This window comes from Urocampus carinirostris, chromosome 17 (genome assembly GCF_059441175.1).
Source record: "Urocampus carinirostris isolate Australia breed hairy pipefish chromosome 17, RoL_Ucar_1.0, whole genome shotgun sequence".
NCBI classification, from domain to species: domain Eukaryota; kingdom Metazoa; phylum Chordata; class Actinopteri; order Syngnathiformes; family Syngnathidae; genus Urocampus; species Urocampus carinirostris.
The window spans coordinates 22,025,584-22,147,479 of record NC_142365.1 but is presented as its reverse complement, the minus strand read 5'-3'; the positions used below and the strand labels follow the sequence as shown (position 1 = coordinate 22,147,479).

Genomic DNA, 121,896 nt, shown 5'->3' with positions numbered 1-121,896 from the left:
CTTATCCTTTAGTAACGTACTGATCGTAGATTTAGCCATGCTGTATTCCCTAGCAAGATCAGACACTCGCACACCTCCTTCATAATTTGCAATTATTTATTTCTTAAATGCAATAGTTGTACGCACTACTTTTCTTTTTTCACCTGTAGCAACTTTGCTGCTTGCACTGACTTTCTCCGGAGACATAATAAGGGGCGAAAACACCCGTACGCCGCTCAGCATTGCACCCTAGCGTACCGGCGTTCGAACTCCGATTTTTTGACTGAACAGCGAAGCAAAAATTTCTCTAAATTTTTGGTCGGACTCCGATTTGTTCGAACTGAGAGGCGTTTGAAAACCGAGGTTCCACTGTGTGTATCTATCTATCTATATATATATATATATATATATATATATATATATATATATATATATATATATATATATATATATATATATATATATATATATATATATATATATATATATATATATATATATATATATATATATATATATATATATATTTATATATATGTTATTTTTCAAATTAAGTAAGTAGTATCTACTGTAACTAATTACTTTTTTCACTAACGTGCACAACACTGGTAGTAAGACAGTGACAATATCTCAAAATAGCAGTATTTGCCTTATTTTCTAGAAACACCATATTAATGAATGCTGTGGTTAAACTCTTGGTCAATACAACGTATGATTATGAGCAAATGCTTTCGGTTGGCTTTCAGTTGAATCATAAAAATGTCAAAGAGAAGTTGACCCTGACGTGATTTGAACACGCAACCTTCTGATCTGGAGTCAGACGCGCTACCGTTGCGCCACAGAGTCTGAAGGATCAACTAGAGCAGAGATGATACAGCCACAGTCAGGTGCTGCCCAAGCTAGGGCCTGGGTGGGGTGCAGCCACAAAAAATGCTCAAATAGAAACATTCCACTCTTTTGAAATATGTTTTTTTAAATTACCTATGCAAAACTGGATTTAAAAAACAAATACATGATCTATAATTTGCTAGCGCTGCACTCAAAGGAACAATGTGTAATGTTTAATGGTGGTAAAAAAATGTAATACATGAAAAAAATAATTTTGATTTATATAATTAACGAAATTATCATATAAATATGCTTTTTCAAAATACTTATAGGTTAATATTTTTTGGGACTAATTTGTAAAACATAAAGCTCACCTAGAAGGAGGTTAAATCATTGTCTGCCATCTTGCTGCCCCAAGAAACCGGCGCTATTGCTAGGCTTGCTGGCCAGACAACACACGGTGAGCTGACAACGAGCACAAACCAGGAGCAAAGAAAAGAGGAAAGCCCTCGGCAGCCGCGGAGCTAACAGGAAGCTCGCCAGACAATATTATACCAACAGTGACACACGCAATAAAAAACACAAACGAAAAGCCCCAATCTTCTACCTCCAAGCAGAAATGAGCAGTGAGCAATCACTTTTTCTGAGGTTGCCTCATATGTTGTGTTAATGATCCCCCATTTGAGAGTGTTGTGTCCCTTCACTTAGGTGACAGTTCCAGAGGAAACAAGCCGGATGGGTCAAACTTAAGTCTTAATCTCACGATTCCCCCATTGCGTCAAGTATTTAGCAATGTTCACTCTTCATGGTTCACAGATGAAATGATCTGTAATGATCTGCATTTATATAGCGCTTTTCAAGTCAATGACTTCCCAAAGCGCTTTACATTGTGCTTCACATTTCCCAATAGCGGCCGTGATCTGTGCAGCCATGTAAGGCGCTAACCTGCTTATTGGGGGTATTGGGGGTTCAGTGTCTTACCCAAGGACACTTCGACATGTAACATGGACAAGCCGGGATTCGAACTGGGATCCCTTAATTCTAAGACGATCGCTCTACCTCCTGAGCTACTGCCGCCCAGATCCCTTAACTACCTGGTTTGTCGTGACTGAGGATATTACTCTGAACAGCTTTCTCCACTATTGATGGTTCCTGGCCTGCGTTTGGGTCATTTCAAAGTTGGCTCTAGTCCATTCCTTGATGTTGTTAGCCCAGTTGTTTTCCGGTCTTCCTCTCCTCCTCCTCCTTCGGACTGCACCTTGGAGAATTATCTTGGTCAGTCCTGAGGATCTTGTGACGTGACCATAACACTGCAGTTTTTGTCCATGCACAGTTGACAACAGTTTTTTGTGGGTTCCAATGTTCCCTCTGATGGTTCTGCGCACGGTTTCGTTTGTCACATGGGCTATATAGGTAATGCCTAGAAGCTTTATGTTGCATCGTATCTCCATGGCCTTGGTTTTTCTTTTCGGCTTTCCTTTGAAAGTCCATGTCTCGCAAGCGTAGAGCAAAATGTAGGGAGAAACCCTACACGTCCCGTGGTCGTTAAAAAAAATACCATTTCTGTTTGTGAATACTTTTAATTAGCTTTATCAAATTTAACAAGTTATATACAGTAGGACCTCATGACAATTGGAATTTAACTCATTCGATGCCAGACATTTTTCTCAAATGGAAAGTATGGATGCTAGCCAGTATTGCAATTTTGACTCATTTTGAAGGCCCACAGAAAATAGGAATATAGGATATATTGAAAGAAAGCTTAAACGCTTCCTCGTTTTTTATTGGAAAAGCGGTATGTTCTAGCCTTTCCCACTGTTTAGTAGACTACAGTTAAACTAAGGTACTTGGAAATACCAGTTTCTAAGAAAACTCCTAATAAAAACAACTTTTTGCGAAAGGATGCATTTCAGGCAGAGCTTTCACTTTGGTGTTGGTTTTTCTGCACTTGTGATACCTCTATTTTCTAAACAATGCTTTCCACAAGGGAACTTTTCTTGCAAAATAGCATTTTATTGCATGACCACTGAACCATGCATATCACTTGATTTCAGTCACCAAGGCGATCGTGTTCCCTCAGGCGACCGTGTTTATGTGGCTTTGCACAAAATGTCATCCCTCCCTGACGTGACGATGATGAGGGGTCATCTTTTTTTGAATGGAATAAGCTCTGTTAAAGAGTTAGCTGCCCATTTGCCCATGCTTCTCACGTTCACCACACTGCTTAACTTCACCTACACGGACTCATTTATTAGATATAGGAAGCAACACTAAGAATATGGGCTTCCTCGATGTGTGAACAAAGATCTAATCAAAGCTACTCATGCCATCTAATGGTGATTTATCACACTGAAAAACATCCCCAGAGGCTTGATGATATATTTTTTAAAAACTTAACAAGAAAAACGTATTTTTACCTTACTCAGGGACAATGCTCCTGGAAACAAACCTTTTAGCACTGAATGAATTGAAATTCATTTTACCGATTATTTGTTGCTACCCTAATATATTATATATGTATCTATGCTTCAAACTGCATAATCCTTTCATTTGAGAAGCGTGATTTTTCCTTGAAATGGTGGGTCCTGAAGTTAGATCAGTTGATAACCACTGCTCCAGAGGATGTTCATTCACAAAATAGCATGTGTGCGCGCATAAGAATCGGAAAGGGGGAGAGGGAGAGAGAGAGAGAGAGAGAGAGAGAGAGAGAGAGAGAGAGAGAGAGAGAGAGAGAAGAGAGGGAGAGAGAGAGAGGGTGGGCGAGTGACAGCCTTGTGCCTTTTTGCCGTTAATGCTCTCCATCCTTTACGCTCCAATCTGCTTCTCCTCTGTAAGGGACGCAACGCACGTTCTTTACAGCTTTCCTCTGTGATGACACATTCTCTTTGCAATCCCAGAGCGACTACATTGCTACAATAAGTTGGCCAGCGTCTTTTGTTAATGCTCTTTTTGTCTGCTCCATTGCCGCATCGAGGATATTGAGGGGCGGAGGGAAGCATCGAGCCAAGGCGGCTCTCAGTTCCTAAACGACGGCATGTGGGAATAATATGAGCCGAGCTTGCAGTCACACTTGACCGGGGACCACCGCGAGGGACCTGCACAGCCAGCACATATATATGTCCACATATATATATATTTTTTATTTTTTTCCTGCAACAAGAGAGTATAAGATCCTCGCCTCTCCATCCTCCGGTAAGTGATTTTTGATTGACGTGTGGCTAATATTGCATGCCTCATCCAACCTGAGCAAAATTCACACCTCATTTTATGCAGACACAATCCATGCTTGACGAAAATATTCAGTTCCCTCCCTTTAACTCTAATAAAAATAGTTGTTTTTTTTAAAGGCAAATTGAAAAATAATCTCCTTTTCCTTTCCCCTTTTTTATTGTTCTATTTGTGTATTTTGGGGGTGTTTGTGTTCCATTCATTTTTCAACTATTTAGGGTGTGTATTTGAGGTCATGTTGGGTGGGGAGTGGTGATTTCCTATTGCATAATTAATGTTTTTATTAGGGGTGAGCGACAATAAGAATTTTGGTATTGATCTGATCCAAGTAAATACATGGTAATATTGACCAAAACCAATTAAAAACCGATACGGTTTGCTTGTATTGGTCATCATCATTAAATAATTGAACACGTCTGCTGGTGTTATTTTACGATTACAATAAACAGCACAATAATTTTAAGGACTCAAGTATTTCATTTTTTTAATCAAATAACTATACTCCAAACATTTACAGTATTAAACAATAAAAACAAAAAACATATTCGAACTCTGTCAGAGCAAAAGCCAAGTGAGTCAAACGAAAAAAGCAGCAATGTAACAAAAATACTAAGAATTTCATAAATTCAAATTCATAAATACCTCTAATTGCACAGTATGTATAAATTCAATGCAAGAGTGTCAATTATCTCTCATTGGCTGCGTTGCTATAGGGAAAACCGATTGGCACGGTTTTGTTCAGAAACAGTAACATCTTTACATGTTGGTTGCAGCTCATTGCTTTCTGCAGGGTAGATACATACATATTTTCTATTCATTCAGTTCCATCAAGTCAAGTCATGTTTATTTGTATAGACCATAATCACAAAGAGTCTCAAAGGGCTGCACAGACCACGGATTATTGCAAACCACAGACTATTATTACACCCTCCCCTGATCTAAAACCTACGTGAGGGTAAGGAAAAACTCAAAAACCTCAACATGAAAATGAAAACGAAAATGAAAAAACCTTGAGAAGACCAATCAAGAAGCTAATGCTAAAAGTCCAGCCTGTCCTGTCGTATTTCAGCCACGTTTTTATCTGATTTAGGGCTGAAAAATATTTAAGAAAAAAATCCTTAACTAATCATTTTGGAATAAAACCTCACATCCCTGAAACATAATGTAATTGTGAGCCTCCAAAAAGAGCCACATCCCTCCAGGTAAGATACATATTTCATGCCAACGATGGAGTTGTCCGGCCCCCATGAGAATAGATTTTCGACCATGTGGCCCATGAGCTAAAATGAGTTTGAGACCTTTATTTTGAAGGGACATCTTGTATTATTTGACTACCAAAAAACGAGTGCTAAAGAGCAGAAGGGAGAATACAAACTATGGAGACTCGTGGTGACCACACAGCGTCATTTTTCTCATTTTTATTTTTGCTTAGCTCTTTTAAAAAATAAAAAATAAACCATCTGAATGGTCACAAGAGTTCTGTATCACACTCCCAAAAGCCCCCAACACCCGATACCAGTTTGATTACCTTGATGGATGTGAGCGGAAATTCTACACAAATCAGCCCTGCAGCGTCGCCCACTCCCTCTCACCATTAACTCATCATTAGGATGCTAAAACTGCCCCGTTTTATGAGGCCGACTGATAAAATCAACAATGATTGTCAGCCGATCAACAGGGAGTGGCGTTTTTCGCCCGCTGAATCAGCAAAAAGCAAACGCACCCGGTAGAGAAAAAGGCAGTTTCCATGCTTTTTGCTTTGTGTCTTTGTGAGATGTGAAAGGATAACTCATATGGAGTACCCACTGTATCCTGTCATACGTAGAAATAGATGTATCAATAAATGCTTAAATACCTATCAATATATTCCATACAGAGTAAGGGACACAAATAAAACCTGGAAGACCTCAATTTATGAGATAAGTGCGGATTATTCATTTATTTATGCATTTTGTCATCCATTTTGTCATCGTGTATTCTGTCTTGAATTTTGACATGTATTTTGTCACTACAAAATGTTATTTAAATGACAAATTGCTGGAGCTTTACCTATTTGTTGATAAGTGATGAATAAACTATTCATAAGTAAACACGTAATTCCTAAACATATGAAATACATGGGATTTTATTAATTTTTTGGGGCAAAATATATGCCAAAATGCATAAATATATGAATAAATTGCCTTTATGTCATATATTTAGGTATTATGTGATTAATTTATGGGCTTATTCATATGGTATATAGTTTATGTTTTACGGTTTCGTTACTTCTGTTCTACTTACCAATTGGCTAAACAGTCTCCCTGCTTATGATTACAGTGCAGTTGTTATTGTATAACATAAATTAGAAAGTCTATATTCATTATTTTTATTTATCAAACTAATGCTTGAGTCTGTAAAATGAGTTTGTTCTTCGTTGTCAGTGTATAAAAGAGTATTCAATTTTATATATATATATATATATTACGAATTTCAAATGATTTTAAACTTGCAAGGAGGACATGGAGAGAAGCCTCTGGATAAAGAATTCTCCATTCCCATTCTAACGCCCTTTTCTGAGCCCTCTATTTTCAGTATATCTTTGAGGTTTCAAAAAGCAAGGGTTAATGTAAGGGCTGTGGATATCAAAGAAGTGCAACACGATTGGCTGATAATGACAATGATATAAGAGTAAAAAAATAAAATTTCCGTCCGCAATAATGGTCAAAATAAGGAACTGGCATACAGATGCTGCCCTACTTACAAACAAAATGGGTTACAGACGATCGTTAGTAAGTTGAATTTGTTATTAAGTTGCTTCAGTGCTATATTTTGTATGTTTAAGGCTTTTATAAGTAACCTTTATTGTTTTATACTAAAAAATAAACATTTCATAAAACATTATGTTGTATAAAGATATATAAAGTTGAGTTTAACTTACTTTTGGAAGATGCGAGGTCTTCCTCCGTGGTAAAAAAGTGTTCCGACCATATTAAACAATCAAAACGTCAAATTTCTTAGCGCGCTAGAGATAGAGTACGCATTGTCATGTTTACACACGAACTAGGAAGTAGAAGCCGATTTTTTTGGATGCTGGGTGACCTCTCACAGTGCTACCCCTTGCCTGTAGCGGCGGAAAGAAGCACTACAGTAATGTCCTGTACTCGGAAAAAGGTGCACACAATACAAAATTTAACTTACAGCATTGTCAGGATAATTTTCGACATCCCGAATTTTTTTTCTGCATCTACCATTTTTCGTAAGTCAAATGGTCGAAAGTAGGGGAGCGTCTGCACTTTGAACTCTCCTTTGCAGGTGTCTGATATTAAAAATAGAACGAACTTATCACTAACCCATCAATCTATCACCTTATCAGGGCAGACGTCTATTAAACTGATGCAAAAACAAGAAAGATAAAAAGATGTGCGCGTGACTGCAATGGATTGAAGCAAGCTTGACTTAACCCGCTTGCATGTCAGCAGCGAGGGCTTGTTAGACTAACAGATGGAGTCTCCGAAGGAAAGCATCTTGCGAAAGTTGGACGAGGCGTTCTTGGACCGACAACCCTCGAATGCTCACGAGGCGAGGCCCACGTCTAGCAGTCCCGCAGAGCAGCCTTGATTGGCGACAGCTTAAAAAAAAGCAGCTCAGTCGCACCTCGATAGGCTGAATTGATTTGCATGCCTTATTCATATATCAATGGCTATGTGAGCAATTGAAATTTGCAATTGTATGAGGAGCTGAGACACAAGGATGCCTGGTCATTAGTCAGTCTTGTCTTTGCATCTCATTACTGGCCCGATAAGCAGCGGAGCGAAAACCTCTGCCAAGGTTGAATTGCTGACAAAATGGAGAAAAATGTTCTTGTTAGTTTGCATGCAGGAGAAGGCTACATTCTGGTTTATGTGACGGATAATAAAAAGACAAGTAGCTCAGCGTTGTCACTGGAACTTCTTTTACACTTCATTTTCGAGATAGTTTTAAGAACTTACAGTTTGAGGAACAACATCACATACCTTTCAACTTCAGCCAATTCCTCCCCTTGTTAATTATTGTAATTCCCCTTACTGAGCGATAATTAACTGAGCAAACACTATTTACTCACATCATGACAGACTGTGTAGAATAAAGAAATTATATTAGCAATTTAAATGAAATTGTCTTTTGCTAGCAGTAATTGGCACAATCCAGATTATAGCCGAAAGAGACAAGATCAATCCATCCATCGTCTGCACGGCTTATCATCACTAGGGTCCCGGTGTTTCAGAGCCTATCCAAGCCATCTTTCGATAGTGGGCAGGGGACACTCTAAACTGGTTGCCGGCCAATCGCAGGGGACACAACCATTCACACCGAGGGAAAATTTAGAATCACCAATGTGGGCGGAAAGCAGACTGCTCGGAGGAAACCCATGCAGGCACAGGGAGAACATGGTAATTGCACAGGAAGGTAGCTGGTTTTGAACACATGACCTCAGATCTGTGCCACGGACGTGCTAAGCACTCATCCGCCGTGCCGCACCAAGACGAGATACGTCTAACAATAAAACACATTTTAAAAAAATGTAGTGTATTTATTATTTTTCTTGTATAAAGATTTGTATGATAATTTGAAATTATGAAAATTGTAGAAAATACAAGCAAAACATATGGGTTGACAGGTACAGTAACAGGTATTGGTGTATTGTTGTAGAGGTGATGGTCCTCAAAAAGGACATACCATAAATTCTGGAATGCAAGCCGCTTCCTTTTTGCTACATTTTGAACCAGGGGTCTAATATTCAATTTAACTGGGGGCTCCCAGAAATGGGGTCTGGATGACATTGGGCCACAAAAAGTTCTGATAAAACATTGTTAAAAACTGATAAAACCACCATACTAAAATATGTTTTTTTTTTTTAAGAAATGCCATACACAAAATCAGATTTTAGAATAAAGAAAAGAAATCAAGAATAAATATGAAAATAAATCAATCACTGATTAAGTAACCCATAATCCACTAGGGCTGCGCTTGAGAACCATTGCATTACAGCACAGATAGCTGTGTTGCTAATGAGCCCATATTAAGGAGCAACTAATCAGATATCGGTTTTTATTCTATTTTATTCCATAAATATTCTGAGTCTAACTCTAAAGCAGCCCATTGGGAAGTTGTCTACTTTGTTTAAATTTTAAGTGAAAATACATTTTACTTTCAAAATGTAATATTTACATAGTTGTTCAGTGTATAATGCGCATTTTAAAGCAGCATATATTTCTTGTATATGCTGTTTGAAAGCCTTTGCTTTAGGCTGTAGTCCACCGGTAAAATTGTGACCTTAATGCTAATGGTTGACCTGGTAACTACAAAATATCCAAACAAAAGACATGTTGGGTTCGAGAGGGTTATTTCGCTAGGCAATATGTCAACATTATTGATGGATTTTATTGCTCAAGTTACAGTTGAACAGGCTCAAAGAGGAATACAGTAATCCCTCACTGTATCGCGGTTTCGCTACTTCGCGGATTGTGCATTGTGTTTTGTCAAACCCTTTTCCTGCCTGTGTCTAGTCGTCAACAAAGCTGCCATCTTAGTTCTCCACGTATGTAAAGTAGCTTGACAAACCTGCAATGTAGGTACGTACAATTCTTTTTCAGTTTTGAGTTTTTCCAAAAGCCACAATGTCAACAAAACTCTCTGGCCCCACAAAAGCACAAAAGGCAAAGGAGGATGCTTTCTATCGCCAACCTAGTTGGACTTCTTATGCTAAAGGAAGGTAAAAGCGTATTTACACCATTTTTAAACGTAATGTAATAACTAATCGTTGCAGCCTTCGTAATCATACACAAGTAATCACAAAAAGGATAGGATTATCCAAAACATTGCAATCGGAATACTTGCAGTCAGACTAAGACCTTAATCATATCTCTGTACATGTTTTACATGGCCTCACATATGAATAATATTGTTAATAATATGTGATCTAATAAATAGGAGCCAATGTGGGACAAATATCAAATCTGTGTTTTTGTATCGATGGAAAGTAAAAGAAATGAGCCTTATGATGAGCCTTATGATGAACTATTTTGAAGGTAGCAATATCTAAATTTCGGCCTTCCACCCACCAACAAGAGAATCACGTTTAATGTTTTCTTTGCTTTTTCGGTGTGATGTCATCTAAATGTTTTTGTAGTTAAAGGGATAATCTAATGTTGAAGTTTAAAGTGGTTTTTTGAATGTCATATTTTTCCCCTCCAAAAAAATGTAAGAAAAATAAATAAATCATCATTTTACTATTTTTTTCTCAGATATCGGCCTGTAGCTAAAAATTTAACATTGCTACTTGTGGGTCACGTGTGTTTCCAATTGGACTATTGCTTTCATGTGGGCTGGGTGGTAAGCGCACAGCCCCGCATGCAGAGTTTCAGGGTTATAGTCCAGCTACCACAACCTCCCCGTGTGGAGTTTGCATGTTCTCCCCGTGTGTGCGTGGGTTTCCTCCAGGCACTCCGGTTTCCTCCCACATTCCAAAAACATGTATGTCAGGTTAATTGGCCGTTTCAAATTGTCCCTAGGTGTGAATGAGCGAGTGAGTTGTCTGTAACTGTGTGGCCTGTAACTGGCAGGCAACAAGTTCAGGGTATCCCCTGCCCACTGCCCAAGAATAGCTAGGATGGGCTCCAGCACCCCCACGACCCTCCTGGGGATAAGTGGTCCAGATAATGGATGGATGTTACGTTGGATGCCATTGAAATTTGGTGTAAGCGCAATAGCAAATAGTGATTTCCGTTGCTTGACAGGCGTTTGGATCGTAATACCCTGGACCATTTCTTACAAGTTGTTGGACACAATTGAAAGGAAAAATCACGCTTTAAAGGTTTCGCAGGAACAAGATAGCGCTAGACTTCCAAGGGCGCTTGATACATTCTGCGCATTTAGTAAGTGTCAGCCTTGCCTCAAAGCAACTTTCAGACTGAACCGATGCAGTTTGAAGTCAACAGAATGGAAAAGTGTCTGGCCTGTGTCAGTACTTTTTAATCACACTGGGAATATCTGAAAGTCTTGCTTTTTCACCATAACAGCAGCAGCATTTCATCCATGACCACACACTCATCTTAACAACTCAACCTCTGTTGTTGGCATGGGTGATGTTAGTGATATGAAATAGAATTGGTTCGGAAATAATCCTTTGATCTCTTATTTTACAAGAACAATAATAACAATAAGATAGAAAATTAAATAAGAAAACATATTTTATTTCTTAAAGGGGGTGTACGGAATTCCGAAATTAGTTACTCTCATCTTCTTGCTTATGTCATCATTGCAGCCTCAAGTACAAGTACATGCATTTTTTAAGGAACGCTAAAATGAACTCTTGTACTGAAGAAGGGCTTTTCTTACTTTCATCATTTTCATGCTACACCTACAAACGGAAATAAAATAAAAAACCACGGTTACGAGCATCACGTCATTCTCCAGCTCGCCCCTTGGCCTCCATTCTTCGAACCTAATGTGTTCTGCGCCGAACAGCTCTGCTAAAAGTAAGAGGAAAGCAGGTAGGCGCAGTGGAAACAAAGCATAATGGCAGTTGGGCATTGTTAACACATTCTGTAATTGATATAGAAAATATCTAACTTTTCAAGGACACCTCAAACAATACACCCCACGATTAGGTAATAAAGTATTTGATACTTTTTTATATTTTAATTTCAAAACATATAATAATACAGTTAAAAAAATAATCTTTATAAAAAATTCTAACAAAATTCGAAATTTAAACCTAAACGGTATGTTATTGTCTCATTCTTACTATATCAAATCTGTTTTGCTAAGATGACAAAATGTATTCTTACAAATTGAGGAAAATTACCTGCAATAATATTTTTATTGATTTACTGTAATCATTAAACAGAGCCTTCACCACACTAAACAAGTGCATAAAACATTGAAAATATATCTCATGACTTATTTGGGAATTTTTTTAGTGCTGCCAAATGTTATTGCAATACTTTTCATTGCAATACTGTTAAGATACACTATTCTTTCAGTTCACTTTTATTATAACCAGTGGTGGGCTGTCAAAACCTGCAAGGCCCTATCTGCTGGCCTAAAAAACAACAGGTAATTTAATTATATTTTGTCCATGAATACTTATCAAATAATTCAAAATGATCTGTCTGCTTCCTTTCATTGCTTCTCCCTTGTTGTGATGCTTCCAGATGTGTGCTGTCATCTTCAAGCATTTAACCAATCACATTTTAGCCATTACTCATTGCCAGGGTCAGAAATCAGGCCCTCCTGAAAAATAATTATTGACAATAAATCCGATGGTTTCGCCAATCAGATTTCAAGTTGGTGACATCGATGCCTTTTTTCAGACTCAAGAAAATGTAAGCTAGGGGGCAGTAACGCACCAATGTCTAAAATCTATTATTCGACTTAATTATAATATCAAAAAAAATCTCTCTACATTGAACTGTTAACTCATCAAAACGTTTAACCTTTTTATGCCGAGCAACTTTAATGTCAAGCAACCCAGAATTTCTGAAAGTTACACTTCTAAATATATTTTACAAATATTGACTTTTCAGTGCAACAACAAATAGTCTATGAAATGCAAAAATAAACTACTTTTTTTTGTAAAATACAGTTTCGCAGAAAAACACAGGAAACATAAATTAAAATATTTACAGATGTACAAAAAAACCCACAAAACAAGTTTAACGATTGTTTTATGTTCAACAATTTAAAAGTCAACAAGATAGGATCCCTGAAAAAAATACATGCATATTGATTAATCACAAGAGAATAAACGCGTCTCGAAGGAAACCGGCTCTTGATCAGTGGGTTGCCGGCTCGTTTTTTTCACTTCCAAGCGCCAGCCCATAGAACGACACATCACTAAAAACTAAAAGCCATCACTAAAGGCCTAGGTTAGAAATTCCAGGCCCGCCACTGATTATAACGTCGACCAGTGTCGAAGCTTAAGATTAATTTGCATATTCTTTTATCTTATGTTCATCTTTAAAGTCTTTATTGCATCTTTACCCGGGAGTGCTGAGCCTAATCCCGTTAAATACAAGGTTTCACAACGTCGATATCAATAACAATAAAGACAATTCAATTCAAAAATAGAATAAACGTATACTGTAACTGCAATCTACAGGGGTAGGGACATTGCTTTCCTCTGCTTTGCCTCAAAGTCCTTGTGAGAGGAGAATTGGAAAAGAAAGGAAAGGACGTTGATGTCGGTGCCCTCGCAAAAAGCGTCTGTACTGAGCTGGACGGCCTCCATATTGGACCTTGGCAGCAAATTCATCCGGTGCGAGTTTGCAGGGTAAACATCTTATTGAACTACAGGTTAGGCTAGAGCTCAAGCCAAAAGTTTGCTGTTTCCAAAAGTCTGCCCTCTTTTCCACATAAACGATTTCCTCCTGATGATAAATCCCCTATTGCTCGAATTCTATGAGAACCGAGGCGTCACATCCTCTCCCTTATGCAACACTCTGTGCCGCTTTTGGTATATTTCATTACAGAAGCTCTGGCAATGCTGCCTTTCACAGATATATTCAGAAATACTGTATATTGTAAACCTGCTGCCTTCCTGTGCATCAGACATGAGTTTAATGAATGCTATTTATTTGGCAGATTGGGAGTGGCTCTATCAGCAAACCGAAATCCTTCCTGAGCAAATAAATTGCAAATGAATAGAAATGGTGAGAAATTGTCCTCTGATTGACATTTTTAGTTTGCTGATTGTAAGTCAGCATAAAATACAGTTGTTAATCATGGAAAGTTACGGTTCACTTTTCCCTTAACCGCCTTGGTCGTCGGAGAACCAATGAGTATGCAACTCTGGGCAACCTTCTCCACTGTTGACGGTTTCTTGCCTGCATTTGGGTCATTGCAAAGTTGGTACCAGTCCATTCCTTTTTCGGTCTTCCTCTCCTCCCGTCCCATTGGACCTTGTCCTGGAGCATCATCTTGGCCAGTCCTGAATATCTTGTGACATGACTATTCCACGGCAGTTTTCGTCTGTGCACAGTTGACAGCAGTTCTTCGTCAAGCACAGTGTGCCCTCTGATGGTGTTGCACACTGTTTTGTTTGTCACATGGACTATGTAGCTGATGCCTTTAAGTTTCCTGTAGCATCGCATCACCACCGCCTGGATTTTCTTTTCCAGCTTTTACTGTGAGAGTCTATGCCTGACATTGATTGCACTCGGGGAAATGGGGTGGGGTGAGGTGGATTTGGTTGAGGGGGGTAGGGAGGGTGATTTAGAGCTCACGTTCGGATTTTGTTTTTTTGTTTGTTTTCTTTCTCCTTGTGTAAATGACATGTTGTAACATATGTTGTTTATAACTTGTGTTATAAAACCAATAAAACATTTGAAATGAGAGTGTATGTCTCTCAAGTATAGAGGAAGATGAAAGTAGCCAGTGCTTGCATGTGTCTGATCTTGAGTTCACTACTAAATTACTGTCCATCCAATCTGGCACAAAAGGCTGTGGTTTGCATGTTTCCTGGTTCTGATCCGTCTTCTGATATAACAGTTCCAAGATATTTAAATTTGGTGACAGATTCAAGCTCTTCTTGGTGGTTGATGGTAATGTTTTTGGTGACACCTTGGTCATTACTTTTATTTTTTTATGCTGATTCCATCCTATACTGGGTAGATCCTTTGTCCAGATAACTGACCAGATTTCTGAGTCCCTGTACTTATCCTGCCAATCAGGCAATATCATCGGCAAAACGAATAGAGAATTACAGTACCATCACTGCATATTCTAAAAATATATGTGTTGTCTTTCAATCTCAAACGTGTAGGTGAGATCATGAGTGTGAATGTTTGTTTTTCCAGGTCCGGTAAGTTAGCCGGCTCGCTCACCTGAAATATCTATAAAAACAAATGATATAAAAAACAGATGTTGTAAGCGGTGACAAGCATTGAGGTTTGGTGAGGCACAATCAGAGTTACAAATAAAATAACCTATATATTATTCATCGTTCCATTAGCGAAGCAGGAAAGCAATATTTGAATTTTAGCATTTAAAACGATGTTTATTTCATTACTTTTACATTTAAATGAAGTTTATGTGCATTTTGTTTTGAATAAAAGTATCAATAGACAGTTAATCCTACATTGTTAAAAAAAATCAATGCAAAAAAAAAATGGTTTGGTTAATTTGCTGTTTTTATCAATGATTCAAAATTTTCGGGCTGAGGTGTGGATTCTTGGTCTCACTATTGCCATCTTCCATGAGTCAAGAGAATTGTGTGCCTTACTCTATATCGACAGATGCTCAGGAAATAAATATGCTTCTGATAAGTTATAGTTCATTATACACTCATAAAGGAGAGAAGATATCATTAATTTTAAACTTCCAAGGAAATCAGGAGACCGTACAAAGATCCCTAGGAAAAGACAATACTAAAATAGCTTCCGTTGCATAATATTTTGAAAATAATTTCCGTCATGCAAATAAAGTTTAAACACAATTATCTCATCTCACTCATCTCATTATCTGCACCGCTTATCCTCAGTAGGGTCGTGGGGGTGCTGGAGCCCATCCCAGCAATCATCGGGCAGTGGGCAGGGGACACCCTGAACTGGTTGCCAGCCAATTGCAGGGCACACAGGGACAGACAACTTGCTCGCTCATTCACACCTAGGGACAATTTGGACCGGCCAATCCACCTGAAATGTCTTTGGAATGTGGGAGGAAACAGGAGTGCCCGGAGGAAACCCACGCAAGCACGGGAAGAACATAATTCCAACCTGTTCTAAAAGCTGTCCCCTGAGCCCTTTCTGTCAGGACCAGAACAGAGACAGTTCTCTCAGTTTTATTGGGAAGAAGAGAAAGGATTGCACACATGATCCGGTGATCGCTGGTTGCGGGGAGCAGGTCGCTCTGAACACGGAAGTGGCACTTTCTTGGCGAGCGATGGCAGTGTCGGAGCGGAAAAAACAGGTGAGTAGCCGGGACAGGAGAGCAAAAAAAGTGGTCGAGATCAGCAACGAGTCGAAAGCCAGGAGAGGAGAGTAGACGTGGTCAAGATCAAAAAACAAGTCAAAGCCGGGAACAGACGGAAACCAAAACAGGAGTGAGTCAGGGTCGAAAAGCTTGCCTAGAGTAAACTGAGGTTCTCAGACGGACTGACAACAGGTGACAGAAAGGAGCGGGTTTAAATAGTGACATGGAGCCAATCAGAGTCCAAGGCCGTTGGCGCCAAACGAGCGGGCACAGGTGCTTCAAATCAGTAATCATGACACTTTCTTTATTTCAAATCTCCTGGGCGAGAAAAAGCAGACCAGCCCTGAAAGGCGTGGCTATCGAAAAACAGTAATATTATTGGCTTAGAGTAACAATGATTTAATCAGTGCCTAGTAGTCAAAATAACAAACAACAGTGAGAAATAATAATCTCCTTTGCAAGTGCATAACATAAAAAACTAGAATGTCTGTGGGCCATTACAGCATCACCTTCATTTTTGGTTTGCGTTTCCCTTTTCGGCAGGGTTTTTCACCTATACTGCTTGTAAACAATTTTGATCCTGGCCAAACTGGTTTTGGCCTGAGAGAGTAGAATGTCTTTCTGTCAAAGCTGCTAAGTCAGCAAAACCAAAAATGTCATCTTATTTTCCCCACATCCGACAGTCTGTTGAAAATGGTGTTGATATTCAATATTGTTCAGTAATGGGGGAGTGGAATGTATTTTTGAGGGAAATTACGTCCACAAAAACAAAAGAGCTGAGTCAGTTTCTTTTTGCATTTTCCACACTTAAAGTTATCTACCTGACTGTTTGTGAAAACGGTGGTCTACGGGTGAAAAATAATGTGCAATAGATGATATAGTTGATGAATTTACTTGGTTATTTTGTGTATTTTGGGTTACATTGCTGCTTATTTTGGTTTGACTCTCTTGACTTTCAAAACAGTTTTAATAGAACTATTTATTATTTACACTGTTAACTATTGCATTCTATTTATATAACAAAGAATAGAATGTTTTTAGTGCTTAAACTCTTTGTGCTGTGTTTTTAGTCTACTCTCTGCAATGATCATGGGATTTCTAATCAAACAGTATTGGTATTGGATTGGTATGGATCAACACTACCTTGTATTTACTTCAAAACCAAAATCCGTGGCATGGCCCACCCCTATCTGACAGTGTGATGTATCCACATTTTAAAAAGTCACCACACATGTAGTCTAAAGACAAAAGCTGTGCTGTGACTGAGGTTTATGTCAAAACCGAACATCCCCATAATCATTTTCTCTAGTTCCCATCTGCAGACTTAATTTTGCAGCGTGCATCAATGAGCTCAGTTGATGCATAAAGCAGGCTGCCCCACAACATGTCGTCCAAAAGAAATGCAGACTCATCCGCGCACACAATTGACAAAGAAATAAACTGTTGTGGCTGCAAAGGCTGATACTTGGCTGCCTCTGGCTTACCATCCCATCGATTGTGAAGTTGAATCTCACAAAGATGAGGGATGAACAATTGCAGGGTAGGGGAGCGGTTGTGGTGGGAGAGCAAACATACATTCCCTCCCCTGCCCTGCCTCACTGTTGCAGTGTGAGCACGTCCACGCCAGCTGCAATGCTGATATAACCACTTATTGTTCTTTTGGCCTCATTCAATAGTCAATGTTAGTTGCTCATTGCTGAATCTTGTGCTTCCAAAATCAGAACTTTCAAGAAGATCCTATTTATGTGATGGAATAAATGTGATGGAACTCTCATATAGACTACTAAACCCTCATACAGACACAGTCTTACCGATGCTCAAACACTACTATAATCTTTGATTTCTCACTCAAACTGTTATACTCTCTCACAAATATTACTATTATCTGATACACCGACTACAATACTGTCAGACACATACTACTACAGTCTCTCACATTTACCACTATTCTCTCTGACACACTACTATACTCTCTCACACATTCTACTATACTCTCATACAGAAACAGTCGTTCACATGCACAAACACTGTTATACTCTCACACTCACTGCTTTACTCTCTCACACGCCATTACACCCTCTCGAACATATTAGTATACTCTCAATAACAAATAAACATAATTAGAATGCTGTCACAAGCAAACTACTTTACTCGCTCACATGTACTACTATACTCTCCCACTCATACTGCTATACTTTCATACACACTACTGTACTCTCTATTACACTCTCATACACACATGGCTATACTCTCTCACACATGCTATTATATTTTCATACACACACTACTCTACGTCTCACACACACTACTATACTCTAACACACACACAAGCACACACATCTACAGACTCTCACACAAACACATTATTATACTCTCTCACACACGTGACCATTCTTTCACACTCGTCATTAAAATTGCAATTAACATTGTTTTTTTTCCACACCGAGTTTAATGATCACCTCACTCTAAGTGTTGTTCTACTTTTGGGTACTTTTCATAGCGATGCGCTCTGATCTGTGTGTGTATGTGTTGTACAGTTCACGAGTTGCGAAAAAATGTAGTAGTATATGTGAGAGAGTATAGTAATTTAGTATGTGTGTGACTTCAGTGTAGTAGTTCATGTATGAGTGTGTAATATGCGTAAGCGCAAGTGTAGTGGAGAGTCAGATAGTATGTGTGAGAGTATAGGTGTGTGTGTATGAGAGTATACAATAGTTCTATGCGTGAGAGAATATAGTAGTATGTATGAGAGAGTATAGTATTGTTTGCGCATGGGTATGACTGTGTCTAGATGTATATAAGTAAGTATATTTCTGCATGCCTTAGAGTATGATGCTATATATGTGAGAGCACGTATGATTTCCCTCTCAAACGGCCCTTGATGCAGATATGCCGCATTAAAGACTGTCAAAGCAAAAGTTGATATTAAACGGGTAGACTTCATAGCAAAAATGTGAAGGATTTTTGTGTCAAACCATTACGCCATACACTGATGTTATTAATCTCAAATCGTGTCCTTGAAACACAGTTGGAGAAGCTCCTGTGACCTGCTCAGTATATTAAACAAGGATGGAAAAGCAGCTTTTCAGACTTTGTGTAAATTGTTTTTCATGCCTCTCAATAAATGAATGTTTTTATATAAAAAATCATTCGCTGATAAAATACATCATTCAATATAATTCAACCTTCTTCTCGGGGATTTATAGTCATAATTGCTCTTATGTTCTTTGCAGAATAAACAGAAAGATGAGTACCATTGAGTCATATTCTACTTATTGAATTTTTTTCATTCATTTGATTAAAAAATAAATAAATACATGTAACAAAGTGACAAAATAAACTAAAAAGTGTGAAAGAGTTCAAAAGTATTAAAGTGACTAGTATTATTATTAAAATGACAAGAATAAAAAAGTTCTTAAAGTATGAAAAGGGAACCCAAAAGAATGAATACGTAATGAAAAATATGAATAAGTGCAAATATATACAAAAAGCACTGAAAGAATGAAAAGGTTCTAAAAAGGACAAAGCCTGGAAATGAAGTGTGCAAACACCCAGTCCTAACCCGAGGAATTTTTGTCATTTGAATTTTTGTTAATTATGTATTAAAACTATGTTAGATGAAACAACTATGTTTTGTTTAATACTTGATTTAGAATTTAACAGCGTTAGCCATCACATAGTAACAACATGCGTTGTTACTATGTAATTTCCTTCAGTGGGAAGTCATTTTAGTGATGCAACTGCGTGTCCAATGAAAAAGACTGCAGCGTCGCGTCTTTGGTTTAGCATGCTAATGACTTTTTCTTTTGCATAAAAAAATAACTGCGTTTATTTTTTATTTTTTTCACACTTTGCCCTAACTGACATCACAACAAGCCTACCTTACATCTATCCATCTATCCATCCATTATCTGCACCGCTCTTTCTCAATAGGGTCGCGGGGGTGCTGGAGCCCATCCCAGCTATCTTCGGGTAGTGGGCAGGGGACACCCTGAACTGGTTGCTAGCCAGTCGCAGGGCACACAGAAACGGACAACTCACTCGCTCATCCACACCTAGGGCCAATTTGAGCCGGCCGATTAACCTTAAATGCATGTTTTTGTAATGTGGGAGGAAGCCAGAGTGTCCTAAAAAAACACGCAAGAATGGGGAGAACATGCAAACTCCGCACAGGAATGTTTGATCTCATGACTTCAGAACTGTGCCGCACACGCGCTAACCATTGCGCCGCGCTAACCTACTTTATCAACTACTGTGCTAAACAAGCAACTCAATTCAAATGAATTTGTTTTTCTACAATGTAAATTCTGAAATAAGCATTCTGTTTTAGAAGAATCCAGTCCAATCATTCGATTTATTGACCACGTCAAACAAATAATTACATTCATATCAGAGGTATAATGCTGGCTAAAAATTTCCTTAAATCTAGTGGAAAGTCTGCCCTAATTTGCTAACTGTGTCCTCATAAATACCTGAATGGAATGTGGGAAAGCATTTAGTCTTTTACCAAAATGTGATAAATGATTATTTTACCTTCTGTCTCATTCACTTCTTTTTCCCTGTCTTTGTCTCTCTGTTTTTCTCCTCCTTAAAGTCAACCTCTCCAGTCGCAGCTAGTGTTGGGTGCGTTACTGAAAAACAGTAATTAGTTACTCTTAGTAATTCCGTTCCTCCTCGGATAACTGACACCAAAAAGTAGCCTCTTATCCTGAAAGGAACTAGTAATAAATCGCTGTATATAGTCGAATGGATGCGACCTCTGAAAACTGTTTTGAAATAGCCACAAAATAAAAGAAGTAGGAGAAAACCTGTGCACCAATTTGTGAAAGTCTTCATATTTATTGGCTTGTGCAATCTTAGGAACTAGCAAACCAACGCTTTTTCTGAAGAAGCCACGCCGCCCCTTCACCACGCACATTCGCTACTAGTAAGACGCAACCAAATATGTAAACATAACCTTCCCCCCGATTTCAGTTATTTATTTTATCGTTGTAAATACGGCTTAGGTGCGAGTGCATACACGGTAGGGAGAATATCTCAATGAGGAGCAATTTAGCGACCTCGTACTATGTGCTTGAGGCAGTGCCACCTTAACTGTATTCAGTTGCACTATGCTAGTTTTTCTTAAAGGAACAGTGTGTAATATTTAGTGCCTCCTAGTGGTAAAATTATATTACTCGGGGAAAATAACATTGATTTGAGTTTTAGGCAAAATACATAAACTATAGTGTCAATGTCATTTTTTTCTTGAAAATATAATAGGTGGAGAAATTTGTATTTGTTTTACATAGTTAATGTTTGTCTAACGTGTAGCTGCTACGCAGTGATCATTTTGGCACCGGTTTTCCTACGTGTTAGACAACAGTTCCCAATAGTGGTCAAATATTACACACTGGGGTTTTAATCGTTGCTGGCAGTTTTCAAGTTTTCCATTGCATCATGGGCGATGGAGGAGCAGTTACCGAACAGAAGAAGGACTCAGTAATTCACGATGTGCTTTTAATAGGTTGCTAAGTAGTAGTGCTAATAATAATAATGACATAATATTAATATAAAGGCAATTGAGTTTTATTGATAATGTGTTACAGTACTGATGAAAGTACTTGTGTTCTAGCGATGTGTTCTTTTGTAACGTGTTTTTCTTAGCACTGTTTGCAGCTGTCTCTTTTTTATGGTCAAAAGGAGAAAACACGAGAGAGAGAAAATGCCCTGGGGTTTGTGGCCTAGCATTTTCGCCACTCTCTTCATTTTGCACTCTTCCCTTTCGTTCCTTATCTTCCATTGGAGTGAGTGACAGCTGGAAGCCAGTAGGGTACAGTGGCCATGCCAGCCCAAGTGCAAATGCGTGCCAAGCGTTTTGAAACGATGCACACTTGAGCTTGACCGACTCATGCTTGCCGGTGTTGAAAATCGCCCCACGTACTTGATTGCGCCAACACGTGAATTGAACACTCTGTTCTACGAATAAGTTAATGCTCCTAATGCATGGCAAAAGTTGGTCCCTGAATAAAAGCAGTACGGTAATCACATTTCACGGTCTCGCCGCTTCACAGATTTGCTTTGTGCATTGTGTTTTGCATTTAGGTTGGCTGAATTTGATATCAGTTAGCATGATTGGGGTGGTATATAACAACACTAGGAACATTATACACGGCGTATGTCCAGTTGAAAAATCAAGATTTTCTTTTTAAATTTCCTAACCTTAGTATTTCATCCCATTGAAAAAAAGGATAATTGTGTTTATTTAAATTGTTCTTTCTTATTTTCAACTTAAGCTTTATTTTCAAACACGCTATGTGCGTCATGATGACTCATTACATTCACCTGTGCCCGCTCATTTGGCGCCAGCTGCTGCTGGCTTCCTGATTGGTTCCCTGTCCTACTTAAGCTCAGTCCTTTCACTCTCCTGTTGTCAGTCCGTCAGCGAACCTCTGTTTTCACAAGACAAGCATTTTTGACTGACTCCCATCGGTCCCGTTTTTGTCCGTTCCTGATTTCCCCTTTTGTCTCCTGCTAAGGACCCGCTTTTTGACCCCGACCACGTTCTGATTTCCCATCCCGGCTAACGACCTGTTTTTCCGTCGAACTACGCTACGATCTCCCGCTCCGGAAGATCTAGTTCCGCATTCCGACAAGGTTCCGATTCCGCGAGTGGCTCGCTCTCTGCTTCCAGCAAGCACCGGATCCCTGGTGCTGCCTTTTCTCTATATTTAGATAAACTTGTGAGTAACATTACGCATCTAGGTCCTACTTCTGTTCTGGTCGTGGCAATATGCACATATTAATTTACTTCCTCTTCATCTTGCAACAAGCAAGGCACAATAAAAATAACAAATAGCAGCAAGAACAGATTTTCTTTTGAAAAGAAGTATGTACACGAAATACAAAAATATCTATACAAAAATGTAAAAATATGCAGGTTTTGAATTAAAAAATATGCAGAGTATAGCCGTAATCTAAATAGAGTTTTGCATTCATTTGAGAGAATTTTTTTTTGTGTAGCTAAAGAAAAAAAATTTCGATATAGTTGTCAAAAATATACTGGACTGTCTCAGAAAATTAGAATATTGTGATAAAGTTATTTATTTTCTGTAATGCAATTAAAAAAACAAAAATTTCATACATTCTGGATTCATTACACATCAACTGAACTATTTCAAGCCTTTTATTATTTGAATATTGCTGATTTTGGCTTACAGCTGAAAAAAACTCAAAAATCCCATCTCAAAATATTAGAATACTTCCTCAGACCAAGTAAAAAAAATAATTTTATAACAGCAAAACTAAATCAAACATTTGAAAATGTCCATTGATGCACGGATTACTGCATCAATCCGGCGTGGCATGGAGGCAATCAGCCTGTGGCATTGCTGAGGTGTTATTGATGCCCAGGATGCTTCGATAGCGGCCTTCAGCTCATTTGCATTTGTAGGTCTGGTGTCTTTCATCTTCTTCTTAACTATACCCCACAAATTCTCGATGGGGTTCAGGTCAGGGGAATTAGCAGGCCAATCAAGGACAGTGATGCCATGGTCAGTGCACCAGTTACTGGTGGTTTTGGCACTGTGGGCAGGTGCCAGATCATGCTGGAAAATGAAATCCTCATCTCCATAGAGCTTTTCAGCAGATGGAAGCATGTAGTGCTCTAAAATCTCTTGGTACACAGTTGCATTTACTCTGGACTTGATGAAACACAGTGGACCAACACCAGCAGCTGACATGGCTCCCCAAACCATTGCTGACTGTGGGAACTTCACACTGGATTTCAAGCAACTTGGATTTTGCTCTTCTCCAGACTCTGGCGCCTTGACTTCCAAATGAAATGCAAAACCTGCTTTCGTCTGAAAAGAGGACTTTGGACCACTCTGCAACTGTCCAGTGCTTCTTCTCCATAGCCCAAGTCAGACGCTTCTTTTGTTGTCTTGAGTTCAGAAGTGGCTTGATCATGGGAATACGGCTATTGTAGCCCATTTCCCGGACACGTCTGTGAACTGTGGCTTTTGATACCTGGACTCCAGCTTCAGCCCACTGTCTTTGAAGCTCCCTCAAATTCTGGAAGCGGCTCTTCTTCACAATTTTGTTAAGGCTGCGGTCATCTCTCTTGGTTGTGCAGCGTTTCCGGCCACAATTTTCCCTTCCAACAGACTTTTTGTGGATATGCTTTGAAACTGCACTCTGTGAACAGCCTGCTCTTTGAGAAATTTCTTTTTGTGTCTTACCCTCCTGATGGAGAGTATCAATGATGGTCCTCTGGACAGCAGTCAGATCAGCAGTGATTTAGTTTACTGAACCAAGCTGAGTGTTTTTAAGGCTCAGGAAACCCTCGCAAGGTGTTTCGAGTTAATTAGATGATTCAGGTGATTAGTTGAATAGTCTACTTGTATACTTTTTCATGATATTCTAATATTTTGAGATAGGATTTTTGAGTTTTCTTAAGCTGTAAGCCAAATTCAGCAATATTAAAATAATAAAAGGCTTGAAATAGTTCAGTTGATGTGTAATGAATCCAGAATGTATGACATTTTTGTTTTTTTAATTGCATTACAGAAAATAAAGAACTTTATCACAATATTCTAATTTTCTGAGACAGTCCAGTACAACTATACATAAAAAATTAAGTAGACAAAAAAACATTTTTCTTCTATAACTATTTTATTCCATTGAAAGAATAATTTTACTAAATCCACTGTTGTTCAACGGTTCGAGGTCACCTATACAACAGTGTATTTTCTAATAAAGGTTTAATCAATCAAATGATTTGCAAAATAAATATTGACTTGGTTTAAGGAATTATTATTTTTATTTGAAATGTAAATGTTAGCCTGGAGCGGCACAATTGATGAGTGGTTAGTGCCTCTGCGGCACAGTTCTGAGGTCATTGGATCAAATTCAGTTACCAGCCTTCCTGTGTGGGGTTTGCATGTTCTCCCCGTGTTGCATGGGTTTCCTCTAGCCGCTCCTCCCACATTCCAAAAACATGCATGTCAGTCAGGTTAATTGCTCAGTCCCAATTAAAAGAGCAATTGAGTTGTCTGTCTCTATGTGTGCTCTGAGACTGGCTGGCAACCGGTTCAAGGGTGTCCCCTTTCCACTGCCCAAGGACAGCTGGGATGGGCGACCCTGCTCAGGATAAGCGGTGCAGATAAAGGATGGATGTTATCCTTCAAACTTTGCTTTTGTCAAATAATGGACATTTTTAAGTGACGTAAAACTTTTGAACCATACTGTATATCTGCATTGGATCACTTACTGTAACCGCTAGGGTCGAGGGGCACCATTTCCTGTGGTGTTTCTTGGGCAAGTACATACTGATGGCGCCCATCCCTCTTCAGTTTTGGTCCATATGTCTGATTCTGTAACCGCTCATTATATTATTAAGTTTTAGATTCTTTTTCTTTTCATTGTACATAATTTGGGTTTTTTGTTTTTCTTCGATTTTTCCGAACCAAGTTAACATATTTTCTTGAAAAATAAATAGATAACAATTTTATGAGCATTTCGACTAGTTGAAACCCAATCATGGGACTAGTTAAACAACTTCGTGTATGCAGTTTCGGAAATCTGATGTTGTTTAGAATGTTTGTGTATCTTGCTTTTGTAATTTTCAGTGTTGCGCAACTGATGCCAGTGTCGAGTTTGAACTGTCACGACCAAATATTACAAGCATACTCTGAGTGTAATGCACTCCAATTACACAAGGATGAAAATTGTAACCACAACGAATCGTATGAAATCATAATTGAAGAGCTTGACCACAATTTCTTGTATTCACACTTTCCCTGCAAACGTTGTCATCATCTCGTGACGAGTTGTTGTAAAAAAAATGCTGCAGTTCAGTCACTCTCAGTCTCAGTCCTTTGTATTTTCCCTTGTGCTTTTTAAGCACTCGTTTTCCATTGAAAGACACAATCAAGCAGTATCTATTTGTCAAATAACACATCGTCCCTTTAAGACTGGTTTCTTGCTCTCGAAGTCATTTTCTGGTCTCCTCTTCTAAAGCCTTACGCTTCAGGCTTTATAGCACACAGTAAAAAGAGGGCCCTCGTAATAAGCCTGCAATATGCAAACAACACTTCTTATTATACAAACAGTGTTTGCCTGCCCTCCAAATGGAAAAACTCACACAAGAGCACACGTAGCAGATGCAAGATGAGTCTTGAGAATATGAAAATCAAACTGCTGAATCCTGTTGCCATGATTACGCCTTCATCATTTTCACTTTCTGCGAGCATTCCCCAGGAGTATTCATTCTCTCCATCCTGTCACTCCACACTGGACGTGATTCGGGTCGGGATCCTCAGTCGATGGCGACCGAAGAAAAAACTCAAGATCTCATTAGTGTTTTGCGGAGTCGAGATTGGAAAATTTCACAACAATTTACAGAAGGGAAGAGGTCAGTGATTGCAACCAAAGCGGGCAGGAGATTAAAAGGAGCGCTCGGTGGAAGAGAACACGAGAGGGAATGACATGCATGCACTCAATATCGAAGTGTAATCTAGGATTACTCCGGCGCTGAAGGAGGGCATGTCCACTCAAATGCACAAAAGCACAAATAGAAGTGAGGGGAAGGCTCTGACAAATGCCTGTGGTTTTTTGAACCACATGAGATAAGCCGTACAAGTGCTGATGGAAAAAACAAAAATACAAGAGCACAAAGATAATGATGTCCTAAAACAAGGGTTTGGAAGGGCCGAATGAAAACATAAGTAAAAGGCTGAGGGCAGTACTATATACAGAAATCCCTCGGTTATCGCGGTTGATGGGGACCGAGACAACCCGCGAAAACTTAAAATCCGCGAAATAGCGGCGCCCCTTCAAAAATGCTTAAAAAAATGTATATTACAACAAATACACAAAACCACACACAATTAGCCGTGTTTAGGTAGTACAAACAACCGCTCGCTCTTGGTATAATAAAGTCAAATTTGAGATGAAATGTGTCAGAAGTAAATATACTTAAGTCGCGTCGCCGAGTTCCTACATGATAAACTGAGCGCCACATAAGAAAGGGGTGAGGTAGGAAGAGTTGAAGGAGGGGGGGGGGGGTGAGCAAAGCGATAACTCACCATGACTAAACATTGTGTCAGGGCCTCCCCCTCCCCTTCACAATAAGAGTGTCCACACCGTGTCAGCAGTTGACATAAGCTCGCGCTCAATGGCGTCAAGTCAATAAATGCTTTTATTGAGAAGGTAAGGTATATTTTTTAGACCCGCGAAGCTCTGAACCCGCAAAAGTGGAACCGCGGACTAGCGAGGTTCCACTGTATATACATCCATTGCCGCCTTGTCATTGTGTAAGGGGGATTACCTTTTGTGCAGTCCTTCTCAAGTTTTTTTATTTTCCTTTATGCTAAGCTTTGGAGTTTTACCTTGCCTTCATGTAAGTTTAAGATCAGGGGATGGTGTAAAAGCAATCTGTAGTCTGTAATAGTCTGTGGTCTACGCAAGCCTTTGAGACTTGTTGTTAAGGGCTATACAACTAAACATGACTTGACTTGAGTTTTTTTCTGTTATACTGTGGAAATGTTGCATGATCCCTGCAGAACTGAGTGATAAGTGGCAATCCAAGACACTTACAGTGTCCCATTATTACTTCCTTATCTCGGAGCAGCATACAATGAACCCATTAACTCATTGTCCGAGCCCTGATCAGTAAAAATGTAAGAACTGATGCTTGGTTAAATACATTTTAAATCAAAGGCATTAAGAAACAGAATATTTCCTGTTTGTCTTTGTCCTCAAAGACATTGAAAATACTTGTTAAATTATGGTTGGACAGGACTTGTGCCTATTGTGACTTTCAGTGATGTGCAGTACGGTTCGTGTGCAGTAAGGCAATGTTAGATTTACGAGTAAATGAACCTGCATCATCCTTTGATTGGCAGAACAAGAAAGCAATATATAAACTGTAGCATAGAAAAAAAATGTTTAATTGTGTTACCTTGACTTGTAAATTAAGTCATTGCCCTGCCTCTTTTTAATAAAAAACATCGAAATATAGGTAATCCTCCATTATGAAAAAAAATTCAATGCATCAAGAGAAATATGACTGCATGGCTTGACTTGATGTTAGCTTGCTAGTACTTTCACTAATTCTATTGTTTCGGGCTGAGGTGAGCAACAAATCAGAATAATTGGTCTCATTATCGTCCTCTGCCATGAAGCAAGAGAATTGTGAGCCTTACTCTGCCTATTCAAGGTCTCAGCACAGTAATACGTTCACAGTTTAAGGACCCCTTAACTTCCTGGGTCGTCGTGGCACCACTTCCTGTGGTGTGTCTTAGGCAAGTACAGCCTTTACAGGCCGGTTCTTTGGTGGTACTGAAAGTAACAGACGTGAGAGGATGTGGATGATCCCCATCATTCATTTGAAAGAGAAGGCAATTTTTGTCGATGTTGACTTGTTCCTTCTCCATTGCGACACCGACATAGTGCTTTCACAATGTTGATATCACTTTTTTAATAGTGATATCAACATTGTGAAACATTGTACATAATAAGATTAGACGTGGCAATCCAGGATGGACTTTAAACAGAAAAAAAGACAAAAGACTGTCAAGAAAATAGGAAAAGAATATCTACAACGTAGTACTTAGACACTGCCCTAAGTTATAGTTATAGCAATGAAAAAGAAAAAAATATTGGTGCATTATAAGAACAGTGCAATAATATTTCGCAGCAACCAAAACCCGCCCAAAAATAAGTCGCAAGATAGATGTTTTCATAGTTTTGTGCGCTCATTTAGGGTGGTGATGGCCCTGGGGAAGAAGCTGTCTCTGAGTCTGTTTTTCCTTGTTTAAAGGGACCTGTAGCGCCCACCAGATGGTAACAGGTCAAAGAGGTGATGGCTAGGTCAGGCAGAGTCCTTTGTATTGCTCACGGCTCTGCTTTGGCATCGCAAGCCGGCACTGTCCTCTAGACTGGGCAGAGAGCAGCCGATGATCTTCTGGGATGTGTTGAATACTGTCTGTATGTTTTTCCTGTGAGTTCCTGTGCCACACGGTGATGCCGTAGACCAGAATGCTCCCCCTGTGGCTTTGTAAAAGAACACAAGCAGCGTTTGTTCCAGGTTATTCCTCCTGAGACATTTTTGGAAGTGTAGTCGCTGCTGGGCTTTTCTTACCACAGCTTTGTCATTGGCGGACTAGGAGAGGTTGTCAGAGATACATACGCCCAGGAGTTTGAAAGTGTGGACTCTCTCCACGCAGTCTCTATTGATGATGAGAGGGGCTAGATCTGTGCCTTCTCCTCTGAATTCCAGTATGACTTTGTGGATTTCATGGTGTTGAGTATAAGTTTTTTTTAGAACACCACGTCACTGGCATCTCCAACTCCTTTCCTGTATGGCATCTCATCCCCATCAGAGACGAGTCCCACCAAGGGGGTGTCATCAGCGAACCTCACAATCGTGTTCGTGCGATGGGTTGAACAGTCCGAGGTTTACAGGGTGAAAACAAGAGGGCTCAGCACATATCCTTGGGGGGGATTCGGTTCTAAGCATCAAGGTAGAAGAGACGTGGCGGCAAAGTTTTACAGCCTGCGAGCAGTTCTGGAGAAAGTCCATAGTCCAGCGACAGATGGAGGAGGAGAGCCCAAAAAAACCTTTGGGTTCAGGTCACAGGTTCTTTCGGGTTTAGTCATTGCTTTGTTAGTGACCCTGCTATCGGTAAGCGAGTATGCAGATGTGTCATTCTCTGGAACTGGCTTGTTAGGTATATCAATCTTCAAAAGCAAATTATTGTTGATATTACTCTGAGAAAGCGACTCATTGTTGATGTTGCGTTTGGGAGGCAATTCCATAGGGACTTAATTTTCTTGAGGCAACTCATTCGTGTCGCAAATCTCCCGAGGTGAATCATATTTGTCATTGTTCTCCTGCGGAAATTGTTGGTGTTGTCGATATCTTGAGGTAAATCTATATAGCTATATCAATATCAGTTGGTGAATGAACTTGGATTTCACTACCACGAGGTGAGCCATCATCGATTTCAGTACTTACTAGAAAAAAAATCTTCCTAATATAATGTAAAGATTCATTCATCCCCCCCCCCCAAAAAAAAAAGATCCAAGATTTGTTAAGCTAAACTAGAAAGAACTTAAAAACCGAAAAAATATGACCGCTTAAAAAATTTCGAAATGTTAATAAATCATGATGATATGTGAGGCACAGCCTTTTTTGCCTCCCCTGACAGCGCGTCTGTCAAGAAGCGGACCGGGAAGCAGGAAGTCGAAACTCAAATGCGTAGACGATCTGTCACTTTAATTAGGAAATAAAAGTTGTCCAACACACAAACGGACCAAAAACAAAACAAAACAGGTTTAAAGGCAATCAAAATTACAAACTAGGCATTACTCAGATCAAACGGGCATGAACAGGGTTTCAACGAGGGTTAAACAATGGTCTGGCAACGGGCAGTCCCAAAAGGAGCCTTTAAGTACGCCAAAAGCAATCAGTCCAATGCGTCTCAGCTGGTGTCAAGGGGCGGGGCCAGCTGGTCGTCATGTCAACCGTGCAGGACATGACAACGTCACTGGGCCCAACTGAAACTTCCTGCGAAAGCACTTGGATGATCCAGAAGAAGTATGGGAATATCCTATACCAAGATGAAACTATAATGTAACTTTTTGTTAAAAAATATGTTTTGAACTATAAACATAGTGCTTTCAGGCTGCAAAGGGGACTAGGGGGAAGTATCTGTATGAAGCAGGGATTGATCATATGTCCATGGTATATTTTTTTGCAATATGGCTCATTCAACATTTTGGGTTGCGGACCCCTGCACTAAGAATATGGCAATCTCTAGTGACTAAATATTACACAATTCCTTTAAAGAGTGTTAAGAGGTATATTTTCAGACAACAAATGTGCAGAAAGAAATCAATCACACATTATTAGGTTTTGTTCAACTGGATTCCTTTTTGTTACATTTTTCAATAGACTAAGTTTTAGTAAAAATGTATGGATGTAAACTATGAATTATGCTTTGACGGTCTCCTCTGGCTGACAAAAGCACAGTTCAGATTGATTTCCGAGAAAAAGCCCCATTTTTTTGTAGGTGGTACAAAGGTGTCAAAATCATGCCGCGTCAGGTCTTTTAGTTCGTAGTGGGTGAAGTCATATTTTCATCACTCTGCTGATAAAGAAATCTGCTTACTACTACTTTAATGGCCTTCCTCATAGCACAAGGTGGTCGGTTTAATTTTATTGTGCACCATATGGTGTTTTATGGCTAATGTAATGGTAAATGAGGCGAAATTATAAAATGCTCCGTGCTACCTTTTGGCGCCGAAAACCACAAATGTACTTACAAACACAATGATGCAGGGGACAAAATTACGGCGTAAATCGGAGCTTCTTTAACAACGTTCAGTGGGCTGCTTTTGACAATGGCTAAATTTATCTATGACTTTTTGGGTTGTCAAGCTGTGGCTCAGGAGCCGAATGCTGCTCCTTAGCACTGTTGACTGGCTCCCTGGCGCTTTTCCCCAAAATGCTAAAGAATTGAATAAGAGAGGGTAGGGAAATATATTTTGGTTTTAATATGGTTTATACGGTAGGGCAAACATGAAATAAAAGCAGCATGCTCAAATTTAAGAACATATCTCAATGTTGCCTTTTTAGAAACTGCACTGGATGTCGCCTCAGCTTTGTACTACAATTGGAACGACAGAGATAAGACTAGCACGGCCCTTATAAGAGCCATACTTTGCTCACGAGTCATACTTTCCCGGCCCCCTATATTATCTGCACCGCTTATCCTCAGTATAGATGGCATGTGAAAAGATAGATAGATAGATACTTTATTCATCCCCTAAGGGAAATTCACATTTCCAGCAGCATCCCTGAGCTGAGAACAGTACAATAAAAAAGCCAAAAGAATACAATATACAAATACCCAGTGTGACGTGCAAATGCCCACTGTAGCGTGTTATATAGAGTAACTAAATAGTGCTACACAGAATACATATTGCAGTAAGATTCGGTAATATCCAATGTAGGTGGTGTGGTTTAATGTGGGCCTTTACTCTGCCGGGTGGAGTTAAAGAGCCTCATGGCATGAGGAAGAAAAGATCTCTTCAGTCTGTCCGTAGTACAAGACAGTGACAGCAGTCTGTCGCTGAAACTGCTCTTCTGTCTGGAGATAATGCTGTGTAGTAGATGCGATGGATTGTCCATGATTGACCTCAGCTTTTTCAGTGCTCGTCTTTCAGCTACTGTTGTTAGGCTGTCCAGCTCTTTGCCCACAACAGAGCTCGCTTTCCTAGCCAGTTTATTGAGACGAGAGGCATCCTTCTTCTTGACGCTGCCTCCCCAACACTCTGCCGCATAGAAGAGGGCGCTTGCCACTACTGTCTCATAGAATATTTTCAGGAGCTTTTTGCAGATGTTGAAGGAGGCCAGCCTTCTGAGGAAGTAAAGTCGGCTTTGCCCTTTCCTACATAGAGCTTCTGTGTTGGCAGTCCAGTCCAGTTTGTTGTCCAGCTGCACACCCAGGTATTTGTAGGTCTGGACAAATTCTACACATTCTCCCTTGATGGTTACAGGAACCGGGTGAGTTCTGGTTCTCCTGAAGTCCACCACCATCTCTCTGGTCTTGGTGGTGTTTAGGTGCAGGTGGTTTGCGTTAGTTAGGCGTTAAGTCTTCACTCATTATCAAACTAGGGTTACGGGGGTGCTGGAGCCCATCCCAGCTATCTTCGGGCAGTGGGTAGGGGACACCCTGAACTGGTTGCCAGCCAGTCGCAGGGCATACTGGGGTATACAATTCTCTCGTTCATTCACACCTAGGCACAATTTGGACCGGCTAATTAACCTAACATGCATATTTGTGGAATGTGGGAGGAAACTGGAGTGACCGGAGGAAACCTAAGCAAGCACGGGGAGAACATGCAAACTCCACACAGGAGGTTTGATCGCATGATCTCATGACCTCAGAACTGTGTCGCACACGTGCTAACCACTGCACCCCCGTGGTATATATCTTTCTTGTGCTTTATAGCACTGGTTCCCGGTTGCACTACACTACACAGCAAAATTACATATTGCCCCTTTGAAGAACACTTTAAACATTATTTTTCTCTTGGGTCATAGCAAGTTCATAGCTTTAACTTTGATTTTTATTCAATGCCCATAATTTGCCTTTGTGGTCCCGAAAATTGAATTCATGTCTCTGTAGCCAAGAAGAAAACACGTAATTGTTGGAGTATACTTGGTCTGCAAAGCAATTCACATTGACCGCGGTGCACTCCAAAGGAATGCTGATGTTCTTTGTGAGCGATCGAACTTAATGCAAGAATCAACACGGCCAATTGAAACGTGGAGCTCAAACCTCAAAGCATCGAGATGAAAGAAAACACCGACTGCTGACGCTCTTAATAGGCGTGATGTTGAGACTTTATTGGGTGATATATTTCAGCCTTTTGCACAGCTGAATCCGTTACAAGGAATTCTAAAATCTCATCTAACCAAAACTAACAAGCAAATAAAAAAACAAACATTAAAAGAAATGCCATCTTGGAGGAGTTGTTGAAAGATGGTAGTTTGTTCTCTTGTCCCTCGCATATTGGTTGAATTACATGGGATGAGCATGTTTGAATTGCGACTCAAGAGGTTTTTAAATGGCAGCATGTCAACCCCTGCATTTACCAGCTGGCGTCGTCGTTGATGTCATGCTCTTTCCGGACATTTTCAACATCTTACCTAGTGTTTACTATTCTGTGTACAGTAATGCTAATTGTAATTCACCCTGTTCAATCCTGGAAGGGGGATTACCACATGTGAGGTCCTTTCTCAAGGTTTCTCTTTTCTCCTCACACTGAGGTTTTTGAGTTTTTCCTTGCCCGCATGCTGGTTTGCTAGTTTAAGATCAGGTAATTGTGTAATTTTGTAACTGTAATCCTGTGCAGTCCTTTGAGACATTTTTGTGATTAAGGGCTATATAAATAAATTTGACTTGACTTGACTAGAATAATCTGGACAGTAGGGGTGGGCGGATCAATCCATCCATCTTCTGCACCGCTTATCCTCACGAGGGCCGGGGAGGGTGCTGAAGCCCATCCCAGCTATCTGCTGGCAGTGGGCAGAATTGGACTGGTTGCCAGAGACATTCAACTCACAACACTCTTGCTCATTTACACCTAGGGACGATTTCAACCGTTATTTTGGAATTGCGAGAGGGAACATGAGTGCTCGGAGGAGAACATGCAAACTCCGCACGGGGAGGCCGTGGCAGCTGGAAGCCAAACCTGGAACTCTGCACCGTGGGGCTGCGCGCTACCCACCAAGCCACCGTACTGCTGAATCAATACAAATATTATGGATATTATTATCATGGATACTAAGCAAGTACTTGGATCAGATTGATACTGTTGTCCTGGGATCAATACTTCTCCTCCAAAGCGTGGCGTCTCTAAGTAGATAGTGCAGTCGTTACCTCTCTTACCCAGTTTATGCCTGACTGTGTGACTGACAGGCACACTTTTCGCAGATTTCTTTGCCTGGCTGCAGACGAGACGGACAAATCTATGTGCCCCCAAAAAAAGCAACAGCTAAAAATGAAAAGGGAAACAAGAAGCAGTGTGGACTTTTTTTTTCCACTATCAAAAAGAGCAAAGCCGGGTGTACTTTGCGTGGTGTGGTGGTCTGCTATTGTGGAAACACCACAGATTTACATACAATGTAAAAAATAAAAAAAAACATCTTACCCAACAAAGAGCAACGAGTTGCAACCAAAAGTTTAAACATCGTAATGTTCCTGAACAAAAACCCTTAAATCCCTGGTCACTATGCCAACAGAGCCAAAGAGAGACAATTGCCACTCTATTTGCATTACTGACCTCATTTTCAAAATATTGCATAATGGTAAATATTTTAGTTCTGCAGTTGATATTGTTATGCAGTATTGCATATGCAGTAAAACAAATAATTCTATAATTTCTTTATACCGTTTGTAAACTAGTTAATTGTTAATAGAAACAAATAAAGAAACTTTTAATACCCTAGAGATTTATCCTATGTTTATCACAATAATAAACTAACTCAAGGAGGTAGGGTTCAATTATTCAGTGATCATGATATGTCCAAGCAAATACTTTGGTATTTAAACACTATCGATAGATACTACCATGTATTTACTGGTAATGGATTGATACCAAAAAGGCCCAGTATCGCTCACCCCTACTGGAAAACCATTATGAGTAGGCAAATGCTATTTTCTTGCGATTAGTCTTGGGCATGTAATTAGTTACAATTACTTATTTCTTTGTTTAAAAAGTAATTCAGTTACCTCCCGGGTTGCCGAACCCCAAAAGTAACGTGCTTTTCTGAAAGTAACTATGTAGTTACAAATTGCAGTATATACTGTACTTGCATTGAAGCCAACCCCCTAAAACTGCCTTCAAATAGTCACATACTAAAATAAACAGAAGAAAATGTGTACATTGTTGCAATCTTAAGAACTTGCAAAGGAACAATTAGCCGAGACATTCCATATCCATTTTGTATTTTGTCTCAAACCAATCAAGGATTTACTGCTCCGTTTTTGGGTACAGTCCAAGATGTTTTTTTTTATCCTCCATAAATGGTGTGATGCAAAAACTTTTACAAATTAAAATACCAAATGTTAGCACACTGCTACCGTAAATTCTGTAGGTATGCCCACCCCCCCGATATGCTGCCTACCATTTGCTACCGGTGACACACAACCAAATATGAGCACATAAACTGACCCCCTTATTTCAGTATTGTATTTTACAGTTGTAAATACCGCGTAGGTGTGAGTATATACAGTAGGGAGAATATCAGAAGGGGGAAATTCAGCGCCCCTGTACTGCTGCTTTCGGCAGCTCCTCTGTAACTATGTTAACTTGTACTTTGTAGGTACTTAGAAGATGTGTTGACTGTTTTGTTGCTTGTGGATTGAGTGTTTAATGCTCAGCCCCTATGCATACATTTTTAACCGATGCGGCCCCCGAATCAAAAAGTTTGCACACCCCTGATTTAGCACCTCTTAGTGGTAAAAAAAAACATTATCAATCAAAGAAAAAAATTAGGCACGATTACTTCTCTAACGCCTTAATAATACCTTGAAACTCATAGGTTGTCACAACATGATGCGTTACTCCGCTACTTATCAAATTTAGGAATAAAATTGACGCAATTTGAATGTTAGCCTAAAGCCTAGTGCAAATGCATGCTTCATAAAAAATGTATTTTTCACGGTAGACACGAGAGGATGCCGAGGACATGAATTGTACCAATTATGAAGAGAGAAAAAGCCCTCTGTTTGAGGTTATTGAATTTGTCCATTGACACGTGGGACTTCAATCATCAACATATAAGCACAATCGATTTATGAGATTATTAAATGGTACCAAGGAAGGCCAAGCTCACTTGTCATTAAATAATTAACAATCGTATCATAACACATACATAGCATCTACTAATTACCTGCATGATTCTCGACACCTTGTCGATGTACGTTGATTTCTTTGGCCTACTCTTTTCTAAAGAAAGATTTAAAATTGGATATTGCAACAGAATGAAAATGAAAGTACATAGAGAATTCTGACTTGCTGATAAACCAGTTGAAGCTGCTCTATGGGTTCTATTCATGCACAGAATTGCTCAATATAGTTCTGTTTTTGCATGTGTGGAACCAATTGTTAAGCTGGGTGGTGGCGAGTATTGACACGCAGTTAGGGGAGGCAGGGCAGGCGTTTCCTTACCTTTCATCGTAGAAATATAGAATTAAATATATATATTTACAAAGGTATGGGCAGCACGGCGGCGCAGTGGTTAGCGCATGTGCGGCACAGTTCTAAGGTCCTGGGAACCTCCTGTGTGGGTTCAAATACAGCTACCGAACTTACTGTGCGGAGTTTGTATGTTCTCCCCGTGCTTGCTTGGGTTTCCTCCGGGCACTCCGGTTTCCTCCGGGCACTCCGGTTTCCTCCCACATTCCAAAGACAAGCATTTCAGGTGGATTGGCCGGTCCAAATTGTCCCTAGGTGTGAATGAGAGAGCGAGTTGTCTGTCCCTGTGTGCCCTGCGATTGGCTGGCAACCAGTTCAGGGTGTCCCCTGCCCACTGCCCGATGATTGCTGGGATGAGCTCCAGCACCCCCGCAACCCTACTGAGGATAAGTGGTGCAGCTAATGAGATGAGATAAGATGAGATTTACAAAGGTTATAGCTATTCAGTGGTAAAGTTGTTTATCATTGAACTTTGCTTTTTTTTTTTCATTTTTCCCCAAAACCCCAGAGTGTTCAAGTTAGATTATTATGAATAATATTATTACAATTAGTATGTACCACATTTCTGAGGTGACTGTCTGCAAATGTAGTCAGTCATGCAATTATCTTGCTTCATGGCAGAGACCAAATATTCTAATTTGATGCACACCTCAGCAACAAACAATACAATGAGTGATATTATTAGCAAGCTAACAGCAAGTCAAGCAATCTAGTAACTTTTTCTTGTTTGATGGACTTTTTTATCATACTTGTATTTGATGCTGTCATTCAAAACGAGCAATATGTTACTGTGCCGAGTGTCGTTTGTTGCAGAGTGAGGCACACAGCTCTCTTGCCAAATGGCAGAAGGCGATAGTGAGATCAAGGATTTAGATTTGGCGCACAACTCAGCTCCAATCGATAAAATAACTTATGGTATTAGCAAGTTAACAGCAAGTCAAGCCATCAAAACACAACAAATGTTAAGGTATTGAGTAATTATTTCCCGCTGCATTGCGACTTTTCATAATGATTACCTATCTATTGATGTTTTCATTCAAAAGGAGCCGCACGGATTTATTTATAAGTTAAGGTAGGACAATACAACGTTTTTTTTCTTTGCTACAGTTTATATATTCGTTCTTTTGCAATGTCAATCAAGTGATAAATAAGATGTAGATTCATTTAGTTGCAAATCTGACTGTGCCTCACTATACCCAAACCTCACCGCACCACTAGTGTTAATGTACTCTTAACAACAGCCAACCATAGGAGGAACAGGTGCATTGCAGCAAATGAATTAAATTTAATTTTTTAGTTCAATGGGCTTTATGTGGCCTGCATGCTGTAGTTTCCCGATGTCTGTTGTAAAGTCAGGGTTTCTCCCAGAACACATGCTAAGCCTGGAGGTGAATTCGTTAATGGAACTGGTAAGTTTAAACTTTAGTAGACACACAAAATAAGGACAAAACACATCGACAGAATTTGCAAGGAGTACAGGGAGACAGACTTGAGATAACAAATTCTAACCTGTTTAAGGCCCTCCCCTGGGCCTTTTTTGTATTTGAAGTAAGGTTACACTAAGTAGATAAGGCCTAAGGGGTGTGGTAATCATAGAACAGCTACACCATTAGCTGATAGTGACATCATTGTCAAAACAATCAACAGCAGTGCGCAACAATATTTAAAATGAGTAACAGGCATCCTTTGCGGGTGTCAAATGTTAAATAAACAGAATTGTCTTATTAGGAACATGATAGGATGAAAACGACGAATACTGAGTGACAAAATGAGAGTTTTCCGCAGTGGTTGTTTGATGGTTTGAGAGAACAGGGATTGAATTGATCAAATTTTAGTTGATCCAATTAAGCAATTGATTGAAAATACAAACAACATTGTGTTGCAGCCCTAGTTCACTTCATGAGCATTAATTTTCCAAACCAAAAAAACCCCAAAACATAGCAACAACATTGGGGGTCATGTTGTGGCAGGACTGCATTGCGCCGATTCAGTGCATCAGAGCGTGAAAGCGGTTTTTCCCTCCAGTCATTTACGTCACACTTTGATTTTGGTGGTCACTGCGATTGCTTTTTATGAGCCCACCGATCAATCTGTCCCGTAATTCAAGTCGCCAGTCAATCATGTTTTAAATGAATAATTCACAGACTATCAAACCAACCCCAGCGAAATGGTTTGCTAGCGAGGAAGCCAACTGCAAGCCGAGTTTGAGCACATTTACATAGTGTGCTTCACTTTGTTGGGATTAATAGGATAAACCTGTGAGAGGAGATACTAAAAAGACCACCGACATCCTTAGGATTGACTACCTGACTGTTAGGGGTGGGAAAATCAATACGAATATCGATGTTATCAATACTATATGAGAACTTGGATCGGATCGTTACTATAGTCTTGGGATCGATACTTTCCTCCTCAAAGTGCTGCTTCTCTATGTAGATAGCGTAGCCCTGCTCTCTCTTACCCAGCGCCCTTGGCAACTCTCTAAGTTTATGCCTGGGTGTGCGACTGACAGGCACACTTTTAAACTCGCCCTACATGGCCTCCTGTTGCATCCTGCCTGCCAGGCAGAAAAGACGGCCAAATCTACGTGCACACCCTTATCCAAAGCAAAAAATGACGCAGGCAGAGTGGACTTTTTTTCAAAACACAGAAAGGAACAACGCCAGATGTAATTTGTTTGGTAAAGTGGTCTGCTATTGTGACACCACAAATTGACACAACAAGCTGCAACCATAAATGTAAACGCCTTACTGCTTCTTTACAAAAATGATAAAAGAGCCAATGAGAGACAATCAATACTTTGTTTGTATTACTGATATTATTTTCAAAATATTGTGCAATGGAAGGTAGTTGTAGTTTCATTACATTGCTGCTATTCTGTTTTGACTCTTGGCTTTTGTTCTGAAATATTTGTAGTAGAAATATTTCCATTTAATTTTGTATATGTTAAAATTTGCAATGTACTTATTTAATAATAATAGAAACATTTTTCTTAAATATCATCTTTGTCCTGTCTTAATCGAATTCCAAAATAATTTGAATGGAGTACAGTTCAATTATTCAATGATCAAGACATTTCCAGGCAAAATGTATCGATATCACATTGCTATTGATCAATACTACCATACATACTATCCATTATTCCCATTATCGCCCACCCCTACGGACTGCAACTCAGATGTACATTTCATTAGTTTCCCTGAAACACAATAACAAAAAACCACAACAACAATTCAAAAACATGATTTCATGAGGGATTAGTGCTGTATTAAAATAAGTAGATACGTTTGGCAGGAGGTCAGACCCCACACAAACAAAGTCTTTATTTCAAAATAAACAGCTCTTAAATATGCTTAATGAGTCTCACTTTTATCTTCCAGTGAAGAAAGAAAACGTCCTCTCTTTCAATGTCTATATAAAATTGAAAACCGTCATTTATTTTTATTTATTTTTTTGAAAATACGTGGGGACTTCATAACATTGATCCCCTCAATATGTATCCTGAAATTAAATTAATGGTCGTGAAAAAAAAAAAAGTGAAAACATTTAGGATAAAAACTATTTATAGTGGAAGATTATAAAACTCCAGGCATCTTGAACTGAGTGACTTGAGTTTAATTCCATCCATCCTCTTCACCGGTTATCCTAAGTAGGGTTGCAGGGGTGCTGGAGCCCACCCTGAACTGGTTGCCAGCCAATCACAGGGCACACTGAGACATACAACTCACTCGAGCATTCACCAATTAACCTGAATTGCAAATTCCGCACAGGAAGGCTGGTAGCTTGATTTGATCCTATGACCTCAGAACTGTGCCGCGGACACAATAAACACTCAGCCGCCGTGCCGCCAGTTTAATTCCAACGAAAACCAATCAGATGTCAATACAGCATTGAAAACAGTCTTCTATTCTCTCACTTTGAAAAATATAACGTTGATTTTTGGTTTTATGAAATACTTCATATTACTTTGTAACGTTGAACGTTTTCCTATGTCATCCACAATCCTTTTGGCCAAGTGGCTAGGATTTGGCGCTCTCATTGCCACAATACGGGTTTGATTACCGTTGCATCCAATACTGAACTGATAAGGTCAGCTATATTTGTCGACTGATAATTCATTGCTTGAATACAGTAAGGCCGCAGACCCAAAACTTTTGCCATTGTCATGAATACAATTGACAATTTCACGAGATTAAGCAACATCAGGAAAGAATTCAGATTTCTTGCTATATTTTGTGTAAATATTGTCCCCGTCAAGGGAACATTGCTCCATTTTAAGGCTTAAGCTTTGTCACCAGACGGTATCATAGCAGCCGGTGTTGGATCACATTACGGCGGTGCATCTTGCAGCCCTGATGAGCTGTCAGGGAGCTGTAACCAGCAGTCCAGATGGACGGGCTACCTGCCACTGCTCCTCTCTTCTAGCCACCCTCCTCCCCCACCAAGTCACCAACACCCCTTTTCCATCCCTTGCCACCAGACCCCAACCCCCAACCCCGAGAGCTGCACTTTCCCTCTTTGTCTACCTCAGACTCGGCTCCAGTGAAACCAAGCAATACTCTTTTATACTGGTGATGGGAATTCCTGCTGTTTTTGTAAAACTGGCTCTTTTGGTTCTTCAGATTTTTGTTGTTGCTTTGATTCACACATTACCAACAATAACGTCACATTAAAGGTAAACCCAAATTATTAAACTTGCAAAATTTGAGGAAATAGTATGTAAATTTAGCCTTATATATATATATCATCAATGTATTCCAATTATTTTTGAGATAATGCATTTTAAAGTATCATTGACATCCTGAACAATGACATCATCAGAGTAACACAAGTAAGCTTTTCAAAATATTGTGCAATGGAGAGTATAGTAGACATGTTGACATTGTTATAATTGTATATTTTCGTTATCTCATCTCATCTCATTAGCTGCACTTCTTATCCTCAGTACGGTCGCGGGGGTGCTGGAGCCCATCCCAGCAATCATCAGGCAGTGGGCAGGGGACACCCTGAACTGGTTGCCAGCCAATCGCAGGGCACACAGGGACAGACAACTCACTCGCTCATTCACACCTAGGGAATATTTGGACCGGCCAATTCACCTGAAATGCATGTTTTTGGAATGAGGGAGGAAACCGGAGTGCCCGGAGGAAACCCACGCAAGCACGAGGAGAACATACAAACTCTGCACAGGAAGTCTGGAGCTGAATTTGAACCCACGCAGGAGGTTCCCATGACTTGAACTGTGCCGCACATGCGCTAAACATTGCGCTGCCGCGCTGCCTATTTTCGTTATATTTCTGCTTTTTATTTTCCGACTCTATTGGCTTTTGTCTGAAACCGTTGTAATGGAATTATATTCTTTTATACTGTCTGAAAGTCCAAAGTGTGAATTGTAGTTATTTAATTTAAAAAAAAATAAAAATAAAAAATATTGCCTGATATTCCTGTACTGTGTTTATTGTTACTAAAAACTAACTCAAGGTGGAAGGTTAAATTCCTCAATGATCATGATATTTCCAACAAAAAGTATCAGTTTCGGATAGGTGTCAATTGATACTACAGAGTATTTACTTTGATCGGATCGATCCTAAAATTTCCAGTTTTATCCGCCCCTTATAAACATCTCGAGGGACGTTTAATAAACCGTTGTCACCCGTGAAATATGTTCGAGCGCGTCGTTCAATGACGAATGAGCTTTTTAGAAAATTGCAGTAAATTCAAGTGTCACATTTATTTTGACGACATGGGTTTTTGACCCCATTTGAAAATTATACTTTTTTTCAGGAGTGGGTCAATCACAATTAGGCATGTGGCCATGGCAGACTTTGAGGTCACAAATAAGAGAAAATAGGCTGTTGTGATGTTGGTTGATGGGTTTCTGTGGCTATAGGGAGAAGCTTTATAGCTGAGAGCTGGAGATAAGGGACGCTAATCTCACTTAGACTGGTGAAATCTCCGAGATGGCTAATGGAGTATTGCACTACGGTCAATGAAGTCGAAGTACTGCAGTGGGCGTTTGCGAGCACGCAGGCTTTGTCATATATCAGCGAAAGGAAAGAACAAGCAAAAACCAAAATACGTTGAAACATATCGTGATCCTTTTAGGGACCTTTTGATTCTTTTGTCCTTGATGGCACACCACAGAAGACCATACAGGCCATTTTGGATCGTCATTATCCGGCGGCGCAATTAATAATTCTGACTCAGTTCCATTTAGGTGGAACAAACGCTGCTATCATGACAGAAATTGCAATGAAATGAAATGAAATGGCAGCAGCAGTAATTATAATTAGGCCGCATTGGCCAGGCTGACAACATATACGGATGTTTCAGACCATTACTATTAGGATTAGGACCTTTATTGATTGTAGTAGCAGTAAGTTTGGTTATCATCTAGTGAAAATCTCGATTAAATTGCAAAGAGTGAAATACAATTTTCTATGTTGCCATTGGGTGTCCCTTTGTATCTATTGCAAACACGATTACTCCCTGCTTATGCACAATCATCTATAATACCTCTACTTTTTAATGGCCGGCATTCAGTATATAAAAATAATACACTGCATTTTCCAATATTATGCAACAAATTTAAAGTGTTCAGTAGGGGGTGGACGAAAACTGAGAATTTTGGTATCAATCCGATCCAAGTAAATACAGGGTGTTATTGATCGATACAGATCTGATATCAGATCTTTGTTTGGAACTGTCATGATCATTGAAATATTGAATCCTTTCCCCCTTCGGTTAGTTTATAATTTAGTTAAACAGCACATATTTTAGGCTCAATTTTTTTTATTTTCTTATTAAATTAATATGTTGCATACTTTATAAGTATTGAAAACAAATATAAAAATATTTGTGTTACAACAAAACAAGAGCCAAGAGCCACGAGTCATACCAAAAAAATAGTAATCAACAAAAATACAAATACTGTATAACAATGTCAACCAGACAACTAAATACCTTTCATTGCACAATATTTGAAAATGAAGTCAGTAATGCAAATAAAGTATATATTGTCTCTCATTTGACTCTGTTGCCATATTGCCAGTGGATTTACAGGTTTTTGAACAATAATAAGATAACATTTTTTAATGTAGATTGTTGCTTCCTTTTTTCATGTATTTAAGTAAATTTGTGGTATTGCCGCAGGAGCAGGCAACTAAACCACACAAATTATTCTTGACATTGTCCTTTTCTGTAGTTTAAAAAACGTCCACACCAAGCTCCGCCTCATATTTGCCTGTGCCATTTTTAGCTGGGCGGAGGAGGGTGCATTGAGTTGGCCCTGTCTTCGGTAGCAGCAGACCATGCAGGGAAAGTGTGCCTGTCAGTCTCAAACTTACATACAATTAGAGAGTAGCAGAGGGCGCTAGGCGAGAGAGAGCGAGAGAAAGAGAGAGGGGCTGCGCTATCCGCGTAGAATAGCGGCACTTTGAGGACAATGGTGGACGAATGAAGTAGCGATCCCAAGACAATAGTATCAATCTCACCCAAGTACCTACTTAGTATTGATAGTACAGATGTTTTGAATGATCTGCCCAGCACCTAATCTTCAGTGCCTGGAAAATATTGAATTGAATCGTCGACGTTGATATCAACGTGATGAAACCTTGTTTGCAATAAGATTAGACATGGCACTCCAGGGTAAACAAGTAATAAAGACTTTAAAGAAAAAAACAAGATCAAAGGCAAAAATATTCACAACGTAGTGCCTACAGACAGGCCCAAGTTAACACAATAGTGAAGTTAAATAATGTATTATATCCTGAAGCATCTGCAAAAAATATTTTGTCTGACTGGCAGGACATTTACGTAATTCAAAGTATTATTGTTTTTTAATTTCACTCGTTTAATTATTTTTCTGTCCAGAAAGAGGGTAATGTATTTTTTTTGTAATTGCCGAGTCAGCAAAACCAAAAGTGCTGAATCAGTTTTATAGCATTGTCCCTCTAGTCTAGAGTGACCTACTTTTAAATATCCCCAGAAATCCCTAAAATTAGAAAAGCTGTGTTTTTGGAGAGCTACCAAACATTGAAAATCATATTTAGAATGGATAGAGAATTTTCAGATTTTGAGTAGAAGCAATAATGAGTGCCAATTTTAGGTTGAAAGTGGGTCTTAGACCACTTGGATAAAATTAAAACATGTTTAATGCCTAAAATCTTTGTGCTTATTTTATCGTAAATTTAGACCAACTCAAAGGGGACAGTTTAATCGTTGGCGATTCATGAAGTTTCTGGGCAAAAAGTATCGTATTGTATCAGTATTAATCCATACTACCTTGTATTTACTTGGATCTGATTGATGGTAAAATTTCCAGTATCGCCCAACTGTACTTAAAGTAAATGCACTGCATTTTGCAGCATTTAATCTTGATTTTTCACAATTTAGATGCTACCTTTTATGTGTTAGCAAGTTCTTTATTCACTGAAATTTGGCAAGGTTGCAACCTTCTTCTCTGTCAAGTTTACAGGACGTTTTTATTTTGATTTTACAGGCACTGTAATGACCATTTTATGCGGCAGGAAGTGACAATGCACCGATGCACTAAACTGACTTCAGTGAATGGCGGCACTCAAAATCGTCTTTGACTTTCGTTTACATTCAGGTGACAGTCCAACTGTGATCAGAATTCAGATTTTTTGGACAAATACAAATGAATCCATTCACATGTCTAGTGACAAACGAAAATGTATTCCAATTTTCTACTTTGATTTTAATGGCACTTAGCATGTAACTTTGGTGCATTACCGTATGTCTTGGGCAAATACAGCCTGACTTTATTTTGAAAATATTGTGCAGGTAGCTGCAGGTTCAAGAGTGTTCTCCATTCGGGCCCGGGTGTTGTGGAATGCTCTGCTCCCTAAGATTCCATCTGCAACCTCAGTGTAACTGTTTAAATCTACGCTTAAAACACACTTTAATTCTATAGCTTTTGACCTTTATTTCATGTTGACAATATCTGTGTATTATTTGTTATTGCAACATCTGTTGCAGCCTGGTCTTTCTGGAAAGGAGATTTCCTCATGTGCTCAAGGCTTCTTCATTTTCCTCATGTTGAAGTTTTTGAGTTTTTCCTTGCCCTCATGTAGGTTTTGGATCAGGGGATGGTGTAATTATAGCTTGTGGTCTGTGCAGCCCTTTGAGACTCCTTGTGATTAAGGGCGCCACAAATAAACATGACTTGACTTGTATTGTTGACATTGTTAAAGAGTATTTGTATTTTGGTTGCATTGCTGCTTTTTGGGTTTGACTCTTTCGACTTTTGTTCTCAAACAGTTATAGTAGTGGGCTTATTTTGTGTGTTATACTGAAAAGGGTTTAACTTTGTATTCTTTACACTATTTGCACTTGGATTTCATATTTTAAATATTGCGTAATTGAAGGTATAGTTGTCGTGTTATACTGTATTTGTACAGTATTTTTGTTACATTGCTGCCTTCTTTGGTTTGTCTCTCTTGAACTTTGTTCTGAAACACTTGTAATTTAAATACTTATATTCATTTATTTATATGCTGTTTAGGTTTGCATTCTAGTTATTCATTACGGTGCAGCTTAATCTTTAAATGATCATGATCATTCCAAGCGAAAAAAAAAAGGTATCGGTATCAGATCAATACTACCCTGATTTTATGGTTTGGAACATTACCAAATTTCCCAGTATCGCCTACCCCTACTTTGCAGTATTAAGCAGTATTTATGTTTACTGATGCTAGTGAAATGCAATGATTCATTTCGGAAAGTCACCTTGTTGAAATGAGATTTCTGCTACGTTCATAAAACTGTACTCGCGGGATTGCGGATAATCTGAGGGCAGTTGAGGATTCTATTTTTATTTTCAATTTTTTCCCCCCACCGTGTCTACAATGCATGCTGCCAAGGCAAAGTAATGTTTCTCCCGGCTGTCTTTGTTTCGACCGCTCTCCATTTGTCAAGTCCCACTCGACCCTTCCCTCGCTTTTCCTTATTACCGCTTGCACCGACTGTAAGGGTGGCCTCTGGGATATGTCAGCATGCAGATCCATTAAATTATTAGACCTCGTTTATTATTAACCGGTGCATACCCAACCGGCCGTGAGCTGTTAATATTCATGCAGGATGACTGTTCCCAACAGATGCTAACAGGACCAAGTAGGATCAGATTAACACCATCGTGCATGGAGCACGCCGTGCAAAGCATATATTTTGACAGCCAGCGTTTTAATAATTAGTACTGTTACATGTTGGCGTATAGGGGCACGTACACACTAGGGGGTGAGCGGATTGATCCAAATATCGTTATACTAAGAAAGTACTTGGATCGGATTAATACTCTCCTCTTGCACTATCGGCACTATGGTAAAATACTATACGTAGCCATAATACAATACAACTTTTACTTATATCTGTACATTCGAGGAAACTGTGCGGGTCAGATGTATCGACATTTCGTTCTGTATACACGTGTACTAGAATGACAATAAAGTAGATCTGAATCTGAATCTGAATCTGAATCTGAATCTGAATCTGAATCTGATACTTTGCTCCTCCACCAGTTTTCTCAAAGCATTAATTTTCTATGTAGGTAGCACAGCCCATCTCTCTCTCACCCAGCACCCTTGGCTGTATGCTTGAGTGTGTGACTGACCGGCACACTTTTAGCACCTTTCTCTATCTGGCCTGCTGCTGCATCTTGCCTGCCCGGCCGAAGAGAGGACAACATCTATGCGGCTATCAAGAAGCTAAAAATGACAGCGGCATACAGCGAAGTACATTAAAGGACCATGCCAGGTGTAATTTATGTGGTAAAGTGGTCAGCTACTCAACAAATCCACATAAAATCATGAAAAACAACCCAGAGACAGACAAGCTGCGACCATACATTTTAAAATCTTACTGGTTCTATAGGACAATACAGCCATTGAGAGACAATTCGCACCTTATTTGCATTACTGACTTCATATTGGTGTGTGACTGTGTGGGTGAATGGGTAACTGTGAAACATATTTTAAAGGGCTTTGGGATGTCTTCATTGACATGAAAACTCCTATATAAATGGAGTCCATTTACCATTTTCACTACTAAACACTATTTGTATTTTCGATACTTTGCTACTTTTTGTTTAGAAGCAGCCGTGACCAAAAAATGGTCACAAAGTGCTAATATAATCTGCTGTGTTCTAGCCGGGGTGTAAATTTGTCATCAAACGAGGCGGCCATCTAGTGAGTCACACGTAAGATAAGTCTCTTTTTTGTTATTTGTCGTGAGCTTTATTTCCTGACTTTTCTACGTTACCAGCAGGCTGACCTTGCCTCTTTGTTTTTTTTAATTCCACCTTGCTCCATTGTGGGAAGGCTACAATGTATGCGACGTGATGAGCGCAGAGGTGTGCTGCACGTAAATTGCCTGTTTATTTCCGGTCGTTGCATCAATTACGATTATATGGCACTGCGATGAGTGTGTGCATTTGTGTGTGTGGACTACAGAAATAATTAAGGGAACACAAGCAAATTGCAGAATCGTTTCAGCCCATATGTACGTGTAGTGTTAGGTGCAATACTGAAAAACGGTAATTAGTTACAGTTACCGGGTGAAAAATTAAAGGAAGTACCAAAAGGATAGCGTGTTACTTTGAAATTTATGTAGCACTATTTAAATACTCTATACAACACGCTACAGTGGGTATTAGCACGTCACATTGGGTATTTGTATATTGTATTCCTTTTGCTTTATTATTGTATTGTTCTCAGCAAAGGGATGCTGCTGGAAATGTGAATTTCCCTGCGGGGACAAATATAGTATCTATCTATCTATCTATCTATCTATCTATCTATCTATCTATCTATCTATCTATCTATCTATCTATCTATCTATCTATCTATCTATCTATCTATCTATCTATCTATCTATCTATCTATCTATCTATCTATCTATCTATCTATCTATCTATCTATCTATCTATCTATCTATCTATCTATCTATCTATCTATCTATCTATCTATCTATCTATCTATCTATCTATCTATCTATCTATCTATCTATTGAGCCACAAATTACCGTATTTACTTACATTAAAGCCCCCCAAAACCATAAAACTAATCTAAAATTGCCACATAATAACATAAATAGATGAGAACGTGTACACTAACCTGTGGAAGCCTTCATATTTCTTGTGTTGTGCAATATCGACAGCATGCAAACCCACACTTATCCGAGGCACTCTGTTTTGGCTTCAAACCACTCCAAGATCTCCTTCTCCATTTCTGGATACTGACAAAGACAATTTTTTTTACCATGAACCATGAATTATATGTTTAAAACTGTAAAACTTGAAAAAACAAGAACATAAAAAACATGCACAATCTTTAAAGTAACCAATATTTCTCCCACACGAATGACGATGTTCAATTAAATCCATGCATTAGAGAGAACTACTTTTAATCAGCTGCTGAAAAGCCAATCAAACGAGCCTCGCTCATTACTGTCAAGTGCAGAGGGCATGAAAAACACGGATGACAGATTTAGTGGCCTCCGTCCCCGCTGGGACGCTTGCACTGTTTTATGGTAAGAGAAACAATTTATCACCAGGCAATTCATCTGTGGTTAAGTTTTAATTAACGTTGGAAGACGATGACTTTTAATACGCGCAGCCTCGCCCGGCTTGTTTCTTTTTTCAAACCTCCCGAGGAAACGTCATTGTGGTTCGCTAGTTGTTTTCCGTATTGCTTCACAGGTCTGCAATTGGGCCTGGGCCCCTGCGTAGAATTTACATTCCTTCATCTCTGGGTTTTTAGGTCCTCCTACACTTCGAAAACATGCATATTGATGGGAGCGGTGGTGGGCCATCAAGGCCTGCAAGGCCTTCTGTACTGGACTAAAAAAATATCTGAATTATCCATCCATTATCTGCACCGCTTATCCTCAGTAAGGTTGCAGGGGTTCTGGAGCCCATCACAGCTGTACCTGGGCAGTGGGGAGGGAACACCCTGAACTGGTAGCCAGCATGTCGCATGGGAACACAAAAAGACATACACCTCTTTCTCTCATTCACGCCTAGGGACAATTTGGACTCTCTAATAAACCTGACATGGAGGTCTTTGGAATGTGGGAGGAAACCAGAGTGGAAAACCCACGCAAGCATGGGGAGAACGTGATGAAAAGGCTGCGGTAGCTGGACTTGAACCCTGGACCTCCACCTCGGGGGGCTGCACGCTAACTACCCATCCGCCATCTTCCATGAATCCTTATTAAATAACTCCAAATTATCTGGAAGCTTCCTTTTAATTGATTTTCCCCTGGTTGCTCTGCATCCAGATGTGTGCTTTCATATTCAAGCATTTAACCAATCACAATTCAGCCATAACTTGTTGCCAGGGTCAGAAATGTGCCCCATGGCCTTCAGAATCAGTTCTGCTGGCCCGAGGATTACTATCAGTGTCGATAAAGCTGTTGTTTTAGACAATCAGATTTCCAGTGGGCAGTGGCCCTTCTTGTAGACATTACGTAACATCAGCTGTTTCATAAACTATGATTAAGATAGGGGGTCGTAACGGTATCACAACAAAAAAAATCACAACAAAAAGCAAATAACAAAATCCTGTGTCCATTGTTCCTGTAGAATGGACATTTTCAGCCCCAAATAAAAACTTATGCCATAAATACAACAGGACAGGCTCGAATTTCAGCGTTTTTTACGATGGCTATTGAAAAGAAACATGGATAGGCTTAAATACTCTGTATGAAAGAGTAATTGAAATCAAGAAAAGAGGATGGGTTCGGTGCATAGATAAAATAACTTTGATGAAAGGTTAATTTTGCAAATGAATGAGGTTATTATTGACGCCTTTTTATATGTGTCACCACTGTAGCTGCAGTAAAGGTTTTATAACCATATCATAGCTATTTTAGCAATACTGAAGAAGTAGGTGTGACATGCACGGCCCGCCACAGAATGGAAGACTCGGATGGAAGTTGGCCATAGGTATACAATACAATGTCTATTTGTACCTTGCCACCCAGGCGGTCAAAGGATTTGTGAATTGTGATTCGCTCATGACCCCCATGCAAAAACATTACATAGAACGTACCTGAATGAACGTTTACCACTTTAGTGTTTACTATTTAAACAGTGACATTAAAACAGGTGACATGTAGTGAGATTCCTGTCAGTTTGACAAATTTAGGAACCTTCATCGTGTTAAATTTTAATTGGCGGACCAATAAAGCCTCCAACCCATGTGCTGCCTAGCATTTGCTATTGGTGACACACAACCGCATATGCACATATAATGGGACCCATTGATTTGAGTATTTTATAGTTGTAAATTTGGCCTAAATGCGAGTATATAAGGTATAGAGAACATCTGCATGAGGAGAAATTCAGCAACCTCATACTCTGTGCTTGAATTCAGTTGTTTTTGGTGGGTTTATATTAACACACACATACTCTTCTTGAAAATTATGTGTTCTGCAAATTAAGGGTTGTAGGTCACATCGTAAACAGAGTAGGAATTGTTAGACATCAAGAGACGTTAAAATTCATACTATTTTTAAGTAGCGTATTTATGCACCATGTTATAATGACAGTTACAAAATGTTATTGATAACCATTTACCGGGAAAAATAATTGCATTCCAGGATCGCCTTACTTCGTAAAACGTTAGTCCCAGCACTGTATGTAAATGAGATGTCGTGTGAATAAAAGTTCAGCAGTTTCCCCCCAAAATCTGGAATTGAGCAACTTGACCTGCTGTAGCATGTTTTATGCAACGTCTCGAGTTGTTAACTGGTGCCCTAAAACCCTGAAAATAATCTGGCGCCTACAACAAATCCAAGCAAACATCCTTACATAGTGTTGCTTCACTGTTTTGTCTTCTTGCTCATCCGCTTGGTTTTTCAAGGCTTCTCCTTTAACTCCCCACTCTATATTCCTTTCATGTTTACATTAGTTTTGCTGGCCAGCTCTCGAGGCGCCGTCTCAGCCAATGTTTGTGTTTGGGTGAAAGCTGCACCCTATTTCCTGCTTTTTATCATCTCCTCACACCAGCTCATTTATTGCCCTCACTATCCGTACTTTTTTCTCATCTGTGGCGCTATCTTCTTGTCTGCACTGAATTAACGACGTCGAGGATAAAAAAAAAAAAAGATCTGATGAGTGAGCACAGTGATAGGAAAACCGAGAGTAGCCCTGATTGAAGTGTTGGCGAATATAATGAGCGTTAATATCTATTATTAATATCTTAATCAAGTATATGAACTTTTCTTTGGGTGGGCCAACTTTTTTAATGGCGGACCACATTTGGGTAGATAATTTGGCAGAGCTGCAGGGCCAGGAAGAAAAAAAAGGGATTCATTGAGGTAAGATCTTAAGCTTGAGCCCTAACCCAAGCCCAATTTACCCAGATTTCGATATGGTGCTACTCTTGTCCCCAATGTCCCCAACTTTCAAATAGCTATTTGCTTTTTTCTTCACTTGCTATTTCTGTCATGTATTTTGATTTTTTGTCCCTATATCAAATTTAAAGGAAACCAAATCTTAACCGGTATTACCTTTGTAGTTATTCCATAATCAAATTTAGCTGTTTAAAAAGGGATATTATTAATTGCTTTAATTATGAGTTGCTGGAAACCTTATTGATTATTTAGTTTATTTATTAACAAGAAAAGAAAATCATAAATGCTGCTTTTCTAAAAACATTTATCTTCATTTTTTGTCTTGTTTTATTTTTGCCTCAATGGAATGTGCAAAATCTTTTTTTTTTTTTAGAAAAAATAAAGATATGTTTTTAAAATGGCAGCGTTTTAGAACAAAAGTCAAGACAGCCGAACCTAAAAAAGGCAGCAATATAACGAAAATACAAACATTTTTTAACAATGTCTACTAAACAACTAAAATGCTTCCCATTCCACAAGATTTGGAAGTCAGAGTTCAAAAGTTGTAAACAGAACAATGTAAAAAAAAATAACAGTACGGAATTAAAATACTTTAACAACGAAATCTGTTTTAGAACGAAAGTCAAGAGAGTCATACCAAAAAAGCAGCAATGTATCAAAAATACAAATGTTTTATAACAATAACAACAGGACAACTAAAATACATTTCATTGCACACTATTTTGAAAATAATGTCAGCAGTGCGAATTAAGCATAAACACAATTGGATCACATTTGAAAGTTATTGTGTGTATATGATATTACACTAGCAACATTATTTTAATGACAGTTAAATAGACAAGGCTACAGGGAGTGCAGAATTATTAGGCAAGTTGTATTTTTGAGGATTAATTTTATTATTGAACAACAACCATGTTCTTAATGAACCCAAAAGTCTCATTAATATCAAAGCTGAATATTTTGGAAGTTGGAGTGGGGCTTTTTTAGTTTTAGCTATTTTAGGAGGATATCTGTGTGTGCAGGTGACTATTACTGTGCATAATTATTAGGCAACTTAACAAAAAACAAATGTATACCCATTTCAATTATTTATTTTCATCAGGGAAACCAATATAACAGCTCAACATTCACAAATATACATTTCTGACATTCAAAAACAAAACAAAAACAAATCAGTGACCAATATAGCCACCTTTCTTTGCAAGGACACTCAAAAGCCTGCCATCCATGGATTCTGTCAGTGCTTTGATCTGTTCACGATCAACATTGCGTGCAGCAGCAACCACAGCCTCCCAGACACTGTTCAGAGAGGTGTACTGTTTTCCCTCCTTGTAAATCTCACATTTGATGAGGGACCACAGGTTCTCTATGGGGTTCAGATCAGGTGAACAAGGAGGCCATGTCATTAGTTTTTCTTCTTTTAGACCCTTTCTTGCCAGCCACGCTGTGGAGTACTTGGATGCGTGTGATGGAGCGTTGTCCTGCATGAAAATCATGTTTTTCTTGAAGGATGCGGACTTCTTCCTGTACCACTGCTTGAAGAAGGTGTCTTCCAGAAACTGGCAGTAGGACTGGGAGTTGAGCTTGAGTCCATCCTCAACCCGAAAAGGCCCAACAAGCTCATCTTTGATGATACCAGCCCATACCAGTACCCCACCTCCACCTTGCTGGCGTCTGAGGCGGACTGGAGCTCTCTGCCCTTTACCGATCCAGCCACGGGCCCATCCATCTGGCCCATCAAGACTCACTCTCATTTCATCAGTCCATAAAACCTTAGAAAAATCCGTCTTGAGATTTTTCTTGGCCCAGTCTTGACGTTTCAGCTTGTGTGTCTTGTTCAGTGGTGGTCGTTTTTCAGCCTTTCTTACCTTGGCCATGTCTCTGAGTATTGCACACCTTGTGCTTTTGGGCACTCCAGTGATGTTGCAGCTCTGAAATATGGCAAAACTGGTGGCAAGTGGCATCTTGGCAGTTGTACGCTTGACTTTTCTCAGTTCACGGGCAGTTATTTTGCGCCTTGGTTTTTCTACACGCTTATTGCGACCCTGTTGACTATTTTGAATGTAACGCTTGATTGTTCGATGATCACGCTTCAGAAGCCTGGCAATTTTAAGAGTGCTGCATCCCTCTGCAAGATATCTCACTATTTTTGACTTTTCAGAGCCTGTCAAGTCCCTCTTCTGACCCATTTTGCCAAAGGAAAGGAAGTTGCCTAATAATTATGCACACCTGATATAGGGTGTTGATGTCATTAGACCACACCCCTTCTCATTGCAGAGATGCACATCACCTGATATGCTTAATTGGTAGTAGGCTTTCGAGCCTATACAGCTTGGAGTAAGACAACATGCATAAAGAGGATGATGTGGTCAAAATACTCATTTGCCTAATAATTCTGCACTCCCTGTATATCGATCCCAAGATAATAGTATGGATCCTATCCAAATACTCGCTCCAAATCGATAATATCAACCCACCCTTACTTCCAAATAAGAAACGTCCGAGCCGGCTGCTCTTATGAATTCATCACATTTGGCGCTTTTCACCCCTGCAAGCCGTCATCTTTCGCATCCTGGACGATGAGACTCTCCATCACGTCCGTCACTGAATAGACATTATGTGCTCCCGCATTAAAAGTCGGATCACATCGCCGACTCTTGTGTGTGAGAGGAGTGTGCCAGAGAGCGAGTGTCAAATCATCTCAGTGTCGTTTCTTGCACATCCGTCACTGTAAAATCACAGTGAGCTACAAACCACTTACAGCAGGCGTCAACGTTTTGAATCTTTTATGAGGATGTGCTGTAATAACAGAGCCAGTGCAACAAACCCCCCCGTTTGGACAGACGGCCGTCGAGGAAATAAAGATTAAATGGGACGGTGAGGATTGACGATATTTGATATCTCAATATCGTCATCTAATATAGTGGAGCTCATTAATGACTTTGCAAAGGTGGAGGTTAAGAAGTGTAACGGTGGTAGAGACTTACCACACGCTTCCATTCATCCATTATCTGCACGGCTTATCCTCAGTAGGGTCACGGGGGTGCTGGAGCTCATCACAGCTATCATCGGGCAGTGAGCAGGGGACACACTGAACTGGTTGCCAGCCAATCACAGGGCACACAGAGACAGACAACTCTCTCGATCATTCACACGTAGGGACAATTTGGACTGGCTAATTAATCAATTTGACATGCTTTGGAATGTGGGAGGAAACCGGAGTGCCCGGAGGGAAACCCACGCAAGAGTGGGGAGAACATGCAAACTCTGCACAAGAAGGCTGGTAGCTGGGTTTGATCCCATAACCTCAGAACTCTGCGGCGGACGTGCTACCAACACTTCAATGTCAAAACTAGGGATGAGCAAGACCAATACCATCCTGCATATTGAGCTTTATTCTAAAGTTTGTATTATTTAGTGCCTCCTAGTGGTAAAAAAGAAAAAAAGATTGTTGGCTGCCCTCTGCCCAGTCTGGAGGACATGGCCAATTTGCAATACAAAAGCTGAGCCATCAACATTATAAAATACTCTTTTGACCCAGGCCACGACCCCTTTGACCACTTACAAGGACTTAGAGACACTTTTTTTCTCCAGAACCACACCACCCTAAACAAGCGAGCAAATCTGTGAAAATATTCATCTTGTGACTACTCATTTCGTTCATAAGTTTGTTTATGAAAATGTATACTAGCCTCCTGGCCTTAACCACTGTACTTACATACCTAGTATGCAATAATGACTGTACTAACGTAAGGCTAGGCCATTATCGCGTGTGATATCATTTTGAAATCCAGGATTGTTTTGTAAATTTTGGCTGCAAACCATCAGATTGTCATGTCCTGCACGGTTGTCATAGCGCCCAGCTGGCCCCGCCCCTTGACACCGGCTGACCTGCATTTCCAGATTACTCCTATGGGTACTTATTTGTGCTTTTCGGAACTGCCCTTTGCCAGATCGTTGTTTACCCTTGTTGAAAACTTGTTGGTACCTGTTTATTCGTGTTTTGCTTGTTGGACTTTGTTGGACTTTGTTGCACTCCGGTGTAAGTAAGTTCTGTTTAATCCCAGTAGCCTAGATGGTAAGGCGCCCGCTTTGAGACTGGGAGGTCGGTGGTTCGCGCCCCGGCCGAGTCATTCCTAAGACTTAAAAGTGGTCGGCGGCGCCCTCTGTTGGCTGCGGCTGCATCGGCTCGCTACAACGGGTCAGGTGCAATCGACATTTCGTTCTGTGTACATTGTTACACAGAATGACAATACAAGGAAATTATTATTATTATTATTATTATTATTATTAAATGCCTAGTCTTTAGTTTTGCCTGCATTTGAGCCTGCTTTGTTTTGTTTTTGGTCCGTTTGTGTGTTGGACAACTTTTCTTTCTCAATTAAAGTGACAGATTGTCTACGCAAATGAGTTCCAACTTCCTGCTTCCCGATCCGTTTAGTGACACCGATGTTAGAAAGGCCTTTATTGTCACGGAAGACCAGAACAGAGCAGGAGACCCCAGAGCGTTCGTACAATTCTTTATTTGGGGAAGCGTAAGGGTTAGCGGGAAACACGGTGACCGTCGAACGTCAGCAGCAACGTCGTGGCGTAGCGTGGGACGGAAGCAGGTCGAGTTTACCAGGAATGAAGAGAAGATCGTAGCGTCGGACGGAAGCAGGTAGGCAGGCAGACAGACAGACAGACAGACAGACAGACAGACAGAATCAGGTAAACAAGGCACAGGTAATCGGGAGAGTCTTACGGGGTACAGAAGGAATCCTCCGACACAGAGTTCTCAGCGTAACGCGTTTAAATAGGGAGCATTGACCAATCAGGAAGCACATTCCAGCGCACCCCATGATTACCCCAGGTGGCTCCACTTGGGTAATCATGACAGAACCCCCCCCTCAAGGAACGGCTCCAGAAGTTCCCCAGGAAAAAAAATTAATAAATAAAAATAAACCCACAGCACGTCACAGAGTAACACAGGAAAATCAGGAGAGTCAACTCAGGACAGGAAGAATCAGACAGGACAGGCAGATTCAGAAGAGTCGGACTCAGGGGGGATCAGATTCAGAAGAGTCAGACTCAGGGGGGATCAGATTCAGAAGAGTCAGACTCAGGGGGGATCAGATTCAGAAGAGTCAGACTCAGGGGGGGATCAGATTCAGAAGAGTCAGACTCAGGGGGGGATCAGATTCAGAAGAGTCAGACTCAGGGGGGGATCAGATTCAGAAGAGTCAGACTCAGGGGGGGATCAGATTCAGAAGAGTCAGACTCAGGGGGGGATCAGATTCAGAAGAGTCAGACTCAGGGGGGGATCAGATTCAGAAGAGTCAGACTCAGGGGGGGATCAGATTCAGAAGAGTCAGACTCAGGGGGGGATCAGATTCAGAAGAGTCAGACTCCGGGGAGCGGAAAGGGAACAGACAAGACAGGAGAGGAAAGACGGGACAAAATCAGTACAGGCAGACTCAGGGCAGGCATGGGAGTCGAGCGGGCAGGCATGGGAGTCGAGCAGGCAGGCATGGGAGTCGAGCAGGCAGGCATGGGAGTCGAGCAGGCAGGCATGGGAGTCGAGCAGGCAGGCATGGGAGTCGAGCAGGCAGGCATGGGAGTCGAACAGGCAGGCATGGGAGTCGAACAGGCAGGCATGGGAGTCGAACAGGCAGGCTTGGGAGTCGAACAGGCAGGCTTGGGAGTCGAACAGGCAGGCTTGGGAGTCGAACAGGCAGGCTTGGGAGTCGAACAGGCAGGCTTGGGAGTCGAACAGGCAGGCTTGGGAGTCGAACAGGCAGGCTTGGGAGTCGAACAGGCAGGCTTGGGAGTCGAACAGGCAGGCTTGGGAGTCGAACAGGCAGGCTTGGGAGTCGAACAGGCAGGCTTGGGAGTCGAACAGGCAGGCTTGGGAGTCGAACAGGCAGGCATGGGAGTCGAACAGGCAGGCATGGGAGTCGAACAGGCAGGCATGGGAGTCGAACAGGCAGGCATGGGAGTCGAACAGGCAGGCATGGGAGTCGAACAGGCAGGCATGGGAGTCGAACAGGCAGGCATGGGAGTCGAACAGGCAGGCATGGGAGTCGAACAGGCAGGCATGGGAGTCGAACAGGCAGGCATGAGAGTCATTGCGCAGTCATTCGGCCGGAGGTGCCTTGGCCAATTTCGCCACGTCGGAAAGGACTTGCCGAACTGCACATTCTGAACAGGAATTGCGCTGCTGATTCAGGCTTTCATGGTGGTCAGGGGGCAAATGTACGAACGCGGGGTCCATTCTTGGTCGGAGGATTCTGTCACGGAAGACCAGAACAGAGCAGGAGACCCCAGAGCGTTCGTACAATTCTTTATTTGGGGAAGCGTAAGGGTTAGCGGGAAACACGGTGACCGTCGAACGTCAGCAGCAACGTCGTGGCGTAGCGTGGGACGGAAGCAGGTCGAGTTTACCAGGAATGAAGAGAAGATCGTAGCGTCGGACGGAAGCAGGTAGGCAGGCAGACAGACAGACAGACAGACAGACAGACAGACAGACAGAATCAGGTAAACAAGGCACAGGTAATCGGGAGAGTCTTACGGGGTACAGAAGGAATCCTCCGACACAGAGTTCTCAGCGTAACGCGTTTAAATAGGGAGCATTGACCAATCAGGAAGCACATTCCAGCGCACCCCATGATTACCCCAGGTGGCTCCACTTGGGTAATCATGACATTTATTGCATGATAAACCTGCAAACAGTAAGGCCACTGTAATTTAATCGCTAATTAATGATTGTTTCGACAAACTCTAGAGGGAGCTGACATTAATGTCCGCCATATTGCTGCTACTGGTATCCCAAAAAAGGCTCATACAAGGCCTGGCAAGAAAATGAGAAGAATGTTTAAGCGGTTTAGTAACATTGAGTCTCTGTAGTTTGTATTCTTACTTTTTCTTTTTAGCATATATTTTGTCGGTTGCGCTAAACCACACAGCTACATCTACTGGTCAAATATCAAACAGTGTCCTTTTAATAAAAAACAAAACATTTGTACTGCCTTAAATTTTTGTGCTGTGTTTATTATCATCATGATAATCTTTACGATAAACTGTTACTGAATTGTCATTGATATAACACCGAGCTTAAAGCCCAAAGCAGGACCCTAATTATAGGGAATGTGTCGTTAAAGCTTTAATTCCCTTCCCCAGATGGTGAAAACTGCAACAATACAGTACAGTGCATTGCAACCATTTGCCGTTAAGTTCTCAAAAAATGTACAAACTTTACATACGTCCAAACTATTACAAGACATAGCTGTTTATACATCATAAAAACAATTTTAGAAGCGTACAGCATTGCCTTGTTAATTCTTCAATATGGATGGAGATGGATTGGACATGAGACTACTCTTAACAATCAGATCGCGGAACCAGATGTGACGCGGAAAAAATGATTTTTATTATTTCACTTTTTTAAAGATCAAATTAACATTAAATATTTATGTAAACAACTTCGTAATTAACTTGTGTCGTTTTTTTAGGCTTGGATTATATTTTAAACACCATATAGTATTCATTAAAGAATAACATTTGCCGTAAGGGCGACACAACTATGACTCAATGATCTTGACATTTCAAAGCAGAAGATATCCGTATCGCATCAAAATCGGACGATACTACCCTTTGTTTACTTGGTATCAGATTTATACCAAGAATCCAAGTACCGCCCACCCCTAATGTAAGTGAGGTTAACTGATGACTTGTAAAGCAAATAATGACCCCAATAGAAAGGGAATCCAGGTGATTATATAATGGAATCACTGCCTCACATTCAATAGGAAGTGCTATGGGTTGAGGTGCAGAAGGTGTTAAACGCCAACAGCATCCTGTCCCATTTTACCCCACCCTTCACACGAGTCGTAATTGCTAGTGCAAGCATAACAGCAAAACATAACAGCTAATAAATATGTCATTGTAATATGACCGCAGACCGCAACTCCAAGAAGCTGGAATGGAACCGGCGGCTGCTAAAGCACCAACCATCCCCAGTTGATTTTTTTTCCGGTAGACTGAGCACCACATCATGACACGTACTTCACCTTGCATCCTGGATGCAGCGAGGCGGCATCTACCGTGCGGCGGCGTTTCATTGCCGCAAGGGCGAACCTCATGCTGGCGTTACTCACAACACTCCTTTGGCACACTTTCCAAACATTGGGACCGAGATAATCCACTGGGATTTTGGAAGTAATTATCCTGTACTTCCTGGAGAACACAACGGCAAAGGAGATTGGCTCATAATTCAAATGAAATTACAGTGGCCTCCGTAGTTTGTATTCTTCTTTTTTTCTCTTTAGCACTCGTTTCAGGTTGCAATACACAATACAGCAACATTTAATGGTCAAACAATACACACCGTCACTTTAAAGACAGTCTGCAAATGTTACAATAGTTATTTATTATCGTCGTGTTGTAGTTATAGATACTCGGGCTTTTTCATGGCATGTAAAGAACGTTTGCAGAGAAGGGTATTTAAGTCATTTGTAATAGCTTTAATGTAGAATAATGTAGCAGAGTAAGAGTACTGTTTCTTCTTGACAAATCTACTCAAGTAAAGTAAAAGGTGTAGTGATTTAAAAATACTCCCAGAAGTACAAAATGTCCCAAAACATACTCAAGTAAATGTAACTCGCTACGACTCACCTCTGATATCAACGTTGTGAAACATTGTACGCAACAATATTGGACATGACACTCCAAGGTAAACATGTAATAAAGATTTTAAAGAAAAAGCAAATTTTGAAAATACAATCAGGATGAAAGGCAGAAAAAATATTTACACTGAGAACTTTAGAGACTGGCCTGAGTTATAATAATAGTGTAATATTTGTGAATATGAGAGAATAGTGCATCATAACAATAGTGCAATAAAAAGAAGTGTAATAAGCAGTGTTCCCTCTAAGCTGCGCACATTCTCGGTGCACAAGAAAATCTAGCCAGCGCACAAAAATGAGGGCTCAAAATTACTTATTAAGAAGCGACTTAAGTCAAAGTTACAGTGCATGAAGGTAAAAATACACGGGTTCCCCTGACGTTGTGTCCTAAATGCGGTATTTTAAAGTCGAACGAAGTTGAGTAAAGTTAGTAGAGTATGTCGAGAACTTGGGCTCGGCTCACTAAAAAGGAACCGGCTCTTTCGGATCCTAAACGGCTCTTCAAGTTGTTTTTGCTTCTTTAATCCCAACATGACCAAATATTAAGTAAAATTATGCACAAAATGACTTAAAGGAAGGGGGGAATAGAACAAAAAAGAAAAAAATACCAAAATGAAAAAGGTGAGCAAAAAAAGAAACAAAAGGAAGAGAAAAAAAGAAGGAAAAATTTAGAAAAAAGCCAGAAAAAAAAGAGAAAGAAATGTAAGAAAAAAGTAAATAGAGAACAAAAAGAAAAAAGTAACAGCTCGGAAAAAATAAACACAATGAGACTTTTTTTAAAGGAATTTAAAAAAAAAGTTGAGAAAACCCACGGAAAAAAGAAGAAAAAGTTTGTTGCATTCAAATAATTTTGCAATTATATCAAGTGAATCTTGTTGCCAACATTGTACTTCCACTAAAAAATGTGATTGAGTACAGTTCTGTATCTTACAACCGACTAAATAAGCCCCCAAAAATGTTAATATTATGCGACAAAATATATCAGGAAATAAAAAGAATTGGATATCTTGTTAAAAAATTGTAAGAACAAACAACGTTTGTAGGCTGTACAACCTCTGCAATAGTACATGAGTCAATTCTTTCAAAAGAGAAAAATAATTTTGTATTGCCGGAAACTCAGCAAAATGTAACTTGATTTCAAGTTTTGGACATGTTTGATAATTAATTATCTTGCCACACTTGGGATTATGGTGGCTCACTGTTGTTTCAAGCGTTGCTCACAGACTTTGTGTAAACGCTCAGACTCGTGGAAAATTAGAGGGAACATTGGTGATAACATTTAGCAGCAACAACTACAAAAAAGTCACAAAGTACTGTATGTCTCAAAAGAGAGTACACCCCTCACATTTTTGCAGAGATTTCATCACAATGTTAAAATTAGACAATATTGAAGAAATGTCACTTTGACACAATGAAAGGTAGTCTTTGTAAAGCTTATATAGCAGTTTACATTTATTTTTCTCCTCAAACAACTCAAAATCTAGCCAGGAGTAGCTAAAACCCTAGTTACAAAAGTGACTACACCTTTAAGTAAAAGTTCCTGAAGTTCAATATTTTGTGTGGCCACCATGATTTAAACCTCTTGGCCAATTATCTCGCCAGAGCCTTACAAATTGCCACTGGGATGCTCTTCCACTCCTCCATGACCACATGAGCGAGCTAGGGCTATTTCCAGATCTGGTGCTTCTCCACCTTCCACCTGAGGATGCCCCAAAGTTGTTCTATTAGATTTAGTTTTGGGGTCATGGCTGGCCAGTCCATCCCCTTTACCCTTAGCCCCTTTAGAAAAGCTTTGGTCATCTTAGAAGTGATTTTGGGGTAATTGACAGACATTGCCCTGCGAACCAGTTTCTGGAGGCAGTGGATCATTCTCTGCCAGAGTATTTCACAGTACATTATTGTGTTTGTGTTTCCCTTAATGAAATTAAACACCCCAATTCCAGTTTCACTAATGCAGCCCCAAACCATGACATACCCAACGTGTTTGTACTCCTCACCTGGTTGCTGCCACACATGCTTTACACCATCTGATCCAAATGAATTAATCTTTGTCTCATTAAACCAGAGTATATATTTCCTGGAAGCCATAGCCTTTGTTTACTTCATATCATTGATGTGAGGAGTGTGCTCACTTTCGTGAATATAATTTTCACAACAAAATAGAAAATAATTCATTGACATTTTAACATGTCAAATGCACAAACAAAATTAACAATTCTCTTTCATAACAAGACTAGAAACAATGTGATAAATAAATAAAATCTACTGCCTTTTAACAAGTTATCTTAGGTGAACCTGTTAAGACGATGGACAGCCCAACAGAAAGTTTATTTTCCATGGAGGGCTATTTGGTTATTATTCATTTTGTTATTAGTTTCATTGTTTATTTTGTGACACACTGTATGTTCTATGAAGAATCCAAAAGGGTTATTTTATATTGGCTTTCTGGAAAACAATCCATTTTTTAAATTTAGGCACTGCAATCATCACGTTTTTTTCTGTGAGAAACTGACACCGGCCCTTCATCAGAAAAGGTAAAAGTTGTGTGGCCCTCAAAGGACAAAGCTTGGAGACCCCTGGTCTAAATTGTCCCCAGTAATAAGTGTATGAGTAAATAGTTGTCTGTCTCTGTGCACCCTAGGCTGGCAATCACTCCAAAGAGCTGAGATAAACTGAAATGAATAATTGAATGAATGGAATGAAATTAATGAATGAATGGAATGAATGAATGAATGAATGAATGAATGAACGATCGACACTCGAGAGCACTGGGCATACAGCTAGCTATTTAGCATCATAGCCAAGAAGCCATCTCGACATTTTTCTCAGTCAAATCAGAAATGTGCAGCAACCCAGATGGCGGACAAAGTGGGGGTTCACAGTCCATCTGAGTCAGCAATTTTGATACGTTTCACATCCGTCTTTTTAGCTCCGGTCGTGATTGACGCCGCTTGTTAAACGGCAGGATTTCTAGGGAGGGGGAACAGCAGGTTATTGTCAAGGTCAATCGAGTCGTTTGGCAGAAATCCAATTGGAGAATTCTGCAAGAAGATTGGAAACTCGCAACATCGCCTCAACCTTCGTGCTGCCCATCCCACAATGCCTGTAAGTCAAATAAAAATGTCAGTTTGAAGAGGAGCGACGATTTGGATATTGCTTATGCAATCTTTTCAACTGCTACAGAGTCAACTTCACTCCAAGTAACCATCATACATTACATGGAACGAAAAAGGGGAAAAGGAACAACAACAAAAAAGACTATGTATTAGATTTGTTCAGGCGGACTGCTGACTCCTTCATGATTGTCCTGGTCTTAGAAGTTGTTCTTTATTCATACAACTTAAGGACTTTTAGCTGATAACTCTACATCTAAAAAAAACTACTCCTTACCTACGTTCCTTTGGCTAAAGGTAAAAGAGATTACGGTCACTTTTTTCCTTCCCGTTCGATAAACGCCAGGGGTTGGCGGATGAACCTAGATATCGATATCATCGCTACTGAGCAAGGACTTGGATCAGATCGATACTATTGTCCTGGGATCGATACTTCACCTCTCCACCAATTTCATCATAGCAGTCCTCTTCTCTTTCACCAAGCGCCCTTGGCCACTTTGTGTGAATGACAGGCACACTTTAGGCTCCTCTTCTTACCTGGCCTGCTGGTGCATCTTACCTGGGAGAAGAGAGGGCCAAATATGAGCACCCTTAGCAATGGCTAAATATGACAGAGACAAACAGGAAAATGCAGCGCAGTGTGGACTTTTCTTTTAACAACAGAAAAAGACAATGCCAGGGATCACTTGTCCGCAACTGTGGCAAATTTACATCAACACATAAAAAGGATTACCCTACAGAGAGCAACAAGCTGCAATTAAAAATATTAACATGTTTTTCGTTCTCAAACAAAAGGCTGCAAATCAGTTGTCACTATGGCAACAGAACCAAAAGAGCTTGTTTGTCACATTGCCGATTTTTGCTCTGTAAAGGTGGTTGTAGTAGAAGTGAGTTATTCATTATACTGTTAAAGGTTTTCAGATTGCATTGTTTACACTGTTTACTACCATGTATTTCTTTGGATCGGATCAATGCTAAAATTGCCAGTATTGCCCACCCCTAATGAAAGCCATTAACAACTAGCAATGGAGTTGGTATAAAAGCTGGCAGTCAGGCTTCTAGTTGCCTCTTCTATTCTTTCTTCTTTGTTATTTTTTCCTCAGCAGACATAATACCCCAAAGCACCATTTAAAAACCATTGTCATGGAAATCTGCTGCTCTCTGTTGACAGAGTGACATAAAAAGCGGGTTGATGCATAATTTTTCTTCCAGAGACATGCATATTTTATAGTTTTCACATTTATTTGACTTTAGCGTCCCATTTATCTGAAAATATTTGATAATTAGATAAAGGGATTCCTTTGTCGGATGTATTCAAATGTCCTAATGTCATCAAAGAAGAAGAAGAAGGTTGTATTGATCCAAAGATGTGTAGTGAGGGTCGTTTCTGGTGAGGCACAGTAAGATTTACAGTTATTCATCATTTGTTACACTGAGTATGGAAGTAATATATAAACTGTAGCATAAAAAAATGTTTTCTTGTCTTACCTTCATTTATAAATTAAGTCTATGCGCTGCTCCTTTCGAATAGAGCATCAATGAATAGACAATCCTCCATTGTAGAAAACGTGCAATAAAGAACAAATATTGAATAGCTTGACTTGCTGTTAGCTTGTCGATACTATTACCTAATCAATTGTTTGGGGCTCAGGTGTGAGACAATTTAGAATTCTTTTTCTCGCCCTCTGCCATGAGGCACGAGAATTGCGTGCCTCACTGTGCAGATGCTCAGCACAGTAACACATTACAGACAAATTGTATTAGTAACATTGACAAAATAATGTGAACATTCTGAAAAACAAAATCAAACTTAAAAAAGAGAGAACTCAGTTATATAGCCGCTCAGTTAATTTGCCTGAGTTGAATATGCAATGTTGAAGTGTCTTAACTCCCCTGGTGTTCATCCAACAATGGACGGAGTAAAAGGGAACCAAAAAAAAAACTCAAGTGTTATTGACATAAATTGACAAAAACAAATGAAAAAAGCTCATGCCGCAGAGAGCAACGAGCTGCAGCCCAAAAATGTTAATATGTTACTACTCCTGAACAAAACCTGTAACAATTCAAATGATACATTATCATGACAATTTCAAGCAAAACGTATTGGTATTGAACCGTTACTACCCATAAATTATTTGGATCAGATAAATACCAAAATTCCCAGTATTGCCCACTCACCTCCTCACCTGAAGGATGGAAAGGAAAATGACAGTCTGTGCTGGTAAGGATTGAAATGGAGGTGGTACTACATATAAGGACAATGAGTGAGTATGTGTTTATGGGGAATCCAAGGACTTTACTTAATGTTTGACAAATTTCAATCAAGAATTCACCAAGCTTGAGACAAGACCAAATCATAGAGTTTAAAGACCAAAACATGCAATCCCTTTAAGTCTACCCTTGTGTTAGGCTTGAGAACCACCCATTTGGAATTTTGCGTACAAAACCACATACATTTGGTTGCTCCATCAAAGATTTTTGACTTTGTAAAGAATGTCTTTTTATTTAAATATTTTCTTATTGCTACTAAGTTCATGTTTGAGTTCTGTGATTCAAAATACAAGTTTCTTTCCGGTACATGTTCTTCTTCACAGAGGATAAGGAATATGTCCATGCTATTAGCGTGTATTTATTTCTATTTAGAGAAATAATAATGCTGGTTCAGACTACATTGATTCAAAATATGAGTTTCCGATAAATACTGTTTCTAGCAGGGGATAACGAATAAGTGAATAAGAGCAGTTTTAGCATGTTCTTATATTGGCTATTTAGCCTAGTATTTTTCAACCAGTGTGCCATGAGACCTTGTCTAGTGTGCCGCTGGAATTTGCCCAATATCATCTTTCCAAAAAAATCAGACCATTATTCAGTATTTTTGCTATCTTCAGACGAGGAACTGTAATTGTCATCTATATCAGTAGGTGGCAGTAGATTTTTATATACTGTTTATATACTAATTATCTGCTCATGAGGTAGCACAGTACATTTGATAACTTAATTTGTTTAACAAAGGGGTTTAAGATTGCACTGTAAAAAATGAAAACATAAAGCACATCATTCCTTTTTATTTTAAGTATTCATTTATTTTTAATATACTAATTATCTGCTTATGAGGTAGTACAGTGAAATATTTGACATAACTTCTTTTTCAAAAAATTTTGACGGACGGTGTGGCTCGGAACTTTTTTATAAACAAAAGTGTACATTGGTTCAAAAAGGGTTGAAAAACATTTAGCCAATTTTTAATGCTAGTTAGGACTTGGAGCTATTGACATTTGAGGACTTTACTGGCAACGAATGAATTAAAATTGAATGCTATATATACTGGCAGAAAAAAGGACCCACACCAAAAATTAGAAAAATACTGATATTTTAATGAACAAGTGTCCAAGTGTCATGATTACTGATGTGACACACCTGTGCCCGCTCATTTGGCGCCAACCGCCGCGGGTTCTGATTGGCTCCCTGTCAATATTTGAACCCAGTCCTGTCAATCCCCTGTTGTCAGTCCGTCTGCGAACCTCAGTGTTTAAAAGGCAGCCCTTTTCTGACCCTGACTCCCACCTGTCCCGTTTCTGCCTCCGGCTACGACCCGTTTTGATCCTGACTACGTCTGCTCTCTGTCCCGGCTTACGACCTTTTTTTGTCCCCGACTAAGTCTACTCTCCCGTTCTGGCTCATGACAATTGGTTCCTGTTTCCGTTCTGCTCCTGACACCAAGGGATGAGGGGAAAATAGGTGACGTGCTTTTGTTAAGTCTATTTTACAGCTGATTTAAATTACAGGTCGCCACCAACCCGATACAAGAGGTGTTTTACCTAAAAGCTAACAGGAGAAGATATAAAGCAAAAATCTGAGCTGAATTGCTGAATGCGACATGCGCCAAATAGTGTACTTTGACGTCCCGCAGAGCGATCAGAAATGCCATTGCAGTTTCATTTTATGATGTGACATCTTGACATTTGATTTACATTTGACGGTCAAGCTGTGAGAATCCACACGAGTTTTATCTGTCCCCTCTTTGTCCGCAGGGCGCCCATCCGACACCAGCGGCAGAATCTCATTGACGTAAAATGAGAAAATAAAAAGGACTCTGGAAAGCTTCTGCGGCTGATAGCGGCGACTCGCTAACAAATCGTGCATCACACTTTATGGACGACGTGTCGACGGGAGCTGGAGAAGATACAGCTGGCACGCTTGAAAGGATCTTGCGTAGGAGGGAAATGTAGAGCAAATGGCTTTGAAAGAAAGGTATGCTTGTTGGGGTTTTTTTCTTAGACTGTCACCTAGGAGCTGATTATAATCGAACATGTGCTCTCTTAAATCTCTCTCACCGATACTACCCTTTTACGCATTAGACTACCTATTTTCTCATCTTTTTCCTTCACTTTCTGATTTATCGTTTGGACATTTTGTTAGTCGTTTAGTGCCAACTTGTTTGGCTGTTACTTTCTTCCTTGCATCTTCATTTCCATTTCGGTTTTTGTTACTGATTTGGAGATTTCCATGCTCGTTTCGAATGCCAATGTCAGGTTTGTTTTAATTTGGACATGTTAGTTGTTTGTTACTTTGTTTCTCTCCCTTCCATTTCTGGTTTGTTCTTTTTTTCTGGTTTGGAGATTGTTAAGTTTAATTTTCTTTGGACATGTTATTTGTTTTGTGACCCAACGTTTGTTTGTTGCTTTGTTTCTGGTTTTGTTATTAGATACTATCCTTATTTTGAGCATCCCTGCCTCAGTACCTGCTTTCTTATATTTGGGTCCACCCAAAATTGTACAATTTTCTTTTCACCCAAAATTGTATCCAAATTTGGGTGCGTGTTTACCGAGATATTACGGTAGTATACCATTGTAATTGAGCAATCAGTTGACAAATATTGTGACCTCATCAGCTTAACATTGGTTGCATTGGGAAATAAATATGCAATGCAGTATTGAGCGCGTCAAATCCTAACCACTAGCATGCTAGGGTTGTTGGCGACAAAGAAAGAGTCATTAGAATAAGACTCCTTACCACTCTGTTTCTATTCACAGTGCCACGTTGTACAACATTGTAATATAGCATTATTAGAAAGAGTTCAGCTAAAACAACATAGAACGACGTGGTACCGTGAGCAAAAATCGTGCTATGATGAGATACACCTAATGCCTTTTTCTATGTCATCTAGATCACTAGCGGTCTCGTGACAACACAAATGATTTGATCTTTATTATTGTTATTATTTGTTTTTTAATAATATTATCATTTTCTTTTGTTTGGGTAGCAAGAATATAGTCGGACATTAAACTAGGCTGTGGTGCTGAAAAGGTTGCCGACCTCTGTTTTAAAGTATACATAATCATAAATCACCAACATTACTGCTTCATGCATTAGACTACCGCATTTCTCTCTTTGAAAACGCCTACCGATTAAAAATTTAAAAAAAACACTCTTTCGAATTCAAACAACAAAAAACTGTTGACATAGGACTAGCATTTTAGTCTACGGCTGGTTTATTTTGAAGAGAGACTAACTCTTTGTGTGTTATTAAACCACTCCAACGTCTGCATTAAATTTGCGTTTTGTTAAAAGTTTGCCACTTCCCGTTTAAAACAAGCACATGTCGTTTGGTTTTTTTAATATTCTGGAGTTGGATTGTGTTTTGCGCATATTCTTGAGTGCCCCATAGAATCTAATTGACAGGTGTTTTAAAGGAGGAGAAAATAAGTAGTCTAACACACAAAACGGTAGTTTTGGTAAGTGTGGTATCCAACTCGGTGGCACGACGGCTGGGAGGTCAGTGTGCACCCCCACGATGCAGTGGTTCAGAGTTCAAGTCCAGCTACCGCATCCTCACCGTGTGAAGTTTGCATGTTCTCCCCCGTGCACTCAGGTTTCCTCCCACATTCGCAAAAACATGCATGTCAGGTTGATTGGCCAGTTGTCCCTAGGTGTGAATGACCAAGTGAGTTGTCTGTCTCTGTGTGCCCTGCGACTGGCTGGCAACCAGTTCAGGGTGTCCCCTGCCCACTGCTCGAAGATAGCTGAGATGGGCTCCAGCACCCCCGTTACCCTGCTGAGGATAAGCAGTTCAGATAATGGATGGATGGGTATCCAACTCTTGAGTATTTAATGACATTAGTATTATGTTAGTTCTGACAAAATGGGTACTTTGGTATGTAAAATGTAATCCTCAAAAACTATGACCTTCTTCCTCAAATCTCATGCTTATGCAATCCTCGGCAATTACTTTCAGCATTGCTATTAATAGTAATTACCAGTAAGATTTTCATTTGATAACTTTTGTCAATAGCAGTATTTGTGGAAGGATAATTTTCAGTCATGTAAAAACATTCGTTTTGGATAAGCGTAGCTTTTTGTGGTTATCGTAGGATGTAAACACGTGATTTCGTAATTTGATTTGTATAAAAGTGTTAGCCCTTTCCTATTTTTAGTCCCTAGTACTTTGTGCTTGCTTTGCAGAAAAAAGGCAGTGCAACAGGAAATGCACTAAACGAATGATCGTGATCAAGCTGTAAAATGAATGCTTTCTTTCAAGCAGATGGCGAGAGTAGTAAATGTTGTTCAACAAGCTTTTGGAGTTCTCTGAGATCATCAAGTATTCATAGTGCTGAGTTCTTTGTTCCTAGCCTCTTTAGTACTTGGTGCATGGTGCTCAAACACACCAAAAAAAGAACAGAAATACAACAACAGGCAATGAAGAGTAAAACACTCGCAGGTGCTATTTATACTTCTTAACTCCGACAAAGAAAAATCGACACTTGGGGAATGATTGTAAAGATAAATAGCTCTGGCACGAATTGTATTTTAGTATCAGTTCAGAATCTTGTAGCAGTTGCTAGCAAGAGGATGTTCTGCTTCAAAAGATATTTCTACTTTCTTTTTAGAGGGTGTACACCTTGACTGGTGCGCCCGCCCAAATGTTTAACTGACAGCATACACCAACCACAGTCGGGCACCCAACATATAAAAGCCGCCCTCTCGTCATAACAGTTGCTATATGCTATTTGCTCAGAACACAATACACAGTATGTTGATATCAATTACAAAAAAAAACAATTCAATTCAAAATCTGCGAAGCAGTAAACCAGTGACGACTGATGCACAGATCAAAGTACCGAGGGGTCTCTTTTACAAAGAATTTAGGATTACCCTTGATTAGCTGAAACAACGGATCATATAGTAACGACAGTAGAGTTACAAAAATGTTAACAATAAAGTGTTACAGTACTTGTTACCAATAAACACCGTTAGGTATAATTGGGGTAAACAAGGTTAAAAACATTTTTTATGATTTATACTTTTAGACATGTTTATTAGTAACATACAAAAAAAAGTATTTGAAGAAAATAGTCACATACCTGATTTTTTGATAATAAAATTCTCACAATGAGTACAATTATTTGCCATTTATATGTCAGCTCCATTTGGATAAGCCCTGTGTTATGTAAAATAAGTACAAATTTATCGTAGTTCATGTTTTTTTTATTTTTCTCTTAATCATTGTAATTTTTAAAACATTTTTTCTAACAATTGGAGGCCTCAAATAATACACACTGTCCATTTAAACTTTCATATTAAGGCGAAAGGATCAAACTATCATCCCGCGGGCTACAACTGGCCCACAGGCCGCGAGTCTGAGCCCCTTGTTAAACAGCATGTTTATAATCCACTGCTTTACCCACTGCAAACAATCAGTGCCAATGTCACAAAAAGATAATAGTCATGTCAATATTAACATGAACCCTTTGCATAACTTTTAAACAACAAATGCCCTGAATGAAATTGCGACAGATGTACTATTAGCTGTATCGATTTCATGACAATGTCATTCAATTGCCAAGTCTCATTGCCGTTCCCGTTTGATTAGACCGAAAATGATTGTCACTGAATGTTAATTGCTGTCGTTTATTTTTCAGAGCATCTCGAGAGCAGCCATTTGTTCTCCTTAAGATTTCTCTTGGGAAGATAGACGCACCGTTTCGAGAGGGATCGAGTAAATGTTGCTTTAGAGAGAGTTGACATCGGGAGAGATTTCTTTGTGGAAGAAACAATAGACATGAGAATATGATGCCAGAAATTGAACTTAAAATGTCTTTAGATTCTGGATGAAATTCTAGTTATGACCAGAATAATTTTTTAAAAAGACACGTTGAAAAGATATGAGTGCTTTGTGTGTTAATGGGAAACCACCATCATTCGTCTGCAGATTTATTGAAAACATTACTGTTTGTTTTCTCGTCTGGTCTTTTATTTTGGTATATAACAGCGGGATGGGCACACTTTTTGGGTTAAAGCAGTAGTTGGCAACAAAATATGTTAAAAGAGCCGTAAAAATTGGATAAGATACTTCAAAAAAACTCCCAATAAATTAGGTCTAGCTCCTAACAAAAGTTGGTGATATTGCCCCGCAAATGCAGTTCGACACGAGCTAAAAAGGAGTAAGGGGAAAAAAATAGAAAAAAACAAAGGAAACAAAGGAAACAAAACAAGAGTAAAAACAGGATAAAGAAAAAAAAGTGGGGGGGAAACAGGGTTTTGTGTGGCAGCAAAAAGACTGACAATCCATTTCAAAAGTGGAATGTTTTTTTTTTTAATTTATTTAGGCGGACGCTTGTAATTAGGGTAGGGGTACTGGGTCCTCAAGTAAACCCAGGTGAGAACCACTGCTTTAGTGTATATAAAAGTTGATTAAAACAAATGTATTATGGCAAAAATTGGTGGGGGGTGATATGCAGTATGCAATATATTTGCAGGGGTCTCACAGTGAAAAGTTGAATCTTCAATCTAAATGTAAAACACAAATTATGGATTCATTTATCACTCATTAATTATTGTTTTTTTCTAACCAATTTTCTATAGAAATGGTGGCTTATTCACACTGATAGGAATGGTAACAGATGGTATCAGAATTTCCAACCATTGAACCACACCTTTCCAGTGTGGGCCCTCCAATTGAGGAAACACTGAATACAATTAAATAAATTGCAAAAATCGCAGCGCAAAACACAAAAATGTAAAATAAGAAGTAAAATGTGTTATAGTAAAAGTTTAGAAGTTATATTGATGATGGATGACAGAGCATAATACTAAAAAAACTATGGAAGCTAAACATTTCGAGTTGAAATTTTTCTACTAATCCGGCCTGCCTGAGAACAGAAGGTCAAACTGAGTAGTTAGTGCAAATAGCCACATTGTGTTTTTAAGGTATGTTATAAACTCTTTTGTGCAATTGCAATAATTAATAAGAGGAGCGATTGTCTGAGGTTTTCAAGTAAGCTTATATGTAGGAAATATGTACATGTATATGTAAAACTTCAAAGTCGGGAAAAATTGTACTCCTTAAACCTCTTTCACCTTAAAATTATTAAAAAGTACAAGAAAAATAATTGAATTCCATCAAAACTCCTTGAAGCGTGACAACCAAAGCCCTGACTTGAAGGAAAAGACTCCTTCACAAGCCCATTTTCTCAAAATAGAGAGGTTTTTGCTGTCTGCGAGTAAACCATTTCCTGTAATTTATGTTATCATAAACAGCAGCGTTAAATAGGAGCCAAATGAGCTCTGGATGTAGACAGAGAAGTGGTGATCAAAGAGTGAAATATGATTACTGGCAGCAGCGACACAGTCAAAGTTTATTTGTAGGCTTGCTTGCCAAGCTTGCAGCAAAAGACGCCGACGGGGAACCGAGTGAGAAGAGTCTCCGTTCTTCGTATAAAGTCTACATGGGGAATATTTTCAAGGTGCCTTTATCAAAAATTTAAACATCAGGGTGTACATATTTTACTTGAAAAGTTTCACCAACAAACTCAAGACTGCTGATATTTTAGTTAGGAAAAAGAAAGATATTTTTGTGCACAAAAGACTATGCCACTTGTTACTGTTGTCGAGACCAGAACAGAGACAGGACCCAATTGCGTGACGTTTACCACAAGTTTTATTAAAAGAAAGAGGAGGAGCTGCGCCCACGATCCGGTGTTCGCTGGACGCGGGAAGCAAGTCGCTCTCGGACTCGGACTGGGATCCGAACACGGAAGTGGACTTTCCTTAGCGAGCGAAGGGGGTGTCTGGGACGTAAAAACTGGTCGCTCAGCGGAACTGGGAGAGTAAGTTGTGGACGGGGTAAAAAACGAGTCGTAAGCCGGAACGGGAGAGTAGACATAGTCGGGGACAAAAAGAAGTCGTAAGCCAGGGCGGGAGAACAGACGTGGTCGGGAGCAAATCAGGTCGTAGCCGGAGACAGATGGGAGCAAAAACGGGACAGGTTGGAGTCAGGGTCGAAAAAGGCTTGCCTAGTATACACTGAGGTTCGCAGACGGACTGACAACAAGGGACAGACAGGACTGGCTTCAAATAGTGACAGGGAGCCAATCAGAACCTGCTGCGGTTGGCACCAAATGAGCGGGCACAGGTGGGTCACATCAGTAATCATGACAACTGTAACCCCCATTATAAAGCGAGTTAAAGGTATTCTAAAAGAGAATTATTATTTTTTTTCAATTTGGCACAGAACGTGTAGTCTACTTCCTCACAATAATGGAAATATGTTGCAAAATATTCCAAGCGCCGGGGGACATGAGTAATTTAGTCTCAAAGGTCATCGGTCTGGTTTGTTTCCTCTAGAGCTGTGACATCATTAAAGGAACAAAACACTTTGAAAATAGTGAATCACATTAACACAACATGTGAGGCGAACTCTGAAACAGACAGCGATTGTAGTGAACAGCGATTGTAGTGAACAGCGATTGTAGTGAACAGCAATTGAGTGCCGCTCATTTCTGCTTGGAAGTAAGCGACTGTGACTTGTACTTTGTTTTTCGCCACGTGTGTTGCTGTCGGTATGATTTAGTCCGAAAAAAAGCTCCCCATTAACGTCGAGGTTTTCCTGTTTTGTTTGCTCCCGGTTGGTGCTGCCCAATGTCTGTTGTTTGGCCATCTACACGTAGTGAAAGTGGTTTGGCGGCCGACTTTGCGTTTATCGCCCTAGCCGTTTCCGTTGTCTGTTCCCGGTTAGCCTGGCTTCTCACTGCGTGTTTTTGGTCGACCAACCTCGCGTTTTTCCGCCAATGTGCAGCCGCCTTTCATTAATCAGTACCGGTTAGCATCCATTGGCGGCTCTCAGTTTATGTTTTTTTGCCAGGTAGCTCCTTTTTGCTGGTTCCCTTTGTTTTACCATAACTGTGTTCACCTGCGACACAACACCTATGCATTCTCCACAAACAGTAAAACAAACACTCGTAACCTCTTCGACTAATTGACACATAAAACAAAATGGCGACTGGCTCGCTAGAATGCCGGTGTTCCTTCGATGATGTCACAGCTCAGGACAAAAAAGACTAGACATGAAGTCTTCTAAAAGCATTATATTGGAAAATAATCAAAATATACCAATGAAATATATATTTTATGCAAAAACCATGTACTATTTCCTCACACTTTTTCTGAAGAATTTGGGATTACCCTTGATTAGCTGTGTATTTAGGAAACATCGGATCATATAGTGACGACAGTAGAGTTACAAAAATGTTAACAATAAAGTGTTACAGTACTTGTTACCAATAAACATCGTTGTGTTGTAACGTGTTAGTTCTAACACTGTAAAAGACACATTTGGTACAGTTTAGTAAAACTCCTCTCCCACGCCCAGTCCATGTCAGATTAGTTCTCCTTGTATGCGTCTTTCCCGTCTTTTAGTGAGGGATTTACCTGTAATCTGCCTGCCTCAGGGATGAAGCACAAAGGCACACGAATTTAGGGGAAGCAACATCAGGAAGAGAGATGTTAGAGTCAACCGGTAGCAGAGCAAGTAATAGGGGATAAAGTCAAAGGTCTTTTTCTGCTCTGGAGATAAAAATCAAGTCACTGAAGGGCTCTCAGAGTGGTACACCAACCACTGCCGAAACAGGTGTGTTTTGCTCTGAATACTGGGGGATAAAGGTACACTTTTGATACTAGAATGGCTATGTGCCTTTAAAGCATCAATCAAACTGTTTTTGGCCTTGGAGAGTACAATGTCTTTCTGAGAAAGCTGCTGATTTAGCAAAACCAAAAATCCCGCGTCAGCTTTTGTTGGCAGTTTTAATACCTGGAGTAACCAACCTGACTGCCTCTGAACGATGGTGTTGATATTCGATGTTGTTCTGGCCTGAGAGAGTGATTTGTCTTTCTGGGAAAAATGCTATGTCAACAAAAGCAAAAGTGATGAGTCATCTTTTTTTTCACATCTGGTGTAACCTACCTGACTGCGTGTGAAAGATGGTGGTCATATCTAAACTCCTTCCCCCTTTTGTTGGGTGAACAGATACAGAAGCAAACAAACAACAACAAAAAACAGATATACATACTCAAATCCTAAACAAAAACATTATCACCACCCTCGCTTTGCTTGCAGGTGATGATTAATAAATTAATGGAAATTAAAAACACACAGGATGCCAATGGGTTTTACTAAGCCCCATGGACAACATTCCCAGCCTAAAATTCTGACGTATGCAATATATCTGTACCAAACAAATAAATTGTCTTTAAAGAGCCAGTCTCTGTTATTTAGCACCTCCTAGTGGTAAAAAACTTAATTAATGAGAAAAAAACAATATTGATTCAACTAATAATCAAAAACACATGGACTATCATTCAACAGTTTTTTTAAATACTCAGGGTTGAGAAATTTACATTTACTTTAGGAAGAATAAGCCTCACTGATAAAACTGACATGATTGACCGCCATCTTGCTGCTATGGGTACCCCAAACTCAAAAAATCTGGTAAAAGGTTTGGCAAAAAAGTTCAGTTTGTTCACTCTGAGTGTCCATAGTTTGTATTCTTCATTGTGCTTTTTAGCAATCGTTTTTTTTCTTTCTTTGGCGTTGTTTTACTTTTCACGGTTTTGCTGCTTTACAGATTTGATTCGTGCATTGTGTTCTGCATTTTGATTGGCTTACGGGTCTCCCAGCTTATTATTATTTGACAATGCAGTGGGGTTTTTTTTGTAAAAAAAAATTCTGAGAAAAAATGTACCAAAAAATTGGTAAATCAAAAATGTTTGAGTCTGTAAAATGAAAGGAGTTTGTATTTTATTTTTAGAGCCTACATTTTACATGTCGGCAATATTTGTACACACACCTTTAGTTTTGTCACATAATACGATGGAAACCTAAACAAATATCAATTAAATTTAAAATCGAACATATGTTTGCTTATAAACAAATTCTATGTTTAGTTAAACAGCAGTAGATCAAAAAAATATATAAGAAAGTGTTGACATTTTATACTTGTTTTCTTTGAAACGGGAGATCTTCAGGCACAATATTTAAACATGGAAAAATAAAATGAAGGCTTTCGTGTTGTATACGGGGAGGAAAATTGTTGTTCTTATTCAGACCTTTTTTCGCTGACAATTTCAAGCCATTTTCCAACCTCCAATTACATTGCGTGATTGCGAAACACTGTTATCAAAAATAACACACCCACATGCAGGGAAACAAATAAATAGGCCAGCACTCTCCTGCGTCTTTTGAATGTTTACCATCTTAAACCCGTTGATTTATTTATATTATCAACTTAACTGTTATGTTTTCTGTCCTTCTTTCTGCATGTCGGACAGACATCCACATCAACAACCAGAAACTAAGGGTGGGCGGATCGATCCAAATATGGATATTATCAATACATAGCAAGTACTTGTACAGACGCTGCCCTTCTTATAAACGAGATCTTGCGGGCGATCGTTTGTGTATTGAATTTTTTCGTAAGTTGCTTTAGTGCTAGATTTTGTATGTTTACGGTTTATATGAATATTGTTTCGTACTAAAAAAATAAACATTTCATAAAATAATATCCTCTATAAAGATGAATAAAGTTAAGTTTAACTTACTTTTGGAAGATGAGCTTCAACCGTTAGGCGACTTCTTCCTTCGTGTTAAATAGTGGCCAAAAAAAAGCGTTTTGACCATTTTCTCAACCGTATCAAGCTTTCTTATTCCATTTTTATTTCAAATGAAATGGCTCGCCACTTCTTTAAACTTTACATCAGCCATATTGAATGGCTGCACGAGATATTGAACAATAAAGAGATACAAAATAGAAGATACAAAATAGAATGTTTACACACAAACTAGGAAGTAAAAGCCGGATTTCTTCTTCGGGTGGATGCTGGGTGACCTCTCACAGCGCCACACACCGGTAGCAGCGGAAAGAAGCACTACAGTAATGTCCTTGAAAAATGTGCACATCATACAAAATCCAACTTCGAGCAATGTCCAGATATTTTTCAACATTCCAAAAGATTTTTTTCGTATCTCACGTTTTTCGTAAGGTGAATGGTCATAAGTAGGGGAGCGTCTGTATTGGATCAATAATATGTCCTGGCATTAATACTTCAACCCTCCTCCAATTCCCCAATGTGCACCTTATATATATATATATATATATATATATATATATATATATATATATATACGCTGATAGCAGAGTCATTCTCTCTCTCACCCACTGTCCTCAGGCACTCTCTGAGTTTATGCCCAAATGTGTGACTGACAGGCACACTTTTAGCACCTCTCCTTACCTGGCATGCTGCTGCATCACGTCTGGCAGGCAAAACTATGCGTATCCTTATCAGAAGCTAAATATGACTGAAGCACAGAGTGGTGTGGACTTTTCTTCAAGAACATAAAAGGATAATCAGGTGTGATTTGTGTGGTAAAGTAGTCCAGTACTATGAAAAATCTGCACTCTAGTTAGAGAGAGCAACAAGCTGCAAGTAGAAATATGTAACTGTTCCTGAACAGAAACCTGTAAATCTGTTGTCACTATGGCAACAGAGCCATAGGGGCTTCATAACTGATTATTTGGTATGGCTCTCTTGACTTTTGCTCTGTAACAGTTGTTGTAGTAGAAGTATTGTTTAAATTATACTGTTAAAGGTTTTTAGATTGTATAGTTTACTCTAGTTGCATCTGACTTTATTCTCAAAATAGTGTGCAATGGAAGGTATAGTTGACATGTTGACCTTGTTCTATTTGTATTTTTGTTACATTCCTGCTCTCTTGGCTTTGTTTCAAGCTGTTGTAATAGCAGTACATCTATTTTCTACTGTTGAATTTGGAATTGTAGTTATTTATTAAACAAATGAAACATTTTCAATGCCTAAAATGGTTCTGTGTTTATCGTAAATTCAAAAGAACTAACTTTAGGGGGGACTTCGATTATTCAATAAACATGACATTCCCAGGCGAAAAATATCGGTATTGGATCGGTATTGATTGATACTATCTTCTGCGTATTTTGTATATTCGCCACCTCAGATCTATTGATTTATGTCTGTCATCAACCTCACTGTCTTCTGTCCTGCTTTTCACATGTTGGACACCCCCCATCCACAACTAGAAACATAAACATTGCATGTAAAATAAGCTGCAGGCTCAATATTATGGTTTTTCCCTGTTCTCAGTTAAGTGGATATCCTGATCCCTCTGGTCAACTACAATCTTGTTGTGTCTTTATGAGAGGGGGCAGGGGGGTGTCTTAATGGACAAAGGGATTCAGAGGTCCTCACTCAAAGCTTCCTTGTGTCACTCACTCCACTGCTGCCTTTTTACTCATTTGTAAATTGATCCAGTCTCGGGTTGTAATATTAGATTGTGGGGGGGGGGGGGGGGGGGGTCGCCGCCGGTCCTGTATTCCCCCTGAGGCCGGTGTCTGTCTGCTGAGCACGTTAGCCAGACTGATTTGCTCCCCGAGTGCACGGAGCTGAAACAGAAAGCGTATATGCGGATTGTCCACATATGGGTCAGTGTCCACCAATCTATCATGCATGGAAGGACAGTCGCTCAAGTGTGTTTGTGATTCACAAACGTCCCTGTATGACACTGCTCTGCCAAAGTGCATCCTCGGCAAACAGTCTCGAATACAGGAGGGCAAATGAATTATGTTCGAATTTATTTATACAGCTTCATTTATAATCCTGTACAATGAACCCTTTTTATTGTCGCTTACAATTATTATACAATTCAATACTCTATTATACATTGGAAGCAAACAACCAATCCCTTTTACAGGGACAAGCATTCGTTTAACAAATAAAAGTACCGTATTTTCCGCACTATAAGGCGCACCTAAAAGCCTTAAATTTTTTTAAAAGCTGACCTTGCGCCTAATAATACAATGTGCCTTATATATGGATCAATATTGAGTCGCAACATGTTTCGCAACTACATAAAGCAACCCCAGACTCGGTTTCCTCTGGTCTATGTTGGGATATATATACTGTGTTTTAATTTCCTTACCAATATATCAATCATCATTTGAATAGGTCACGATTGGCTAAAGTTATTGGGAGAAACATTTACAGGTTCGTATAGGCTAAAGTAGGGTAAAACCAAGCCTGTGATTGGCTGAAAAAGATGTGAATCACAAATTAAGTTGGTCTGCGGCCTTGGGGATTACTGTACCTTACTGTAGTTTTTTTTCCTTTAACATTAACACTGACCTCACAGCACCAAGTAGGCATAATGATTGAGGAAATTTGGGATTTTGTCCTTTACGGGGATACAATACTCAATTTTGCTTTGGCTTTTGCCTAACAGATGTGATATCTCCCCTACCCAATCGTCATACTGCCCTAGTTACACCCATGAGAATGCAGTGATCTACATGATTGAGGAATGACACTGTCAGATCACTGAGCTTTGTGAAGGAATCAATACAGCAGTATGAGTGCAACTGATGCTTTGGGGCCATAACCCTTTGACTAATGACCCGTGTTATTGACGGACACTAAAGGGCTCAAGTTGTCATTTGCCCAGTGTCAAGCACTGAAATTGAACTATGGTATTTTGTTCTCACTGAAGGTGGGTGATACTGGGAATTTTGGTATCGATCTGGTCTAAGTGAATACACTGTACTTTCGATCAATACCGATCCGATCCGATACCATTATTTTGTGCCTGGTAATGTCGCGATGATTGAATAATTGAACCCTCCCCCTTGAATTACTTTATAATTACGTAAACACAGAAAAAAATATTTTAGGCATTAAAATGGTTTATTTTTTAATAAATAACTGCATTGAAAACTTTTATAGTGTAAAAAAAATATAATAAAAATATTTCCATTACAACTGATTCAGAACAAAAGCCAAGAGAGTCAGACCATGAAAAAGCAACAATGTAACGAAAATAGAAATTCTGTATAACAATGTTAACTAAAAAACTGTCCATTGTCTCTCACTGTCTGTTGCCATAGTGACAACGGATTTTAAGGTTTTGGTTCAGGAAATGTTTCCATTTTTGGTTGCAGCTTGTTGCACTCTGCAGATTGAGCTTTTTCATGTGTGTATGTAACGTTGTGGTGTTGCAACAGTAGCAGACTACCTCAACACGCAAATGACACCTAGGTGTGTCCTTTTCTGTAGTTGGGAAAAAAAAGTCCACAAGGCGCTGAACTCTCCTATTTGTCATTTTTAGCTTATGGCATAGATTTTGCCCTTTCCTTTGCTTGGCAGGCAACGTAAAGCAAAAGGGCTTCCCTATCTACATAGAAAAGTGGCATTTTGAGAAAATTGGTGGAGGAGTGACGTATTAATCCGTGAATAATAGTATTGATCTAAGCGTATTACATGATTAGAATGGATAATATTGATATTTGGATCAGCCAACCTGTAGTTCTCATATTTTCAGTTTTTCAGAGTCTAGATGGCATTAGGATCACAAATGGTGATTGTGCTCACTCAACATGTGCAACAGGCTAGCCACCTTCTCTGCATCTTTTAAGTGCGCACAACAGCACTTCTTGTCTCAAGAAGAGGGCTCAAGCAGTTGTGTGAGAAGAGATAACAAGAAACAATTTCAAGTTCTCAAAGTTGATCCGTAATTTCAAAGTTCTGTCTCAACCATCTCATTGTAAAACATATCCAACAGATCAACTGTCAGCACTTCATTCAAACAATGATGTTTTGACAGGTACTGCATTAGCATTTTGCTGTTATATTCAGTAAAGGCGGGCGATAATGGAAATTTAGGTATCGATCTGACCCAAATAAATACAGGGTAATATTGATTTATATGATACCGATACTTTTTGCTTGAAAATGTCATAATAATTAAATAATTGAACCCCTCCTCCCTTGATATAGCTTATAATTACTTTAAACACGGCACTAAAAATGTTTTTTTAATTAAATAACTTCATTGCAAGGTTTGAAGGGAAAGTAAACTTCATTTGTTAAACCAAAAAACAATAATAGTGTAAATTTAAGCAAAAATACATAAAGTGTAATACAATTTTTTAAATACTCGGTTGTTGATAAATGTGCCTTTTTTGACAAAGCACGAGACTCTCATGAAGGAAGCAGACATCTTGGTGATACGGGTACCAAAAAAACTGGATGGATGGCTAGATAGATAGATAGATAGATAGATAGATAGATAGATAGATAGATAGATAGATAGATAGATAGATAGATAGATAGATAGATAGATAGATAGATAGATAGATAGATAGATAGATAGATAGATAGATAGATAGATAGATAGATAGATAGATAGATAGATAGATAGATAGATAGATAGATAGATAGATAGATAGATAGATAGATAGATAGATAGATAGATAGATAGATAGATAGATAGATAGATAGATAGATAGATAGATAGATAGATAGATAGATAGATAGATAGATAGATAGATAGATAGATAGATAGATAGATAGATAGATAGATAGATAGATAGATAGATAGATTACGTATGGTCTCTGATCAGACATATCTCCTGGAGAAAAAAAAAATAATGGTCCGTTGATATTCTTCGTTGTGCTTTTTAGCAATTGTTTTCTCTATTCAGGGCCGAAAAAAATCTCTATCTTAAAGTGCAATTGTTCTCCACTTTAAATGTACTGTGAAAATGACCTTTATTTCAAATTCCACCCATGTGGAAAATCAACACCCACTCCCATATTATATTATACACCTAACACATATAATTATACTTTTTAAATGTGACATTTTATTATGTAGACATTTTCCCCACATCAAAAATAGCCCTCGGCTCACGGAAATGATGAAATTAAACACGTGCACACTCTTCCTTTTGTTTTTTCTAAGGATTGTCTTCCTACTTGATAATAAAAAGTGCCTAGAGCACTGTCTGCCTAATGGAACCATCTGCTAGCAACTCATGGAAACTCTCAACATCTCTTCAATAATTTAGAGTATTCTTAAGTTTTCATATTCATCAACACGGTGCTGCGCAAGTCTAAATGTAGAACCAAATTCAATTCAACTTATAAAACTTTTGTTCACTGGGCTTTACTGTCGGTGGAATATGAAATAGAAAGAGATGTCTAATTCAGTCAACATCACTGAAGTAAAAAAAGGCCACTTGCACAAAGTTTTAATTTGATGATCTGTTTTTTGTCCCAGGACATATCTTGCCTTCAGTGTCAGATATAGCCTTGGAAGGGGAAAGTTACAAAAGTAAAGGCAAACACCGACATGATAGTAATTAAGTTTGATGCAATGTGGAATAGTTGAAGAGGGCTGGTTGAGAAAAGGCACAGCATATAGAGGAAGCTAAAACTAAAATATTATCAGAAAGGACATTACCCATCACCTGATCTGGTTTAATAAATGTCTAAAGTAATACCTAGTTGAAAAGTCAGTGAATGTTCCTGGTCTATCATTACATACTGGCTGCGTCATGATATTCTAGGTTAGGTGTCCACCAAATTTTCACCACTCGGGGTGGTGCGGAAGCAAATTGCAGATACACTGGTTGGTAGAGGAAACAGAGGTTGTTTATCTGGGAAATGTTCTGGACACAGGAAGTCAAGTAGCCAGGCAAAAATCATGGTTGAGGATACAGGTGAGGGGTCGGTGTTTTAGTGAGTCCAAATAGCTAGGGCGACAGTCCAAGAGTTCGTCAGGCAGTACTCGTGATCCGGAAGGGCAGGCATGTAACTTGAAGGCAACAAACTAGCACTGAGACAAGGCAACATGGTATCTAAATAGTGAAGAGTGGGAGGTGTGATTGGCCGGTAATCGGGACAATTGATAACAGGTGTGGGGTATAAACTAGAGCTACCGAGGGATCAATAAAACAATCCTGTCATTTTTCTTTGCATAACCAACCTCCAGTCAGTGATGAACGGGCATAAGCTAATTTCATAGGTTAGCAAGAAAAACTAAATGATAATCAATCTTTATTACGCTATACACCGTTCAAATGTTTGACACTGTGAACAATCAAGATATTATCTAAAAAAATAAAATGTATTTTGATTTGTATCTATTGATTATATAAACTCCCATTTGTTTCATCTTAATTAACTGCAATTTCTCTTCTCCTCACAGGGACTGTTTGACTGGACCCCAGCAAACTGCAGCGATTTGAAACATTAAAAAATACAGTGCAGATACGACCACCCAGCTCATCATGGCAACTTATGGTCATGCTAAATTGGAGGCTCGACTGCCATCCCATTTACTAAGCCTGACAATGTGCTTGTGTGCACTCGAGTTTGTCGCCACCACAATGCAAGGATACATGGGAGATCAAGACCCAATATGCCCTTCCGTTTGTAGATGCGATGAAGACTTTATCTACTGTAACGATCGTGGCCTGAACGCCATCCCTTCACTGCCTGCTTCTGCTTCCGTCCTTTATCTCCAAAACAACCAGATCAACAACCCCGGCCTTCCCACTTCCTTGGAACGCCAGCTCACTGTGCGTGTTGTCTACCTCTATGACAATGAGCTGGACGAATTCCCTGTGCACTTACCTCCGTCCGTCAGAGAGTTACATTTACAGGACAACAACATCCGCACCATTCCTCGTAGCGCTCTGGCTCGAATGCCCCTTCTAGAGAAGCTCCACTTAGACGACAACTCCATCTCCACAGTGAGCATCGAAGACCAGGCTTTTGCAGACAACCCGCGACTCCGCCTTCTTTTCCTTTCGCGGAACCACCTATCTAGCATCCCTTCGGGTCTGCCGGCGTCACTGGAAGAACTCCGTCTGGATGACAATAGAATTTCTACAATCCCGACACATGCCTTCCGCGGTCTGACCTCACTCAGATGTCTTGTTTTGGATGGGAACCTTTTGGCAAACCAGCGCATCGCCGATGATACCTTTTCACGTCTTTCTAACTTGACAGAATTGTCTTTAGTCCGTAACTCCCTCCAGACCCCACCTGTCAACCTACCTAGTGCCCATCTCCAGCGTCTTTCTTTACAAGAGAATGCCATGATCCACATGCCCCGTGGTTCTTTAGATGGAATGCACAGGCTGCAAAGACTGGATCTCTCTGCAAATAACTTCACTACGCTACCGAAGGGACTTTTCAAAGACCTTGACAACTTGGGTCAGCTGCTGGTGCGAGGTAATCCATGGCACTGTGGCTGTAACTTACGTTGGTTATATGATTGGTTGCATGCCCGTGGCAACGCAATCACAGTAAGAGGTCTCACCTGCCACGGACCTGACAGGGTCCGAGAAATGGCACTGAAAGATCTGGCAACAGAGATGGAGGAATGTGAAGTGGTGAGGACATCTGGGACTAAAGACAGAGCAGGTGGGGGAGACAGTTCTACCACTAACACACCTCCCCAAGGGTCTTTATTCACCCTACGGTCAAAGCGCCCTGGATTGGGACTCCCTGACTCTGGTTTGGACTTTACTCTTAGCAGCAGCGGTGTGGGAAAGAGTCTGGCTCTCAATGTTAAACCCCTCTCTCATAATAGTGTCCGTGTGACCTGGAGCGTGGCGCAACCCAGTTCCTCATTCAGGCTCAGCTGGCTCCGACTCGGCGTTGGAAACGCCATGGGATCAATCACTGAGACGTTGGTGCGAGGCGATCGTCGGGAATACCTGCTGACCTCTTTGCAACCGCGCTCCAGCTACATCATCTGCATGGTGCCTCTGTCCGCTAGCTCAGACAATAAATTTGGAGTTGGCGGAGAAGCTGACGCAGATGAGGCGCAGGTGTGCGCTAAAGCTGAAACTTCGGATCCCGCTCCTTCGGAGGAAGATGCTGATAGTAACTCGCAGCCTATGACCGTGCTGCCAATGACTGGTATTATCGGAGGGGCCACCGCAATCGTGTCTTTGGCACTTATATTTGCCGTCTTTTGCTGGTACGGACACCGGAGCGGCCACTTGTGCTCCCAAGACCATTACACTCGCAACAGTTCCCGCAAAAGCAAGAATTACGACGACTATATTGAGTCAGGCACCAAGAAAGACAATACAATCTTAGAGATCCGTGGTCCAGGGCTGCAGATGACACCGATGCCAGCATGCCAGCCGGTGCAGCCAAAACCCCTTCAAGAAGATTACATCATCCACACCATTTTCCCATCTAATGGCACCAGCCTGTACAAAGGGGCCAATCACATGCCAAATGCCAGGCAAAGCACCAACAGGGGATATCGAGAAGGAGGGATTCCAGATATAGACTACTGTTACACATGATGTACTGGACCAGATCCTGACCACAGAATCATTGGTCAACTGTATCAGATGCACAAAATTCCTCCACACGGACAATTCAGAAGCACCCTCCTGTGCCTTTGACTTCTGGTCTCCCATTCCATATTACCTGTGGTTTCCTGCACTAAGGATAAACTATCTGGACCTGAAACTGCGGAAACACTTTGCCGCAGGGAGCGGACAAAATCTTCTTTGCGTGAAGGCACTATGGACCATTTCTTTAGATGCGAACAATGGCCTGTGTATGTTTTACTGTGTATGCTCCCTTTTCTGTGACTCATAAACAAAGAATGTATACACTGTGGTAAGCTGGGAGAAAAGTGGACACTGACTCATTGTTTCTCCAACAGACATTTCTGATTTTCATCTCCTCAATCAGTTGCAGCAGAAATTCTATCAAATCCTTATTCCAGTCGCCTCAATTTTCTCATTGTGCCCGACCAGCTATTCGGGGAAGGGCTTTGTAAAGCTGTGAATTGTTTGAATTCAATAATGAATTAACCACATGTCTTAACGTAAAGCTTGTCATGACCTTTTTCTGTTTGTGGTTGATTGGAGGTCTTTATACCACTCGTCATCCTCGTATCATACATTATTCATGCTTGGCTGCGTCGTGCTAATGTCACAGAGTGAGACATGAGCATGCCAAACATTCATTTTGCTATTAATTGAATTATGTGGTGTTTATTTTTGAACTATTAATTTCTAAATACAATGTCACACTGCAAAGATTTTTACTTATTTTTGTTTCTTCTTTTTATCATCAGGTATATTGTGTTTACTCAAATGGATCACCCTCATATTTGTCACTATTTATGAAAAACACTTCACACTGTGAATTGTTGCATCAAAATAAATTGAGCCTCCTCGGACAGTGGTTCTCAACTGGTCTGACTTAAGGACCCACCATTTCACAATAATGACAAACTGTGTCCCAAATCAAGAAGAAAAATCCACTTCTAAAATGTATCGAATGGAATTGTGCAGTTTAAAGCAGAGATAGTGGGCTAAATTAAAAATTTTTTCCCAAAATGAAATGACCAGCAAGACTAAAACGTACCGTATAAACTCGCATATTAGCCAAAACCACATTTAAGCCTACACTGCATTTAAGCAACCCTCTACAATTGCTTTGAATTAGCCACATACTAAAGGAGTTCCCACCCAAAATACTTAGAAAATGTGTATCTAAACCCTGATAATTCATTGATTATGTAGACAATAAAGATGAATATACTGGTAAAAACGAAACAAAAATATAACATTTTTCAAGCAGCACCTAACAGTAGTGCTTCAAAGGCAGACACTTCATCATTTTCGTATTTCTCTATAATTTTCTTCTTCTGCTCAATCATTGTTTTCCACTTTTCCCTTCCCTTATTGCTAACTTTCTCGGTACACATTATTATGGGCAGAAAAAGGAAATAAAACCAACAAAATCATATTAAAATGAAATGTGGTCCCTCTCAAAAACAATAAGGATTAATTGAACATGAAAAAGTGATAGAGTGGTGCATTATCTCCATCTAAAGTTAAGGAGTGTAATAGACCCTCCTTCTTAGCATTATTTTTCCGAGGCAAAGGCCTGCGTTCCACTGAAAACAGGTCCATGACTCAATATTTGGTCCCGACCCACCAGTTCAGAAACACTGTTCTAGGTCACAATACATTTTTTAAAAACAAGACCCCATGCAAATTACACGATACCAACAACCTTAGTTTATGGTTTGTGGAATTGTAACAATTTCGCTATGGTAAAGGAACAAATATAACTGGAGAAAAAAATGTATGGCCTGCTTCATCTGAGACAAATCCTTTGCAGAATGACAAACGCAGCGTCAAATTGACTGCTGGAGTCGTTCAAAGATAGGGTGACGAGAAAGGTTTATTAGTGTTTGTTTTGGGGGATGGTAAAAGACTCAATCTGACGTTTTTATTACCCGTTGGCACTGAAAATGTATTAGCACTTAGGATAGAGGGGGAAATAAATGTAATGAGGGACACCGTGACGGGCAATGTTACCTCTCCGGGCAATGGCAAAGACATACAATTGATAGCTTTGTCATCATGAGGTTCACCGGTGCATCAATGTTTGTCATTCACAAAAAAACAGTAAATCGGGCCTTGGGTTTAATGATGTTTACTACAGTGTTACCTCCGAAGGGGAAACCATTTGTGCTTCCTTGACTGTTTTGCCTGTCACAGTTTTACAGTCACTCTTGACAACATGTCAAAGCAATTTATAGTTCCGCTTGCATCCAAAAACTACAAATAGCAGAAACTCACTTGCCTGGACCATTCTATTGAAGAGAATATTGATATTCTATAATTGCAGTTTTGCAGTCATAATGAACTATAAATGTGCATACTAATCAAACTTTTGTTAGCAGAGCGGTTATACTTTCAGTGTAAAAGTATCCAGACGAAAAGCATTGGGAATTTAGGCTACAGCTACATTCCTCCAGGCAATGTTTGTCATCACCGCATTGGCATTGAATCAGAACATTTAACGGGTGGGATTCATTAAAGATAAACAATTAACTCATTTGCTGCCAGCTTTTTTTCAAATCTGTTGCTGCCAGTTCATGAGTTAAATTTTTTCCCCCTATGGTTGGAAAAAAACACCCATTCCTGTATAATATACTGTAGTCCGGGCCACAACCACACCATTTTCCCTCATTGGAAATCGCAGAAGTTAAAGGATACCATGGATTTCTGTAAATGTATTTGTGAACTGAAATGAAAATATGTGATATCAGATGGAGTTAATAAAGGTTTTGTAATCTTACCAGTCGAAGCTCTTATTTCACCTCATGACGTCTGGAAGCGAAGATAGCTATAAAACACCCGGGAAGATATCAAAATGAGCCTTTGTTCAGGCCAATTTGGATTTATTTCATTGATTAGAAATAAAACAATCTGATCTAATTCATTAACCCAAACCAAAACATCTATTCCTATACTCCCATTGGTTGTTTTTCAGGCGCAATTGTTGCTAATGTGCAATTTATTTTTCGTTAAACTGGAAATGGTAATTCTTTCTTTGTGTTTGGAGTCTCTTTACCTATGCACACTAACAAGTACTCACTGAGACGGGATGTAGAAATGGGAAAACGACATTGAAACAATAGTTTTACATGGTTAAACTTACAAATCTAATCAATAGTATTATATCCAAATGTATTGATTCAATTTTTGGTGTACAAAAAAACTTGAATCTGGAAATGACCGATTTTGATTTGATGGTTTCCAATTTTTACCCTCTCCTCGCCACCAGAAAAGGGTAACAGAAGCCTCTGGAGGACCTTCTCCTGGCCGTTGGAACAGGGATGACGAAGTTTCCCACTCTGGGTCCTTTGGTGGTCAGGTCCTTTTGTCACATTTGCAGAGGTGGACCCAAATGCAGGGAAGGCAAAGCGAAGGAAGGTGTGCTCAACAAAGCATGCTATTTATCAAAGAAAACCAGGAACAACAAACACAAATCTGATTTGGAAATAATTACCAAAGTGTCGAAACCATGAACAAAAAATAAACCTGACTAAAGTGGCAAGGAAATGGCTATGACCCGACCCAGTGTGCTGTCCAAACAGTCATTTTAAAGGGTCAGGATAACTATGATCAGGTGTAAGGAGATTGGGCACATAGGTCTCCAGTTCAAAAATCTGTTGGCGCCCTCTGGGGGAAGGTGGAACACCAGATCCTAACAGAAAAAGAAAATCTGCATTACTTCTTGAGCCACAGACACAACACATAATCAGAAAAACTAACCGCCATTTAAAGCAACATGATAAATAAGGCTTTAAAGGGACAGTGTGCATTTGTTAGCACCTCCAAGTTGTAAGAAACTCCGTTCATTAAAGTAGAACTAATATTGGTTTCAATAATAAGCAAAAAAATAGATCAACTATCATATCAACCAGCAATTTTTTTTAAAACATGGATGTCGAAAATTTGCATTCATGTCACATAATGTTTGTATAGTTTGTGTATACGCACCCCTAGAGGGAGTTGACATCATTGTTGGCCATCAAAAACAAAAACCTGAGAGGAAAAAAACAATGAAAACCATTTTATTCAAGTCCCAGTAGTTTCTATTGTTGCATTACACCATACAGCGACACCTAGTAGTCAAATATTTCACACTATCGCTTTAATATAAACATGAAACTAGTCAGTTTTTTAACAATTTTAATGGACAGGGTGCCTCGAGGTTCTTAATGAAAAAATTGTGCATTGGATTAAGAAAGGTTGAGAAACAGTGCTATGATGTTAGTAAGGGCTGGGCACTGGCTCTCACTTTGTCTCATCAAGCCCTTGTACCGCAATCTTGGTTCACGTCCAATCCCATTTTAAAATAACATGAGGAAATGTCTAGTTGTCTCAGGTTTCACACATCGTATTATTATAAGGTGGAGAAGTATGAGAGAAAAAAACCTCAGAGACTGTCAAATATATATTGTGATTCAAACAATATGATCGTTTCTAGATGGACAATCAAATGATTGTTATAGTGATGTAAGATAAATAATTTGTTTAAATGATTGATAGAAGAAGTGTTGAAAGCTATTTAGGGAAGGGTCTCTAAAAAGCCTTTGGTTTCAACCTGTCATCCCTTTATTCTTTTCAAGATTACCCTATTTTCCGGTCTATAAGTCACAGGTTGTTTTTTTATAGTTTGGCAGGGGGTACGACTTATACTCCGATGAGACCTATATGTTATATGTGATATGTGATATGTGATATGTTATATGTTATATGTTATATGTTATATGTTATATGTTATTTGTTATTTGTTATATGTTATTTGTCACATGTTACATGTTATATGTTATATGTTATATGTTATATTATTATATTATTATATTATTATATTATTACATTATTATATTATCATATTATTATATTATTATATTATTATATTATTATATTATTATATTATTATATTATTATATTATTATATCCATCCATCCATTATCTGCACCGCTTATCCTCAGTGGGGTAACGGGGGTGCTGGAGCCCATCTCAGCTGTCCTCGGGCAGTAGCCAGGGGACACCCTGAACTGGATGCCAGCCAGTTGCAGGGCACATAAGAGACAGACAATTCACTCGCTCATTCTCACCTAGGGACAATTTGGACAGGCCAATTAACATGACTGACATGCATATTTTTGGGAGTATACCGGAGTGCCCCGAGGAAACCCATGCAAGCACTAGAAGAACATACAAACTCCTCACAGGAAGACTGGTACCTGGATTTGTTCCCATGACTTCAGAACTGTGCCGCAGACGTGCTAACCACTCACTCACCGCGCCGCTCCAGGATAAAATTTATATTTCAAATAAAAATAATGATTCCTAAACTTACCAATGTATCTACTGTACCAAATATTTATTTTGCAACTCCTTTGATTGATTAAAAAAAAGTTTGACTTTTATTGGAATACATTATTGTCTAGGCGACTTCGAACTGTTGAAAAATAGTGTATGTGTATTAGTGAATTTAGTAAAACTATTCTTTTAATGGAATTAAAAAAAGGAAATAATAGAAGGTTTTTTTTTGTTTACTTAGTTTTTTAATGGATAGTTCTATATTTTCGAGAAATCGGATTTTTATTCTTTACCCAATCGCCCAGCAGGGACAGGGAGAACATGCAAACTATGGTAGCTTGACTTTAACCCTGAACCTCTGCACCGTGGGGCTGCACGCTAACCACCCAGTCGCCATGCCGCCTTTATTATATCATTGACTTAAAAAAATATTACAGTATATTAGTTCACAAGTTATTTTCACACCAAAACCCAAGAGGGCGCTCTAGGCTTGTGTTGATAATTTCAACCTTGGCCACGATGTAAAAGTGTACCTCCCGAGTTGGGGGAGTTGTTTACCGTTAAAAGTGACACGGAGGATAAAGATTTGATTGAATTTAGTGATTTGGAGTGAAGCTCATTTTTTGGCTAGCATGTTCTTTATGCTAAAGTTTGCGGATAATTAATATGTTAAACTGAAATTAACAGGCATGTCAATTATGTAACGTTCGTATGCGGTACAAACGTATTCAGCCTGTTGTTCTCTTTCAGTTTAATTGCCTTTCGAGATGAAATTTATGCTTTTGTTGTAGGATTTTATAAAAAAAAAAATCCCCCCAAAATGTGACTTATACATGTTTTTCCTTCTTAAATATAAATTTTGGGCCATTGTGAATCATACTCCCAAGTACAAAAAACAATAATATAATACATATATTTATTACGGGCAGCACGGCGGCGCAGTGGTTAGCGCGTGTGCGGCACAGTTCTAAGGTCTTGGGAACCTCCTGTGTGGGTTCAAATCCAGCTTCCTTCCTGTGCGGAGTTTTTATGTTCTCCCCGTGCTTGCGTGGGTTTCCTCCGGGCACTCCGGTTTCTTCCCACATTCCAAAGACATTTCAGGTGGATTGGCCAGTCCAAATTGTCCCTAGGTGTGAATGAGCGAGCGAGTTGTCTGTCCCTGTGTGCCCTGCGATTAGCTGGCAACCAGTTCAGGGTGTCCCCTGCCCACTGCCCGATGATTGCTGGGATGGGCTCCAGCACCCCCACGACCCTACTGAGGATAAGCGGTGCAGCTAATGAGATGAGATGAGATATATTTATTACCATAATTACTTTAAGTTTCAAAATTAAGTTTGGGTCAAACGTACTGACATTAGAAGTCTGGTAAGACAGAAACAGAGCTGCGGATGGGCACGTAGTCGTGCTGAGCAAATATCTTTTTTACAATTAGATCGAAGGACAAGAAATGTTTAAAGGGATTCTTGGCTAGCAAAAGCCTTCCACGGCAGTTATTTGATAATACTCCAATAATTGGATTACTTCAAAACTGCAGGAGTTGCAACTCGGAATCCGCCGCAGCCATTGTGCAGCAAATGTTGCGTTGTGCTTTTGTCACATTCCAGTAGAATATGGTTGCCATTAGTGTCATGGACCGGAACTGGAGGAGAACCCAAGTGCGTGACGTTTCTCACACAAACTTTTATTTTACGGGAAATGGGGCAGTCATGCATGTTAACACAAACACCAGTGATTCTGCGACAGCTGGGCGGAAGAAGAAAGACAGCAGTCTGGCGTGGAACAACAGGAAGCAAAAGACCAACAAAATCGATACCAGTTACACGAGCCGATACCGGACAGATGGTGTCGATAACGGACAGAACAGGACTGACACGATCAATAACAAATATAGGAGACTGGAGCCAGATAACCGACTGGACGAGCTACACGGGAACGATACCAGACACTGGAGACCGATATCAAAACAGGGCGAAACAGACGGGATCGATACCGGACAGGATACACAAACTGGAAACTGGACAGAGTCAAAACCCACGTCTTGCGGGTGCCGAGGTTCGTTGACGGACTGACAAAGGGCAAGTGAGAGCACTGAGCTTAAATAGAAAGAAAGCCAATCTGTCAACGAGCCGCAGCTGGCGCTACATGGGCGTGGCCAATTGGGCGCCATGGCAACCGTGACAATTATATGTTTTATTCATGAAAAGAAAAATTGACTTAACTTAAAGATTGTGGGTTGGATCATCTTGTGAAACCAGGGATTTTATTTTTATTATGTTTGACGGTGGATGTTAGATTTTTGGTTCTGAGGAAATTCCACTGATCTTAGTTTTTTGTTTTTTTTAGCTTTGACCAGGGGTGTTCAATTCATTTTCACAGAGGATCACATCAGTATAATGGCTGCCCTCAAAGGCTTCACCTATAAATGTAATTTTTATGTAAAATTAATGTAACTACTCCGTCAAGTAAAGAATTTATTCATTATTCAAGTCACAAAAATTACATTTGCGTATAAAAAATGTTACTACACATTCATTAACATTCAAAAGTTTGCGGTCAACCTGACAGTTTTGTGTTTTCCACGAAATATTTACTTTTACAAATCAAATAAGTTGTCTAATGCCTGTGTTCTTTTACCCACATTAGTCTCTTGTGTTGGCCAGTCTCAGATATGGCCTTTTCTTTTCCTCTTCGCTTTGAACGCCATCATCTCGGAGTTGCCTCTTCACTGTAGATGTTGACACTTGTGTTGTGCAGGTACTATTGAACCAACTTGCTCGTTGAAGACCTGCAAAGCATTTATTTCTCAAACTAGAGGTTCGAATGTACTTGTCCTCCTGCTTGGTTGTGCAACGGGGCCTCTCTTTGAAATCTGCTCTCTTTTCTGAGGGGTGTAGTACACACTGTTGTGGGAGATCTTCCGTTTCTCGATAATTTATCACAAAGGTTTTATTTCTTAGAATAAGAATAGACTCTCAAATTTCACTGGTTATCTCTCAGCTCAGTAGCCTAGATGGTAAGGCGCCCGCTTTGAGACTGGGAGGTCGGTGGTTCGCGCCCCGGCCGAGTCATTCCTAAGACTTAAAAAGTGGTCGGCGGCGCCCTCTGTTGGCTGCGGCTGCATCGGCTCGCTACAACGGGTCAGGTGCAATCAACATTTCGTTCTGTGTACATTGTTACACAGAATGACAATACAAGGAAATTATTATTATTATTATTATTATTATTATTATTTCTGGCCGTTCTGAAAGTTTAATCTCACCCACAAATGTGACATTCCGGATACTCGACGAGCTTAAAAAGAAGGTCAGTTTTATACTGTACCCCTTTTAACCAGATAAATTGTTTCAGATGTGCTAACATGGGTTTCCTAATCAACCATTAGTCGCCTAACAAAATCAGCAAATGCAATGTACTAATGTACTATTAAAACACTGGAGGGCCAGTTGATTTAAGCACGCTATACTCATATGAATATATTGCAATAAAAACGGACATTTGCAGCTGAAAATTTTCATGATGACTGATTACATTCACCTGTGCCCGCTCGGTTGGCTGCTGGTTACCTGATTGGTTCCCCGTCCTACTTAAACTCAGTCCTTTCACTCACCTGTTGTCAGTCCGTCAGCGAACCTCCGTTTTCACTAGGCAAGCATTTTTTACTCCGACTACCGACAGTCCCGTTTTGTCACCCGTTTTCCACCCGTCCGTTCCTGATTTCCCCGTTTGTCTCCTGCTGCGACTCGATTTTTGACCCCGACCATGTTCTGATCTCCCGTCCCGGCTAACGACCTGTTTTTCAGTCTAACTACGCTACGATCGATTTGGAACACGTTCCTGTGAGCGGCTTGCTTCCCGCGTCCAGCGAGCACCGGATCGCCTGCGCTGCCTTTCCTCTATATTTCAATAAACTTGTGAGTAACGTTACACAACTGGGTCCTACTACTGTTCTGGTCGTGACAGAAAAGAGTAATTAACAACATTAACAATGTATTCATGTATAGTTTAATGTTATTCTCATTGGAAAAAACGGGTTTTCCTTAAAACAATAAGGATGGTAAAGTATATGATTTGTTTTTAAACAAATACAATGGTACCTCTACGTACAAGCCATGATAAAGGTTACCACTAGAGACCAAGCCTTTACAATCATGTTATTATCCTTTTATTTATTTCATTACTGTATCTTTATGTTCAATTACTATTTGAAAGTGTTGTTTGTTGTAGGAAGATGTTTTTTACAATAATCCCTCATTCTTCGTGGAGGTTGTGTTTTAAAATGTCCGACCATAGTCAAAACCCACGAGATAAAACCTATTTTTATTTATTTATTTATCAATTGACATGCTCAAGTATTTGTTTCACAGATGAAAGAACTGTTCTTTATAAACATTTTTTTACAAATAACTTATGTACTGTCAAATTTTAATTTTAAAAATAATCTTGCACAACAATGGATTAAAGACACAATCCACATTACTTTAGATCAGCGGTGTCAAGCAGGCGGCCCACGGGCCAGATCAAGCCCGCTAAGGGATTTAATCCGGCCCGCGAGACAACGCGGAGAGAAGCGCAAGAGAAAAACGGGCTGCAGGTTGAAATATGTTTACTTGGTGTTGCCAAAGCCAGTTGCCTCTTACAAATGCTGTACTAGTATTTCTCTCTCTCTCTTTCTCGCTCATTCTTCCTCCCTTTTTCTCTCACTCCCTATCTCTCTCTTTTTAACTGTCTCTCTTTTTCTTTGTTCCTCTTTGTCTCTCTGTGTCTTTTTACCTTTTTTGCTCTCTCTTCCTTTATCCTTTTCTCTGTCTTTTCTCCCTTTTTTTTCCTTTTGCTTTCCCGTTCTCTTTCTCCCCTTCTCTCTTTCTCTATTTCTCTTTTCTCTCCTTCTCTCTTTCTATTTCTTTCTCTCTTTCTTTCTTTCTTTCTTTCTTTCTTTCTTTCTTTCTTTCTTTCTTTCTTTCCCTCTCTCTCACTATTTCTCTTTTATCTATTTTGTTTCTCACATTCTCGCTCCGTCTCTCTTTTCTGTCAGGACCAGGACTGGAAACGGGAAGCAGAACCCACTCGTGTAACATTACTCACAGTTTATTGGGGAGAAGAGGAATGAGCGCACAACGAGGAAGTGGTCAAAATCAAACAGATCGCGGCGAGAAAAAAACAGGAGCAAAACACAGGCAAAAACAGAGATTCACAGGGCTTGGCAAAACAAGAGCAAAAAAACAGAGGCAAAAACGGGGATTCCCAGGGCTAGGCAAAACAAGAGCAAAAACACAGGCAAAAACGGGGATTCACAGGGCTTGACGTATCACAACAGAGTTTAGCAGGAGTTTCGCAGACGCTCTGACCCCAGGCGACTCACAAGACAGCGTTTAAGTAGTCAGGGAGCAATCTGGGCGCCATGGCAACCGTGACATTTTCTCTCTCTTTTTCTCTCAGTCTCTTTCTCTCTTATTTCTTTCTCTCTCTTTCTTTTTCTCTCTAATCTACTAGTCCAGCCCCCGAGAAAATGTTTGATCTATCGTGTGACGCCCGAGTTAAAATGAGTTTGACACCCCTGCTATAGATGATACTTTGCCGTCATCATGTGGACGTAATTAAAAACATGCATTTACCTTCCGGTTCTGTCCTACAGAAACAATTTATTTTTCTATTATCAATCATTTTTGTAGAAGCGCCAGGGAGCCACTAGGGAGCCCAAAGAAGCATATGTGGCACCAGAACTCGTTTAGCAGGTGGAGAAGTCCAACTTTGTTCACGATTGAAAGCATTTTCCCCTCCTTTTGCTTCTTTTGTGGGTCCAAATTGTTTTGTTGGCATGATGACTTAGAGAAACTTGAAAATGAAAAAGATTCCCGCAAACCTATTGTATGTTCATCAAGGTGTTTTTTGTATGTGTACAACTCAGATCGCAACCTCATTCATGCGCAGGCAGACTAGCAGAAAAAGGGCCGGGCAACTGCTTGTTTACTTCACCAATCAGAATGCAGAACACAATGCTCAAGATACAAGAAATTTGACATACGAGCACAATCTGGGAACGAATTAATCTCGTACTGTATGTAGAGGTATGGCTGTATATCAAGATGGCAATATCTTCTTGGACGTTTTTATGATAACTTATTTTTCGATTTCACTCATTGGCATCAATATACAGTATGTAACCGCGGTGTACCTGTCCCACCAAGGATCCACATTCAGGCTGGACTGGATGATGAGGCTTTTATTACAATTGCGTTAGCAGGCACTGGAGACTGCTCTGCAATGAGCGACACAACATACACACACCATGTGGTTAGCGCCTCCGCTGGTTCTCAACATCGTTAGCAGCACGCTGGAGACTACTGCAATGAGAGAAATTAGCATTTTAGTCAAGTACAACGTACGGCAAAACAAACATAAATGGCGACAGAAACAAAACAAAAATAAATCCAAACAACATCGATTACATTACTGTGTATGTTGCAAGATTTGTCAGTTGTGGTTTTAATGTTGTCAATTAACTTTTTGCAGAGCACCAACAAGTTGTGGCTTACCGTTAGCAGCGCGCTAGAGACTTCTAACAATAACCGCCTTCCGGTCATAAAATCAGAAGCTAAACTAAACCTTACCCCATACCAGCACGCGGCGCTGTTGTACTTTTCATTGCAGGACACGTATACACAAACTATACAAACATATTTCAGCAGGAATTTCAACAAAACAAAAGTTATTATTACACCCGTTACATATAGAAATACTGGTTTGTAGTAGCGCTAATCCATCACTTTGTGGATATTGTTCAATTGGCATTGTGGGGATTGCAGTTTTTAGTCAAAGTACTCTTTTGACTTTATTTTAAGCACTTAGACCTTTTACGCTTTCGCTGGCCAACTCAATTAACGTGGCAGGCCACATTCAACCCGCGGGCCATGCGTTCGACACATGTGTACTGCATATTGATGTTAAAAAGAAAATTTTGATTGATAATACGTGAATGTAGTAATTTATTTTCATGGACTGCGTTTTTATGCCAGTCCCGTTCTGTTTTACAGCAAACATTTAGTGATTTTATCGCAATGTTGCATCTTTTATGTTGTTTGCAGGTTGTCATGTCCTTGTGTCTTATAGGCATTGTCCCATCTGTTCTTGTAATTGTCAGTGCCATAATCTTGCTACTGCCGCCCATTTCCCATGCACAGGTATAAATACTGCACGCATTTTCCTCCAACATCTGCCTCATTATGTACATGATGTGATGCACGCACAAACGTTCGGGTCACATAAACCGCACCATTCATGGAGGAACAGCGGCTGACAAATTGCATGTGCAGAAATGAAAGCGGTTAAAGGGAATGAAGAACGATGGCCTCATTAGCAATTTGCCGAAGTAAGCTTTTCAGGGTCTTTAACAGTAAAATTGGACATTTAACCAATGGAATATTAAAAGTTTGCTTTGCTATTCATTGTACTGTAGGTCATCAGAAAGGGGGAACAGGAACAGAGCCTGTACAAAGTCTCAGTATCTGTGTGTATACCAACCGTTTTTAATGGTATCACAATGGAAGCTGATACCAGTAGAGGTTGCCCTCTTTGTCACGATCTTGCTCTCAGGTGCCTGTTTCTCTGTAGGTTTTTCTCTCTGTAACACAGGCTCTCTCTCTCTCTCTCTCTCTCTCTCTCTCTCTCTCTCTCTCCCTCTCTCTCCTCACAAATGTAGTCTCTTTGGTTTCCTTATGCTTTTTCCTCCTATTACAACTGGTCTTCTTTCCTTTATTTGTTCTCTGTCCCCTTGGTTCCTAAGTAGTGTATTGTCTTCCTCGTAACATTCCAAGCACCCTTGCCTCCGAATGCCGTCTGATGAACTCTTGGATTGTCGCCTTTGCTTCTTGAGTTTAATGCAGGGGTGGGCAAAGTTTTTGAGTCGCGGGCCACATTGGCTTAAACATTTTTTGAAAGGGCCAGGAGGAGAAAAAAATCTTGATTACATTTTTTGTATATAGCGATACAGTATCGAATACAAACCTCAGCAATACCTGAGTGTAGCTCCTATGCTGTTAGACAGAGGAAAGAAAAGCTACTGGACTTGTTCTAGGTTTGAGGAGTGGTAACATGTATTTTGTTAAATATGTATGATTTCGGGCAGCATGGCGAGGCAGTGGTTAGCGCGTGTGCGGCACAGTTCTGAGGTCATGAGATCGAACCTTCCTGTGTGGAGTTTGCATGTTCTCCCCGTGGGTTGCGTGGGTTTCCCCCGGGCACTTCGGTTTCCTCCCACATTCCAAAAATATGCATGTCAGGTCAATTGGCCGGTCCAAATTGTCCCTAGGTGTGAATGAGCGGGCAAAATGTCTGTCTCTGTGTGCCCGGAGATTGGCTGGCAACCAGTTTGCGGTGTCCCCTGCCCACTGCCCGAAGACAGCTGGGATGGGCTCCAGCACCCCCGCGACCTTACTGAAGATAAGCGGTGTAGATAATGGATGGATGGATGGATGTTTCATTTATTTTTCAGTTTGATAGCCGGTCATTTACTCTAATTTCGTTGTTAACCTATTTTTAGTGGTACAATTTATGTTTATCTGCACTGATAGGGTTTGGAATTAACAATCAATCTATTTTGTGTCAGAATAAGTTACACAAGTAATACACTTTGAATTTCACTGACAGTTCAAATGAATGACAAGAAGGTTCATTAAATAAGCAAAGAAAGCACAATTCCAATGTTTTCCAGTTCAGGGGTGGAAAAGCACCTTTTCCGTTACTGGCTTCATCTAGTGTTAAAACTGAGAAGTGCAACAGAGTTGAGCTCAAGCGCCATGCGCGTGCAATATTCAACTATATTTTCAGAATTTGCTGCGGGCCAATAAAAACTGACCCGCGGGCCAACTGCGGCCCGCAGGCCGTAGTTTTGACACCCCTGGTTTAATGGAACATCGACCCCTCGCCTGCTTCTTGGATCACGGATGTTGTCTCTGGTGTACTAGATACTGTTGCCTCGCTTCTTGACTTCCCCTGTACCAAATTCTGCCTGAATAAAAGACAACCCTTTATTACACAATTCTGTGTTCCTGCCCTGTGCTTCGACACCACCCAGAGTGGGTTCCTGACATTCTTGTGGCTATCAGTTAATCAAAGTAATGGTAATTTGCCGATAATTACATGCATTATTTAAAAGGAGAACCATGGCTTGGTTTTACCACGTTTCCTGGCTGGGGAGACGAGGTTGTGGCTTTTGGCCTTGTTGGTCAGCATGTGTCCCCAGTTGACCAAGGCCGTCAAAACCTTCCCCCTTTCAAGCACGTGTGAGGAAGAGAAGAGAGGTAGTTTGTAGGCTTGCCTTTTCTTTTATAGGTGTGGGGAGTCCCGGTCAAGAGGTGCGGTTTTCGTCACCGGTAAGTTCCTGTTGATGCTTTCCAAATAAAGTTCTTTAACTGCTAGAAATTATAAATGTTAATCATAGGCAAAATTGTACTTTGACACGCGGTGAATTAATACATGGCATGACCATAACACAAAGATGCAGATCAATAATCTTTTGATTGCAAATGAACACTTTTGGATTTCAATTCTTTATTATACAGATGGAAAGTCTGGTCACTTCCTGTGCATGGCCATTTGTAATTGGTGGAGTTGGCTGGGGGCATAGTCTTAACATGACTCATTACGATACACTGAAATTACCAGATGTGAGATGTTTCTATTGTATCATGATTGTAATCCATAGAGAACAGGTACAACAGATTTGCAGATTTGCAGAAAAAATCTCAAGAATTAATGTTTGGAAATGTGAGCAACTTCCCCTACTAGCCACACACGAATCAACACATCAAGCATGTTTTACATATGGTCTATAATCACAAATTTGAACTACAAGAGCAGCTTGGTGTCATGGAGCACGAACAGAGAAAGGACCCAATAGCGTTCGTTTTACTCAGTTTCTATTAAGAAAGAGAGCAGTGCTTGCATCCACGATCCAATGATCGTCGGTCATGGGTAGCGGATGGCAGGAACGCGGAAGTTGCACTCCCGTGTCGTGCGAGGGTAGTCGTTGACAGCAAGAAAACAGGTCGATGGCCAGGACGGGGGGGCAAAACAGAAACGGGTCCAGAAAAGAGGTCGGCAACAGCTATCAGGCTGGAAAGAGGGCAAAACAGGTCAATGGCCTGGGCGGAGGAGCAAAAGCAGAAACGGGTCCAGAAAAAGGTCGGCAACAGGTATCAGACAGGAAAACAGGGCAGGATAATGTCGGAAAGTACAAAAGCTTGCCTAGCTGAAAGCATAGGTTTGTAAACGGTCTGGCGGGTTCCTTTCGGAAGACGGGAGTTTAAAAAGAGTCCAACAGCCAATCAGGTCCCGTGGCTGTTGGCGCCAGCGGGGCAGTCGCAGGTGCCCCGAATCAGCAATCATGACACTTGGAGTAGATTTACACTAAATATTCTAAGTGATGTAGTACAGAATGGCATACTAAAAGTACTCTATAGGCCATCTAGGGGTCACAAAATAACCCAATTATTTACTGAAAACACAATCTGATTCATCATTTGTGTTTTAAACGAACTGCAACAACAAATATACAAATGTGCTGAATTTGAACTCAAACAAATACTTAAATCAATATTTAAATGCATAGAGGTACCTTAAACAGGGTAACATAAATGATGTTTGGTTTAAATTAACTGAAACAATTAATGTAAAAAAACTAAATGAACACTCAAATACTCAAATAAATATATAGATGTGCAGAGTTACGTGAAACAAGGTAAAATAAATGATTTTGGTTTTAGATAAACTACAACAACAAATATACAAAAGCAGACAACTTTAAATAAAATTGAATTTTGAAATTATGAAACAAATAATTAAAATGTGCAAAATTAACTGGCACAAATCAAACATTTGACTTTGATGCTCCTCTATATTGGCCCTCTATACTCCATCGACTCTTCAGAACATGTGTTTCCTGGCTTTTCTGGAGGCAAAGCCATTTATGACATCATTGTAAGAAATCTGATGGCCAACTTATAATTTGTTTATACTGATCACACGAATAAAAAAATAAAAAATTATGTATATTTAATACTAAATAAGTTAACCGCTCTTGGGGACCTCTTAGTGGTTGCGGGGCCCTAAGCAGCCATTTAGTTCGCCTATGCCTTGGGCTCTGCTGAAGTGCACGCAAAGTCTGAATTTATGTCTCACTATCTCCTTTTGCCATGGGGAAGTGAATTGTGTGCCTCATGCTCTGCACAGTAATATGTTATAAATTGTATTAATACTACTCATATCCTAATGTGACAATTTAGCAATTTTGAAAATAAGAATCTCAAAATTGTGAATGTAAATTAAATTTAGTAACTGAATAAATATAATAAATTGCGGTAATATTTTTTCCTTTTTATATTTCCATGATGACATGTGAAATATATAAATACACCCTAATATAAAACCACAATTTATTGTTGATCAAAAAGCTCAAACAACGTATAACACATTTTTATGGCAATTCAAGCAACACAAAATGTCATGATTACTGATTTGGATCACCTGAGAACGCTCATTTGGTGCCAGCCGCTGCAGGCTACCTGATTGGTTCCCTGTCCTTTTTAAGCCCAGTCTTGTCACTCTCCGGTTGTCAGTCCGTCAGCGAACCTCTGTTGTTACAAGGCAAGCATTTTCACCCTGACTCCTGCCTGTCCCGTTTTTGCACCTGTTTTTCCACCCGTCCGTTCCTGATCTCCCCGTTTATCTACGGCTCTGATCTGTTTTTGATCCCGACCACGTTTGCTCTCCCGTCTCAGCTTACAACCCATTTTTGATCCCGACCACGTTTTTGCTCTCCTGTCCTGGCTATCGACCTATTTTTTCCGTCCTTGACACCGCCATCTCCTGCATCGGAAGATCCATTTCCGTATTCGGATCACGATCCAATTCCGTGAGCGGCTTGCTTCCCGCGTCCAGCGAGCACCGGATCGCAGGCGCTGCCCTTCCTCTTTCTATCAATAAACGTGTGGTGCTTCGGAATGCTGTGCCCCCTGAAATAAGATCTGCAAGTTCAGTGGAAGTGTTTAAATGTAGACTCAAGACACACATATATTCTATACCTGTGATTGATGACGAGCTCATATTTATGTCTTCCGTCCTTTCCATCTACCATGCTGGTGGCGGAGTGAGGGAGAAGAATTAATCAGGATAAGTCAGTGGACCAGCATCTCATCTATTGCATTGACCAGCTGGCTGGGATGGGAAGCTGTGTCGTCGCTGTCTTGGACTTCTGGGACAATTTTAGTTATTAACTACAGTCTATTCGTTGTTGTTGTTTGTTTATTTTTATCCATTGTAGCTTGGTCATCCTGGGAAGGGGAGTACCACTTGTGGGGCCCCTTCTCAAGATTTAGTTATTTCCTCATGCTGAAGTTTTTGAGTTTTTCCTTAGCTGCATGAAGGTTTCAGATCATGGGATATTGTCATTGTGTCTTGTTCAGTCCTTTGAGACTTTTTATGATTAAGCGTGTAATGTAATTAAGCGTGCGATGTAATAATCAAAATGTACCGTTAACCAAATTGCTCGAATTAGTTATCTGACTCCATTAACCAAAGACAACCTACATTCCTCCAACAATTTATGCGCGCTTGATTCTTGAAAAAATGATCAGGAAAGCCGACATTTGCACACGGGGGCGGATTTATTTTCCCTAACAGAAGAACTAAGTGTACTCCATCGAAGACGGCCAAAGTGACTTTGGCATCTGTGGGAACCCTTCCTCTGAAGTCCTTTAGCTTTCTCTTATTGGCCCACGTCTCCCCGCAAAATGGCGTCTCGGCTCCTCCCATGGGCGTGCCAAGGAATTGTTTGCACCCATCGTTCTCACAACACAGCGCCTTAATGTCTGGTTTCCCAGAACAACATTGCCTCCATGAGTCCTGTTATCAAAATTCTAAAAGTACTGTTTATGCATTTCGAACAGCCTGCCCTGACCTTGTACATTGAACTAAAGCCCACTCAGTGAAAATCTTCATTGTAGTATCAGTCAATCGTATAAAATCCTTTATAGTCAAATGTATAAAATCCTTTAAGCGCTATACCAATGCATATGACTGACAGACTTGACATAGTTTGTACCTAATCTTATCAGTTTTGCCTAAACCCTTTGAGTATTAAGCAATTTTCTGGAGCAATTATTACAAAGGACGCTTGGAGAAAGAAGAGAGGAATTTCCCGAGTTGCTACGCTGCTTTATCTGCTGCCACTTTGCTCATTGAGCGCAATGGCCAGGCCACCTTAAGTGCATCAGACCTCTTCCGTCATTGACGAGATTACCGGCTACAGAATTAAATCCGAGCATGTGCAAAGGTTAAGAGGCCAGCAAGGCAGGGCCCGAGTTAATGTCACTTTTTCTGATGATTATTGGGGGAGGCACAAACAGGCGCCATGTGCACAGCCACACACACACATACACGTGCAATTGTACGTATTGATTAGTTGCGGAAAACAGTTGAGGTCAGCAGTCACATGTCTGAATTTCTTTCCCTCTGTCTCTCACACTCCATTTGTCTCTGTCTGATTCAATACTCCCCTTACCCCATCAGGGGTCTCGCTTTATCCTGGAGGCCTCATCTTACGCTTTGCGTTTTCCTCCAGGCATTGGCTTTGTCCTTTATGGACATGGAGCAATCAATCAATCAGTCTAGCTTTGTTTCAAGTGAAGTTGGATGGATCTGCCACTGTGATAAAGTTGCAGGTACCTCTGCAAATCGCATCGCAAATCACGAGATGGGCTTTTGACCACAAATTTGTATTGGGTTCTTTTATAATTCAGGACACTGCACATAAAAGGATGCTATACATAGCACATTAGTATAATATACATAGCTTTATCCCAGGTGGCAGATAATTTTGAACATTTTAAGTATTTATTTTCTTTCATTACTATCAAGTATTGGATAAAAATGGAAAAATAACACTTAAAGCAGGCATTTCAAGCACACGGCCAGCCACCCGTTGGGTGCTTTAATCTGCCCCACCGTTGATTTCTGAGTATGTCAAGTAAAAAAGCAAGTCTTTAGCTCATTTCTACCAATACTCCTCCCTGCTGCTACAGGGCAGTAAAAGTGTAAAAGAGCTGACTTCCAGTTTGGTTTCATTTTAAAGAAAATTTTGTGCAGTGTTTTCTCAGATTCAGTATACCCAGTTTAGTAGTTTATCTGATGTTATTGCCCGTTCACTGATAAAACTCCTATTTTTGTATGTTAGTTTTGTTTTGTTTTTATTTCAAAGCAGAGTGAGAATTGAGGCAAAAATATTTAAATTCATAGCTCCACTTGTGTTTGTTTATGTTTGTGGTGAGTTGGTTTGGATATAAGGCTTAATTTACTCAACTGGAAAATGAAACAAATTGTTAACACATTCAAAGCCATATATGGAAATGTTTTCCCATTGTGAATAAACGTTTTGCTTCCAGAAAAGATCCAGTATCATCTATGATTTTAATTTCTAGGATAGGCTACAATTGTAAATGGTCTGCATTTATATAGCGCTTTTCAAGTCAATGAAGACCTCCCAAAGCGCTTTACAATGTGCTTCACACTTACCCATTTACACACACACTCACACACCAATAAGGAGTCAGCCATGCAAGGCGCCTACCTGCTTATTGGGGGCATTAGGGATTCAGTGTCTTGCCGAAAGACACTTGAAAAATGACACGGAGGAGCCGGGAATCGAACCTGCGACCTCTTGATCGCAAGACGAGCGTTTACCTCCTGAGCTAATAAATATAATGCATAATATTGAAAAACAAAGTAAAAATGACATTCTCTTACTGATCTTGCCCACCTTAGAACAGAAGGTTTGGATCCAGCCCAGGAGCCAAACTGAATTTGACAAACCTGACTTAGAGGGATATTGTGTTGTAATTAAAAACATATTTATTTGAATGATAAGGCAAAGTACAGGAACTAACAGATAAATGTGCGTTTTTTTTGTGCGTTTTTTTCAAACTCATAAGTTAGAAATCTTTCTTTTTTTTTAACATAACATGAGGCTCAACTAGAGGGAGCTGACATGGTTGTCCACCATCTGGCTGCTACAGGTACCCCTAAAAACACAAAACTTTGTGAAAGGCTGGGCAAAGGAAGACAATAAAAATGGTGTGGATTAGTCACTTTGAGTCTCTGTAGTTTTCCTTTTTAGCATTCGTTTTTGGTTGAATGTGGTGCTTGCAAGCACAGGGTGCCCCCAATGGAAAGCTGGGGTGCCCACAGACCTGTTTCAAAAATAGCTCACCCGTCTTAGGCCATTGTGATTGTCTCATGATTTTATTTTATTTTTGTGGTTGACTGAGTGTATTTAACTCTTCTACCAGTAATACCTGGTAATAACATAGTAAATAAGTAAAACTGTAAACAAATTATAAGTTGTTTTAAAAAAAATGCATATCAGACTGGGTGCCCTTTGCACTATTTAGTTAAAAAAGTAGCTCTCGGCTTTAAAAAGGTTGGAGACTCTTGACTTCAAGAGACATTGTGTCGTATATAAAAACTCTTAGTGGTAAAAATATAATTTGTTAAAAAATACATGGATTTGAATAATACGCCAAAATACACGAACTATCATATAATCGTGCAATTTTCAAAAAATCGTGGGTTGAGAAATTTGTCTGTATTTTACATAAGATAAGGTTCACCTAGAAAGAGCTGAAATGATTGTTCGCCATCGTACCGCTGAAACAGGTACCCCTAAAAATAAAAAAACTTTGTGAAAGGCTGGGAAAAAATTTGAAGATAACAGGTGTGGTTTGGTCACTTTGAGACTCCATAGTTTGTAATCTTTCCTTTTAGCACTTGTTTTTGGTTGAACTATACAATACAGTGTCTTCTAGTTGTCAATTTTACACGGTGTGCCTTAAAAAAAAGGCAGTTATTTTTTGTAAGGAGAATATAAGTTTATGTACTAATGGAATACGTATGTTGGTCTGGAAACTATGGTACCCTAAACATTTCTAATAATAATGTATGCAAACCAATGTACAAGTAATTTGTTTTTTGTAGACCTTTTGCCCATTTTGAGTATACTTGTAGTTCTATGCTTGTACTGTATTTTTGCCGTTTTGTAATGTTTTATTTTATTTTATTATTTTTTATTTTCCTCTAAAAATAAATATATTCACCACTTCACGGATTTGCATATTGCATTGTGTTTTGCATTCTGACTGGCTTGACCGGTCTGCTTGCTTATTATTATCTGATGGAGCAGTGGTTATTTGTTACTTGTTAAACAAATACTTGAGTCTCTGAAAAGGGTCGGTTCTCTGGTTTCGGTCTATAATAGAGTATTAATTTTATAGTAATTGTATTTTTTTCAAATAGCTTCTACTTTTTGTCTATCGTGGGGTCTTTTTCGAACATGACACCTCTTCACCCAGCTGAAACCAAACATTTTCATCAAATAGTCATTGCTTCAGAGAACAAGTATTAATACTATTATTATTATTGTTCTTACTTTTAGGGTCAACACTCAGTTGGACTTCATTCCTCCATATAGATGGGCTCAATCCCAGCAGAATGCTGATCGATAATATCCAGACCAATCCGTCATGATGCCCCCCTGCAATCTTAATCTTTCTTTCCCCCAGGCTCAACCTGAGAAGCTCTCTCATGTCTGCTTCACTCCCAAGCACCACAGCCGCCGAGCTCATTTGTCCTCTGGTGCCATTGTAATTTGTCTTCACGTTTGCCTTCCATCTGATAGTTCAAGTGCTTTCCAGATGCCCTTTTGCACGCGCGTCTTTACAACTGGCACTGATTTATGCGTCCTCAACAGCGCTTATAATGCATGCTCATCTGGTCGCAGATAATAAAAAAACAATCTCCACTTAATTACTGGAGATGTTTTTGCAGTATAGGTGAACAACCTTCCCCAAAGAGGCTAATTGTCAGAAATCAGGTAAAAGTCAAATATACCTGGGGATTATAAATAAATCATTGTAGGTTTTTTTCTTAAATTATTTGGCTGCAGTCAAAAAAAAATAATTAAACTTTATAATTTAAAAAAAAATATATGATCCCCAAGCCCCTTTTTTTAAGCAGCAGCTTAGAATTATTGCAACCCCAAAGATAACTATCTCGTACAACCAGTATTCTAAAGACCATAATTTCCTACAATTACGATCCTTCACTATCTCTTTTCTTTCATTGGCATCTACGTTTAGGACATTTGGCGGACAAAGATCCTTAGAGTGATTAAAATGTTGCTCATTACCAAAATCAGGTCAGTTACACAAAGAACAAAGATTAAATTGTATTCTGATCACAACAGGAAGATGAAAAGAAAAATTACAAAAGAGAAAAATAAGGTAAAGATTAAGGAAAAAAAGAAAAAAAAGAAACAAAGGAAGACGTGTTTTTGGAGGTGGCAGTAGAAGCAAAACGGGTGACCTCTAGGTGAGCCTCATTTGTATCAAATAAATGCAAATTTCTTGAGTAGTCAAGTCAAGTGTCAGGACCAGAACGGAGAAAGGACCCACTTGCATGCGTTTCTTTTAGTTTTATTGGGAAGAAGGGAAAGGATAGTACACACGATCCGTAGATCGCTGGTTGCGGGGAACAGGTTGCTCATACGCGGAAGTGGTATTTCTGTGGCGAGCAATGGCGGTGTCGAGAGCGGGAAAAAAACATCAGTAGCCGGGACGGGGGAGCAGAATTGTAGTCGAGATCAGAAAAGGGGTCGGAGCCGGGAAACAGACGCGAATCACATCAGAAGAGAGTCAGGGTCGAAAAGCTTGCCTAGCGTAAGCTGAGGTTCGCAGACGGACTGACAACCAGTGACAGGAAGACAGTGCTATAAAAAGTGACAGGTAGCCAATCAGCGTCCGAAGCAGGCTCATGTGCGTCGCATCAGTAATCATGACATCAAGTTATGTTTATTTGTATAGCCCTTAATCACAAGAGGGGTGTACAGACTACATACTATTATTACACCATCCTCTGATCTAAAACCTACATGAGGATGAGGAAACACTCAAAACCTAAGCATGAGTAAAATAGGAAACCTTGAGAAGGACCACACATGAGGTAATCCCCTTTCCAGAAATTAAATATAGGTCATTCATAAGCTGTGTTTTAAGCCTAGATTCAAACAGTTCTACTGAGGTTGCAGATCGTGTCTCAAAGGGCCGAGCATTCCACGGTACCGGGGCCCGAATGGTGACGCTCTTGAATATGGGGATTTCTTCTTGGCTCTTGGAATTACTAGTTCCCTTTCTCTTCCTCTCTTTTTGTCACTCTCTTTCTCTCTCTTTAATTTTTTTCTTTTTTCTTTCTCTCTTTCTCTCTCTCTCTCTGTCTCTTTCTTTCTTTCTTTCTTTCTTTCTATCTTTTTCTTCTTTATCTCTCTCGTTCTCTATCTCTTTGCCGCTCTCTTTCTGTCACTCTCTTTCTCTCTGTCTCTTTCCCCCTTTCCTTTCTCTGCGTCTCTCTTTCTATCGGTCTTGTGCTCTCTCTCGTTCTTTCTTTTTCTCTCTCTTTCTCCCCTTCTCTCCCTCTTTCTATCTCCAATAGTTCTCTCTTTATTTCTTTGTCCCTTTCTTTTTCCCTCATTCTCATAATCTAGTGAATGAAAATCATAAAATGTAAAAATTCAGTGTAAAAGCCACTTAGCACTCGTTCTCACTCGCTTTTCCGCTGGGGCAAAAAAAATAACGATCCGACGATTGTTGTGTCTGTGTAGATCTCAGAATGTTTTTTAAGTTTCATGGCAGTTGAAGACTTGCTGAAGAACATAGCCTTCGACTGCAACATTGCTGACACCATTTTCAATAAACTACACTTTTGCCTTTGTGTTGGAGCCAGAAGCCGAACCGCGCCGAACGACAGAGAAGATGTTGGTCCCTTACATTTTTCAAACCGGCCGGGGCTGGATTTGAACGTGTCCCCGGCAGAAAAAGACATATCTGGCTTGTCCTTTTGTAAATCCTCATAGATTGTGCAGGCCTTCTCGCTTAAAATGGCCTGCATGGTCATGTACCTTGCAAGCTCGTTTTCTCTTATCCAGAATATTTCTTCTCTATCGTGAGGGGTTTTTTCTTCTCTCATCCTTTTGCAGGACTCACTGCTGTAAGTTAGTATTTAAATAAATGCAAGTTTATATCATAGTTCGTGTACTTTTTTTTCAATCAATACTGTCTATCAGTCCTCGTTAGTATAGTGGATCAGTATCTCCGCCTGTCACGCGGAAGACCGGGGTTCGATTCCCTGACGGGGAGAATATTGTTGGGCGGCAGTAGCTCAGGAGGTAGAGCGATCGTCAGTTCGAATCCCGGCTTGTCCGTGTTACATGTTTAAGTGTCCTTGGGTAAGACACTGAACCCCTAATAACCCCAATAAGCAGGTTAGCGTCTTATATGGCTGCAATACAAAGCCGCTATTGGGAAATGTGGAGCGCTTTGGGAAGTCATTGACTTGAAAAGCGCTATATAAACACAGATAATTTTCATTGTTGTTTTTTAACTCATTCAGGACTTTTGTTAGCACTGTAAGGCACTACAAATACTAATTGTCCTTTTCAACTTTCATTTGAGTTTGAGACCCCTTATTTAAACATCCAGACCATGTAAATGACATCTCAGATATGTTTTTAACGAATACTGTTCACACCATTCCAATTTGACAATCCCCGGTTGTACATAAAGTGTTTACTCCACAGCGATAGATGGCGCTACTACTAAAAGGTGGAAGCCCGCAAGCGTCCACAAGGCGGAAGAGACGTGGCACACCAACAGAAGCAGGAATACGGCAGCAGCACACAAGTTTACTCATGACTAGTCACTCCACTATTTTTAGGTATTCAAATTTCCACACGTAGCAGGTTGAATGTCAACCTTTCAATATTCCTTACAACTTCAAGGACTACGGTAAAGTCTTTGTTACAGGTAAAGTCTGCGACAGCGGTTACGTTTGTATCACTTTGGCTGTTTAAAGCTAGCACGTATAGCATGCTAACCTTATCGTATTCGATGTACATATGTCAAAATGTCACGCGTTTTTTCCTTTCCCCAGTTTAAAATAAAAGCTATGTTGTGCCAAACTGTGTTGAGGACTAATCACCTATTTTATATTAATTCTACTAATGAAAAAAAAAGACTAAAGGGTGTTTTAAAGAAAGAAAACTAGTTTAAACGATGAACCTTTGCTTATGAGGATAAAGTTTGTCCATTGTTGGGTGCGTTCCTGAAAAAAAACGTAATACGTTTCTAAAAATGTAATTTAGTTACACTCCTTATTACTGACACCAAAAAATAATTTGTTACTCTAAAAGTATCTTCCGATGTTGCTCATCAGGACTCCCTCCCGTTGCCAAGAAATAATTGTTTTAAATCGAGCAGGACAACAATACAATAAATGTTGACGGACTTAAAGGCACTTATAGCTGTAGATGTATGCACCTATTAATCTATAGATGTATGCATATAGCCAGACATAATTTTCACAAGCTGACATGCACTTGATTCAGCAGCATCACTGAACTCTGCTAAGCAATATAGTCTATTCAAACACACATATTTAAAGTCAAGTGCCAACTTATTTTGGGACAGAATTGTATTTTCCTTATCTGAACATTGACTTAAGACTTAACAGTCAGCATGATATAAGTGCAGGTCTAAGGAACCATTAAGGCATAACATTAAACAAATAACAAACACCTGCTCCTTAAATGCAATTAGAACTTGTGAGGGCTTTTATCAGTACCCTACTGTAATTGGTACGTATGAGGCAACATCTATTGGATACAGTACATCAAAAATAGTAATTACAGCATGTTTTCTTTTTGTTCAATTGAGACAGATTCAAAAACCACCACCCTTGCCTTCTTACAAATGACCCCACGTTCAAAATTCAGCTGCAGCTGTATTTTAGGTTAAGGTGGATTGTACGTCTCCGTCCTTGTCCGTTGTCGGGTCGGACATACCAGGAGACCCGCTTACTAGCTTCCCTCTAGGGTATTTTCTCTGTGGGTGTTTCAAGAGATTACTATTGGTGTCAGAAACCCAATGGGGCCCCCAGAACGCATCTTACATTTAACTTAATCGTTGTTTTCTTCTTTTTTTTTCGACAAAAGTAGAAAAATAAAAATATCTCCATGACGACAAACTTGTGCATTGCAACAATAACGGTTTCTGTTTGTAAACAAAAACATGCCAACACCCCAAAGCGCCCTGCTGGTGGATCTTGTGTTGAATGAGACATTGAGAGCGATGCAGTTGTGAGAGGACAGTGCAACTAATGCTGTAACGACAGTACAGTTATAAAATTTTAATAATGCGTCACAGTACTAGTTACCAATGAAGGTACGCGTTACAAAAGAACGCGTTAGTCCCAACACTGGTCAGGTCACACATACCCTGTCAATCAAAATTGAGAATTAAATCTGGCTGAGTTTTCTCTTTTTTTGATCTAAAGGGATTACTATTCTGTTTTCCCCACAGGAGGCTATGGGTCTCTGCAAGTGTCCAAAGAGAAAAGTGACCAATTTATTTTGCTTTGAGCATCGTGTCAATGTTTGCGAACATTGCCTTGTGTCCAACCACAACAAGGTCAGTCTGAGTAAAAAAAGGGTGAACATTTTATTTGTCACTGTTTCAATGTAATCATGCATGCTCCCTGTGCCTGTTTTAGTGCATCGTACAATCATATCTACAATGGCTTCAGGACAGTGATTATAACCCGAATTGTCCTCTGTGCAATAATCTGCTGATTGATGAAGACACAATCAGACTCATCTGCTATGGTGAGATTTTCTGTTCCCTGCATTGGCATTGACAAACATTGAAGGTATTCCTCAGACGTGCAAAGTGTGAGGAAATGGTACATGTTTTTGCATAAAATATGTATTTTTTTTTTCATCAGCATATTCTATTTTCCAAGATAATGCATTTTGAAGACAGTCTGTCTGGTTTGGAGACATCATGTCGTCCTAAGCTGTGAGGTCATTAGAGGAACACTAGCACCCTTGCTAACCAGTTGTCATATTGGTTTACATGTTAATTGGCCAAACAGGTTTGGAGTGTTTCGAGCGATGTTTTGGTAGTTTTTGTGGAGTCTGCCAATGCATTGTGTCGCAGGTGGATGCAGTTATGGTATAACAAAGGTCGGGCGTCCAAAAAGGGTAAAAGAAAAAAAAGAGATCAACAAAAGGACTGGACAACCAAAATATTAATTTAAAAAAAAAAGTGAGCAGCCAGGCTACCTGGGACCCAACAGAGAAAAACAACAAATGTTAAATGGGCCAAGAATAAACAAACCAAGGGACATGGCTAAACCGGTGCTAATGCCAGGTTGGCCAATCAAAAAACACGGCCGTGATCAGCCAGACTAACCGGTATCCAACATTGTAAAGTAGCAACGGCTATGGTGATAAACGTGAACCTGGCCGGGAATAAACCAATGGACATAGCAAAATCAGCACTAACGCCAGGATAGTCAGCCAAACGACACACAGTGGGTAGCCAACGAGCGCCAACTTGGAGCCTTGACGCTAACGGGGAGTTAGCCAGAAGAAATTATACCAACTGCGACACACACGATGAAAAACACAAACGAAGGGCCACAATTGCCTACCTTAAAGCAGAAATGAGCGTTATTCAGTCTCTTTTCACTACAATTGTCTGTTTCTGAACTGGCCTCGCATGTTGTATTACCGGGGGTCGCCGTTTGAAAGTGTTGTGTTCCTTCATTGATGTCAAAGTTCTACAGGAAACAAGCTACGCAGGTCAACCTTGATACTACATTTCTTGAGTCCCTGGGCACATGGAGTATTTTTCAACATATATGCCTAATTGTTGAAAGGAACACTACACGAAAACATTTGTTCGGGAATACCTATAAGTTCAAGAGACTACAATCATGTGGGACTTACCTTAAGACATCATTCAAACTTGGATCTGGATTTAATTTTGAGTGTAATGTTTCTTAGATGTTTTTCACTGGACCTGTCTCAACAATATGGCATCCCGCCTTCCCCTGCACACGGCTCCAGCAGGGTACCAGTGTCCCAGCTGCCAGGGTCCAGTGTTCCCCCCATCCAACCTAGCCAGCCCAGTTGCCGATGTGCTTAAAGAGCAGCTGTCATCTGTTAACTGGGCTAGAGCAGGTTTGGGGTTGCCCCTGGTAAGAACAAGGCAATCAAAAATCTTTGTGCACCATGTATTGTGATAGCATTTTCATGATCTAAATCCAGATAGATCAGCCAGCAGAGTTCCTCGAGGAGGTCAACGCTAATGATGTTACAGACTACACTGATTGGTCATCATTTGATGGTGAGTACAGACATTCGCAACTTGTTTGTGGCATATTCCGGACTACAAGAGCGCACCATATTAAAAGAAAACTAATTAAGCTTTTTGCACTGGATTTCAAGCCACAGGCTTAACTCTTGTGTTTAGAAATATCTTCATGGAATGTCCATGCCTTTGCGGTTTTATATTTTTGTTACTTCCTTTTTTTTTTTTTTTTTTTTTTTTACAAAAATCACATAGCCTCATCACCCACTGCGGACCCTCACAATGTTTTGTTTTAAATAAACGTTCAAATTGACTTGGTCCTCACAAGTTCTAAGCCGTCTGCTAGGACGATCCGTGGGAAGACCCCAGTTGCGCGTCTAATGATTCAGCCGAGTCCCGCGAGATTGACGTTTTTTCTCCATATTAAATGGTAGCAATTGTAGCAAAATGAGTGACAACGATGTCAGTCACATCTAGGTGAGTCTCATGTTGTGTCAAATAAATTAAAATTTCTTGAGTTTTTAAAATGGAGAAAAAAGTAGCAGCCTGTAGTCCGGAACTTGCAATATACCTTGGTGTTTACCATTTCAAAGACATGATTGATTCAAGGTCTACACATTTGGTCTATCCTACAAACAGCTCAAGATCAAAGTCACAATTACCACAACTGCTCCTACAACGCCAATCACAGCCAAGTCCCAAATAATGTATTATCCCCAGCAGAGGACAACTTTGGACTTTCTCATAAAAACGGGGATCCGGAGAGCAAAGAACACTCTGTAGTCAACTTTCCAGATGCCACTCCGTGCGACACGATTACTATTCATACAGGTAAAGAGAAAGAAAAGTGAACTACTGTGATCCCTGGTCTTTCGTGGGGCTTGCTTTCCAAAAAGGTCCTGCGACAGTCACACCCCTTGAAATGGAAATCTTTATTTATGAAATACTCGACTATACATTATTTATCAAATCTTGGAAAAAGTCACATTTCAGATGCCCTCCAATTCAGGAAATCTCAAATCCATGACATGGTGCTATGAGTACACCTCGAAGTTTAGCAGTCCACATTTAAGAGTAAAGGATTATTTCAATTCCTACCGCAATTTTGATGTGAAGCTCTATGATGAATCAGGGGAGCTCGCCACGCTGATCACCGAGATTTCCAAAGAGACCTGGCCAAAACTGATCATTATTGGGTTCTTTGTCCATTGTAAATTACACGGTCACCTGGTGGAGTCAAAACTAAAAAGGGGAGAGTTGTTTTTTCGAGCAATGTCTTGCTAACAATTGCTATTGATGACCTCGGGTCTTGTCTGTCATCTACGCTAGCATGTGTGTTCTGCCCTCTGAGCAATCTCAAGACATACTGTCATTTCTTGCTATGATTTCTTTGATGTCTTTTATATTTTTATCTTTACAAAACTTTATTCAAACTGAAAATAACAAATTAAACCACGAAAATTAAGCGCAATACAGCCAGGGATCACTGTACCTCCTAGATATCTGCAATGTGAGGATGCCATTCCTGGGGTGCTTCTAATGGTCATTCGAATAAAATATTAATGACTAGGATCATCGCCAAGGAAGATCTATGACACAAGAGAGAGCAGTTCTGTCACACAAATGGACTTTGACGACGACAAGTACAGACGACGACCAACGCTGGGCTGGTTTGCGCAAATTCTAAAGTAATTGGGCATTTATTCATTATAGTTCATGTATAACTTCATCCTGCTTGATTATTTCTTTGAATCCTTTCAGGAACTGCACCGGCAATAAACGGACATCCCTGACCTGGAAACAGCGGGTCTTCATGATCCTTTTAGTCGGCATGCTGGGATTCTTCACATTGATTATTATAATGGCTAAACTCGGACGTGCCTCAGCTGGTTCAGACCCAAATTTAGATCCTCTATTGAATCCACACATACGCGTGGGCAAAAATTAAAATCAGATTTATTTTTACCTTGCTCAGTGTTTCACTGCATTCACACTGCATTATATATTGGCGCCGTAGTACAAGATTTGGCCAGAAGGGGTAGCCATGCACTGAGAAGTGGAAAATGAGTTATTTCCAAAATTAACTACGCTGTCTTCGGGTGAACTGGGTCTAACGGGGGAATATTTATATGTACCAGTAGACTAACAGTAAAATATAGTTGAAACCTAAATTATGCTGTATATAATTGTATATGTACAAAAAATGCTTCAATGTTGATCTCTAAAGTGGAGTGAATCTACGCCTAATTATCATATTTGCGTGTTTAATTCTTTTGAAAATAAGTTGTTTTTGAATACTTTTTTAATCTTTCTGCTTTCCTGTTTTTTTTTTTCCATCCATCCATTAAATGGGAAATATTACAAACTTGTAATCAATATGCCTGCTCTTTACTGCCTATGCCAGAATAAGCATAATAATTGTGTTTTCCGCTATATAAAATGCACTGGATCAGATGGTGCACCCCCCAAAAATAGTCTTTTGTCATATCAAATGAACTGTACTGTTAGGCGCATGGAATTAAAACTACAGTAATAGCTCGGGTTGCTTAAAAACAGTAAGTTTTATTTTAGTATTGTTTTCATAGTCTACGTTGTCAACAAAACAATGTTTATAGTGCAGGTATTCAAAACCTTTCTGTTTACATGCTTTGTTTGAGCCAAGGAAAAGTAAAAAAAAGTTTTACAACAATGTTTATTTAAAAATCAGTGGTGCGCGCTATAGACAAGTGTGCATCATAGACAAATAAATATGTGAACGGATATTAAAATTCTTTGCCCTCTGGCACATTTTGCTGTTTTGAAGTCAAAACGAGTGACCTATGTGAATCGTGTAAATCCGAGGCAAGTCAAGTCATGTTTATTTGTGACACCCTTAATCACAAGGAGTCTCATAGGGCTGCACAGACCACAGATTATTGCAAACCACAGACTATTATGACACCATCCCCCGATCTAAAACCTACACGAGGGCAAGGAAACACTCAAAAACCTCAACATGAGGTAAATGAAGAACCTTGAGAAGGGACCGCACATGGGGTAATCCCTCTTCCAGGCTGAGAAGGATGTTGCAATAACAAATAACAAACAAATATGAATACAAGTATAATGAATACAAAAATCGAAATGTTGGAATAAAAAGTATGTAAACACACGGTTATGCAAAGAAAGTAACTGTAAGACCAATACTGCCCAAATTATAAATACACCAATAAATAAGTAATAAATATAAAGTGAATGTAAAAATGTATTTTGAAATAGAAATATGTAGAATTTAAAGACATAAATTCAAATCAAAAATAAATATGTTCATAAAAATAAACTCAAAGGTGAATAATGAAATTCAAGATAAAAAAAATAAAACACAGGCCAATACAAATAACACGGATAAAAACTTTTTGATGGGGGTTCTTGAGAGTTCACAGAGAGTGAACTGGGGGATTAAGGAGGTGCGTATCTCACCTCCTTTTTTTTTTTTTTTTGCAGGTTCAACATACACAATATAATTTATAATACCCCCGGTTTTTACAGCATAGACACTTGACAATGACATAATATTTGCAGTAAAAGTGACATTGGATAATTTCTCTCGGCACACCTGACAATCTCTCACGGCACACTAGTGTGTCGCGGCACAGTGGTTGAAAAATCCGTGGATTAAGTTAAATCATGTTCATTTATATAGACCTTAATCACAAAGAGTCTCAAAGGGCTGCACAGATTATTGTAAACTATAGACCAGGGGTGTCAAACTCATTTGAACTCTGGGGCCACACGATAGAACAAACATTCTGTCGGGGGCCAGACTAGTAGATTAAAGAGAAAGAAAAAGAGATAAATAAGAGAAAGAGGGAGGGAAAAGGAGAGAGGGCGGGACAAAGAAAGAGAGGGGGAGAGAGCGTGAGAAACAAAAGATGTCGTGAGAGAGGGAAAAGAAAGGGAGAAGAAGAAAGAAATCCAAAGAGAAATAGAAAGACAGAAGGAGAGAAAAGAAAGCGCGAAGGGGATGAAGAGAAAGAGAGAAGGAAACAAGGAAGTTAGAGCAAAAGAAGTTAAAAGAGACAAAGACAGAGTGGGAGTAAAGGGGTGGAAAAGAAAGAAAGAGAGAGAGATAGAGAAATAAATACAAGTACAGTGTCTTTGTGAGAGGCACCTGGCTTTGGCAACATCAAGTTGACATATTTCAACCTGCAGCTTGTTTTCCTCTTGCGCTTTGCTGAGTGTTGTCTCGCGGGCCGGATTCAATCCCTCAGCGAGCATGATCTGGCCTGCGGGCCGCCTGTTTGACACCTGCGCTATAGAGTATTATTACACCATCCCCCGACAAAAATTTAAAAACCTCAACGTGAGGGAAATGAAGAAACCTTGAGAAGGGGCTGCACATGAGGTAATCCCCTTCCAGAATGACCAGGCTGCAATGGATGTGGCAATGATTAATAATAAACAGATATTGCCAACATAAAATCTATTTTATTCATATGCTATAGAGTAGAAGTGTGTTTTAAGCTTAGATTAAAACAGTTTCACTGAAGTTGCAGATCGAATCACAGGCGGCAGAGAATTCCACAACATCGGGGCCCGAATGGAGAACGCTCTCGAAACTGCGGATCTCTTCTTGGCTCTTGGGATCACCAGTAGACCAGAATTAGAAGATTTTAATAACTTTTATTTTATGAAAAAGTCCCCCATAATTATTATTTTGTCTGCATAGGTTACTAGGTCAGACAACAGTTCAGATAATTCATCTAGAAGACTGAGTATGGGTCTGGTGCGTAATAAATAGGTACTACAAAAACTGACGTTAAAGAGGCCCGCATGACAAGAGCCTCAAACGCCTTATTGTTACATTCATAAAATATTTTAAAAAATAATGTTTTTTTTTTCCAAAATTCAGCCTTAACTGGACACAAGCCAGTGTCCTACCTGCGCCTCTCAAGCCTGGAGAAATGGATAAGTACTAAGTACTTCTCAGAGTCTCCTTTTCCATTACCCATGGTACTTGACATCATCACAATACACAGGCAACATACAGCGTCTTGTGATGAAATTCGCAACTGACACTACATCACATTGGCGTATTTTCCCAAAAAACACAAAAGATGATACCTTTAAAACTGACTATGGGGTGTCATTAGCTCAGGAGGTAGAGCGGCCGTCTTGGGATCAAGAGGTCGCAGGTTCGATTCCCTCAGAGTTATATATCGAAGTGTCCTTGGGCAAGACCAGGGGTGTCAAAGTCATTTGAACTCGGGGGCCACATCATAGAACAAACATTCTGTCGGGGGCCGGACTAGTAGATTAAAGAGAAACAAAAATAGAGACAAAGAAAGAAAAAGAGGGAGAGAGCGTGAGAAACAAAACATAAAAAGTCGTGAGACAGGGGGAAAAGAAAGGGAGAGGAAGAAAGAAATCCAAAGAGAAATAGAAAGACAGAAGGAGAGAAAAGAAAGCGCGAAGGGTAGGAAGAGAAAAGGGAAGAGGAAGTTAGAAAAAAAGAAGTTAAAAAGACACAGAGAAAGAGACAAAGGAACAAAGGAAGAGAAAAAGAGAGACAGAGTGAAAGAGACAAAGAGTGGGAGAAAATGGGTGGAAAAAGAGAAATAAATACAAGTACAGTGTCTTTGTGAGAGGCACCTGGCTTTGGCAACATCAAGTTGACATATTTACCCCTGCAGTTTGTTTTTATCTTCTCTGGGTGTTGTCTCGCGGGCCGGATTCAATCCCTTAGCGGGTCTGATCTGGCCCGCGGGCCGCCTGTTTGACTCCTGTGGGCAAGACACTGAATCCCTAATTCCCCCAATAAGCAGGTCGATGGCTGCATGGCCACTGTTGGTGTGTGACTGAGTGTGTGAATGGGTAAGTGTGAAGCACATTGTAAAGCGCTTTGAGAGTTCTTCATTGACTTGAAAAGCACTTTATAAATGCAGACCATATACCATTTACCATATATTGAGGTTTCACTTAGACTGCATACACTGTTAAAATGATCAAAAGATGTATAAGATTTTTGTAGAGGTTGTTCCTGCAAAGTAGCACAAGACCAAACTAGTTATTTTTACCCAACTCATTGTAACGGTTTGAGTAGGCCTTAAAAGCCAATAAGAATGAGTACTTCAATAATATTACAATTTGGTTGAAATGTAAAATACAACAAATATACATATTTCAGATTTTTTATTCTTTAAAAAGTTTGGAGACCTTCATTCTTCCTGGCTTATAGAAGGTTATAAAAATGTAATTACTGGTGCGTCTCTGGGACATAAAATCAAATTACAATCAATACATGTATAGTTGTGAATCCATAAAATCTGCTCACCCTGGACTGGACCCTGGCTTCTAGACAATCAGGGTAGAGAACGGTTAACTGCAGCCACAACACGTCATGGTACATAGATGGTAAACGATGGAATCCCTACATCGAGAACTACATTGCTTTTTGATATATTTGATCAGTTTTTAATTTTCAGGACTCAGTGCGGCACAGTGGGTAAGTGGTTAGCGAGCAGGCCCACGGTGCGTAGATTCAGGGTTCAATTTCAGCTACCGAAGCCGTGTGGAGTCCGCCTGTCCTCCCACATTCCAAAAACATGCATGTCGGGTTAATTGGCCAGTCCAAATTGTCCCTACATGTGAATACGTGAGTGAGTAGTCTGTCCCTTGTGCCCTGCGATTGGCTGGCAACCAGTTCAGGGTGTCCACTGCCCGAAGATGGCTGGGATGAGCTCCAGCTCTCCCTGCAGCCCTGGTGAGGATACTGTAAGTGGTGAAGATGGAAGTACTTGAAGCTAAATTTGGCGAGAATGACCAACATTTTCAAGATTAATTCCTTATTTTGTTTTGTGTGTGTGTGTTGCCTTGTGCAGTGAAGATCACTGCAACACAGTGTGGGTTGACAGACCTCAATATTTTGTTTGGTTGTACCCTGTAATGGAACATATTTCCTCCATGCCCTTCATCCGTTTTT

General features: G+C 39.8%; 2 protein-coding genes and 2 non-coding genes across 5 annotated transcripts; 3 read left to right on the top strand and 1 right to left on the bottom strand.

Annotated features, from left to right (window-relative positions):
- Positions 1–753: 753 nt before the first annotated feature.
- trnaw-cca (transfer RNA tryptophan (anticodon CCA)) lies at positions 754–825 on the bottom strand. Its single transcript has one exon. It is a non-coding gene; the product is annotated as a tRNA-Trp (tRNA).
- A 2,781-nt stretch (positions 826–3,606) lies between these two features.
- flrt1a (fibronectin leucine rich transmembrane protein 1a) lies at positions 3,607–87,778 on the top strand. The gene is made up of 3 exons (XM_088321435.1): positions 3,607–3,999; positions 67,906–68,125; positions 84,219–87,778. Exon 3 carries the CDS (start codon positions 84,301–84,303, stop codon positions 86,338–86,340), a length of 2,040 nt encoding a protein of 679 aa, XP_088177561.1. The 5' UTR covers positions 3,607–3,999; positions 67,906–68,125; positions 84,219–84,300; the 3' UTR covers positions 86,341–87,778.
- A 23,070-nt stretch (positions 87,779–110,848) lies between these two features.
- trnad-guc (transfer RNA aspartic acid (anticodon GUC)) lies at positions 110,849–110,921 on the top strand. Its single transcript has one exon. It is a non-coding gene; the product is annotated as a tRNA-Asp (tRNA).
- A 464-nt stretch (positions 110,922–111,385) lies between these two features.
- On the top strand, positions 111,386–117,307 carry zfpl1 (zinc finger protein-like 1). 2 transcript variants are annotated; one of them, XM_088321071.1, is made up of 8 exons: positions 111,386–111,498; positions 113,142–113,249; positions 113,332–113,443; positions 114,629–114,822; positions 114,893–114,971; positions 115,575–115,766; positions 116,506–116,623; positions 116,697–117,307. In XM_088321071.1, exons 2-8 carry the CDS (start codon positions 113,148–113,150, stop codon positions 116,881–116,883), a joined length of 984 nt encoding a protein of 327 aa, XP_088177197.1. In that variant the 5' UTR covers positions 111,386–111,498; positions 113,142–113,147; the 3' UTR covers positions 116,884–117,307. The 2 variants fall into 2 exon arrangements, with proteins under 2 accessions (XP_088177197.1, XP_088177196.1); XM_088321070.1 differs by having other exon boundaries at positions 111,397–111,587.
- Positions 117,308–121,896: the final 4,589 nt, after the last annotated feature.

Excerpts from the sequence above, each read along its gene's own strand:
- flrt1a (XM_088321435.1), top strand. The coding sequence starts at position 84,301 with ATGGCAACTTATGGTCATGCTAAATTGGAGGCTCGACTGCCATCCCAT.
- zfpl1 (XM_088321071.1), top strand. The coding sequence starts at position 113,148 with ATGGGTCTCTGCAAGTGTCCAAAGAGAAAAGTGACCAATTTATTTTGC. Across the intron at positions 114,972-115,574 it reads TGATTGGTCATCATTTGATG|CTCAAGATCAAAGTCACAAT; the intron begins GTGAGTACAGAC and ends TCCTACAAACAG. Across the intron at positions 116,624-116,696 it reads TGGTTTGCGCAAATTCTAAA|GAACTGCACCGGCAATAAAC; the intron begins GTAATTGGGCAT and ends GAATCCTTTCAG.